Below are 144,179 nucleotides of genomic sequence, written 5' to 3'. Positions count from 1 at the left end.
TGTACATGTAAGTAAAATTAACAACAAGCCAAGATGAACCATGAGGAATATAAATTTTCTGTAGCTGCTTCATGGCTGCACTAGAAAACTTGTACATAGCTGCTGCATCCAACAAGCAACAAGTAATCCCAAACTGACAAATTGCTTCCAAGTCCCTCATCTGTTTAGAATTGAGAATGGCTGTTTGCATTGTAGGCAAGAGCTTCCTCTATTTCCTTCTGGATTTTGGATGATACTTTGATAAGTTGATGTTCACCGATGGTTCTCTTAAAGTCAATATCATATTTTCCTATCTGTAGACTGCTCCAGCAGGCAGCTTCTTAGAAGGCCCTTCAATGTATAAGAAGAAGTGCTTGAAAAGAAGCTCAATAATATGCATTGAACATTCAACAGCATGGACATCAGTATTAAATTCTCTTTTGAAAAAGTATTTTACACGTCGAAATACACCAATATTGCAACCAGTGTTCAATGAAGTGGTGTCAGCCACCAGTAATCTGACCAAACATAGTATATTTCTATCAAGAGACTGGATTTCAGTCATTACGTCAAGAGCACACACTTAAATGTTGTCCTTTGGATATGTCTTTAGTTCAACAAGATAGTTTTCTCTTTCACCATTATTGCTAAAAATAGCATTAGAAGGTCTGCAACAAGTCCCTTTGGGATGATCAAGCTTGTTTGCTGGTTTGGTCTGCAAAAGTGTCCGGGATCGAGATTCCTGAGGCTTTGAAACGGTTCCTAGCATACCTCCAGGAAGAGGTTGGTCTTGCCAGGTGGCTCACTGCAGTACAGGCTACTTGAGGATTTATTACTCTGTTGTTGGTACAGTCATTCTCAATTCTAAACAGATGAGGGACTTGGAAGCAATTTGTCAGTTTATTGTGTCTGTTTACTAGGGTGGATAAAAAAAAATGAATTTTTGAGTTCAGCTTAGTGCATCTGCCAAAAGTTGCAGTTTGGGCTATCTTTTGCATTGGTACTTGAAAAAACATTTTTTGACCCCTATCCAAGAGCTCTCTAGTGGCCGCCGAACCAAAATTCCTTAAATTGGCTATAATTTTTTTTCTAGTGGGTGCAGGCTAGTGGTTTTGGTGTCTATCCCCACTAAATCAAGGCAACTTGTGAAGTCGTTTCTGCAATCTAAAATCATCTATGGGCTAGCAAAATGACATCACAGCCCTTTTTCAGCAAAAATGCTTAAAAAAGTTGGAAATTTATGGGGTTTTTTAGAAAAAGGGCAAAGAAAAACAAATTCATAATGCTGCTAAACGCATTTCTGTTAGTATAATACACTGAAACAAACATATAAAAGCAAACAATTACCATATGAAGTTTTGCAAAAATGCTGCCTTTAATTTGTACATCCAATTATCCATAGCATTACAATAATGGACACAAAATGCATGACAACGGGTTCAGGCAAAATCAGTCTGTTACTATTTTGTTGCTCAGTTCACCAACTTATGGCATACATAACTTTTTTTGTACATTTATCTTGTGCAGAACTTCCAGCCAGCATGGTTTGTTGCTTGTGTAGATCTTGTACAACTCTGTACATATGGCCTTTTTTTTCTTCAGACTTGGTTACTTTACCGGAGTGATAATTTGTTACTATTCCCAACGCTCGCTTATCTTCATCGTTTGTGACACGGAGGAAGCTTAGTTTCTGCTTGATAGAAGTAAAATTTTCATTTTGTTCCAATAGCCTTGGAGGAAAGTGCAAAAAGTCGGGAGAGACCTCCAAGAGGGAAAATAAAGTAAATGAATCTGGACCAAACAAATCTTTTAAACTTTGCGTCTGTGGCTGTATATTGGGCTTAAGTAACTCTTTGGATTGGGAGGTTGTTCGAGTTCATTGATGCTGACTCTATTGATACTTAACCATGATTTGCGAAGCAGATTTTTTTTTCAATTATGGAAACTTCTTGACTAAACAAGCTAAAGACTACAAGTCTCTCTGCCAGGTACCAAATATGGTTGTCAAGCTTAGCCTGGAACAACTACTGCCAATGATTTAAACAATTTAGGATACTTGCCCGTGTTACAATCCATCATCAACATTAAATCATTGCTGGGTGACTCAACGGTCAAAGGAGCAGTGAACCATGGCTTAAAGTAGAAAATGCAAAGAAAGACTGCTAACTCTATTATTCTTTGCAGCTGCTCATCACTACAGGTTGCAGAAGCTTGGATTGGCACAGTTATCTGCTTTTTTCTCTGCTCTTTTCTTTTTCTGCTTGACTTTAGTGCTGATTTCGACTTTGAACCAGTACTAGTTAATACATTTCCAGTTTCTTTTTAGTACAGTTATCACAAGTCAGTTGTTAATTAACCTTCATTTAAATAGCCTCTCCTGTTAAATTCGATACAGCAGTCAGACTCAGATGCTTCAGATAAAGGGGTTACATGAGAAATCTGAGACTTGTTTTTAATTGCAGCTAGGGGAGTTTTGCCAGATGGAAAATACTTCAAAATGAAAGCTCCAGGTACCTACCATCATGCTCGATGGATGACAAAAATAATATACACACTGAAGATAGCCTTGTTGAGAAACCAAAAGTTGAAGTCAGCACTAAAGTTAAGCAGAAAAAGAAAAGAGCAGAGAAAAAAGCAGATAACTGTGCCAATCCAAGCTTCTGTAACCTGTAGTGATGAGCAGCTGCAAAGAATAACAGAGTTAGCAGTCTTTCTTTGCATTTTCTACTTTAAGCCATGGTTCACTGCTCCTTTGACCGTTGAGTCACCCAGCAATGATTTAATGTTGATGATGGATTGTAACACGAGCAAGTATCCTAAATAGTTTAAACCATTGGCACAGTTGTTCCAGGCTAAGCTTGACAACCGTCTTTGGTACTTGGCAGAGAGACTTGCAGTCTTTAGCTTGTTTAGCCAAGAAGTTTCCATAATTGAAAAAAAAATCTGCTGCGCAAATCATGGTTAAGTATCAATAGAGTCAGCATTAACGAACTCGAACAACCTCCCAATCCCAAGAGTTACTTAAGCCAATTATACAACCACAGACGCAACTAAAAGATTTGTTTGGTCCAGATTCATTTACTTTATTTTCCCTCTTGGAGGCCTTCCCCGACTTTTTGCACTTTCCTCCAAGGCTATTGGAACAAAATGAAAATTTTACTTCTATCAAGCAGAAACTCAGCTTCTTCCGTGTCACAAACGATGCAGATAAGCGAGCGTTGGGAATGGTAACAAATTATCACTCCGGTAAAGTAACCAAGTCTGAAGAAAAAAAGGCCATATGTACAGAGTTGTACAAGATCTACACAAGCAACAAACCATGCTGGCTGGAAGTTCTACACAAGATAAATGTACGAAAAAAGTTATGCATGCCATAAGTTGGTGAACTGAGCAACAAAACACTCACAAATTGATCTTGACTGAACCCGTTGTCATGCATTTTGTGCTATGGATAATTGGATGAACAAATCAAAGGCAGCATTTTTGCAAAACTTCATATGGTAATTGTTTGCTTTGTATGTTTGCTTCAGTGTATTATACTAACAGAAATGCCTTTAGCAGCATTATGAATTTGTTTTTCTTTGCCCTTTTTCTAAAAAAACCCATAAATTTCCAACTGTTTTAAGCATAGATGTCATTTTGCTAGCCCATAGATGATTTTAGATTGCAGAAATGACTTCACAAGCCTTGATTTAGTGGGGATAGACACCAAAACCGCTAGCCTGCACCCACTAGAAAAAAAATTATAGCCAATTTAAGGAATTTTGGTTCGGCGGCCACTAGAGAGCTCTTGGATAGGGGTCAAACGGGGTCAAAAAATGTTTTTTCAAGTACCAATGCAAAAGATAGCCCAAACTGCAACTTTTGGCAGATGCACTAAGCTGAACCCAAAAATTCATTTTTTTTGATCCACCCTACTGTTTACACCCCTGCTTGGCTGAAGATTTACTGCAATCCAGCAACAGCAGATGGTCCACAACTGATGCTGGATATTCGGGATTACTTGTTGGATGCAGCAGCTATGTACAAGTTCTCTAATGCAGCCATGAAGCAGCTACAGAAGATTTATATTCCTCATGGTTTATCCTGGCTTGGGCCTGAAAATGTCTCATTATGTGCATATTCTGACAGAAATTCGATTACACCAGCATTGATTATGGGGATAAAAACATGTTATGATTGGGAGCATACAAAGAAGATGTTATGGTCAAAAAGGTACAAACTCTCTAGTTTTGTAACAGCTGATGCTGCCACAGCACAATGCTTGTCAGAGAATGCCCCAGACAAAATGTTCTGGAATGTCACCATGAACAGTAATCGAAGTTGCGAAAGATATATTGGACGAATAAAGAACGTTATAGAGAAAGAACAAATCAAACATGATGAGAATGCAGATGAACGTATCAAAAGCATGATCAATCTGCAAGATTTAAACAATTTTTCCTCCATCGACTGACTGTGCATGCATTCTTGTTGTTAATTTTACTTACATGTACAACATTTTTGATTTGCGTGCCATTTTCATAATTTTTTGGCGAATTTTTGTTAGAAAACAGCAAAATTTAGGCAAATTTTAGGAAAAACATCCAATTTGTTTGGTGGAAATTTGTTTTAAAGGGGTATTCAGTAGCCTGCAATCTATATTAGTGTTTTAGGACCAATACGTATGCATAAAAGTGGGTAAGTTGACATGTAAGAAGGTTTTTAATGCTTACAAACCCCATTTTTTGCCCTTCGTTTGGGGTCCCTGTAGGGTAGTTTTAGAATATTGACCTGGGGGAGTGGAAGATGAGGCTGTAAGTGTAAGATGCTAAAATTTTGCATGCAAGTTGGTAATACCATTCCATGTATGAATTTAGGTGAGCCAAGTTGTAATCATGAAGTTGGGAAATTATGAAACACCCTAGTGCGCGTATGCCACGTCATAATTGAATGTTTTGAATGATGCAGCATTTAACCTCAAACACATAAGTTTACTGCAGTTGAACAACGCAAGCGATTTCTTGTTGGAGTTCGCAACTGAGAAACCAAACTGAATCCACGTTGTACGGTTGCGTTCTCTGCATTAAAAGTCAGCAAAGCATTAGCAATAGCTGCCAAACTTGGCCAATCCATGCCACGCTTCGTAGCTATTGTTAAAACTTTCCGCCAATTGTCACCTGGTTCGCAATCAATAATGTCAACAATTCAAGCATAGACAGTGTGTATTGTGATTTATCGGGTGCTTTGACTGCTTTCTAATCCTTTGTGATTATAAGTGGCAAAGTACTTTATTCACAAGGCCGTTTGCGTAAAATTTTCTCGGAACTTCATGGCGGACAAATGCGACCGACAGAAGTGGGAGACCTAGCGGACAAATGTCGGTTTTTGTAGGTTAATCGCGGCCATGTTCGCGATGGCCGCCTTCAGTGTCAAGGCCTGAGTTGGAAGCCGTTTTAATTCGTATTCAGGTTAAGAAATTACGAAATCGTTTTACTGAAAAATATCATCATCTCTTTTTTCAATTTTGACAGGGTTTAAGGCTTCCCTTGCTTCCATTGAGGATACGCCCCTGAGGCTACTCAATTCTTACTGAAAACGAAAAAATTCCAGCTAAATTGAAATGATTTCCCACCTGCTCATTAAAAAGTTATAAACAGTTATATTTTTGTAGGGATTTTTGCATCTACTCGATGGATGACCTAAATAAATGACCGAAAAAAAAAACCAGGCGAATTCACTCAAATGCTTGCTTCAACTTGAAGACCTACAAAATTGGTTTCCAACCTTTTTGGATTGCGACCCAAATCCGACTTTGGTGGACATCTTATTACCCAAGGCACAGTATAACTTGTATGGACAATCTCAGCACTCTACTATTTTCTATCATGTACCGCAGCTGTTATAGACAAGACAGGCAATCAGTTGTCAGGTGATCTACTATGAAACAATGTATTTATTACAATCAAATTACTGAAGAGTGCGATGGGTAAAATTGAAACGTTTATATCATAATATCTATAATGTACAGATCTTTTTGATGATAGCAATCTGGAAGTCCTGACTAAGTTCAAGGCAATTGCGAACCTTGGTTTTATCTACGACCTTTAAAGTGTTGCAACCGTGCCATATTTTAAACTGATTATCCTGTTCCGGTACCAAGCACGTTATAACGTTCTCTTTTGTCACTTCTACCTTTTTACAAATATTTGCTATGTTTGGCATATACTGTTTTTTGTTCTGATGGTCAGAACTGATGACATTCAGCACAAAAAGGCAACACACGTCTGCTCAAATGGTGAGAGGCAAGTACTCTGGATTTAACAAATCGTATCCTCATTGTATAAAAAATTCCTCATTGAATAAAAAACATCCTTAAAAGATATTTTAGCACCAGTGAGATCAGGCATTTATAAGACTATTGCAAGTTGCCAGTGAAAAAATGTTGAATCATGAGCAAATTGGGGGCATCTGAAGTTGGGTACACCAATTTATATCCAAGACCCCTTACACAGACAAGTAAGCATTGTTTGGTGTTTTTGACCTCATTTTTGCAATCCTTGGCCTTAAAAACATACAATTAGACATTTTGTTTAGAAAATTTGAGTCAGAAATGTAGATTTAAGGCCAATTTTGTAAAACACTGAATCACGCAATGGCGCCACTAGTGACGAAAATGCAAATTTTAAATACGCGACTACTCAAAAATTAAACAAGATAGAAAAAAAATCTGAAATATATCCTCAATCATTTCTTTGTGTCTTCAAAATATCCAAAAATTAAAAAAATCTGAAAGGTGAGGGTTTTCAATTTTTTTTAAATTGGTTGAATAATAATGGAATGACCCAAATGTAATTTTAAGCTAGCAGATAAATAAAAAAATGTGTCAGCGTCAGATAATCTTGTTGGATGCTTTTTTTCTGATGCAAAAAGAACATGTGGAAGCAATCTACCTGACATAGTACACAAGGCTGAGTATCGCACATTCATACAACTTATCTCAGCGAGCATTGTGTATTGCTTACCAGTACAATTTATATCAGCGAGCATTGTGTATTGCTTACCAGTATTGCTTCCATGATAGCATGGGGACTTTTCCAATCAACAAATGTTTGTCAGCAATCAAATGTAGCAAATATTGAGAACAAACAACACATATTTTGCCAATGATGCTGCTGCGCTTATCACTATTGCACCACTAATTCAGCCACAGATTTCTATAGTCATTAACTATTAGGTCTATTTTGGCCATTCAGTAATGTCTCAGTAGCCTACAGTACACAGCTGCTTGCTTGCTGCAAGAGCGGTGTAGAAGCAACGTCTTTTCAAGGGGTGCAACCTAGTTCGTACCCTGAAAAAATCGAGAGAAAAATTTTAAAAAGCCGAAGTCGCTGATCGGATTTTCCGCAAACAAACAAACTGAAAAGATCGAGAGAAAAAATTGAACAAAGCCGAAGTCGCTGATCGCAGTTTCCGTTTTTCCGCAAACATCAAAGCACTGCCGTTCTTCTTGTAATATTTAAGCAACATTTGAGGAGTGATATTGAATTCTTGGTTGTTTATGCTTGTGAGTTCCAACTTAACTCTATAAATGTTGCAAATGCATTGAAATTACTGTAGCAACTTAGCATAGTAAAAGAAAGTAGGTTAAAATTATGAATTAAATGGTTAAAAATAAAGCTATAATTAAAGTTTAAGTTTTCATCAAGTGTCAAGTGCTACGTAGGCTAAAGTCGCAGCTCAACGTAGGCCTATTATAACAGTTGCACAGCTGATGATTTGTGCCTGATAGGAAAGTTACTCATATACCCCCAGCTAGTTCTATCGTTGTATTGTGATTGAGCATGAAAACTTAGCTCGCTTGTTGGGCTATACTCTAGTTTTGTTTGAGTGTCACAATTTTATGAAAATTTGTAGGTATTCCACATGCAAAACTCAGTGGAGGATATTTTGGTGAGGAGCCTATCCTGACTGATCAAACTAAAAAAAACAAAATATTAAAAGGCAGTGGCTATTTGACCGGCGCTGGTCTTTGAATCTGAAACACTATTTGACCGGTCATGACGTCACTATACAGGCAACTTTTTCTCTTTCAAAGCAAAAGACGAGAAGCGCGTATAATTTTCTAAATTCGACAGTTCTATTCAACTCGATCCATGGCGCGTGCGATACTTTGCCGGCTCCTATTCTAGATGGAATGAGTTCAAGACTACCCAGAAGCGTTCTTTTTTTTTTTACTAAATTTTGACCCGAAGTGCATTTTTGTAGTCAATTTTTAATTTGAGTTGCATTACATTTACATACCATTACCATTTTTTTAAAAGAAGCATTGTATATAACCATAGGCGCCGGGTTTTGAAAATCGCCGGGGGGGCAAACTTTCTAGCCGACTGATTGCTTACATTCAAAATGCTGATGTTTGTTTGTCAGCATTGATGTTTTTTGCGTCTATATGCCATTGTATATCGCCAAGCTTTATAATGTAGGCTCAGGCCTCGAAATTCACGGCGAACATCGGACATGTCCGCCGTCACAGTATGTGATGTCCGCGGGAAGTACCATCTAGATCGGTCATATTTGTCCGCCGAGAAATAACACAGGAACTAGCGATACAAATCATCATTGCATAGCACGAACAATTGTTGATAATATAATTTCCAGCGCATTCTAGCGCGCATCTAGAAAATGTGAATACTGTATCCCTTAACTTCCATTCAAGGAGGAAAACTTTCGATTTTTACATTGTTTCAACGATTGATGACATTGAATCAGCGTAACAAAGGTGAATCCTTTGCTAAGAATCGATAGAAGTACAGGTACTTCTCTACACTAATCACGCGCAATTTAGTTCAAGTTTACGTCACAATGTCTGGCTTTGATCTCCGAGTAATAATGATACGGCAAGGTTGGTTACTAAATTAGATTATACGAGTAGGCTATTACAGCAAGATGCAACAAAATTTGTTAAGTTTTGGTATTACAGTAAGAAAGAAAAGACCCAAGGAAAATTCACTTTTGCTCACATGACACGCAAAAATACACTCAAAGAAAAGAGCCTGTGAAACTTTGCACAGCAGAAAACAGTAGCGTTAGTGTAGAAATTTTCCGACTCCTGCCCAGAGCATTGTGATGCAATAAGCCACATGACCTCGTTCGGTGGAAGTTAATCAGTGTTGTGACATATTGACCAGCTATACACGGCGCTTTGACTCTTCAAGCGCAAGTCGTTGGTCTGATGAAAGCCTTTCAGAGTGACTTTACTGAATTTTTAAAAAGCCTTCTAAACCGTAGTTATAGTTCTGAAATGGCGAAGAATTGTCATCAGGATAAAGTGATTAAGCATGACGATCGACGGCTAAAACTGGTGTGTCAGCCGTGAGACTTAATTTGTCCGCCGAGATAGCTGCTCAGACCGGACACGTTTGTCCGCCATCAAAAAAACGAATTTCGAGGCCTGTAGGCTACTTCGAATTATATGCTGGTCACTTTGAACTTTAGCTCTTAATACGCTTAGATACTAAACTGAGCAAACAGCAAGCCGTACCTCGTTATTGACACTCCCAAGAAAAAACAAAGCAAAAGAAATCAAGAAAAACGTTTTTCAATCATTGTTACTATGCTTCAACGGCACCATGCTGGCGTTTATCAGCTACCGTACTTCCATAGGCGTCAAGTTTTTCTTAGAAAAAAGGAATTCTGGGTGGGCGAGAGTTTTCAAACAGATTTCATTGAACGTGTATGTTCGCAAATTCGCAATGGTTAGTCTTTCTCACAAAGACTGCGTTTAGCGTCGCTGCAGCAATTAAGCTTTAATAGGTTTGATGTTTGCTTTCTTGCGCCTTGTGATCTTATGAGCGCTGCTAAACTAAACAAACTTCTTCTATGTTTACCTTTGCGACCTAAAAAGCGTGTGACTCGTGACCTGAAATTTTATTGTCATGTTCATTATGATGTCATATTCATATTCTCTTATGCTAACCCGGAACTGAAGTTTGATTGTGACGTAACGAAAGTGAGACCATTCGGAGAAAAGATCAAACGTGGCTTTCGCTCACCAGGAATTGCCAGCGTGCGGCAGTTGCCATAGCAACAACAATGCAGTGCAGGCCTCGAAATTCTCTTTTGTTGACGGCGGACAAACGTGTCCGGTCTGAGCAGCTATCTCGGCAGACAAATTAAGTCTCACGGCGGACACACCAGTTTTAGCGTCGATCGTCATGCTCAATCACTTTATCTTGATAATTCTTCGCCATTTGAGAACTATAGGCCTTACAGTAGAAACGGTTAAGAAGGCTTTTTAAAATTTCGGGGAAGGGTCTCTGAAAGGCTTTCATCAGACCAACGACGTGCGCTTAATACTTGATATATGAAGAGTCAAAGCGCCGTGTAGCTCCTAAATACGCCGCATAACTGATTAACTTCCTCTGAACAAGGTCGTGTGGCTTCTTGCGTCACAATGCTCTGGGCACAAGTCGGAAAACTTCTACACTAACGCTACTATTTTCTGCTGTGCAAAATTTCACTAGGTATTTTCTTTACGTTTATTTTTGCATGTCATGTGAGCGAAAGTGAATTTTCCCTGGGCCTTTTCTTTCTTACTGTAATACCAAAACTTAACAAATTTTGCTGCATCTTGCTGTAATAGCCTACTCGTATAATCTAATCGTAATACCCTACTCATACTCCCATCGATTCTCAGTAAAGAATTCACCTTTGTTACGTTGATTCAATGTCATCAATCAGTGAAGCAATATCAAAATCTTAAGTTTTCCTGCTTGAATGGAAGCAAAGGGATACAGTATTCACATTTTCTAGATGCGCGCTAGAATGCGCGAGAAATTACAATATATTTTCACAACAATTGTTCGTGCTATGTAGGCCTAATGACGATTTGCATCGCTATAGTTCCTGTGTTAATTGTCGGCAGACATTTATGACCGATCTAGATGGTAGCCTACTTCCCGCGGACATCACATGCTGTGACGGCGGACATGTCCATCGGGAATTTCAAGGCCTGCAGTGAGCACCGAAAATGGTTTGCAGATGCTGATTTTTGTTTCTAACCGCGACAATATTCAATATGTAAATAGAGGAAACGTACGACATGTCCTTTTAGAAGAGAGGAGTGCGGCAAATGCGCGCATCCAATTTAGCGTTTCAAGTACAGACATACTTGTCAGCGCAATTTCGATTACCACGAAAAGCTAGGCCACGCGGACTCTAACTGTCTTGGCTTTCTGCGCTAGACAGGTTTTCAACGTGCGACATCCCAAAATAGAGAGAGAGATGAGTTCGGCGGTTTTACACCGTATTGGCTTGATATCAAATTGTGCCCAAACGCTTTTTTTCAACGCAGCGTTGTTGCGGTATTGCTTTGTTCTGTCGGATACCTAGCGAAAGACATCGTGTAAAACAAGAAGTTGCGCTGCAGTTGGTTGGATAATTCAGCGTTTAACAAAAACGGAAATAATTGTAACGAACACTTCATAAAAGTCATGAAAACAGGGTGGGCGAAACATATTTTGCCCACCCTCGTTTCACGGCGCCGCCCACCCGGCCCACCCTATTTCGACGCCTATGCGTACTTCTGTTTTTTTTGTTATCTTAGGAGCAGCACTCTTGTTGCAACAAGTAGATCTTTTGGAGCTGGTTTACAACAGGGTTGCCAGATACTCAAGCTATAGTAAGGCCAAATCCATTATAAAATAAGGCCAAAAAAGGCCAAATTTTTTATTTACATCCAAGGCTAAATAAACGCTAACAACTTAGTTGAAATAATTTTTTGAAAAATGCCATTTTACGATCAAATATTACAGATAATAATTTAGCACTGTCAGAGCATAATGACCGGTTTGTTTGCATAATTTGATTAATGAAAAATTACTGTAGTAGCAGATAAACTAGAAACCATTATTACTTCAATTCATGAACAGTGCTATTCGGAACATCTAACTAAGCAATCAGCATGAATTTGTCTTATTGAGTATATTTACTAGGGATGTCTACAACTACAGGATTGGAAACTCTTTTCAGTGCTATACATGACAACAGAAGAATTATTAAAATAAAACACTGTTTGTATCAACTAAAGAATGTATAAAATTCAATTTCGCAATAACAATATAAAATATAGCCTACACTCACATGAAAACTTATTTGATGTATAGAAGTTTAAAACCACAAATCTAAAAAATCAAAAATAAACAAATGCAAAGATTCCCTGTCGTTTTGTAGCATTTTGCGTATTGCAAACCGGATCATAAGTAAACGTGGAGTGTTCAACAATCAGTGAAATGTGTTGTCGTTATAATAAACTTATTCACAGACCAACCCAGTACGAAATCATTACGTTTAAGATGTCATAAGAACTAAAACTAATACTCGGTTTTGAAATTATTTAGCAGCAAAAGATTGCACAAATGGAATGCAAACACATCACATTAACAAACAAGGCAAGTGTATACTTTTACGGTTTACGGCAGGTGCAACTTAATAGAACCGCCCTGTCCACCGCTAACACATTCTCTACTCTCTACCTATGTCTCTACTCACTAATTAAAATTAAAACGAATATAGGTCAGGCTCCAAGTGATGATAAGTGATACTTTTATATTACAATTGAAATTGAATTTCCTTAAAATAATACTTTCTAAATCGGTCAAAATTTGCAGCCATAAAAGGGCCAAATAAGGCCAGATTTTCTGGCCTTATTTGCATCAATTTTTTTAGGCCAACTGCAATTTAAAAAGGCCAGTTTTCTGGAATTTGGCCTAAAAAAAGGCCATCTGGCAACCCTGGTTTACAAGCTTCCCACTTGGTTAAAAAGGCGATGACGTCACGGAGGAGGTATCCACCAAAAAAATAGTACAAAAGTGGGGTGAAATCAGTCAATCATGACGATAAAAAGCATGCAAGTGTCCGCCTTTAGTAAATTAGTTGTGATTTGCTTGTTTCTGCTTCAATTTTTACAATTGAACCAGCCCTGCAAAGCAGAAGATCTCACCTATGCAAAGCAATGTAACACAGGCCCGAAAAACACCACATAGCTTCTTAGAAAAGAGTTAAACTTGACCAAGTTTAACTATTTATCCGAAGAATATAACAGCAATTAGTAAAGATAACAGCATTTAATCAAGAACATATCTTTGTCGTTTCTGCTTCGATTTTTACAATTGAACCATTGCTGGACATCACAAGCCATCGTCTACCCAAATAAAGCTAAGCCAGACTTTAAACTTTAAAAATATTTCCTAGGTAAAGAGTTGAACTTGACCGAGTTTAACCGTTTATACGAAAAATGCCTTCAAAAATACCAGCATTTAATCAACGCTAATTTAAAGAACATATCTCTGTCTATTAACAAGCAAAAGTTGAGGTTGATAGCTTTTTGACAAAGCGAGCAACCGGCCTTTAAACACAAGCAAAAAGCGCCCGATGACTCGTTGCATTTCTGAATCGAAGCAAGTATACAAGTCTCCCCTGGTCTGCGATCATTTTATGCCTTTATTAAATTAGTTGTAACTTGCTTGTTTCTGCTTCGATTTTAACGATCGAACCATTGCTGGAAAGCAGAAGCTATCGTCTACCCAAATAAAGCTAAGCCAGACTCTTAAAGTTATAAATATTTCTTAGGTAAAGAGTTGAACTTGACCGACTTCAACCATCTATCCCACAAATATTTTTTAGGATACCAGCATTTAATAAATGCTAATCTAAAGAACAAGAGCAATGAGCAATGAAAAAGCTATCAACCTCAACTTTTGCTTGTAAATAGACAGAGATATGTTCTTTAGATTAACGTTTATTAAATGCTGGTATCTTAAAAAATATTTGTGGGATAGATGGTTGAAATCGGTCAAGTTCAACTCTTTACCTAAGAAATATTTTTTAATTTTAGAGTCTGGCTCATCTTCATTTGGATAGACGATAGCTTCTGCTTTCCAGCAATGGTTCGATCGTTAAAATCGAAGCAGAAACAAGCAACTTACAACTAATTTAATAAAAGCATAAAATGATCGCAGACCAGGGAAGACTTGTATACGGTACTTGCTTCGATTCAGAAATGCAACGAGTCATCGGGCGCTATTTGCTTGTGTTTAAAGCCCGGTTGCTCGCTTTGTGAAAAAGCTATCAACCTCAACTTTTGCTTGTAAATAGACAGAGATATGTTCTTTAGATTAGCGTTTATTAAATGCTGGTATCTTAAAAAATATTTGTGGGATAGATGGTTAAAGTCGGTCAAGTTCAACTCTTTACCTAAGAAATATTTTTTAAATTTTAGAGTCTGGCTTAGCTTTATTTGGGTAGACGATAGCTTGTGCTTTCCAGCAATGGTTCAATCGTAAAAATCAAAGCAGAAACAAGCAACTTACAACTAATTTAATAAAGCCATATAATGATCGCAGACCTGGGGAGACTTGTATACTTGCTTCGATTCGGATATGCAACGAGTCATCGGGCGCTTTTTGCTTGCGTTTGAAGACCGGTTGCTCGCTTTGTGAAAAAGCTATCAACCTCAACTTTTGCTTGTAAATAGACAGAGATATGTTCTTTAAATTAGCGTTTATTTAATGCTGGTATCTTTAAAGATATTTGTATGATAGATGGTTAAAATCGGTCAAGTTCAACTCCTTACCTAAGAAATATTTTTTAAATTTTAGAGTCTGGCTCATCTTCATTTGGATAGACAATAGCTTCTGCTTTCCAGCAATGGTTCAATTGTAAAAATCGAAGCAGAAACAAGCAAGTTACAACTAATTTAATAAAGGCATAAAATGATCGCAGACCAGGGGAGACTTGTATACTTGCTTCGATTCAGAAATGCAACGAGTCATCGGGCGCTTTTTGCTTGTGTTTAAAGCCCGGTTGCTCGCTTTGTGAAAAAGCTATCAACCTCAACTTTTGCTTGTTAATAGACAGAGATATGTTCTTTAAATTAACGTTTATTAAATGCTGGTATCTTTAAAGTTATTTTTCGTATAAATGGTTAAACTCGGTCAAGTTCAACTATTTACCTAGGAAATATTTTTAAATTTTAGAGTCTGGCTTAGCTTTATTTGGGTAGACGATAGCTTGTGCTTTCCAGCAATGGTTCAATGGTTAAAATCGAAGCAGAAACAAGCAACTTACAACTAATTAAATAAAGACATATAATGATCGCAGACCAGGGGAGACTTGTATACTTGCTTCAATTCGGAAATGCAACGAGTCATCGGGCGCTATTTGCTTGTGTTTGAAGCCCGGTTGCTCGCTTTGTGAAAAAGCTATCAACCTCAACTTTTGCTTGTAAATAGACAGAGATATGTTCTTTAAATTAACGTTTATTAAATGCTGGTATCTTTGAAGGTATTTTTCGTATAAATGGTTAAACTCGGTCAAGTTCAACTCTTTACCTAGGAAATATTTTTAACTTCTAGGGTCTGGCTTAGCTTTATTTGCGTAGACAATAGCTTGTGATTTCCAGCAATGGTTCAATTGTAAAAATCGAAGCAGAAACAAGCAAGTTACAACTAAATTAATAAAGCCATATAATGATCGCAGACCTGGGGAGACTTGTATACTTGCTTCGATTCGGATATGCAACGAGTCATCGGGCGCTTTTTGCTTGCGTTTGAAGACCGGTTGCTCGCTTTGTGAAAAAGCTATCAACCTCAACTTTTGCTTGTAAATAGACAGAGATATGTTCTTTAGATTAGCGTTTATTAAATGCTGGTATCTTAAAAGATATTTGTGGGATAGATGGTTAAAATCGGTCAAGTTCAACTCTTTACCTAAGAAATATTTTTAACTTTTAGAGTCTGGCTCACCTTTATTTGGATAGACGATGGCTTCTGCTTTCCAGCAATGGTTCAATTGTAAAAATCGAAGCAGAAACGACAAAGATATGTTCTTGATTAAATGCTGTTATCTTTATTAATTGCTGTTATATTCTTCGGATAAATAGTTAAACTTGGTCAAGTTTAACTCTTTTCTAAGAAGCTATGTGGTGTTTTTCGGGCCTGTGTTACATTGCTTTGCATAGGTGAGATCTTCTGCTTTGCAGGGCTGGTTCAATTGTAAAAATTGAAGCAGAAACAAGCAAATCACAACTAATTTACTAAAGGCGGACACTTGCATGCTTTTTATCGTCATGATTGACTGATTTCACCCCACTTTTGTACTATTTTTTTGGTGGATACCTCCGCCGTGACGTCATCGCCTTTTTAACCAAGTGGGAAGCTTGTAAACCAGCTCCGATCTTTTAATTGAGATCGATCCGCAATGAAGGTCAAACTAACGCAAATCTGAACTTAGAAACATTTGATTTAGAATTTTTTTAAATAATTTGCGGGGGGCAGCCACCCTGAGCTAAATTCACGGGGGGGGCACTGCCCCCCCGCCCCCCTGGAGTCAGCACCTATCAGGCGCGGATCTATGGGGGGCCCAAGGGGCCCGGGCCCCACCCGAAATTTTGTGAGAAATTGTTGAATGGTTTGATATGCTTCTAAACAGCTGATATTAGTCCCACAGCGGACTTACAACCCCCCCTCTTTGGCACGCGTGTGACGTCACGATATTGAGAATGATGCTTTCAGTCTCCATGTCTCTAAAACAAAGTTTGCCTAATTTCAAGCGAAACTGCAATAAAAGAGCGAGTTTTGCCAATACCAAACATTCAAACATCTTAGCCAGGAATTAGCAACAAGAAAACATAGAGACTTAGCTTTAGGCTATTACCGAAAAAATGCCGAAGAAAACATGATCTTATCCTTTTGCTATGCCACCGGACAGCACCATTTTACAGGAATATTTATACCCATATTTTTGTTGAAAATGCTCTCAGAATGCTCCAAATTCAAAGTAATTTTTCAAAATTTTCTGGGGGAGGCCCCCCAGACCCCCCGCCGCTGGGTGTCGGCTTTGGCAAACACGCCGTCGGGCTTCGCCCGCCGTCAAAACCCCCCAAATTCCTGGCTACGCCACTGATTGTTCATATCTGTTTTTTCTTACTTTTTAATTCATTTTCAAATTTTCTGGCCCCCCCCCAAAAAAAACTCCTAGATCCGCGCCTGGCGCCTATGTATATAACTAACTTGTTGAGAGCAAACATGTAATGCTTTGTTCGGCAAACACGGTCACATCAATCATTCTATTTTTCGTCATTAACGCGTCCGGGACGAAAAAGATTTTAACTACAAAAATCGATATAGACCTATCACTATCAGCGCGTTAATGAACGGGAAAAGGTGGCAAAACCTTGAAAGGTTTAAAACATGCCTGAATGAAAAATTATGTAGTAAGCATATATCAGTAGTTAGCACGGCCACAAAAGGCGGTCTTTAAATGTAACGAACCTAGCAAACCTCGCAAACGTAGCAAACCTCGCAAACCACAAAGTTGCCAGATGGTATTTTTTTAATTGTATTTTTTTTTATTTCTTGGCGTTTTATTTATCGGGTGCATGTTTTTTAAAACCTTTTTGATTATGTTATTTGTTTAGTGTTGATGTCTTATTTTTATCAGTAAAAAGATATCAAAATCTCTGCTTTGTTGGTTATGGTTAGTTTTGATATAAATACATTTAAAGCAATGCCTTGTGATCAACATTTGTGAGATGTTGAAACTTGAAAGGTAATATTAACGCAATATTTGGTAGTCAGACATTCGGGAATCAGTACTTAATCCCTTAGATAGACCATGGTTGGGTGAGTTCACTAATCAGTGGTTCTCTAAAAACCGGGCTGCAGACGATAAATAAAACTTAAGTTTTGCAGGTGACTGTAGTTCCTGGGCTACGCCGTGTGACACAAAACGAAGAAATTCCCAATGACAAGTTTTTGTGTGTTTAGAATATAAGGAATATTTTGTAAACGAAACCGGTTTTTCCAAAAGTTTTGGTCATTTGAAGTGTGTTTAAAATGCCTATATGCTTTGGCTCCTTTTTGGGCTACTTGCAAAAAAAATTGGTTTGAAACGTGTTTTTGGCTGGGTAATTTTGTGGAATCTGGCAACTCTACAAGGTTTGCTTCTTTAAATGTAGCAAACCTAGCAAACCTCGCAAATCTTGAGAAAGGTTTCTACAATAATTGATGGCCGATGAGGTTTTCAACTGTTCATAGTTTGCATTAAATAGATAGGCCTAGACTACAGACAACCTTATCATAACTTGCTGCTAGTCTAAATCTATCTTCTTTAGGGAGACTATGAAAACCTATTGCGATAGGCTTTCAAATGCAGAAACCTTCTCAAGCTTTGCGAGGAATTCGGAGTTCGCGACATTTAAAGACGCCCACTGAGAAAGCATCATAACTATCAATTGACAAATGCACAGACCTTATTAAAAGTCATAGCCTAGATAGTAGTTACCATCACTAGGTAATTGTACAAATGTACAAACCTTGTGAGGTTTGCGAGGTTTGCTACATTTAAAGAAGCAAACCTTGCAGAGTTGCCAGATTTCACAAAATTATCCGGCCAAAAACACGTTGATCGCAAAGGCATTGCTTTAAATGTATTTATATCAAAACTAACTATAACCAACAAAGCAGAGATTATGATATTTTTTTATAGATGAGAATAGAACATCTGCAACATCAACACTAAACAAGTAACATGTTCAAAAGAGTTTTAAAAAACATGCCCCGATAAATAAAGAGCCAAGAAATTTAAAAGAATACAATAAAAAATACCATCTGGCAACCTTGTGGTTTGCGAGGTTTGCTAGGTTTGCTACGTTTGCGAGGTTTGCTAGGTTTGCGAGGTTTGCTACATTTAAAGACGGCCGCCACAATAGGCACTTTAACATGCAGATATCCAATCCAGCATGAACCAATCAGAAGCTACGCTTTTCATGACATCATCAAGATTGCGTTTGGGAAGAATAAAGGAAAAACGCAAATTCTAGCTAAATTAAATCATCGCTTTGCCATCGGTTGGCTTGGCGCATTGGGTTAGGGCGGTAGTAGTCATGACAATGACGTGGGTTTGATTCCCACCTCTGCTATAGCTCTTTTTTCTTCTGTAATTACCAAACAAAGTTCAAAGTAATTATTAATTCTCTGGCTGAATGCTGGAATGGTCACAATAGCAGATAACGTAGCATCTCATTGGTTCGTGGTTGGATTGGATACGCGCGTGGATTATTAGAAATCTGCTTGTTAAAGTGCCTGTTCTTTCTTTTTGATAACCGCTATGTATGAGCTGCTATCCAACCTGTCTTCTTCCTAACTTTCGACTCAAGTTCCACATGTGTTGAGTGAAGATTGATGGTATATTGTTAACAAGAGACGGGTTCAATTGTGATGTGGAATAGTCACTTCACACTCTTATTACGTCCGTCCGTTAGATTCACACATCGTAAAAGGAAGACGAAACACGTTTGTAAAACACAAGTTAGAAAAATAGAGAAAGAATGACGAGAGATTGTCGCTCAAGCGTGACAGTGCATCGCAATGATGACGTCACGATTGCGCGACAATCTGTCACAATACGGAGACAGATAACTTGGCCATAATTTCGTGAACATAGCAGCCTCCAAGATGAATATTACAATATCCATCTTCCAGAAGATTATTTTTACCTAAACGAAATTACTCAACATTGGCCATACCTAACACCAGAGATGTACGTATGCGCCGCAAATTCTACGCCGCATACTTGCGGCGTAGACTTTTTGTTTGCGCTAACGCTTGCGGCCACATTTTTTTGGATAGTTTGCGCTTGAGGATGCGCCGTAAAGTTTTCGCGGTTTTTTAGCGCATAGCGTCAACGCATACTTTTTAATGTCTTAGTTGTTGTTTGCAATTTTTTTTGTCAAACTGCGAAATGTTGACGTCTTGCAATTGCCCATTGTTCTAGTGTTGTGTCACAGTGTCATCTATTGTTAAGTCAGCTGGAGTTTGTTTGTATATCGCACTACTGCCTTTGACGCTAGAGTCCCACGTGGAGACTGAAGTCTTGCAGAAAAAAAGAAAGAATTAGTTAAAACAACTTAGGCCTACTGAGAAATTACTTAGTAAATTACGGCTCAGAACAGGAATGTAATGTAAGCAAGCAAGTAGGTAGGTTGGTAATGTCGCTCCATGTAAAATGTAAATAATGACTTGGCTTCGTAGTGTGAAGTTTTTTTAGTCAAGCAGTGTTGAAGGCGTTTGTAAGCAACTGCGAGCACTTTAATTTATATTAGTTAAGTCTTGCATTTTGGGGCAAATCAGAAACTTCTCAGGCAATGAGCAGTGCAGCCTATGTATCTAAACAAACTCAAATATTTGGTCTCCGACCGTGATTGCTTGCATGATGTTGTACTCTGTATCTGTATGTTATATGTAGTACATTAATTTTCCGGTTATTCTTGTTGTAGGCTATGTAGCGTAGTAATGTGTAGGCCTACATACAGTAGGCTATCAAGCTAAGGTAATTTTTACTTGACAATTTATACATTCTGTTGCGTAAGTAGCCTATGTAATTATATATGTTTTGTAACTTGATGAGCAGTTTAGCAAAACATGCATCCAGGGGCCAATTGTGAGAGGCTTTTGAGTAGCCTACTGCTAATAACACTAGTAATGCTAACTATCCCTGAATGCTAATAACAAAGAGTTGTGCAGTTCAGAATCTAAACTTGCTTGTGTCTGGCAGTTTTGTCTTCCATTAACCCACTTTTTAAAAATCTTATCAGAAAAAAGAATAGAGCTTACTGAGAGAATTATGGCATTAAAAGCAACATTAGTCTTATTCAAACGGAATCATTTTAAAAATAGTGTTTTTTATAATGGATTTTTAGGGAGCGACAGTAAGTATATTACTAGGAGCGACAGTTAGTATAATACTAGAATTTTCTTGATAGGCATATGGTACAGTTTCTTACACTACACTATTGTATTCAGGGAATAACTTACGGTAATACTAATCTCTAAGTGAAATGGAGCATGATAATACAAATCCATGGCCCTACATGGAAAAGTATTTTAAGCTCTCTTCCTCGAAAGGCAAAAACTTATATTTTCAATGCCAGATGTGCCTTTCGGCCAAAAAGATAATTTCTTGAAACGAGAAATCGCGAAGTGGCTTTAAAAGTGTGTTGTTTCGAGTGGTTTATACCGTGTGAATGTTTGGCACCTAGCAAACAAAATGAGTATGCGCTAGAGCTAGAGTATGCGCTAACGCTGACGCCGTCAACTTTTTTTACAAGTTGCGTTGACGCATGCGGCGTATAGTTTATCGAACGTTTGCGTTTGCGCTGACGGCGTCAATATTTTTTGTATGCGCGTACATCACTGCCTAACACACATTAAACATAATAGCAATACCGCATAATATTGTCGTATAAATAACATACATAGTCATGTAGATGAACCTGTAGTCCCATACTGCTGTCTGAAGGTATTTAAAACGGACCATGCTCACACGACATTACAGTACTAACACACCATACACCTAAAGTTATACAAAACAAAGTTGTCATATGAAGATACTAAATTAAATGTGAAAGAATGAATAAGATGCTCAGCTTAGTCACAGGTATCACAAGCAAATTTGCTGTAAGCGATATTGGCGTAACTCAAAGTGACAATATGTACTTGATAAATACATACGGTTCCAGCCAGACTGTATCTATTTAATTTGTAAACAGCCAACATAAGCATCATACATCACACAAGTCATAAACAATTAAAGATTAATAAAAAAAGTGAACACATTTTCTATGAGTGACGTCCCTTAACGTCCATCTGGGGGGCCCGAACCAACTGGAGCGAGCACAGCAGTGCGTGCCCGCGCGCCCTCTACCGGAGCAATGCAAGAAATATCACGAAGCACGGTTTCAACGTGCGACTTCTTTGTGTTAGTGTCCCATGCTACCACAGCCACCCTCACCCTTCTCACAAACTCTTTACCCTTTCGATGCTGCAGTAAAATTTCAACCACTCTGCCGACTCGGTAGTCCCCTCGTTTAGGCCGATCGTTCATATCCCATACCAGGACCAAGTCTCCGGGTTCTAAATTGCGACAGATGTCTCTCCATTTTCCCCGACCCCGCAACTTAGGTAGGTAGAAATCTGTCCAGTGACCCCAAAACTTATCAGCGAGTGACATGCTACGCCGCGAATCTGCCAGCGTGGCCTCTTTTAACTCCTGCCTTAATTCATCCGCAATGCAGTCGCGCGTCAAATTTTCACGTTTTAACCAGTTCACGTTCTCAAGATCATCGCGAACCTGCACTTTCCTGACTGTGACACGACTGTCCGAACAGAGAGGAGACCGCCCCCCTCCGGCTAGATATCCCAACGGTGTGTTTATAGCGTGCGGCTCATACAACGTTTTACCAACTCGCTCTTCAAGCACAGTTAACAAGAATGGACAATCATCGCCTATCAAAATGTCCACAGTCTGACGATTTTCTAATTCAAACACACTAATGTCATCAAAATGTCTGTAACCACTCAATTCTTGCTTATGGGGCAAGGTTTCAATGTCATCGCTCCATGGCGTCGAACAAACAACATTATCTATGTTAAAACTCTCACCAGTCGACAACGATTTTACCATAAATTTGACCAAACCAGTATCAACTTTCGCATCACCGTTCAAGGTTTTCATGGTAAAGGAAATGTTTTCATAGGGCTGTAACCCCAACTCTGCACACAAAGATTTTGATACCAGCGTTATCTGGGATCCATAATCAAGCTGACAGTACACCAACTTTTCTAAGCCAGTTGCCGGGTTTATGACCTTCACAGCAACTGTTCGGTTTAAAACTTTACAAGGTGTCACTTTCACATTTCTCAAAGAGACTGATTTTTCTCTACCTTGAACTCCAGTTTTATTAACCGCAGACTTGTCAACTTTGTCCACAGCGGACTCGCGTACCTTCTTTGGAACTGGTTTGTTTGCTGGCCTATCATTAACGACCCATTCATGCAACATAGCGAAATGCTTCGGCGTTTTATAGTTAGCATCCTGACACTGATCACAGTTCATGGCACAGCGACAATCTCTAGCCCGATGCTTTCCTCCACAATTATAACAGAGCCAATGTTTGTAGAAAAACTCTTCACGCTTTGCCACAGCCATACCCTGCAAACGATGACATACCTCCAAACCATGATCCACATTCACACCAAACGAAAGGCAACACTCACACAACGAGACACTCGTTTTTGACGTTGCGGAATTTATATTACCATAGCCGTCAACCTTGGCCGCCGTATGTTTCACTTAAAATGCACCCGCGTCCCTTTTACTCTCCGACTTACCAAAAGAATGGTTATTGCTCGACTTATGGTCCTCACTCATTAACCAAACGCCAAAGTCGGTTGATTTCGCATTTTCTTCCGCAATAACAAACTGCAACAAACTATCAAAGGAAGGGTCCGCCGTACAACCAAATTTATCACCTAAGAAATCAATGAAGCGTTGACGCGCATAAACGGGCAAACGTTTAGCTAGATCACAGACAAATTTCCCTTCAAGGTAGTCCAACCGCTTGTATGCTGCCGCATATATTTGGCAATCTAGTAATTCTGCCCGAAACTTGCGCCAACCAGTAATGTCAGCCCCCGACACACGCGGCCCAAATCAGATACTTTTAACACAAGCCTCAGAATTAGAACCGCCGCGAACAGAAAATCTTAAAGACAAACGCTCCAATGCCATATTAGCACGCATTGCTTCGTTGTAACCTGGGGTGCTACTGATCACCAAGCTTATGTCTTGAGCAGCAGTTTTAATACATGCTGCTCTAATCAAGCTCAGTCTCATATTCTCATATGGGCATTTTTCTAACAAAGCATTTATCTCGTTTTTAAAAACAATAAAGGGCATAGAAAACCCGTCATATTTTATGAGCGAGGCCATGTCAAGATAGTCCTTCCTTGACGCCTTTTTGCACGCTCCGTCGTAGGCTAGGGGCGGTTGCTGTTCTCTCCTTGCCATCACGTCACTTTCATGCAGGGGTAAGCCATAATACCCATCATGGACTGCACTACCCTTAGGGATATACCTAGTAGTACCAGTAAATCCTGGCGGAGGTCTAATAGGTCTCTCATAGACAGGTACATTCAAGCTAGGAGCCATTAACTTATCTGCTTCGTTAGCAGCCTCCATATGGGCACAGAATTTAGACAACACTGCGTTAGGGGCCTTTTTTGAAACAGCTGGTTTCTCGCTTTCATTGAAATGGATACCCTCTTTCACCTGGGCGCTCGTCTTGGAATCCCGCGTGCGATAACTCCTCAAGCTATATGTCTTCTCTGTATAGCATTCCGACATGGCCATCTGCTTCTGCAAGCTTGCTCGCACTTGCAATTCCCTCAGCTCTCTGGCCAGCTTACGCTCTTCTCGGGCTTCCTGTTCCCGGGCCTCCTTCAATTTCCTTGTCTCTCGCGCCTCATCTAAGCGGTTCTCAATTTGAATCTGTTCTAATTGAGTTTCCAGATCAATCTGAGCTAGAATATGCGCAGACCTTCTGCTTTTCCCTGCAGATGAGGGAGGGACCCCAATTGTTATGTTTGGCAGGGAAGCTGAATTGACTGGGAGCGAGTCTGTTAGCTCCTCCCATCGTTCCTTACATCTCCTCACCAAAATCTCAAACTCGGGGGCGACTCGGGGTTCGGCGTCCTCTTTCTGCGCAATGGCACAAAAGTCTCTAACCCTCCAATCTAGAGCCTTGACATGCTGTGATTCAAATTGTAAGACTTGGTCTCTAGTTCTCAATTCCTCAAGCTGTCTCGTGGCCGCACAGATGTCACTAAGTAGCTGACGCCTTCGTTGACGGGCTTCCCTGTCATTCTGTAGCCCTAACACTTCCTGGTGAACCTCCTCTCTACCGACCTCTGAGGGCAGTTGTGATTGTACTACTGGTCCACTCACCGGAAGCCGCGCTACGGTGGCCCCACTCTCCGCGACAGATCCACCTCGCCCCACCAAAGAGCGGCGGACCAGCCCCTGTACACTCCCCAGCCCGCCCGAGACCCACAGACAGTCCTCAAGGGAAGCGGCACTCATAGTTATTTCAGTAACTTATTAAATGGAATATGTACGGTAATCAACAAATTAACTTTTACTACTAAATTGCAGTAGGCTACACAAATTTGCTATAAAAGCTCGATAACATACACAATCAAATAAGTAACACACTGACCAGAGGCAGGAAATAGTCCTCGCACCACTGCCCTTACGAGAAGCGTCACACTCTTTGTCCACGTGATCCAGTTTCAAAATGGCGTCGCGCGATTCGTCTTGTGGTCGGTGGAATAACACAGTTCTTGCTCTCCTCGGACAGTTCGATCGTCGACGGATTTGTTGGTCTGGTGACCGTTCCCCAGCCGCTTCAGACAGTATAAAGTAACCGTGCTTATACTGCCCCACAGTAGAATTAGTGACTTCTCTAGCTGAAAATCTGGTTTCGCTTTTTCGATTGCTGTTCTTTGGCCGCTTCGGTTGGCCAGCAATATGCGTTTTACAACACCAGCAAAAAACAATTCTTGTAGCTTCACGATTGAAGATGGGTAACTACAGCCTCACGATTGAAGTGACCTCCCGTTTAACACAATTGAAGATGGGTACGGTAACTACAGACTCACGATTGAAGTGACATCCCGTTTAACACAATTGAAGATGTTCTTTCTTTTTGATAACCGCTATGTATGAGCTGCTATCCAACCTGTCTTCTTCCTAACTTTCGACTCCAGTTCCACATGTGTTGAATGAAGATTGATGGTATATTGTTAACAAAAGAACATCTTCAATTGTGTGGCTCTGGTCACTTCAATCGTGAGTCTGTATGGACGTTAAGGGACGTCACTCATAGAAAATGTGTTCATTTTATTATTAATGTTTAATTGTTTATGACTTGTGTGATGTATGATGCTTATGTTGGCTGTTTACAAATTAAATAGATACAGTCTGGCTGGAACCGTATGTATTTATCAAGTACATATTGTCACTTTGAATTACGCCAATATCGCTTACAGCAAATTTGCTTGTGATACCTGTGACTAAGCTGAGCATCTTATTCATTCTTTCACATTTAATTTTGTATCTTCATATGACAACTTTGTTTTTGCATAACCTTGTGTAGCCTATAGTGTGTTAATGATGTCGTGTAAACATGGTCCGTTTTAAATACCTTCAGATAACAGTATGGGACTACAGGTTCATCTACATGACTATGTATGTTATTTATACGACAATATTATGCGACATTGCAATTATGTTTAATGTGTGTTAGGTATGGCCAATGTTGAGTAATTTCGTTTAGGCAAAAATAATCTTCTGGAAGATGGATATTGTAATATTCATCTTGGAGGCTGCTATGTTCACGAAATTATGGCCAAGTTATCTGTCTCCGTATTGTGACAGATTGTCGCGCAATCGTGACGTCATCATTGCGATGCACTGTCACGCTTGAGCGACAATCTCTCGTCATTCTTTCTCTATTTTTCTAACTTGTGTTTTACAAACGTGTTTCGTCTTCCTTTTACGATGTGTGAATCTAACGGACGGACGTAATAAGAGTGTGAAGTGACTATTCCACATCACAATTGAACCCGTCTCTTGTTAACAATATACCATCAATCTTCACTCAACACATGTGGAACTTGAGTCGAAAGTTAGGAAGAAGACAGGTTGGATAGCAGCTCATACATAGCGGTTATCAAAAAGAAAGAACAGTGCCTACCGGCCGCCACAAACGGAAAATTACCCAGAGAAATTCTCAAATTCCAGCAAATTAAAAAAACTCTAACTTTATTACTCACATTTGAAAAGACATAAAAAATTGGGCTTTAGGCAACTCAAGATAAACATTGACTACAAAAAATGCACTTCGGGTCAAAATTTAGTTAAAAAAAAAAAAAAGAATGCTTCCGGGTAGTATCGAACTCATTCCCTCTAGAATAGAAGCCGGCAAAGTATCGCACTCGCCACAGATCGAGTTGAATAAAATTGTCGAATTTAGAATTTATATACCGGCTTCTCGTCTTTTGCTTTGAAAGAGAAAAAGAAAAAGTTGCCTGTATAGTGACGTCATGACTGGTCAAATAGTGTTTCAGATTCAAAGACCGGCGCCGGTCAAATAGCCACTGCCATATTAAAAACCTCCAAAATCTCACCAAAGACGTAACAATAGATAAAATTATAACCCGGTACTTTCCCATGACCCAGTAACGGTACTTGAATCCAAGCACCGGGGCCGGGAGATGAGAAGATAAGGTTCTCATTTAATTAAGCATTCGGCACTAACGAGAGCAGGGTGGCCAGTTTCTTTCTCTCGGCTGCCTTTCTTCAGCCACTCAATCTATTACACCCTATAGGTAGAGGTGAGCGGTGTTTGTCAGCAACCAGCATAAGCGAAGTGTCGAGCCAGGATTGCATGATTGGATAGCGAGCGCCTTACCGGCAGCGCCATCCCACCTTCACCATGGCCCAGTACCCAACTCATACATGTGAAGCTTGCAGCAGTTTATTGATTGGCAGTAAAGTTGCCAGATTTGTTACAGCCTACTGTTGAGTATTTTCGGGGCACATAAAACATTATATTACAATTTGTATTTACTGCGTGGTACTTTTACATTACGTTTATACTGGTACAATATACGCAGTGATGAGCATTATTGGAGATAATTTACCGGCGATAATTATCGGCGATAAATTTTTATCGCCTATCGTTATCGCTCAATTATTTTTTCAGTAATCGTTTATCGTTATCGCCAAAGACAATATTTGACTATCGCCCATAATCGCCGATAAATTTTATTTCCGATCAACACACATGTGGAAAGACCATGAAAAGAAATATTTTTGGTAGCCACCTAGTTAATGAAACTAAAATTGAATACAGATTGAATCTAAATACAGTATAACCTTTCTCATTTACCTATGCGACATAGCCTACCTTAATTAAATATTTTTATTCCAACTGATACAGTGCCTATAATGTAATTCTTATCTCAACAACTCAGCGTTCTGCCATTGCTTTAATGATAGCATTCACAAAGAAAACAAAAAAATTATCTAAAATTATCAGTAAATTATGATAATTGTGTTATTGTTATAAAACAAACACGACTAATTTGACAAGCTTGATGGATTTCACAGTATGCACATTTTTACTACCAATAACGATTAAGATTACTGATAAATTTTCAAGCATTTTGCGTTTTTTGGATTTTTTTCAATTATTGCTGACTTTGCTGTAAACAGCCCTTTAAGCAGAAAGCAAAATACAAAGTTTGGAATTTTTTGTGGTATTTTCATTTGATTTAATTATTTTGCCTACTGCACGTAAGCGGCAGTGTAACTCAATTGATAAAGCATCCAACTGGTAGCTATCTGAAGATATAATTACAAGCACGGCGGTTACCTCAATGGTTTGATTCTGGATCAAGAGGTTGAAGATTCGATACCCACTGCCGCTGTTGCGATTCTATTCATGCATAACTTACAAAAAGTTTTGTCCCTTTACTGTTCGATTTTTCGTCATGTTGATGAAAACAGTTCGTGCTGCATGGGATGGGGCAGCGCTAATCAAGAAACAAATTATCGTTATCGGACATTATCGGCGATAATTTTATCGTTATCGCTTAACTTTTTTTTGATTTATTGTTTATCGTAATCGCTTAGGCATTTTTTGTTTATCGATTATCGTTATCGATTAACTGAAAAATGAGTTATCGCGCCCAACACTGAATACACGTGCTACCATCCCAGGTAGCAATAGTCGGCGTGCAGCTGGCGTCATCAGGGCGGCGAGCGCTCACATTGGCGACATCGAAAATCGTTAGCTGTAGGACAGCGCCTCACTGGCGAATATCGTCATGATTTTTTTTCTGTAAAGTCATGACGATATTCGCCAGTCAGGCGCTGTCCTACAGCTAACGATTTTCGATGTCGCCAATAAGAGCGTTTTCTGATAGCTTTGCGCCGTCGACTTTCGAGCGAGAGACGCGCTTTCGATTTTCACTCGCTTTCCGCTGGCAACGCGCCGTCGAGTTTCGTCAGATGGTGTTGGTTTCGTACGAAAGGCCGAGCTTCGCGCTTGATTATACCGTTTAGTTGCGCTTGATTGAAGTCACGTGCCATTTCAAACACGCGGTTGATCTGATTTGAAGAGCCTGGTAGACTGCTGTACAGTAAAGCTTACTTTGCACTTATTTTGGTGTACCCGGTTACGCCTACAGCATGTAAGAAAGTGTCGAAAGAGGGAACTGTGTCCTAGTCTATTGTGTTTTAACCTTAATTACATGAAGATTTAAGAAAGCTAACAAACGCTCTCTTTTTGATCTGGAAGAAAAGTTAGAAGAAGATGCGGATGTTTTGGCAGCCATTGTAAGTCACTGTACTCATTTGTTATAACTTACACGTTTATGCCACAAGCTACATGTGCGGTAGGCCATGTCGGAATAGGTACATGCAATCCTATTCCGACATGGCTACACCAGCCTTATGTCATGCAACAACCGATCAGTTAAATTCTAACATGACGTGTTGACAAAATATTTGTTATTGCACCTATAAAGTAACTGTTGTCATATTAGTTACATGTTTGTTTTCGCTTTGCAGGTGGTAACTACAGTAAATCATACTCAAAACAGATTAGAACCTCCCAGATAGCAAAATCCGTCATTTTTACATTGATGTGACGTCTGCGGACATTGAACCAATGTAAAAATGACAGATTTTGCTGTCTGGGCTTTTAATTATTCAACTGCTCAGTTTCAATTTTTAAAACTTGTTTGTTTTGCTCTAAACGCTTCCACATACATTTTGTGTGCAGAAATAACTTAGTTTGTAAAATAGAATCATGTTTATTAAACCAATTTATGATGATTTTTAAAGAATAACCTAACGATTAACCAATATATAGAACGTGTGGTTGTTTGGTTTGAGTTCACGATCTAGACTTCGCTTGTTACCTTGTTCAGTTCTAAACTGACTATTGCGTAACGTGTGGATGTTCATTTAACAGCGATGGAAAATAACAACGGTTGGAGGAAACGATTGTACCGAAACTGTGTGGAGAGTTATGCGACTTTTAATGAATGACGATCTGGCCGCTCAGTTTAATTGGAGTGGAAAAAACGAAAAAACTACCTTTCTTGATCTGAAAATAAAAAAGTGTTATTTGGTAAGTTTGTATTTATATAATTGTATATTTAAGACTTAAATTTTAAGTTTAAGTAGTTTTACGATTTTAAAATGATCTTATCCTTAAATTTCAAAATCGTTTTACGTAGTTTTATGTAGTTTTATGAGCTACCGTCAGTAATAAGTGCTGCAATGTTATTGCTAACACCATGCATACTACAATACGATGGTGGAAAATGCCAGGCTTCTTTGTTTTTATGAATGGAAGTTAAATATAAATCAAATCAACTGAGGATTCAGAAATTGGAAGATTTATCAAGGAATGGAATATTTTTCTGTAATATAAACGTTAAAATGTGACAACGTCCTGTAATATATCAGTTTCTACCATTTAGCCATGCCTTCCCAATATCACATGCGTGGTTGTTGTTGCAGGATAAAACACGGGTTTCAGCAGCACCTTATCACAAAAGATGTTTCAATAATGCCGAGTTTATCACTGATGAATTATATTAAACCCCTCCCCCACCGATGTGACGCTAACATAACGCTTTACATACCCCCCCCCCCCCCCGTCGAAGGAGTTACGTAATATTTGAACGTTTCCTAATTACAATTTTTTTTATTACTACCCGTCTTGCTACGTCATAGGGGGGCTTATACAGTACATTTAATTGTAATGAACCCCGCTCATGTCCTCATGCAGGTTAAGGATACTTGCCATCGGTTCGATCCCTAATAATGAGTTAGTAGTGTAATTAAGTTGTTGTTGTGAGCGAAATTGTTTTCACATAGAGCTCATATTGTATTATTACAGATGTGATTCGAAGGCAAGCCAAGGCGACGGACAAAGTTATCAAATCCGCAGTGAAGCGGTATTTGAAGGCGGCTGGTGACAGAAATGAAAAAAAAAGAACAGGGCAAACAAAACTTCCGGCGCAGATAAAAATTCGGACGCTACATGAACGCTATCTGTTTTTTGATTGTTTGTTGACCTTTTAGTGTTCTCTTTTAACATCTTGCTGCGAATTATTATTTTTGCGTGCCTCTTAATTCAGTTTGCTTCCTTCGTACAGTGGTTGCATTTGGGGACAATTTTATCCCGACAAGCTATTGCCAAACACTGTTGTGCCGTCTATTTACTAATATTAATTCTTGTAGTGAAGTCGAGTTTAATGTTATGAATCATTTAATTAATATGTTTAATGTTGTTATTCAAACGTGTTTTCGGAGGGGTGTTTTGCCGCCAGTCCTAATCCCTAACATTAACCCGAACCAAAGCTCTTTGGCGTCAAAACGACCTGTTCCCATTTTTTTTTATATTTACCTAATGGATGTCGGAACGCAATGATCACTCATGATTGTTGGTATACTGCATGTATCATACGTGGATTTACATTTTTTTTCATGCAATGGTATGTTATGAGGGTTTGAATTTTGTGCTATCTGGCTTTGAAGGTTGCCAGCATGACAGCCACAACAGATGTGCAAACGAATATGCGTTATGGTCGTCGTTCAGGTGCCCTTCCCTATAATTGTGGTTGCCGTGCTGGCAACCCTCAAAGCCAGACAGCACAAAAAACTCATTAATTTGAATTTCCATGCTAGCTTCGTATTAATCTTTATTACATCACAGAGTACAGTGGAAGCAATGGTAGTGTTCTTGATGTTGCTGTGTATTTTCTTCCAGTGCTGTGATTTTGACGTATTGCAATACCTACAATATATGCTTATAGTTATGATACTGTCGTATGTAGTACACAATTGGTTTCTAACCGGGAGTAAATTTTACTTACCCCTTACCCTAGGCCTAAGGTAAATGTTGCAAGCAAACATTTTAATCAAACTCATTATAGTTTGGAAAACCAAGAAAGTTTTTTTTAATAGAATTTTTTGCTTAAAAATTATTGTTTTGCGAAAACTGTCAAAATTCACTTTAACAGCTGCTGGGCTTTTACAAATAATCTCATGTTATAGTCTTTAGCTTTGCTCTCACATGGCTTGGATTTGTAAATTGTTCTGTTATTTGTATTACAAATGATCAGAAAAACCGCCATTCATTATTACTGAAACATTTTTTAGCATTGTGTTACGAAAATGGAGCTGTGGTAAGACAGTATATTAAAAATCTTCATTGTTTTCGTTGTTTTACATTCTTGAATTGCGTCTGACTTTAACCACAAAAAGACAAATAATACACGAAATGCTTCAAAAAGTTTTAGTGTTTTGTGTTGATAATTTCGCAAACAACAGCTGCTGCTGGTGGCCGAAAAAAAGGGCTTCAGTAGGGCGACATTCGTCAGTCCAGCGACAGCGCACGCAGCCGCAAAAACGTGCCAGTAAGTTTAGCGAAATTCGTTGGCGTACAGACAGCGCACCGTTAACTAACTTGAGCGACTTTCGCGATCGAGGCGCTTACGCACAGTCGACTTTATTGTCGAATTTCGCCAGCGTTACGCCGGCTATGCGATGAGCAGATCGGTGGCGGCTGGCTGGCGATTATCGCTGGCGCGTCGCCAATAACTTCGCTAGCGTGGAGCTGGCTAGACGCCAATCTTTGCTACTTGGGATATGAACAAACCAACCTTTTATTTTGCGCCCGTTGTAACTGTAGTGAACTGTAACTGTATCTATTCTACAATTCCTCTATTAAGAAGTTTATTACGCTAAAATGCAGCTAGATTGTTCTGACGACATAAACTGCAAACTGAAATCAGACTGAAAATAAACACCAGTAAAAACAACAAAGGAACTTAAGGCAACGTAACAAAGCAATCAGCAACAAAGCAATCAGCAACAACGTAAATTACAATGCAACTTAAAGCAATAACATGTCATTCACCCTTTCCATGGATTATCAATAAGGATCAACATAAAATTAAAGGCGCTAATACATTAAATACATTTAATTAATTTACAAATCTGTTTGGCGGTCGCCTTGAACGTGATGAGCGCCGGGGCATGGGGCGCTCGCTGGAATCAGTCGGTATATGAATTTCCGAAGACGGGGCAGGTGCGTCTTCATTGACAGGCTCATTATTAGTTGTTTTTTGTTCGGGAAATTCCACAGGTGGTTTGTTTACAGGGGCGCCGGAAGCGGGGGGGCAGGGGGGGCGAATGCCCCCCCTGCCCTCAAATTTTCTGCAGATGGAGGGGCAGGGGGGGCAATGGTGCCCTTTTAAAGTCATGTATACTACTACACATTTTGCAATATAACAGTTTCTGCTATTCGCTTTTAGCCTAATTATAATCTTTCATTTTTGCCTCAAAATAATATTTACGGCACAAAATTTTGCAACACAGTACAGGCCTTAAAACTCGTTGTTTTTTTTTTCGGCAGCCATCGTGGCCTACCGGGAGCTCCTTCTCGGCGGCCAAATCTGCGTGCTTGGAGGCCAAAATACAAAATAAAAATAACGATAGCACAAGTAAATAGAATTAAACTTGCAACAATGCTAAAATGATCACTTAGCGTTGTTGAAGTCTGGGCCTGGGCGACGTCCTGCAATAGAATCGTTGCACCACGCAATAACTGCTTTATCGGGATTGTAATCCAGTACTACTCAAACGACACTGTCTCCAATGTGGCTGATTTTAAAGAAGTTCGCCACTCCCCTAGAATTCTTTTTAGCAACCGAACGAAAAACAACGTTCGACACGTGTTGACGATGACGGCAAGGTAATAAAATAAGTATTTCAATGATTAAAATATTACTTGTAGGCTTTAACTGCCCTTTATCAGAACTGACGATGCACTAGCAAGTGCGAAATATTTTTTCTGTTACATCTGCTGACATCTGATCCCTGTTGCCTTAGCAATTGAGGTTTTAGCTATTTCAATGATGTACATTACTAAAAGAAGCATAATTTTTGCAAAATATGATCAAAAAATGTTTTTCCCATTGATGTCAACTAACTTAGTTCTCCATTTTAACAACGGTTCAATGTCCGACAACATCGAATCGACATAAAAACGACAATATTGCCAGCCGATGTAAATTAGCACTTCGGATTAAAACTTTGTTAAAATAAACGTCGGGAATTACAAACAGGACTTACAGCGCTGGCGATCGCAGATGGATATATTCCATCAATAACAAATATTCCCCGCACAATGTCACAGTGGCGATTATGACGCGCTGACGTAATTTTGCATCACTCTTTGATACTACATATTTTCGACAGTTAATCCACGATCATTCTATTGCGAAATTAAATAATTGGCTAGAAGAGACCGGCGGCCAAACTTGGCCGACTGAGGAGGTAGCACCGGCGGTTCATTCAAGCACTACTTAACGGCCATGGCCGCAGGCTGCTTTAAGGCTTGATAGTAGGTTACATCATTATAACATAGCATGGTGCCCTTCTTTGTATACCGGATTATCATTATATTTTATCTTAAAACTTGAAAAAAAATTGGCCTTTTAGTAAACAAAAGTGCCCTTTTTTCGTAATCTTGCCCCCCCCCAGTCAAAAATCGTTCCGGCGCCCCTGGTTGTTTATCCCTTCGTTTGGACTCCCGGGATCCGGCAAACTAAGAGTCGACTCGTCAAGGCCACCACGAGCAGTTGGAGCGATGTCACGAATTGACACTGTGGTTTCGCGTCCGTTCGCGAAACGAACGTGCGCGTAGTTTGGAGTTGCATGAGTCATTTCCACTTCTTCGACAAGCGGTTCATACTTGCTAGCACGAACGTGTCGTCTCAATAAAACCTTTTGAGGACATTTAACACAAGATGGTATGGAAAGACCTAGACTTGAACGACGCTGAAAATTAAAAAATCGCTCGTGTGGCGTCACGTTTGTTGCAGTACATAATCAAGAGTGCATAGAATGTAAAACATCAGGTAGAACACACTCCCATTTAGAAATAGGAAGATCTCGAGTTTTCAAAGCAAGTTTTACAGAAGTCCAAATTACGTCGTTGTATCTTTCGCATTGGCCATTAGCCCGTGGATTGTATATAGAGGTTCTGCTGGTAGGAATACGCAAACTGTACATGTAAGACACAAAATCCTTAGACATAAACGATGCACCTCTATCCGAATGCACATAACCACATTTACCAAACATCGCAAAAAGACTAGACATGCACGAGATTACAGTTTCAGTGTCTACTTTACTACAAGGAAAGGCGAAAGGAAATCGAGAGTACTCATCTACTACAGTCAGAATGTATTTGTTATTCGTAGCAGAAGGTAAAGGTCCTTTGAAATCGATGCTTAAGCGCTCCATAGGTTGCGTAGCTTTTATCAATGGAATTTCAATTGGCTTGTAGAACTTAGGTTTCAACTCAGCACAAATTTTACAAGCGGATGTCATTTTACGGATGTAATCAATAGAATAAGGCAAATTTTTTGTTTTAACATAATGATGCATGCGAGTTACTCCAGGGTGGCATAAGGCCGCATGAATTTTATACAACGAATTGTCCATCATAGTTGCACAATACACTCTAGATAAAGTGTCGGGAGCAGTATTATACTTCCCTGCTCGATAAACGATTTCATAATCGTACTGTGATAGTTCCAGTTGCCATCTCAAAATTTTTGCGTTTTTTACCTTGCCATGGTTGTTGCTGTTGTACATTAGGGTGGAGTGAAAATAACTTTTTCGCGAAATTCAAAAACATAGCCCCCTAAAAAGTTGCTTTTGTTCATGAAAAACGCATTTGTGAAAAAAAAATAAAAAAAAAATAATGTCTTGGTGAATCTCAATCCACAAATCAAAGATGGCCGCCAACTTTGCTTGAAAATACAGTAAATTCACCATAACTTTGCCAATACTTGCCCAATTTTTATCATATTTCAACAAGGTTTCCTCGTTTATGTCATAAAACACTAGAAATACATATGATGACAGTGTGAGCAAATTATGACGTCACCAAATCCAATATGGCCGCCAAATTCAGTTTTTCACATTTCCTATCCAAGTTACACACTTCTTTTTCGATTTGCTCCAACGTTTGATAGTTATATGGTGTTATCCTGTCTTCTGTCTTGGATACGATTGTTCCTCTTGATAATAGTAAATACAGATGGAAGCTTTATTTAGTATAGTATTCATCTAGAAATTAAAAAGACCTTCAACAATTGCAACAGAGTAGGATAGGACGTTTAGCTGTTAAGCCCGTAGAATTAACGTTTCCAGTTCACACCACGTGGAGGCAGTCCTACATGTGAACCTTTTAGGGGACAAACCGGGGATGGAATACGTTTGTCGCCCAAGGGCATTCTGGGAAGTCCAAGGGATATGAATTTCACCCCAGAATGACCTGTTCAATGTAACCTTCACTGAAATTCTAAACTTTGAAATCAGCCTTGCTGTCAAACTTTGGCATTTTGCGCCAGCTCTCTAATCGAGCCCTGATGAAACCATCTCTGTTATCTTTTCCACAAACAGAGCCTGAAGCCTCTGTCACAAGCTTAACATGACGTTCCACAGCCTGGTTATGACAGGGGAAACTTTCAACTGTGAGAGGACTCATCGTGAATGGATTTGTTTTGATCATATTAATCAAATCTTCATTGCTAAAGTTCTTGGTGTGGGGAGGTTCAGTGATATCTTCGGTCTGCCAGTCAATTATTTCTATATAATTCCTAGCGTGAAGGTTCAAGGTTGGCACTCTAAAAACTCGCACTGTACTGCTGCTCTTGCGTTCTCTGGACTTCAGTATTCGCCTGAGAGCCAGTTCTCTGATACTGATGTTGTCGTCTGCCAACATTGCCAGCAGAACGTTTTCAGGATGCGCAAAAAAAGGCATTTCTCTGGATAGCATTCATAACAACTTCCTTAAGCTCATCCTCAAGATACCTGGCCTTGTCTACCATGTTGTAGACATGTTTTGCTCCATCTGTACACAAAGATTCCTTTTTAATAGAGAACCACATCGGTGCATACACTTTCAAAATAAAGGTGACAACAGTCTTCAATTCTAAGGACGGTGCTTCTGTTGAAATATACAACCGCAATATGCGATTTGCTAAAGTCAGCCATCTTGCTTGATTAATTGTACCAGGGCATTTGAGTGAAAGGTCCAAGGAGCAACAACCTTTGCTAATAGCCAGACAGATTTCAAACAGATACTTCTGATCGGTGCTTAAGTCTTTGGGCTGCAGTATGTGCTCTAAATCACAAGGTATTTTATCAAAATTTACCAGTGGCTGACGGTCACAGGTATGAACGGCTTTGCCGATTGGTCCTGCAAATCCATGGAGGCCTGTAGTTGGACCATCTATCTTCTGAAAAAGATACCTGAGAGGAATCTCATTTGCATGCAACAGGCAGATACACCATTGTAATGGTCTACCTAGTGACTCTTCAATTAATCGAATGACTCCCTTCTTTACACCAGTATTGACGACTGTTCCATCAGTACCAATTACATTGAGTTCATTTGTATCTACTCCCCTTTTTTCTAAATAATCTAACAACTTTGAAGCTATCTCAGCCCCTGTCCCGTTACTTGCACAAACATGCCCGAAGTAAAATGATCCTGGTTCTGCTATAATTGTTATGTGTTCCTCTGATATTATTTTACGGTGAAATTTGCCATCATTCTCTTTTGCATTAAACATTGTCTTATCTTTTCGGCCATCAAAATATAAACCTGTAATCTTTGTGCTGGCTTCACCTGACAAAGCTGTGCGTTTCTTCATCCTTTCCCTGCGAACTTTGCTTCTGTCGATCACCAAGGAGTTGCCGCCTTGAACATCAGCAAGAACAGAACTCGCTATGGCTGCCGCTGCCCTATCTGAGACTCCATATCTGTCACAAATGGTTGCCATTGTTTGCAAAGATTTGAGGAAAACCTTTCTCTTCTTTGGACAGGACGCATCTATATATGTACCACTATTGTTAGGACATTCTGTGTCACTGCTACTTTCACAATGATAAACCTGAGATGATGCAGCCAACTGAGTTGCACAACTTCTTGGGGTCATTTCACAATGCTTTAACATTATTGTTCTCCTTTTGTTTCTTCGTTCTAGCTTTTGTGTTTCTGCTTTATCAACACTACCAATAATCATTTGCCTAGCATTTCGTTGATCTATCAGAAATTCTTTTTCGACATTAGGCAATTTACACTCTTTCTCACACTTGCAGTTATACAAGTTAGCACACTTGCAAGCCGAAACGTCAAATAGATGGTCAGCTTTCTCTTTGAACTTGCAAAGTCTTTCTTTGTAACTATCTTTGTCTTTATCTCGCTTATAGTTCTTCAGAATAAGCCTGTATTCCTTGTAGATTGAGTCCATCATTTGTTCCATCCTAAGATACGCCACAATAGGGATTGATGCCTTGTGCCACAAGCCTGCTACCTTGTTTAGTACTACTCCTGATATTTCTTTATGTGGGCGATTCGTCCTCAATTCATTCTTCATTCTCTGCTGAGTGAAACTGTAGAATTTTATTACATCTCGATACGTCGGAAGCATATTCTCTGGCACCTCAGCTGATGCACGAAGGATAACACAGAATGCATTTTTCCTTAATACTGCCATATTAACTGACTAAACCTAAACCGTAAGCAACTCAATCTTGAACAGAATAACGTGCACTTGAATTAGTAAAGCATATTCTGGAAAAAAAAAACTTCGTGACGTCATAATATCACATTATGTTGCAATAATAATATAACATGAAACCAAGGAACTTTCAGAAATCATTAGTTAAACTACCATTCAACGTTTTATAGGCAGAGAAAACTTTTTCTCGAACCGTAGAAAATTTCATTGTCAGATCACCGTATATTCTGGAATTGGAGCAAATCGAAAAAGAAGTGTGTAACTTGGATAGGAAATGTGAAAAACTGAATTTGGCGGCCATATTGGATTTGGTGACGTCATAATTTGCTCACACTGTCATCATATGTATTTCTAGTGTTTTATGACATAAACGAGGAAACCTTGTTGAAATATGATAAAAATTGGGCAAGTATTGGCAAAGTTATGGTGAATTTACTGTATTTTCAAGCAAAATTGGCGGCCATCTGTGATTTGTGGATTGAGATTCACCAAGACATTATTTTTTTTTTTTTTTTTTCACAAATGCGTTTTTCATAAACAAAAGCAACTTTTTAGGGGGCTATGTTTTTGAATTTCGCGAAAAAGTTATTTTCACTCCACCCTATTGTACATGAATGCCACCGATTTTTGATCTGTGACAAGTTTGAATCGGCGTCCCGCTAGAAAATGACTCCATTTTCGAATGGCTTCGATAATTGCCGTCGCTTCTTTCTCTATGCTTGAGTAAACTTTTTCACTTTTGTTGAGTGTCCTGGAAAAAAAAGCAACGGTTCGCCCGTTCTGATTTAAAGTGGCTGAAATGGCAATGTCAGATGCGTCAGTTTCTACTGTAAATGAAATTTCTTCATCTATCACCCCAAGCGTAACTTGAGCCAATTCAGCTTTCAACGTCGCAAAAGAGTTTAGGGCTGCATCATTCAGAGGAAAGGTAGTGTTTCGAATTAGAGGCTGAATCTTGTCAGAATAACGCGAAATCCATTGCGCATAATACGCAAATAAACCGACAATCCTCTGCTGTTGTTTACTACTTTCTGGAGGCGGGATTTTTAGTAAAGATTCCACTCTTTCGGGGTTAGGACTTAAAGTACCGTACCTTTAGAGATTCTATATCCAAGCAAGTCGATTATTGTATCTGCCGAATAAGTACTTTTTGCTTCATTGAAAGTTAGATTGCATTCTCGAGCTACTGCAAAAAATTTTGATAAATTTTGATCGTGCTCTTCTTGGGTTTTCCCGCAAATGGTAATATTGTCAAGATAAGCGTACGTACCTTTGCACTCGTAGTCTTTGATAATGTTGTCCATTATCCGTTGAAAACCAGGTACTGCATTCGTTAGACCAAACGACGTTCTCTTCCATTGCCACAAGCTTCCATCGGCTTCGAAAGCAGTATAATTTCGATCTTGCAGAGGAACTTCTACCTGGTGGTACGCGTTTTTTAAATCTAGCGTTGTATAGATGCTGTTCCTAGCGACATTGTTCACTACGTCTGACATAAGAGGTAAAGGATACGCGTCCAAACAAGTGAATTTGTTTATGGTTTGGCTAAAATCGATGACCATACGCTTTTTGTGATTTTCTTAAGTGACCACAAGAGGTTGTGCTCGCCATAGCGAACGACTCGGCTCAATTAAACCTTCCTTATAAAGTCGCTGCACCTCTGAAGAGATAAAACTTCTATCGGCTTGAGAATACTTTCTAGCCTTTTAGCAATCGGATGGCACTCCTTCCTTAGGTGTTTGAAAAGCTGTATTGAAGTAGACGTTTTAATAACTTCTAATGCTCCGATCTGCAACGTTGGCATAGGCCCTCCAAATTGAATATTCACGCTTTTGTGCTGTTTCATACAAGTTTGTCCGATAATTAGGTCGGTGAGCAAATTTTTCAAAACAGTGACTCCTACATTATCATACTCTTGTCCAAAAAGCGCAACTTTTACGTTACAGATTCCTAAACTTTGCGATGAACATCCTTTCATGGCTAAACCAATGCGGCACTCACTTTCTTCAAAATTTAGTTTTAGACGCTTTCTTAAACGGTCGCTCATGTGACAAAGGGTAGAGCCAGTGTCGATGAGAGTGTAGAATTTTAACGCGAATTCTACGTTAAAGAATATCTTTCTCACTGGCGCCAAACAGTGGATTGGATTATTATATGCGTCGCTTAGTTAATACGGTTATGCGCCTACAACAGACAGAGAAACAAGCCAAGTAGATTGAATCTGAACAGGGTCTTGAGTTCTGTTATTTTATTATGGCAGAAAGGTTGCAAGATCACAAAGTCAGAAGGTCACAAAGTCACAGGATCACAAGTTGCAGATCTCAAGTTCACGGGGTTACAGGTCGCAAGTTCAGCCACAAGTTTGCAGGTCGCAAGTTTGTTTAACAAATTTAGTACACAGATATAGGCTACTTCAATCCTATACAGAGCTGGTGGGGGACAGTTTAGTCGACTCACCAAGACAGCAGAAGCAGGGCTTGAAGTGATAATCCGTACAAACAATAATCCAAATAATAATAAGTCATACAGCAATTGATTCTACTAGTGCATCTTATTCAAATAGAATAGAATACAAAATTTACAATTAGTAAATGGTCAAGAAATATTTAACATAAAGTTTCTCAATTTATGCTTAAGAGTTAAGATTTAAACATCTCGTTTTACCAAATGCAGCTAATACAAAACTGAACGGAATTTCTGGTCTATGCTCTCAAACGTTCGCTTTGCTAAGCCTTTTATGCTGATATTGCAAAAGACAAAGAAGATGCGCTATATAAAGACAACGATAAGAAAAAATAGCTTCAGTAATATGCCTTGGTTGAAGCAAGCAAGCAGATAACAATCGTTTGCCAACGTTGATAGAACATCTTTCAAGATGCGGCGAAAGGCTTCGAAGAAATAACGCGCTTAGCCAGTATTTATAGTCACATACAGACACACAGCATTTAGACGTTGAATTACCGTTGGCCATGCTATGCCAACATTTAAATGGATGATGAAAAACACCGATTAATTTTCAGCCCACAAGATGACATAAATTGTTTTTTAGGGGAATAGAAGTTAAAAATAGTGCTTTAAAATAACACACCACAGATACTCTGGTGCCGTTTCATGAGTCAATCCCTTGCAAACTTCAGTTTTTCGTCTAAAAACTGACAGCAATTATTTACTTGTTTTTCAGAACGAATAAAGAATTGCTAAAAATGTAATTTTTTTCGTACAATTCGATAGATCACCAACTCCGTGGAAAGAGATATAAGGATTTAAGTAAACACAAGCTTTATGTCTGTAAAAGTAACGTAAAAATTCTATCAACACGAAGCCGCGATTGACGTTTCAAAGGTTTTCTTAAAACAACAAGAATCGCTTGTTCGGCTGATACATAGACTACTTGACATGTTATTCAAGTCGATTATAAAATTAACAGAGAGCATTGGCTTGAACTCCGTTAACTGTAACAGGGACGTTGACCTTTGCGTGGGTGTCGAAAGATTCGGTTGTCATATTCATAATGACATCTCATGGAGTAGAAGCAGATGAATAAATAGGTTTTCGATTTACCCTGGAAAGACGACAAACTTTTGAGAAATGACCTTTTTTAGAACATTTGAAACAAATAACTTCACGAGCAGGGCAATATCTTCTATCATGTCGCCTATTTCCGCAATAGTTACACTTTTCAACCAACGCGGCGCTAACATCTGAGCTTTCTTCCTTATCTGAAGAAGAAGAATCTTCAATTTTAAAGGTAGGACGTGTTTCAAAAGCTGTTGCGCCACAATCAAGTAAAGACGGAGTCTGGCTCGCAGTCATTTCGACACGATTGCAAAACGTTTGGGCATCATCTAAGGATCGAGCTTTATCAAAAGTTTGTTGTAGCGAAGCATTTTTGTCCTCTAGCAAGCGTTGTTTAATGTGATTTGACGAAATCCCAGCGATAAACGAGTCACGTATAGCTTCCTCTTTATGTGCAACTGCCGATACGGCCCGAAAGTCACAGGAGAGGCTCAATCGCTTTAACGTCTGCATGTACTCGTCTAGTGATTCATCTGGCTTCTGCTTCCTAGTTTTTAAAACAAATCGAGAAAACATGGGATTAGAAACCTTTTCAAAAAGGCGCTTCAGTTGTTCGATAGCTTCATCATAATTTGTTGTCTCACACACCAGTTCATATATTGAAACGTCTATATGATTTATAAGCAAATTCAACTTGTCTTCAGTTAAAACTTCTCCGAGCTTTTCTACATAAATTGTAAAAGACTTGTACCAATGCACCCATTGTCGTTTAGCGTCTTTACTTTGCGGGTCCGCAGCTAAGAGTCTAGGGCGCAAGTCTTTTAGATCCATACTTTATTAGCGTAATAAAATGTAGTGAAACCATCTACAATTCCTCTATTAAGAAGTTTATTACGCTAAAATGCAGCTAGGTTGTTCTGACGACATAAACTGCAAACTGAAATCAGACTGAAAATAAACACCAGTAAAAACAACAAAGGAACTTAAGGCAACGTAACAAAGCAATCAGCAACAAAGCAATCAGCAACAACGTAAATTACAATGCAACTTAAAGCAATAACATGTCAGGAACATCAAGTCGTCGTCGTCGTTCGTATGAAAGTTGTGACATCTCACAACAAGTGATTGTGCCACTGTCTGCAGTTATGGACGTTCTTGGCTCATGCCGATTGAGCACTTTACTGGAGGCATCTTGCTGTGCATTGTGCAAAGCTCACTTCTTGCAGTTTGAGCACTTTGGCTCAATTTTAGAGCTAAGGTTCCACAAATGGGAAAACGTCATACGGAGGTATATATCTCCGTAGCCATGCCCATATATCTCCGTAGCCAACGAACAAAAGGAGTCAAAGGACGACAAAAAATGTAGAACACTCAACTTAAGATTATTCCTGAAAAGATGCAGATGTTTGGTGAATGAATCTCCATCACCAAGCCTGGGCAGGGACATTTGCCACTTTGACAGATCTGCAAAGTCCGAGCCGCCTAACGTCAAAATGCCCAACCAAAAAACCGAAGAAAACTCAGGCCGATCCACCTCGAGACCGGGCGTCAAAACCGACCAGAAATCGGGCGTCTGCGAAGAGATCGAAACAATCTCGGACAGAAGTGCTGCTGAACTCGTCTGCCAAAAGGTCGGAGGCTGCTTTCCTTGCGAGGCAGGCCGAGAAATTCAGGCCACGTTTTTCCGCACCTAAAACAAAATAACACATGTTTCAGGGTCGTCGCCGACCAGGCAACAGATCACCTGTTCTGTATGCCGGTCATCAGGCTTTCACAAGCCTGACTGCCCTGTATGACCAAAGTTCCGGAAAAAAAACGACAAAAATGAAATATTTTGACAACATCAAGCAAATTACGGGAATAAAAAGCATGCCGGAAGCACTAATAATAACAAAAGACAGAACAAAATGAAAGCAGTTCATAAGGGAGATCACAGCTGATCAATCTGTTGAAGAAGAAGCCATGCCCAGTGTACCTACTGCACTGAGAAGGCCGGAAGGCCGAAATGGTGTGACACTGTCTGCAGTTTTTAAAGAAATAAATATTGTGTGTTGGTTGTAGGCTACTGCAGTTTTTTTGAAAAAAACATTTGAAAAAAAATCTTTTTTGGGGGAAGGGCAATGACTAATGTTACAGACAACATGTGTAGCCTAGCTTATTCATGAATTACTGCAATACCAAAACAATACAAAAAAGATTTAAAGATTTATCCAAGGTCATGAACTTGGTGATAGTGACTTCGCCTGGAGCCGGACTTAAAAAATGGCTTGAGTTTGTCGGGAATCGGAAGTAGTTCCATTACTACTGACAACATAGCCTACAATGTATCGTTAGTTCAGTGGTTACACGCCCGACTTAAGATTACGTGGCGCTGGTTTGGCTCTCGGGGTGTGTGCCATGGTTCAGCTCTTGAGCAACGCATTTGAGGACTGTTCTCTATTCAGCAGCATTTAATGGATGTAATAATTACTTGGCAACAAGACTTCAACAATCGGAAAACTTCACTATACCAATCTCAGTAACCGGCCCTGCGTCAAGAGCCCTCACGAGTATGCGAAACTACCAGGAGGAAAACCTATCAAGGTTTTGTCAGTCCGTGGTGTAATCCGCATTGAAGGGCTTTTAAGTAATTCTCCCGAGATCTCTCTAGAAGCAAAGCATCCGATCGTTTTGCCTTCGAAACACCCATTCACTAGGCTTGTTGTACTGTCGCATCATAATCGAAATGCACACTGTGGAGTACAGCACACTTTGTTGTCTACGCGACAGAAGTTTTGGATCGCGAATGATAATGCCTCCGTGAAGAGGTATCTTAATGACTGTGGTGTATGCGCGATTGAGAAAGCGCGGCCTATAGACTAAGGCAGCTCATGTCTGATTTACCTTTGTCTCGCACAATTGCGCATAGGAAACCCTTTTTTGATTGCGGCTTAGACTATCTTGGACTTTTAACTTTTGTTGAAGGTAGGAGTCACAAAAAAACTTGGGGACTCTTGTTCACATGTATGGCATCTCGCGCTATTCATGTTGAGCTGGTTACGTCATTGTTGCTGAGTGATTTTTTACTTGCTTTTACAAGGTTTACAGATTTACGTGGGCAGGTTAATACTATCTACTCCGATAATGGAAGTACCTTTCAGGCGGCATCTAAGAAGTTACCCGAATTGATCAAATCAGCTGAATTTCACAACGCCCTGAGACAGGAGATAAACTGGGAATTTATACCTCCGTATGCTCCAGCGCAAGGTGGCGCCTGGGAGGCAATGGTAAAACAATTTAAAATTGCATTTTTTCACATTTTGGACACTTCAATACGCAAGCCCAATTTTATTGGACTGCTTACGTACACAGGCAGTGCTGTTCGGATCGTGAACGAACGCCATTTGGTACCTTTGAGTGACAACCCTAGGGATTTTACTGTCATCACCCCTGCCTTACTGTTGACCCCATACTTGGACCCCCCATACTGTGCTGTTGGGCAACCACATGATCGTGACCAGTGGCGTATTTAGAAAGTTTGTTAGGGGGGGGCCAAGACATTGTGTCAGTCAGCCGCATAGCGGCTGACTCAGCGGCTGGAGGCCAATAGAGGTAGTCTCAACGGTAGTACATGGAAAACTCAAATTTGGTGAAAATGGTTGTTAATTGTTTCAAATTTTTTCTCCTTGGGTAAAAATTAGACTTGTTTGATCGTTTAAATAGGGGGAGTAGGCTATACCAAAATGTCATATGATGCGTCAGAATGGGGGGAGAGGGTTAGTTGAAGCCGTCAGATAGAAGGGGAGGGGGTCCAAAATCAAGAGCGAATCCGTAGAAGTAAGTTACTGTTCCAATCAATGAACCAACAAAAGATATCAAACACTTCAGAACATGAACAATAAGTTAGTCCTTCCGACCTCGAATAGCCTACCTTTTGAACATTCTCGGCGATTCGCAATGACAATTTACAGTTTAATGCGATGGCTGCGCTTGGCAAATATATCAATGACTGCATCATACTCGAGTATAATATCCTTGTTTAAATACATCTGAGCTAGTAGACCATCCAAACGTGGCTCGGTCATGGTCGTGCGGTAATAATTTTGCAGGTAGGCTACTTTAGTGAACTGAAACATCGCTCATTGGAGGCAGTTGTAACTGGAAGCGTAGCAAAGATTCGAAGTAATTTATGGATAATTGCCGAGTTATTCAACAGCTTGACACGCATCCACAAAAGTCGCATGTCTTTTATCCACAGAAACTGCAAGCCAATTCGCTCTTAGTAATTTAATAGTAGCTGCAAAGCAATTGCTTGGTTCAACATCCAGCATTTCATGGTAGGCATGGTAGAAGTCGAAAATCTTGTCGATCGGGCAGTCCTCATCTTCATGAATCAATGAAGGCAGATATATTATGTGCTGACTTTAAAAGCTAGCGAGCAGTGCTCATTGGATCTCTCATGAATTTGTGCCATCCAATTGTCAAGAAAAGGAAGAAAAACTGTTTGTTTGAAATAGATCTCCGCGGTTTCAGCTGGAATGTTAGGTCAATGTTGTTGTCTAGGTGCTCTACGCGGCATTCGGATTTCTTTGCCAAAAACTGAGCAAGTCTTGCCAAAAAGTTGGTAAAAAGGTCTATTATCGCCCCTTAGGTCTTGTGACACAGTTGCGCAGGATGAATCACTCAAGCAATTATGTCTTGCGCTACAACTTTTTTTGCAAAATTTATGATTTTTTTTACTTGATCATTAGGGGGAGGCCATCGCCCCTTATCCTCCCCCCTAAATACGCTACTGATCGTGACCAATTAAGAAGGGATTATCGGTTCAATTTGTCACTTTCTCAGCAGTTTTGGAGCAAATGGATCGATTTTTACTTGCCAAGGCTTCAGGGCCGGAAAAAATGGTTAAACATGGCCGAAAATTTGGAGTCTGGTCAACTTGTAGTGGTGGGTTCTCTCCAAGACATTGGTAAACGTGGGAAGTATCAACTTGGGAGGGTGCATGAGGTAGTCCCACAAGTTAGGAAAGGGAAGCCTGTGGTTCGTAGAGCTAAAGTTGCCGTTTGCAACTATGATGAGAGTACGGGGAAAGTGAAAGTAGACTACGTGTTGAGGGATATTTTGTGCCTCGCCCCGTAAAGAACACTGAAGTGTTAGGGTTTGAGCCTAGTTCTGTCTGCGGTGGTCGACACTTGTCTGAGCCCAGAACAGTCGGTTAGGCTATTATCGCAACCATTCTATATAGCGTGTACCTATGGTACCAATTTCATATATCGCCGTGTACTATTCTTATTGTTGTTCATTCTTTGCATGCCCTTTGTATTTGCGTATTAATCTAACCGTGAGTGATTCAAACAATTTGTGTATCGTGTGTTTTTTATTTATTGGCTCACGATTGTCCTTAAATTCTTTTTTAGTTATGCCATGTTAGACTGTCATAACTAGGGGTCGCTATGTTACGGACAATATCTGTACAAATCAAACGTCACATAAAACCGTTCAGGTCTGCTGAATCTTGGCGTCTGACGTAATGGAATATTACTAAAAAATAAGCGAAGATTGCATCACTTTTGTCACACCTGTTAAAACATTACATCATCGTTAAATCTTGAATTACGAGATATGGTGCAAGCCAATTTTAAACAGGTGCTTGAATAGCTTCATAATGCTTATCATTATTACGTCACAGAAGATGGTTATGTGCGTTTGGAATATTGCAATCTATTCTCGTCACTCTTAAAATTGTTGCTTGAAAAGTTGGTCGCATATTAAAACGGTTTTGTTTGTGCTTATACCAACTAGACGAAATTTCCGTCTTCATCTCAGTAATTTGTATTGTAGTGACAAGTTTTAGTGGGTACGGTGTTTCCCCCATTCTTCGACAGCCTTGAGGCTAATTTTACAGAAATACAATTCTTGAATAGACGTTTTCAGAAGAGTGTTTTTTTCGGTCATTGCATACAGACGAACGGATCCGAAAAATTTATGTTACAAATTTTCCCACGAAGAGATTATGGTTTACAGTTGTGACCAGTCCGAGGATGATGATGTAAAACCAAATTAAATACAAGCAAGATAAATTGCAAGTTAAAGAGTTGGGTTTAGTTTTGGGTTTGAATCGTTATCTTTGGACTAACAAAGCCTGGTAGTTTTGCATACGGTAGCCTATCTATCAATCAATCAATCAATCAATCAATGGTTTATTTGTCAGTAACAGGAACATAGTACATGTTTGAAATATGCAAGTAATATACACAATGCAAAAGTTACACAAGTTCCCATACCGACAGGGAGACAACGAGACGACCATATTGAGAGGCATAATCGGCAATCATTTACCGGCGATAAGTATCGGCGATAAATTTTTATCGCTTATCGTTATTGCTCAATTATTTTTTCAGTTATCGTTTATCGCTATCGCCAAAGGCAATATTTGATTATCGCCGATAAAATTTATTTCGGATCAACACACAAGTGGAAAGACCATGAAAAGTAATATTTTTACTAACCACCTAGTTAATGAAACTAAAATTGAAACCAGTTCTTCTTCAGTGCCTGAAGTGTGTGTGCACAGCTCGTTGTCAGGGGAGGGGACAAGCCCCCCCCCCCCTGCAGCAACGGCCCTGACAACACAATAATTTTTAGAGCTGCAAATTGCAATGCAATGAAATGCATGCAACAATTCTCTTGCTGTTTTGCTGCAGCCTGCAATCGCGAGTGAATTTTACAATTAAAATGTAAGCACACGGCGGCACAGCTTCCTTTGAAGCAAAATAAAAAGTTTGGAATTTTTTATGGTATTTTAATTTGATTTTATTATTTTGCCTACTGTACGTAAGCGGCAGTGTAACTCAATTGATAAAAGCATCCAGCTGCAACTGGTATCTGAAGGTAGGCCTATAATTATAAGCACGGCGGTTACCTCAGTGGTTTTATTTTGGATCAAGAGGTTGAAGATTCGATACCCACTGCCGCTGTTGCGATTCTATTCATGCATAACTTACAAAAAGTTTTGTCCCTTTACAGTAGATTATGTTCGATTTTTCGTCATGTTGATGAAAACAGTTTGTGCTGCATGGGATGGGGCAGTGCTAATCAAGGAAAAAAAAAATCTTTATCGGACATTACCGGCGATAATTTTATTTGTTTATTATTATCGCTTAACTTTTTTTTGATTTATCGTAATCGCTTTAGGCATTTTTCGTTTATCGATTATCGTTATCGCTCAACTGAAAAATGAGTTATCGCGCCCAACACTGCATACGGTCTACTAGTCAATTGCCACTCTACGGAAATGACGATTTTGCCTTTTAAAATACAAGAGAAAAAAACGTTAAAACGTTCCCGCGTTTCAACATACGGGAAGGTCGAGAGCCACTTGTTTCTTTTAGATGCATATCTTCTACGTTTCTCAATATTTTTCTCTAAAAATTGGTTTTGCAATGCCTTATGGTGCTTCCTACTTTACCACAAAAGCACAAGTTATTATTTCAGCAATTGTTTAATTTACGATCAAAAACATAAACAAGCGCCAAGCGTCTTATCGCACCCCACATGTGGGGAGCGATAAGACACGTGTCGGGAGCGATAAGCCACAATTGCGTTACGAAAAAATGTAGTATTTTTGCAAAGAAATCACTTCACCATATCAAAAATACAATTCTACAACATACTTGTATTATTTATATGTCAAATCAATCTTCAAGCCAGCTTCCAAGCTTTAAATTTTGAAATAAGCGATGGAGAATTTTCAAATGATTCCTTGGGATGAGTTGTCAAAATTTTCATGTGAAATAGCATAATTAATAGTTGCAAACGAAGCAAAAGTCAGAATTATGATATATCCTAATGAAAAGGTGTGAAAAGCAAAAAAATGGTGTCATATGACACTTTAACATTTACTATTGGTCACAGCGGTAAACCATAATCTCTTCGCGGGAAAATTGTAACGTAAGATTCCCGAATCCGTTCGTCTGTATGTAATGACCGAAAAACAAACACTCTTTTGAAACGTCTTTTCAAAAAGTGTATTCCTGTAAAATTAGCCCGCGGTTATCGAAATTGGGATGCAACACCGTACACCACTGAAAAATTGTCACTACGATACAAACTACTTAGATAAAAGACGGAAATTTTCGTCCAGCTGACAAGCACTAAGCAAAACAGTTAAACATGCGACCAACCTCTTCAAGCAACAATTTTAAAATGACTAGAATAATTTGCGATATCTCAAACTCAAGTAAACAGTAACTGTGACGCAATAATGAAAGACATTGTCACGCAATTCTAACAGGTGTTCAAAGGTGGTGATCCAATGTTTCATGTTTAAACAGGTTTGACACAAGTCTTACGAACGATGGTGCAATCTTGGTTCATTTTTAGGAAAAATTCCATGACGTAATACGCTAAGATTCAGTAGACCTGAACGGTTTTTATATGACGTTTGATTAGGTGAACAATTGTCTGGAACAACTATCACAGGCACTTGTCATGGCTTGCAGGTCCCAATACAAAGTGACTCAAGGCTCCCTACCTGATGTTTCAGAAATGAAACAACAGCTGAAAAAAAACAACATTGCTATCTAAAAAACTTTCAGCTTAATCTCATCATAAATACCTCATCACCTACCATTACAAAAAAGTTCATGAACATTTCTTGCATAACAAATGAGTTACTTTAAAACACATTCAGTCAAAAAAATTTACTTTTTTAACACAAAACCTATAAATCCTCATTGCACCTTCATTTTTCAGTAAATTTTGATTGATTGTGAGAAAGTTATCCAAGCATAAAAAATATAGGCCTAAAGCCGTCAAAAAATTCACAAAAAACACTTTATATTAAAAAAAGGGAGGTGGATTATGGCTCCCACCATGATCAAAGGTTCCGACCTTCCCCCTACACCAAAAAAAACATATTTAAGATAACGTAGGCCTAAACACAAAATTCCAAGAAGCAAGTAGAGATTACTCAAGTTTCCGACTAAACATGTTATTATTGCATATGAAACTGACAAGTTGATTTCCATAGCATATCACTTACATGCACTGTAGCTTTGTAAAATTAACGTTTTGATCTCTTTTTTGAAACAATAAAATGATAAGTTTTTTAGCCTACTTGGAACCTCTGACCAGACCATTGGTCCCAAAACCTGCATGGAATTTTTGCCAAATAACTTACTTGTAGAAGCTTTTGACGCAGGGCCGGTTACCGAGATTGATAAAGTGAAGTCTTCCGATTGTTGAAGTGTTGTTGCTGAAGAATTATTCCTTCCATTTGGTGCCGCTGAATAGAAAGCGCAGTAGCCTACTAAAAATGCGTTGCTCAAGCGCACAGCGCCGTGTAATCTTGAGTCGGGCGCGTAACTACTGAGCGTTGTCATTAAATAGCAGTACCATCTTTGCTGATGCAACACAACAGATTCATTGATGTCAGATAACTTACAACATAAAAGACAATGAAAGCAGAAAATTACTGTACAGTCATCAAGTTAGCTGCTGCTATTTCCAGCACACCTTCAAGTGTTTTGCCAAAACACAGCTGCATTCTTTGAACGATGTCGCCTGTGACCATCTTCTTTGAAGCGTCTTTGAGCATCGTGCACTTGCTTCGACGTTTTTACCACTGGCACTCGGCAGGGCCGGATTAACCATTAGGCTAATAAGGCTATAGCCTTAGGCCCTGGAAAAATTCGGCCCTCAATTTTTGTAAGGTTGGTATAGTGATACAGATCCAGTAGCCTACAGTACAGGTTTTGCTTAAAAACGCATGACTGGGTTCAGTCAATACATATGAAGAGCCCATTTCCAAAACCACGTGGGTGCCACTTTTACCTAAATTGAGTTTGGAGCAGACCTTTTTAACCTGGGAGTCGCGAGTCGTTTTTCGGAGGTTGGCGAGGTGCTTGAAATTCCAGTGTAGCCTATTGTTTTCAAATCTTTTTTGCCAGAAAAGATTAAAAACTGTCTTTTTTTCGCAATCGCCCATTCCTCTACTTGAGGTTATTATATCGTTTAAGCTTTCAGACGTTGCAAAGGCTTTAGCTATACGAAAGCATTCGACATTTTTCACCAAGTTCTTTTACGTTGTTTTGTGCAGACTAACGTTAACCAGTAACAACGCTATGGTCAAAAAGCAAAATTATGTAGAATCCTATGCAAAATATAGATTTCTCAGTTCCGTTTTCAATGGCATTGAAAAAAATTGGTGTCGGGTGTTTTGTATGGAAGGTCTTTCAGCAACAGGTGCACGCATTGACAAACTTAATAGTTAAAAATATGCAGCACCAAACATGTCACCGAAATTGATTTAAATTAGTCCATGAAAGATTGCAATAAATTCAACCAGTGAAAGTGCGAAAACGTTGATTATTTATTCTCATTATTTTTTCTTCTATTAAATAGCTAAGATTGATAGAAAATGGAAATAACAATCGGAGGAAATGTAATAAAAGCCATGGTAACATCGCAAAAAAACGTTTTTCGTTTCGGAAGTTTACGTTGGAACAGCAAAACTAAACATAACTGGATATCGGCATGAATCAAATTTGGTTAAATTTTGCATTAAATATGCTTTTGTTGAATACTTTTATGGGGGGTGCAAGACTACATTGATTGCTCTGAGGAGGTCGCGGTGGAAAAAAGGTTGAAAACCCCTGGTTTAGAGTGTCATTAGGTAAAGTATTACCATAGGTACCTACTATCCACTTCTTTCTTTCCAAAATCTTTTTCATCTGCTTCAAACTTGACAATAAAAATTGTGTTTGTTTCCAAAACCAATTATGAGCCATTTTTCTGTTACGGTATGTTTATGTTATTTTGCAGTAAATAATTTCAATTTTTCATGTAACTTATGTATTTTTATTACTTTTTGTAGCTTGGTTCGCAAAATTAGGCCCTTCTCTAGTAAACAGCCTTAGACCTACTGTACCCTTAATCCGGCCCTGGCACTCGGCCACTCATACGAATGCACTGGAGAGCGGACAAAAAGAAACTACTATTATATGCTATACTGTAGTTGTAATATAGAGACTGTGGTTTAACCTCAATGAGGTTGGAAATTTAAACATTTGGCAACACTAATAATCCTTGGGTGCTTACCAAGGATGCCAGAGCTTGGTTTTTCCACCTAGATCTGGGTTTTTTTGACCACATCTGGGTTTTAAGTTTTTTTATTTCAAATTTAGGTAAATCTAGGTTTTTAACTTTGTACAGAGCTTGCACAGTATTAAAGCACTGGGATCTTAGATAAATGGTCCACACTGCAACACAAAAATGATAAGGTACACCGGTAATGTTTTTTTGCATCAGCTACTGCAGTCAGTGAGGTACAGGATGCTGAAAAAATGATCCAACTTTATGAAAATGTGGATGACTAAAAATTGGAGTAGGCCTAGTAGCCTACAACTATTTGTGTTACTGAGCATTTATTTATTGTAAACTTGAGTTATTCTTTTCAACAGTATGTTCAAATGAAAAAGGCAAAGCAGGGTTTGTTGCTAAGAACCAAGTTACCGTAGTTGTAGGCCTACACCAAACTGCAAGCAGTAAGCAGGCATGATGATTCTCCTCAGCCGCAGTCTACAACTCACACAGCAAAAAGTTTAGTTCAAAAGTCAAAACTAACCTTAATGGCTAGCCTATACACTCATACATCTAGTCAGTTTTAGAAATTTTGGTTAAACACAGACTAAACCTTGCTAGCTAGACGCTTTACCATAAAGGTAATTTTGAACCAAAATCTTTGCCGTGAGCCCATATAGGCCTTACCAAGCTCTTGTTTTTGTATATAGTTATATTACACATATATTAACTGGTCATATTGACTGATTGAATCTTTATCCTCGGACTGGGAAAGCTTCTTGCAGAGCTTAATCCTGGCAGTTTCGCATACTTGTGGAGGCTTTGAATCACTGACGCAGGCCCGGTCACCGAGATCGACAGAGTGGAGTTTCCGATTGTTAAAGTGTTGTTGCCAGGGAATTATTCCATCCAATAGATGCCGCTGAATGGAGAGCAGTCCTTAACGTGCGTTGCTCAAGCGCACAGCCGCACACCCCGAGAGTCGAACCAGCGCCGCTATTAATCTTGAAGTTTCTTCGTTCCAGAAGTCACGCGCTAACCAATTGAGCTATTGTATACCGTCAATTATATAAACATGTTACTATTTGTAGCTTTCTGAGGCTTCTGTGTAATGCTTTAAAATGGTACTGAAAGCACACGCAGGTTTTTTTAACCGCTTTACTACATATTTTCTGGACCTGGGTTTTTTTTGCCTCATCTGGGTTTTTTTTAGCACACAATCTAAGTTTATTGGAAATTTGTCGCTGGCATCCCTGGTGCTTACTGCTTTGAGCCTTTGAGTTGACAGAGAGGTTTGATTTTGAACTTGGACAGTTGCTATTTGCTATGCCACTTGCCAGTTCTACCAGATTTGAAAAATCAGGCACTATTTTCCTCGTTGGCATGATTAGTTTTTTTTTGTGCTGGCAGACAAAATGAGCGAATTTGGGTTAACTATGCGCATGGTTTTGTGCTTCTGCAAAGAAGGTTGGGATCATAGGCGCCGACTTTTATTTTTGCACGGGGTGGCGGATAGCACAATATGGCAATCTAAAGAATTTCAAACTGCATGTTTTTGTTTGATTTTTACTAAGCGTGTTTCGTAGATGCAATTGTCTTTTCACACCTGATTTGTAGCTCGATAATTTACAAAGCAAGTGTAAAACAAAGCACAGGAGGTACCGTATGTCGTGAATTTTATTGTTACGTTGCTGCTCTGACACTTAACATTTGACAAAAGTATTTTTGCAAACAGCAGCTCTGTCAATCCAACTGTTAATCAACTGGTCAAGTTGTAACCGTGAAGCTTCAGCTTGATAAACATTTAAAATTAGAACGTGGTTCAATCGCTGTTGTGTCATGGTAGAATCGCAAGTAGGTTTTTATGCGCCTGAGTGCACTAAACGATCGCTTCGCAGGTGGTGGAAGGCAACGATAAGTATATTTTCACAATGCAGACCACGTTTGGAAGCATTAATGAAATTGTTTCATTGCTTGCAAATAGATCAAGCAGTTGCGACATAGTTGCAAATCGGACACAATGCTCTATCTTTGCATCTATCATATTCTAGCCACGGGAATTCGCTCTCCCACGATTTTTGATAGCTCCTCCCTTCAACAGCGATTATCGTGCTCGGTTCTTCCACCTCCCTGATAATGCCAATGCCTTTTGGCAGTGGCACACTTTCGTTTCGTTTAGGCGTTTGGTCACTTTCATGCTGGCTGAAATCCTGACTAGACGGTAGACGCAACAAAAAATGACTCAATGGAGGGCTGCAATTTTGAACGCTTTTTCGGTGGCATCTTTAAGCTGAATAAAAGTGGAATGTCTGCGAAAACTTTTACTGGACGACTTTTCGTAATTTTTTCTATGATGTAACAAGCAACTCCTGTGTCAGATCAATAAATTCCCGCCTCACAGTTTGTCACGCATTGACACGGTGACGCAATATTACTGCATGAAGTAGATAACAAAGTAGAAATTAAAGCATGAAGTAGATGACAGTACACTCCAATTGAAATCGGAAAATAATTCAAAATGCAAAATGTTGAGTAGGCTAATTGAAAAAGGTTGCTTTTATTATTGGGAATTGTCAGGGGGTGTAGCTTTCCTCAAATAGAATCATGTAAACGTGTAAATTTGTAGAACGTTAAAACTGCTACTTTACTAAGTGTACTTTTTAAATAAAACTCAAAAAGTTTCAAAAATTGCATTTTTTTAATGAAATTTGAAAATAGATATTCATTTAGGGGGTGGAGCTATCAATCATCGAGATAATTTTATTTCCAAGTATTTTATAGCTGGCATAATTTATAGCGATATTATGAGCAGTTTAAAAATTTTCAAAAAAGATTTTTGAGGGAGGGAAGGGAAAGGTCGTATTTTATTGATTAATAAATCACATTGTAAACCTAACAAATGTAACAATGACTTATGACAAGTAACAAATAAAACGATCGCAACAACAACAAGGAAAAAACTCGTAGCCACGTGTTGCGTAATCTTCACGTAGCTTGCTTAAAGTTACGCGAGTATCATGCTTGTGACAAAAACAATCATTTTCTTCGCAATACTGTATTGTTTCACCTCTTGCTTTACGTTGACTTGAAGCGAAAACCAATGATCAAAAAAAGATTTAAACGTCCGTTCAAATTACATTTATTTGCAGTAAGTAATGTAACCTAAACGGGGTGGCACAGCGGTTACGGGGTGGCGTGGCCACCTCGTAAGTCGGCGCCAGTGGTTGGGATTTTCAGTAAACTTGTACAATAGGGTGGCTCGTTTTTGAACTTTTTTTTTTTTAATTCTCTCGGTGTAGTGGGGAAATGGTGCCAATGAGTGAGAAAACGCTCATGACAAAATTTGAGATTTGTAAAAAATTGTCTTCAGCCTCCTCATGGGCCCAAAAATCGAAAAGTGGGGTCAAAAACGCATTTTTTTTCAAAAATATTTTTAGTTTGGGTAGATACAATATTGTTTAGATATATCTAATTAGCCTAAGAAAAAAAAATTGGAGTCATTTGAACTATTCCTTCAGCTTCCTTACAGCTTCTGAAAATTTCAACTTTGCTGAAAATTTCGCATTTTTGTGGGTGGTTACATGATACATAATTGCGTTAGACATTTTGCCAGCTATAAAACGTCATTGTATTTCTCTTTATAGACCTGCCCTGAGCTGTTGCGTCATTTTTTTAATGAAATTGGGTTAGTTTAGTACAGTGGTTCCCAACCTTTTTTTGGCTGTTACCCTAATCTCCACCCTGAAGTGAGCCAATTACCCCCACGATCAATTTTCAAAAACAAAAATGTTTATTGCTATGTATTTCAAAGGGCTAACTATGACAATCAAAATGCAATACAATACTGAATACAAGATAACAATGTGTGGTAAACATTCAATGCGAAGGTCAGGCCTGGACTTCAGGCGCCAGCTTTGTGATCCTGGGCTTTGTGGTAGGCTACTGAGGACAATTCTTGTGTCGCTTTCGACATCCTGGCGATTGCGCTTCTTTGTCTTCCTTCCCAAGACAGTTAAAAATCCTTGTTCACAGCGATACGTTGTTGAAAAAGATGTCAGGATATTTAATGCCCGTGTCGCTAATGTTGGTGCGTCCTGGAGTCTGCTAAACCAGAAGGTTTCTAAGCCTTTCCCATTGAAATCAAGTTTCAACGCTTTGTTAATTCGGAGAGTGATAAATTCTTCTTTGGCCGAAAAGTCGTCATCATCCACCTGGCTGTCATCACATGTGAAGGGCTCAGTGCACCATTGAAAACTAGCCGTGTTCAAATTCGGAAAGTAGTTGTCCATCTTCTTGGCTAGCTGGCCTAAGTGGTCAGCTATGTCCTTCTTCAACGCCGCTGTCAACTCAAGTCCATTGCCTCCGAGATACATGTCAAACGTCTAAAACTGTGCTTCTTCCAACTCGCTTGTTCCACAATTTAACCTTTGCGATAAATGCTGCTCCGGCTACTTTGGTGTCGATCACAGTTACATTCTTGTCTTGAATTAAAAGATTGCCTTTGTTCGATTCACCAAACATATCAGCCAGGTAGCACAGCTGGAAAATCCACTGTTGGTTAGAGAAGTATTCAGTCAAGTCGGACTTCTTTTCTATCAGAAAAACATGGACAGCCTCACGAAGTTCGACCAGGCGGGTTATCCTTTGCCATGAGACAGCCATCGTACTTCTGTGTGGTACAGTAATACTTCGTATATTTCTCCCATCTTCTTGCACAGTTCCTTGTAAAGACGACTGTTCCATTCCTTCGCTTTTATAAAGTTTACAACCTCCGGTCTCGTAACCCGCCGAAAACAGGCAAATTACCCCCCGGGGGTAATTTACCCCCAGGTTGGGAAACACTGGTTTAGTAGGATAAAGTGACGTCTTTTATTTGAATTTACGTCACTGACGAAGTTTGTAGTTATGTCCAGGGGCGGATCTACCGGGTGGGCCTGATTGGTACAGGCCCACCCAGATTGACAATGGGCCCACCCAAAATCAGATTCATGAAAAAAATAACATATTAATGTTTAACACTAGAACAACCAAGTGGCACTGAATTGTCTGTGGCATCACTATTTCACAGCATTTGTAAGAGATATTCGGTAACACTAAGTTTTTGTATGCTGGCCCGCCGTGGCATTATTGGTGAAGGCCCACCAAGATATTTCCTAGGCCCACCCATAAATTACGTTCTGAATCCGCCACTGATGTAATCACAAACAAAAATGCGAAATTTTCAGCAAAAAGAAAATTTTCAGAAGCTGTGAGGAAGCTGAAGGAATAGTTCAAATGACTCCAATTTTTTTTCTTAGGCTAATTAGACATATCTAAACAATATTGTATCTACCCAAACTAAAAATATTTTTGAAAAAAAATGCGTTTTTGACCCCACTTTTCGACTTTTGGGCCCCATGAGGAGGCTGAAGACAATTTTTTACAAATCTCAAATTTTGTCATGAGCGTTTTCTCACTCATTGGCACCATTTCCCCACTACCCCGAGAGAATTTAAAAAAAAGTTCAAAAACGAGCCACCCTATTGTACAACGCAGTGTCATTGAAATTTTGTCTGAAGCAGGGATGGTTTTAACTGTTTTCTGGATACTAATTGTTGTAATTAAAAGAAATTAATAACACTAGCCGACAAAAAAAAAAATTTTGTGGTGTCGAAGATTTTTCAGCTGTTTTCAGCTAATTTGTGGTCGCTGATTTCGAAAATGTAGTCAGTTTTTGTCCATCAGATCTAGTTTTCTAGTTACGGTGATTCCACTGCATGAGTGAACTTGTGCATGAGGACCACTCCGTGTCGATTCACACAGTCAAGAGATTCAACCTTTCGATTTTCTTTAAATTTTACACACCTTTTTACTATTCTATATGATAAACACTTGCAAAATTTGAGTTAAATTTATTGAGAAACACGAAAGTTATGAACCATTTAGTTTGGGGGGGTCTGCTGAAGGGGCACAATTTTTTTATTTTTGGCCATGTTTGAGGCCCTATTACTGCTAAACTAAATTAGGTTACAACCCAATTTTTTTACAGGTGATAGTACTTCTGCCAAATATTAAAAAAACAACATCGTTCACTTTGTCACTCTAAAAGGTCATAGGTCATAGATTCCCAAAGTTGGCCGTTTCCAGCTCTTGGTTAAAATTTTCCAAAATTTGGAAAGCTCACCAAGACCCCATTTTTGATTGATTTTGGCTGAAATTTGGTGGAAGTGTTGTTTACAGGATTCTCTATGAACTAAAAAAATTTCAGTACAAAATATTAAATAGATTGGGAGATATTTTATATGAAACATGGGTCAAAATGGAAAAAAGTTAAAAGTGGGGTCCTTTTAATATCCCGGTTACCCATGACCCCAGAGAAAATTTGCACTGAAATTTTATCCGCATATTCACTAAGACATGACAAGTCTACCATGCAAAATTGATCCATGGTTCTCAATGTTTTATAGAAAGTATGCATCAAAGTAAATCCAATTGTGGCAACCCTTCAAAAACAGGAACAGGAAGTTCTTCACTGTGTACAAGTGTGTAGCACTGGCCTGATTGCTGAAGCTAGGTTTGGATATTGCAAGAAAGTCCTATTTTTCCTGTTTATGCCTTTTGTGTTTACTGCACAAAAACAGCAGTCGCTATTATAATATTTTAGCTCATGCCACACCATTAGACTTCTTTTGTTTCGTCCATTGACGTAAATGTTCTTTCAAAGTTTTGCAAACAATGTGGGGAGCCCAAGACTTATCTTGATCCCCAACTTCACTTTACAGTAAAGTAAAGGTGTGGAGTCTGAAGGTGTTGTGTGTCCACACCTTCACTACTGTTTACTTTAAAGTTTACTTTAAAGTTTTCTTGCTTACTTTACTGTAAAGTGAAGTTGGGGATCAAGATAAGTCTTGGGCTCCCCACATTGTTTGCAAAACTTTGAAAGAACATTTACGTCAATGGACGAAACAAAAGAAGTCTAATGGTGTGGCATGAGCTAAAATATCATAATAGCGACTGCTGTTTTTGTGCAGTAAACACAAAAGGCATAAACAGGAAAAATAGGACTTTCTTGCAATATCCAAACCTAGCTTCAGCAATCAGGCCAGTGCTACACACTTGTACACAGTGAAGAACTTCCTGTTCCTGTTTTTGAAGGGTTGCCACAGTTGGATTTACTTTGATGCATACTTTCTATAAAACATTGAGAACCATGGATCAATTTTGCATGGTAGACTTGTCATATCTTAATAGTGAATATGTGGATAAAATTTCAGTGCAAATTTTCTCTGGGGTCATGGGTAACCGGGATATTAAAAGGACCCCACCTTTAGCTTTTTTTCCATTTTGACCCATGTTTCATATAAAATATCTCCCAATCTATTTAATATTTTGTACTAAAATTTTTTTTAGTTGATAGAGAATCCTGTAAACAACACTTCCACCAAATTTCAGCCAAAATCAATCAGAAATGGGGTCTTGGTGAGCTTTTCAAATTTTGGAAAATTTTAACCAAGAGTTGGAAACGGCCAACTTTGGGAGTCTATGACCTTTGACCTTTTAGAGTGACAAAGTGAACAATGTTGTTTTTTAATATTTGGCAGAAGTACTATGACCTGTAAAAAAATTGGGTTGTTACCTAATTTAGTTTAGCAGTAATAGGGCCTCAAACATGGCCAAAAATAAAAAAATTGTGCCCCCTCAGCAGACCCCCCCAAACTAAATGGTTCATAACTTTCGTGTTTCTCAATATATTTCACTCAAATTTTGCAAGTGTTCATCATATAGAATAGTAAAAAGATGTGTAAAATTTAAAGAAAATCGAAAGGTTGAATCTCTTGGCTGTGTGAATCGACACGGAATGGCCCTTATGCACAAGTTCACTCATGCAGTGGAATCACTGTAACTTAAAAAGTTGACCTGATGGACAAAAACTGATTGCATTTTCGGATTCAGCGCCCCAAAGTTAGTCTAAATCAGTTCAAAAACCGCCGGCACCAAAAATTGTGTCGGCCAGTGTAATTTATCTAGCAATTTTTTTACAAGGTTGAGTTTTGGGAAAATTGATGGAAGTGGCTATTTTTCCACAATCAGGTGTTGCCAGAGGTAGGATTAAAGTTAAGAAGGGTTAAGGTAAGGGTGAGAGTTCGGAATAAGATTAGGGTTTTGATCTTCTCAGGACTAAAAAAAATTTCCAAAATACAAGTTTTTGTTTTCAACAGCTTTAAACTTTTCTCAAATTAGGGCAGACTTCCTTATCTGGCAACACTACTCAGGCTATTATTACACTATATAGTGTAAATATAGCCACAGCCAAAATTGATATGTTTCATGTACAAAATTGGTTGTTCATATTTTACAAACATGTTTTCGAGCTGATGTAGGCTACAAGTCTCCGCCCTGATCATAAATGCTATGCTATGACATGAAGATTGGAATCGACCACGACATATGAGGTGAAGTTTGTGAACAGTAAAGCAAACACAGAGTAGTTTTACCCTATATGTTTGGTCGATTCCAATGTATGACATATGGTATTTTTGACCAGGGCGGAGACGTACACCAGCTCTCATTAAGACAATGTGAAAAAGACTAGGCTCCTGATTCCCAACCTTTTTGTTAAAGCTACGTACCTGAGATTTCAAACATAAGAGCTTTAAACATTTTGCGACAAAAGCATTAGCTGATATCTTACTTTAAATATTATAAAACAGTTGCTTTGTATATACAAAATGTTTTTTATGTTCGAAAAACACAAACAACCCTAAGAAAAGAAAGTTCTTTGGGTCATAATCGTATAAGTTGGGAACCATTGGGCTAGGCTGCAAACTGTTAATTGTATCATAGTGTAGGCTGTGTCAATGAATAACCTTTTCTCAAAATAAGAATTGCACAGGTATAAATGAGACATAATGCTGTAGTTTTCCTTCATTTGTGTTCTTGAATCTTGATAGAGAGACAAAAGAGCAATGCCCATGTTGGCTTGCATTTGTAACTAGCCTATTTTTCAAATGATTGAAAATTTTGACAGGTGAAGTTCAGATTTCAAGGTTTGCCCGCAAGTGTTATTAAGTAGATTTTTTTATTTTTTCCTAGGCTGAACATTGTAATTATTTTGTAAGAAGAAGCTTAAAGATTTTTGAAAAGTTAATATGCCCAGTTTGTTTTTGCCTGGTTTTGATTCGATTCCAGAAGACGAAAAGATTGACACAATAAAGTTTGTGGAAACTTGTGAAAAAATACCTGCGTTTTTTGATATACTTGGTGGCAAAGTATTTTACCCAGTGAAGAGTGATGTTATTGGAAATATTGAAAAGATTAAAAAAAGATATTTAGAAAATCCAGTCAAGTTTGCTACTTTGGATGAAATTATTGAAGCAGAGAAAGAAGAAACCGATAAAAAATTGAAAGCAAAAGATGGTAATGGGATTGCAACCAATGCTTTGATGTGGCTCAAACGTGGACTTAAATTTATCCTTCTGTTTTTGGAGCACTTTGTCAAAAAAGATTATGGAGAAAACCTTGAAAACCTGAAAGAATGCACAAGAATAGCATACAAAGGATCACTCCAAGAGTTTCATGGTTGGATGGTCAGCCAGCTTGTGTCAGCTGCCACTAATGCCGTGCCATATCGATCTTCTTTGTTGAAAACTATTGCCTCCAGTGAGGGCGTAAATGAAGAACAAACATTGGTGAGAATGGAAGAGTTCTTGACCAATTATCGTGCAACAGTGGATGTAATATACAAATTGTACGACAAAACTGGAGTGGAAAAGTTTCATAAAGTCTAAAATTATGGTGTGTGCAAATAAAAGTTTAAAGCCAGATATAATCACAGTTACTTTTGGCATAAAACTTATAGGATTGCTTCAGTATTCTGATATTGTGGCTGGTCATTAACATAATTTGATACTGTACGGTATATTAACTTTTGTATTTTTGTTGCACTATGTTATGACTATGACTTAAGGTTTCGTAGTTATATAGTTGCTATGCTCTTTGATAGAGTAAACACAGAGGTGGGCAACCGCTACTTTTAAAGTAGCGCGCTACCGCTACTTGGGCCAAAGTAGCGCGCGCTACCGCTACCAATTTACAAAAGTAGCGCGCTACCCGCTACCGCTACTCGGGCCAAAGTAGCGCGTGCTACCGCTACTTCTTCCACTACTTTTGTCTAAAATGATACTACGAAACACTCAAGTCCCTAGTGACGCAAAAATGACCTTGAAAACGAATGTTATCATTCGTTTACGCTGTCATTTTAACGTCGTTATAGAAAACACATTCTAAGGGAAATTTATTGCTACGCATGTTTCAAAAACACGAGCATTTCAAAATGAGAGTCACTAAGTCCTGCCCGCTTTTGCTTAAGCACATCTTTTCCAACAGAGAAAAGTCTCTCCACCGCAGCACTGAAAGGAATGGGGGTGTTGTATTTAATGAACAGATGTTTTAACTTGGTATTCGAAAAGCTCAAGGACTTGCTCTTGTCCGAAAAAAAGGCGTCCACAATTGCTGCTTCCTTCTGCACCGACGTTTCACGGGATGGCGCAAACACTCCAAAAAATACATCCTCGGAGTCATGACTGGTGTTGGTGTCACTCTTCTCGGTATCAACCTGGCTTGATGTCTCCCGCAACAGTCGAATTACATCTGTCTTGACTTTTTCTCGCAGTGCGTCAGCATCATCCGTGGAAACGGTGATCACCCAGTGATCGATCTCGAGTAATGGGTAGTACCAAATTTAAGTCATAAGTAGAGTAGACAACCGGAAACAGACATTGCCGTCGGCTGCAGCGTGGGTCAGGTATACGTCGGAAGGCGTACACCGATGCATAGCGCTCAAGTCCGCTTTCCCGCAATGCAGGATAAAGATATGAAAAAACAAAACGTAGTGCAGAAATTATAGCCACGACGTCTTGAAGGAGAGATGAAGACATGATGCCATAACACATTTCATGTTGTTGAAGCACTTGTTGAATCGTTTCTTCACCCCTTCAAGGACTTTCACTTTCAACTCCTCACAGGTCACAAGATCACTGATCTCGGTCAACTTCTTCCAGCAAATTGTGGTGGTTGTAAGCAAGACAGGGGCGCCGGAAGCTGGGGGGCAGGGGGGCGGATGCCCCCTGCCCTCAATTTTTCTGCAGATGGAGGGGCAGGGGGGCAATGGTGCCCTTTTAAAGTCATGTAAGCTACTGCACATTTTGCAATATAACAATTTCTGCTATTCGCTTTTAGCCTAATTATAAACTTTCATTTTTGCCTCAAAATAATATTTACGGCACAAAATTTTGCAACACAGTACAGGCCTTGAAACTCGTTTTTTTTTTCCGGCAGCCATCGTGGCCTACCGGAAGCTCCTTCTCGGCGGCCAAATCTGCGTGCTTGGAGATCAAAATACAAAATAAAAATAACGGTAGCACAAGTAAATAGAATTAAACTTGAAACAATGCAAAAATGATCACTTCTAACAATCTAACAATGCACTAACAATGCTAAAATGATCTACAATAGAATCGTTGCACCACGCAATAACTGCTTAATCGGGATTGTAATCCAGTACTGCGGGACTATCTAACGATACTCGTACGAGTGTCTCCAATGTGGCTGATTTTAAAGAAGTTCGCCACTCCCCTAGAATTCTTTTTAGCAGCGAAAAACAACGTTCGACATGTGTTGACGATGACGGCAAGGTAATAAAATAAGTATTTCAATGATGTGAACTACATTACTAAAAGAAGCATAATTTTTGCAAAATGTGATCAAAAAATATTTTCCCCTCGGATGTCAACTATAACCTCGTTCTCGTTTTTAACAACGATTTAATGTCCGACAACATCGAATCGACATAAAAACGATAATATTGCCAGCCGATGTAAGTTAGCACTTCGGATTTAGACTTTGTTAAAATAAACGTCGGGAATTACAAACAAGACTTACAGCGCTGGTGATCAGAGATGGATATATTCCATCAATAACAAATATTCCCTCACAATGCAACAGTTTGCGATTATGACGCGCTGACCTAATTTTGCGTCACTCTTTGATGCTACATATTTTCGACAGTTAATCCACGATCATTCTATTGCGAAATTAAATAATTGGATAGAAGAGATCGGCGGCCAAACTTGGCCGATTGAGGTGGTAGCACTGGCGGTCATTCAAGCACTACTTAGCGGCCATGGCCGCAGGCTGCTTTAAGGCTTGACAGTAGGTTACATCATGATAACATAGCATGATGCCCTTCTATGTATACCGGACACATGTAAGCTATCCTTACTCAGTACATAGTGAGCTAATAGATTAGCATAATCGCTATGTCTTATCTTAAAACTTGAAAAAAATTGGCCTTTTAGTAAACAAAAGTGCCCTTTTTTCGTAATCTTGCCCCCCCAGTCAAAAATCGTTCCGGCGCCCCTGAAGCAAGACTCCGTAATATGCCTTGGAGTCGCTTTGGAGAATGTCTAAAGCCTGGCAGATAGACTTCATCACACGGAGATATTCGCCGAAGAAGTTGACGTCAGCTAGAAAAGACCGAAACTTTGCAACCAAGCCGATTATATAGCTGCTTGACCATGCCAGTATTGCAAAAAAACAGGCATTTTTTTCAATTTAAATTAAAAAGTAGCGGTAGCAGGAGTGCGACTGAAAAAAAGTAGCGCCTCTCCCGCTACCGCTACTTTGGAAAAAAATAGCGCCGCTATTGCACCCGCTACTCCAACTAAAAAGTAGCGCCGCTACCGCTACTTTTACCAAAAAAGTAGCGCGCTACTGCCCACCTCTGAGTAAACATTAAACAACGTTGGGATTATCACATTTGAACTAAGAAAAATACTTGATTTTTGTGGCGCTTCTCCAAAACTTTTATAATTTACTCAAGTAAGAAATGGTTTAGCTGTAAATCATGGAGAGATCTGTTTCTGTTACAGGAAATTTTTGCATGAGTGAAACATTCCTTCCGTGAACTGACCTTATTGATGTTTTCTCACATGAAATACAAACTTTTTTCTTGGGGCATGGTTTAACTTTCTTGGACTATTTCGATATATAATATATATATAGTACCGTACTGTTAGTGTTTAGGCAATATGTGTTTATGATCGTAGTGTATAAATTTAAAGCAACCTTGTATTTTTTTTACAGTTTTCTATGAATGTATGAGTATAAGATTGGTACGGAAAATTACAAATCACAGCAATTCAGTTCTTGCACACACTCATTTCCAAGATAGTTTCCAGTGGAAAATAGGCAAATACATAAAATAGCCTACCAATCCAATAAAATGCACTTTGTTTTTGAACATATGATGTATACGAGATGATGTATATATGATGTACTCGTATATATATAGTACGAGTACATTATGTGAGTGTGTGAACATCTTTGTCTGACAAAACCAAGTGGTAACATACAGCTGAAGTGCTGTACATTTTCTAGCCAATTGCACATAATAACTTTGCTAATAATGGTCTTTTCGAAAAACCGTCCGTTTGCTTGAACTACAAAATGGCATTGCGCCTTGTCTTTTCCTTCGAGTTAATACTGAAGGGTTTAGTACTTTTGTGACAATTTCCTTTTAGTAACGTGGAAGCCAATCTGTGTTCAGCATGCCTATGTCTGTGTGAAAAAGTAATTATTGTCATCATATTTTACTAATCTTCTTTATGTAGCTTGATTTTGTAGCCAATCCAGATCAGAAATTGTCATCTTTGAAAGTCCACAAAAAGGTGTCTCAGTTGTGCATAATTGATCATGGTCATAGTCGGGTGTTGCGTTTTTTTGTCCACTTATGCTTTGCAGTGGAATGTTTTTGAGCAATTATTATGCATATCATGTCCACCCTCTCTCACGTGAATGCTTATTAGTTCCATTTTTCTTGCAAACAGTACGATAAGCATTGTTGAAAACTGTATGCAATATGTGTTTTGTTTTGATCAATTCCTCTATCATTATTCTCCAAGTGTGTGAATTCTGATCATATGTTTGCCACTTCTATTGATTATATGAGAGACTTAATATTGCGCTCAATTCTACTTTGGAACTTGATGACCAATATCTTATAATTTTAGAGGCAATGTTAAGGTAACAAATGATAGCATTAAATAGAAACATCTGTCTGTTTTGATGGATAGTTCAGATGAAAGACAACTTCTTGTTGTTATTTTTGATGTCAACCCTGTTTGGTGGGGGCTGAAATCCTTGCAAGGTCAATCTCAAATAACAAAATGTCTGGATTGTTTGCTGGTGTTTATAAATTCTTATCTCATGCTGCGTCATGACAATCAACTGGCCGTCATAGCGAGCCATTCTACTAAAAGGTAAGTCCATTATGTTAGTAGACTTCTTTTTCTTTCCTCCTATACACGGTTTCCCATAGAATTATTTCTATCTTTATATACTTCTTGTTCTTCATATTTCTTTCTTTGTGGTTCTCATATTACTGTATTTAAGAGTTTCTGCCAATGTAGTCTTCATCTTGTCCCTTCCCATTTTCGTAGGTGCTGTTGAAATATCGTATAATGTCTACTCCCTCGTCACGATTGTATTATCTCCCTTTAAGGGCAATGAGCATTTTCTGTTATGTGAACATGTTTGCACTATCGTAGACGGCATACTCTTGATTTCTTCATCAATCTTCTTACTCTTAACATCTCTTCCAAGCTTTCATTTTTCTACCCTATGTTTTTTTCAATTTCAGTCAAAATTTTCAAAAAAAATTCTTTCAAAAAAATTTCTACAAGTTGTAAACTCATATTGAACCGTTGTGTGAGAAGCGTTAACTAAAACCATTGGTTTCATGTTGCAGAAAACTTCTAGCTTCCATTTCAATCAAATTAACTACGTTATGTCCATATGGTTTTAGTGTCTTTTTATATCCGCATCCACAAAACAAGAACAAGCATGACGATAGTGCTGGAGTCTCCCAGAGCCCGCATCCCGACAGCAGATATGAGCATTTCGCAACGGTCGATGACTCGATTGTGGCTGATTTTAAAGCTTTAATGGAAGAAGGGTGCGACGAAACCGACATAAGAAGTGACTCTCTCATAGCCGGATCAATGTCAATGGCTCTATGTTGTATCCTTAGCTAGTTTCTGTTGCTCAACGACTAAGTTATGTCAATGCGACCATCTAAGTATTTGCCTCCACAAGGAATGCCATTTCTCTACTCAACGAAATTCCAAGAAAACAAGCAAATGGTGGTATGCCCATTGAAGCTACGGCACAGAAAACATATCTAACAATCTGTGCAGCTCAAACCTTGTTTCAATGATAGTTATTTTCAAAAGTACGTTTGAATGGCTTTAAAGTAGCCACGCGTCCATCTAATTAGGCCAAATTCTTTAATATTCTGACGATATTAAATCAGATTGATAGATGGGCGAGTGATGTTTTTACATTGTGCTGTGTTTATTTTATTTGCGTGATTGTCGGGGAGAAAGAACGATCCCCAAATCTTAGATTGCAACTGAGTAGGCTCCGCATCCGCTTTCTTGTTGGTGTCAAACTCAAAGGCGTTGTAACCTGAATAGAAAACTCTTCAGACATCCACAGAATATCCCAGAAGATGGATAGGAAAAGATTAAGTTCGCGAATTCTTGTCGTGAAAACTGCAGATGACGCAGCGTCTCAGTACATGAGTTTCATGAACGTTATTTTTGCAGGTTTGATGCATTGATTTAACAGTGATTTTTCACTATATATAAAGGAGAGAAGACTTATGAAATGTTCTGCACGCTGCTTCTCCCCAGACAGCAAATCAACCGTTTTTGTACATTGATTCAACGTCTGCGGACGGTTGAATCAATGCAAAAAACGGTTGATTTGGTGACTGTGTGTTGCCAAAGCCATTTTTGTTAAAATGGGATCACTTCGTCTTCAACTTTAGAATATCTTTTTCAGCTCAGAAAGAGAAAATTGTGATAGACGCTTGCATCCTCGGACAAGATTCGGGCTTGCTTCAACAGTCGTGTGATATGACCGGTGGACTTTACTTGAAAGTTCCTTCTCAAAATGTTTTTCTACAATATTTATTGGTAAGTAAAATATTTTTAACCTATGTTTGCAATCGCTCGGCCCATGCAGCGGCAATTACACTGAACAATCTGCCTCAATGTGTGGGGAGTTCTTGTAGTAAGCTGACCTCAGTTTTCACTGTTCTTGCTTGCATCATGAATGAACACACTTGCTCGCAAAATCGATTTTTTTAACACCTACAGATTTACCACACAAAAATGACGGATTCGCTGGCTTGGTATTGTATTTTTAAATTGTCGAATTTCTTTTACGGTACCGTAAACCGGGGTGGCTTTGGCCCAATTTTACTATTATTTTTTATGTTTTCTGTAATATTCTGATTACCTAATGACTTAGGGTTGATTTTATATTATTATATTGTAGACAGAGCTCTTTTGTTATCACAACCAAAAAATAATTTTTAAATTATGTCAATTTGACGTGTTTGTTTTTTTAACAAAACTTGGGCCAAAGTCACCCTGTGGTTGGGGTGACTGTGGCCCATGTCTGCTTTTGCCTTCCCATCCTACCCAAATTTAATTTTGAACAATGTAACAAAGTCACCTGGTGTCTTTGGTCCAAAATCGGGTTAAAAAATGGCAGTATAGTATACACTATACAGCATGTCACAATATAACACATTGATAATAATTAGGCATACAGATACATTTATTTTTCTCATGGATTTTCAGGTAGGGTGAGTACGTTTTTTTAAGTTATGAAATTATGAATGAAATACTATTTAGTCTAACCTGATTGTGATTTAATAAGCATGTATATACAATACTTCTGACTCACATTCATTACATTTTCTCCAGCATAGTCGGAGGTGAAGTATGAAACAAACTGCCGTTGGGCCAAAGCCACCCCGAAAACGCCATTTTTATACACTATTATACACTTTGGCATTTATCTGAGATATAAAGATTTGTGGAAACAAAAAAAGTATATACACCTCATCACAACATCCCAATAACCCACATTAAATGAAAAAAATAATTAGAAAATTATATTTGACATACTTTGGCAGAGAAGTTTGAGAATGTTTTTTTTTTTAAGTTTGACATTCTTTAACCTACCCAACATAATATCATAAAAAGTTTCCTATATAAGTTATATTCATAGTACTGATTCCTGAAATTGAAAATACAGATTGTTATCTTTCATTTGACACCAAAACAGAGTATAAAAATGAACATGTCAGAAAATTACACCATTTCATATGATTTTATGAATTTTGGGCCAAAGTCACCCTCAAGGGCCAAAGCCACCCCGGTTTACGGTATGTAAAAATATTTGTGTTGGTTTCAGACAGCATTCCTCACCGAAGCGGAGATGAGAAACCACTGCCTTGCTGTTGCGCAAAATAAGAAATCACATCAGAATGTTGACTACCGGGCAGCTTGCTTCTGTCATCGAAGCCTAACGGACATTGGCTTCGTCTGTTCGGTTTGTTTGTCAATATTCTGCCAATTCAGTCCGATTTGTTCAACTTGTGAAACAGTCTTTCGGCCGCCTGCACTTGGCTTAAAAGGCCGCAAGAAAAGAAAAGGGCAGAGCCGTTCTTCGTCTCCGTACACAGAGGTGGGAATAAAATAACTGGACGCTATCCACTTACGTTTTGTCACCAATGCTGCTCAGGAACGTTATAGTATCGCGATCAAACAGTGAAATCATCGAATGTGTGCTGCGCATCAGCTCAAAGCATTTAGTTTCAAAAACCTTGCATCATAGACGCGGCCAGCATCTGATATGCAATTGGAGGTATAACTTGAACTGAAAAAGAAAACTGTATAATTGCACGACAATTGCATCTGCTTTGAATTTTATTAAATTTACAAGACACTGAATACGTTTTCATTGAATTTAAGCGATAAATCCAGCAAAGAATCGAAATAGAGATTTCGTTATGAACAGCGAGAAAGGAGACACTGTGGAACAATTCACGAACTGTTTTAATGAAGAATGTTTATAAACATTGCCCACACCTTGATCTTGTAACAAGACAACCAGCTAGCAAAGTAAGTCATTTTTACGTTGACTCAACGCACAACATACGTAAAATCAATGTAAAACGGACGGTTTTTGCTAGCTGGGTTAAGCTCGAACACACAAGTGTGGTCCTAAGTGCATTTGTGTGTCAAGTCCGTAAGTTTGGCAAGGAGAGCAATTCTCAACAGGTGTGATGTAACCGTTTAAAGAACGAAAACTTGATTTAAACATTTGATGACTAAACTAGTCATCAAATTAAAGGTGAATTAAAAGTTCTTTTTATACTTGCACGTAGCAAGCTGCGACAATGTGGATTTTCAACAAAAATTGAAAAAAGCGTCAGATGGAGCAAAAACCCTGACAGCAAAATCGGTCATTTTTATATTTTTTCAAGGGTGAAGAAATAGCGTTAAAGTCAATTCTCAGTGGAAGATGATGGTTTATTTTAGGAAGCGTTCGGACACTTGATCAATAAACAGTCGGTTTTACGTGAATTCTACGCTTTTAAATGCCAAAATAACTTCAACCATTCGCGATTTTTATGCTACAGTATTTCAACAATCACTATCTTCAAACATTATCACGTTCTAAAAACCTTAAGTATTATCATCATCCCTTGGAAAGAAACTTCCAAAGTGAACCCCTCAGCGAGCGATGTGGAAAGTAACAAGATACTCTTGAAATTACCTGTTGTTCGACCTGAAAACATGGCAAACTTCCCAAAACATCGCTAATACCTTTTGGGGTGCAACCCAAAATGAATTCATCATCCCTGTTTAAAAATGAGCTCAAGCTTAATTGAAGGTACAGTGGTACACATAAAATTGTTGTAATTATACTATGAAATACTTAGATTTACATAGCGTCCATTTGGTGAATTTAAAAATCCTTCTATCGGTAAACACAGCAGAAGCAAATATATGTTTTAGCAGTAGCTCAGTATCTCTTTACATTAGTGGGACATTATATTCATATCATCGCGTGAAAAGCGAAGTGAAATAGGCCAAGTCCATACAACGAAAAGAACAGACTGTTATAATTTCTACACGTTTTATGCATCACAATGGATGGAATTTCAGCTATGACCAGTGTCTGTTAATTCAGTGGCCGACGACGGGTTTATTAGAAAATTTCAAATGCAATCTTGCAGTGTTTCGCAAGTCATTAGTGTTAAGCGCAGTGGCACTTTTATTATGGGAAGAATCACACTCAATTTCATATTCATGCGCAACACAACCAACGATTGTGAAATCTTCTTTTCGCAATCATTGACGTAGTCACCATTTGAAAAACTGATTTCAAAATTTAAAGTAGCTTTCAAAAAAAAATTGAAAGAGCGATTTACGAGCTCATGGGAAGTTTGCAAAATTTTCATCATTCGCCGATGTTAGAAACTGTCAGTTTGGAACCATTTAAAACTTTATTTTTGCAGTACAACTAAAAATGAACCAAAAAAATAGAAATACGAAGTAGATTATTAACGGTGCAACCCTTCTTGTGCAAACGGGGCGATCGATTGAAACGAGACATATCTTTTCGCTGAATATTAACATGTGCGTTTCGTCAACAACACATGTGCGTTTCGCCAAGCTACGTTCAAATCTTTGTAGCATAGCCTACATTTCATTTGCATATCTAACCAAAACTGGCGTTACACAGTTCAAACGAAAAATACTGATCAGTAATTTTAACATTTTCTGCTTGACACAAAGTTCACGGGAAAGCGTCACGACTCTCAAGTCTAATTCTAAGCGGCAAGTACAGCCAGAAAGATCTTTGGAACCGCTCTCCAAGTATTGGGACAAACGATACAAGAATTCCCAGTAACCGTTTTTTTTTACATGATTTATGCCGCAGCACACGGTAAATATTAACAATATTTTTTACACAAAAACTATGCAAAATACATCTGTAAAAACGCCAAAAGTATAATAAATCCTTGTACGCATTAAAATGTAAAAGAAATATGTTGTTTTCAAGCGACCCCTTTTGTACACTCGCTTGGGGAAAAGTGAGTACGGAGACATCGGTGCTAATTATGGCAGATGTATGAAGAATCACGATTAAAAACGTTAACAAGGCGTTAAAATCCGTAAAAAGCACGAAAAGATTGAGCACAGGACATTGATAGAACCACGATGATCAAACCTATGCGAAGCCATGAAATTGCACAGGAGAAATATTCACATGAAAACAGTAAAGAACGGTCATGATCTGCAGAGTGTGGTTGAGCTTGCTGCTTAATTTGACAAGCTCGTTGAAGTTGTTTCTTCACAGCGCTTTGAGGTGGTTTGACATTGAAGCGATGCAAAAAGGGAAACTTACCCCGCTATGGAGATCTGTTTCCAGCCAATCAGTCCTTTGTGCATTGATTCAACGTCTGGTTGACATTGTGAAATTTTAGGTTGTTGAACTACAAATTCAGCCAGAAAAACTTGCCGCTTTTACATCGTTTCAACGTCGCTAGAAGTTAGCAAACTTTGCCTGGCCAAAAGAACGTTTAAAATGTTGCCCATGTCAAATTTGAAAACATTTTACAACAAATCAATGTTCAGATATCTTAAATCAATGTCCACATTAATACTTCATGTATTTGCGAGAAAATAACGCAGGCAGTGACTCAGCGTACGGGATCTAATCGCTTAAACAAATCCCAAGTATTTACGTTACAACTCCGTAAAAATACGTATGTGCTCAACCAAAAAACTTGTGTAAACAAAACCAGACGCTTAAAGGCTCATTTACACTGCGGTAGTTTTTAAACGTGACCGATATGTGAAAACAAGCTAATTTTCGACAACACCTTTTTCATGATGTTTGTCCAAAAGCTTTCCACAGATAGTTTCGCGGCTTACCGAAAACTCAACGTCACTGGAAACGTGGAATGCTCTCTCCTGGGTATCAAAATGTTGTTTTCACATTGATTCAACGTCTGCAAACGTTAAATCGATGCGAAAGGACTAATTTTGTGAAGTGGGCTACGCTTTTTCAAAGCATGACTACCGAACCAGCAAGTTAGTCCTTTTTTAGATTGATTTAATGTCTGCAGAAATTAAATATGTACACAAGAACTGGATTTTAGGGCGGGTAAACTTACGTTGAAACGAAATTTAGCTTTAGTACAGGATTTACACAGCGCGACTCAGACTGAAAAGCATTAAGAAATGCTGTCCCACGATGATGATTCATCATATTAGTGGGGAAACGAAGCTAATAATCTAGCTTCGTTCAGCCAGTGGCACACGGCATTAGATTACACTTTGATTTAAAAGATTTTTGTAACATATCGGAATATTATTCCATTCATCGGCATATGTCCTGCTTTCATGACCAAACTAATCTTTCCAGTTAAATTTCGTTAGCTGGATTAACGTCCTTTATGGTAATGGCCTCGCCAACCGCTTTTGCCTTCATCGTGAAGAATCTTCCCCGAATCCAGATGTCGCACAAACGTCCACTCGCTGATACTTTTGCGTTGTGCGTCACAATGATGACGTGGTAACTATGGCAACACTGGAAACTGTCGCTTCGGAAGTGACGTTTCTGGCGGGACCATTTGCAGCTTGGTCTTGGTGTTGCATGATCTTTTGTCGGACCTGGTTGCGAAGAAAATGACAAACTTTACGCTAAATTAAGGTCAAAGGGTCGTTAATTTACAAGTGCTGTCTATTTTGCATGATCTAACTGCGCATGCGCCAGGACAGCGTTTCTCAGAATAGAAAGTGCTGAGAAGTGTAAATGCATGGCAAGTATGGATAAAATAATAATATAGAATAAATTCATAACAGGCGCTAATGTCCGTGGGGTGTTAAACGATAGGAGGGGGTATTAGACTGCGTAGACTTGTATACAAGGGTGCTGGGGAGAAAAAAAAACTGCAGTAATATACTGAACTGCACTGAATTTTTCTTGTTGGTGCTGCAAAGTTAATGCGTAGGATATTATAGTCTAGCTGGAGCATCCAGCAAGTCATACCTCTCTGATTTTAAGCTGAAGACAATTCTTGCTTGGAAAAGTGTCGGAATGTCGCAACTGGAATTCCGCTGTTGTTTGTCCTGCCAGTAAAATAAAGATTAAGTTTTGCCAACAAATGATTAGATTACGATGAAGCTTCAAAAAAAGGATTTTGTTTGCTGTTTTCTTTTTTTTCTCACCATCAGGATAAAATCCATGCTCTTCGAACAACTGCATAACAAGCAACCTCCGAGAATCCAGGATCTGTCTCAGTGTGCTTCCTTTTGAATCCGGTGGTTCTGACGTATCCGATTCATCTGAAGAAGATCACAAAATTAATCGTCGGCCGAGCGGTGAGAACGTCTGCGCGAAGCCACGTCGGTTTGACACCGCTCCAGAGCACGCGACTGTGTCTCGGCATGGCCCTTCGCTGCTTCCTGTTGTCGCAGTAGGCGTAAACTAACACATGGCTATTCTTCACTAATCTTCAGTAGTAGTAAGCTATTCAAAACTTTTCCTCATTTTTTCCACCCAACTAGTTCTTCGGCTATCCAGCCAGCAGCGTTGGCAGTTTTTACATCGTTTCAACGTTGCTATACGTAAATACAGAGAGAAACTGTTCACCAGGCATGGATTATAAAATGACTTGCGTTCTTCAGGTGACTATAGTTGGTCCACGAGATGTTAATAATATCCAGCTTTTTATTTCCTATGTTTCGTCAGTAAGCACGACTGACTTTACCAAGGGGGCTATATGAGTTATGTGTTACTCTCAACGCTGCATAAACGCAGTTTTAGTGCAACTGGAATACAGTCGCACGCACGCCATTAAGATAATAAAAACACACACACGCAGCATTGAGTCTTCCTTGGCCTACACTGCCCACTCTCTCTCATCGGACTACTACCTCAACGTGGTGACTGGTGAGAGAATTTCCGTGCCTCAGTGACCTCTAGAGCTGTACTGGCGGGAGCTTACTGCTCCCAGAAGGGCTGCCCATGCCAGGTCGGTCGAAAGGTAGAGGCCAGACAAAACGTAGTCTAAAGTACCCAAGTCCCCAACAGCGTAACAGGCGGATGAGGTCAATCAAGCTCAACGACTATGAAGGCTGCAGCATGCCACCAGCTCCAATCACCTTGGCTAGCCTTGCCTTCCAATTGAATAAAGCTGGTGGCCCTTTCTCTGTCAAGTCTATGTGTGCTTGTTGAGTGTGCGCCATCAAGTCCACGTTAATCAACCCACGCTCAGGCGTCTTCGCAAGACTTATTGCGAGGACCATCATCCTCGAAAACGAGGGATAGCCATCACAATCAATCACACTGGCCACTAATAATGACTCACCTCTCCTGACAACTTCGCGATTGTCAAAGGTGAACACGTCGCCCTCACAATGGGCAGAAAGCAAGGCCGAGCCAGGTTGTGACGGGGGGTTCCGGTGGTGCAGGTGGGAGGCGGACACGGGGGTGATTGGCACATCGGCCACGCCAACACTTCCTCTCCTTCGTTGTCGTCTTTTGTGCAGGGGAGAGTTGGGAGTGTTTGGAGAATCTGATAATAACAAATAGATTGCATAAACAAATAGAACATTCAACATGGGAAGATTTTGTGGCCACGCTAGCTACAGATGTGTTTTGATAACAGTAGACCGAACGCCACCGTTTCAACCTTAAGGTCTCATATGCAAACACGCGCCTTCCTATGGAAATTACAATTCATGCAACCTATTTTTCAACCCTAAAGGTTCAACTACTCTTTCCGTTCGTTGGCCTACTGGTGCATTTAGCTTTTGCACTTTCCAAACACGTTGTGTAAAAAACTTCCCCTTACCAATCCGCCACATTGCGTGGTATCTAAACGCTTGTGACTGTCAATCAATTAAAATTATACCACAACCAACCCGCTGCTCGTAGACAACAAGTGAGGCCTCACCGTTGGAGTTCTTTCTTTTCTTGCGATAACTTTGCAACACGACATCAGGGGTGGTCGGAAGCTCCTTCGGGGTACCGGGTGTGGGGATGTGCTCCAGCTTTATTTGGGGCAATTGACTGAACTGTGCTTTGAAGTCAACTTGGTCCAAAATTCTAATGAAAAAAAAAAGAATCCTGTCAAAGCAGGCTGGCTTCATCTCGGTTTAAATCGGCTTGGCTTCATCTCTGATTAAAAGAACCACAACGTAAAAACGACGCTTAATAATATTAAAAAATCTTCCCATAACTACACACCGATCCCTGGAGACGTCTTGCTCTTTCATGGCGGCTTTTGGTTGGATTTTCATCCTTTTCCAAGCAGCTGGCATAACAGAGCTCGGAGGATTCTTCGTATGATCTGCTGCTGCTGCAGACGTGACACTGCTGCCCACGTCCTGGGCAGATACCACAGATGGTGTGTCTCTGGAAAGCGGAAATCGATTGAAAAGCGGAAAAAAAACTTGTTTTTCGCACTGACCAAAACTTTCGTGTCGGATGAAGTAGCAAGCACTGTGTACGATTCATCGATACTGTTGAGTGCAGAGTAAGTTCAATCAAAATAAACTTTTCCAACCAGTGCAGCTTCACATTTCAATAAAAAAAAATACACGAAAGCACTGAGCTAAAAACGCAACAGTGGAAATACTTACGTGATAAGAGCATCTTTGGATTCGGGCGTGGTTTGAAGAAGGCTCTGTCTCCTTCGAGATGGAAATTTTGAAGGAACAGGTGCAAATTTTAACACAGAAACCGAGTCGGAAGATTTGTGTGAGTTCTGAACATAATTTGAGGAAATCTTTTTAAAGGAAACATAAATAATTAAATATACATCGATGAAGCAACGTTTGTTGATGAAAACGACGACAAAAAGCTATTTCGTTGAAGTTAAGCGAAATAGAAGAATTAGTTTGCATTGAACTACAACGTCTTGTTCAACAACAAAATGTTTGAACCTGTTGATCAACAGTTGTTGGTTGACCACCGGCTCCGTAAAATTTTCTTTCGGTTTCTTTGGCGTTGCTTTGGTCCGTTGTCATGGTGACAGCCTTGCCATTCGACGTAGGAGCAGTAATGAAAGTCTGAACACACAAATCAAATCAAACGCATTTCTTTTACACTTTTAATAAAAGTTGAAAAACTATTGACTTTGACAATAACTGACTAAAAAACTGAAACTTTTACGTAAGCGGATAAAAGGATTATGCTCAGACGACTCACTTGGGCAGGTTGCGTTGTGTAGGACTCAGCGAGTACAGGGACCATAGCGACCGAGGCCTTCACCTTCAATCCTTGGCTGCTTTCTGACGATGCTTTGTTTGAAATTTGAGACAAGTCCGATCGTTCAATCGTCACCACGCTGCTGCCTCCTGATTGGTTGACAGTTGCCATGGCAAGATGAGAGCTCAAGCCATTGCTTTGGCTCGTATTGCCTGTTCAAAGAAATAGTAATGACTTTGATTATTATCTCAAGGTCTATGTAAGCCCATTACAAGCGTAAGGTGACAACAACCGCTGAGATATCTCCAAAGAATCTAAGTCCAGTTAATCCATTTACGTAGTTAAAGTGTTAGTGTTAGGATTAGAAACGTGCTTGATTTGCTTTCACAGCACATGTAAACTTAAAAACTTCATTACACGCACGTCACAATTGTGGTTTTGCCACCTTCTCCTTTTGTTAATTTAGTTTCTGTATTCTACTCTAACAGCATTGTCTCCTTTACATTCCGACAAGGAAAAATAAATTTAATTGAAACAAACTCAATACCTATTTGTATGCGCTGCAGAGAGCTAAGCAGTATTTGTGCTCTTGGTCCACAAACATAAATCTCATCAAAGTGGACTCAAATCACGTTTATTTACGTTGAAACGGTGCAAAAGTCTTCCTTATAAACACTTTTGTTCACAATCATCTTCAAAACGGGAAATCAAGTACCCACACAGCAAAATCAGTCACTTTCACATTGATTCAATGCAAATCAACGCAAAAATGACAGATTTTTCCGCCTGGGTAGATATTTAAAATAGTTTCCCACCTGTCACGCTCATTATGTAAGAGTGGGAGAGGGAAGTGCTGGCCACAATGTTCGGTTGTTCACTCTTGTTGTCATCTGCCAACCTTGCTACGTTGCCTGACATCATGCTGGCGATCACAACAGGCTTGTTGGGGTAGGGAGCCTGTGACAGCTGGTTGCTTCGTGAATTGACTCGGCTCGTCTCTTGAGAGACTGACACGGGACTTAGGACTTTCTCTGGCAGCACGAACGCCGGGTGGCTGTGAGTTTGAGAATCGGTTTTAAGCGACCAAAAAGGCGGGAAACGACGTGAGGTGGCAAGGTTAGCATCAGAGCTGCCAGATGCGTGGTTTTCTGTCAAGCTTTTTGCCTGGACCGTCATGGAGTCTTCGAGTGATCCTTGTTGTTGTGGCAACACTCGCGAAGAAGGAGGAGGGGACAAAGCGGAGACCACGTTCCGGTTCGGTGAACTTGGCCACGACATATTGCCACCGTTCCGCTTTATCGATTTATTGACGGACATGTTGTTAGGTAAATGTTGCAAAACGTAAGCTTGGCCCAGCAACTCCGCAGCTGTAGTCGGTTTAAAACCGAAACTTCGAGAGGATCCCACAAGTGGTGCGGACCCTTTCGCCACGAAGCCGTCTTTGGAAGAAGTTTGAGACAAACTTGAAGAACTGCCAAAACACAACAGTGCATTACTCATCTCATACTATTCTTCTTCAGCATACCCCGACAGCAAATCAGCCGCTTTTTACATTGATGCAACGTATGCAGACGTTGAACCAATGTAAAAAGCGGCTGATTTGCCGTCTGGGTAGTTAGTGCGGGCAGTGACAACTTGTCTTGAAACATAAGATATTCAACTTACTCAATGTTCTGATGTATTAGAATAGAAGTAGAACTTGTGGCAAAAGACGGGTTTCTGCCATACGCCATTGAATGATTGGTAGATGTAGCTGCAACATGAACTAGAAGGTAACGTTGAACTAATGCAAAAACAAAGCATTGATTGGATGCTTATGAACAATACTCAAAATTAAAAAATATTTTCAGGTGAAACTTCTAGCCAATACAATGCTGCATGTGAGGGTTCAATTAACTGAGGATCTTTCGCATTTCAACACCACAGAATAGACGTATATTGGTTCCGGCCAGGTAACATGCTTGTTCACGTTACGTTGCTACGTTCCGTAACAACGCAACGTAAACATGCAACCTAAAAGAAACGTAAAATTTTTATCGAACCAATTCTTTTCTAAATCGTACAATCTTTCGATGCAAACACAGCCCACACTGTCTTGGCCAAGCGCGTTGTACTGGCATGGAAACTGTAGCTTCAAATGACCAACAGTAACTTAATTAAGCATGAAACTGTAAAAATGTGAAGTAGCGCTGCGCTGCACTACGACTGCTCATGGCAGAGCGAATGGCGTTTACAAGTAAAACGGTGGCAAGTGAGCTCTTTACTTCGGGCTGGTTGCAGCTTGAGACACTACTTACCGGCAGGGGGGCTAAACATTGGTGGGAGTACGTAGTTAAGTTGAGGGTGCACCGTGGGTTGCTGAGTGGAAACTGCGCTAGAAGGTGCGGATGCTGCAAGATGCAAATGAGGAGTGCCATCTGGCGGTGCAGGAACCTGTGGTTAAAACAATGTCCGATGTTGGTTTTCGAGGAACTTTTCTTTGTGGTAAAGATGCGATTTAACGCAGATCGGAGTCGAATAAAAGACAGTGTTTGCTTGCAATGCGCCATTTCTTGTACGAAATTCGCTTTTTGTGGCATCACAAAACACTATAAATAAACAAGAAACGTTTTGGAATTAGATCAACATTACCTGCGCAATGCGACTTGGCTCCATGGTCAAAAGCATAGGCCTATACCCTCTTGGCGATGACCAGGATGATATGGCCGTAGTGACAGGACAAGCCGGATTCGAAGTTCGAGATATACTAGCAGGCGGCAGCGATCCAGTCACATCTTGAGTTAGTGCTGCGGGAGCTTGAGAAACAGGGGTGAATGGGTTTTTCCCTATTGTGGTGCTAGGTAACATTTGGGCTGGTTGATACCCTGATGGTTGACTGAAGCTGCGCATGAAAGGGCTTGCAAGTTTTTGTGCGGCTGAAAAATAGGGGTTAGGGTTAGATGCTTGGGGCTTGGACGTGACTTTGACTGATATCATATTGGTCAAAGCTTGTTGGCTGTTAGAGTCAGTCGGCAAGGGTCGAACAAGTGTTGCTTCCGCAGATTTCGATTCTTTCACGGTTAGTTCTGTAAAAACAGGCACAACACATTAACACGTGCAAGATTTGGAGTCATCAGACAAAAAGAAATTGTGGTAATATGGGTAATCAAAACTATAACAAAAAAAAGTATTTCCAAAAAAAAAAGAAAAACAATTGCTTTTCGTCACTGTAACATGAGATACCTGCGGTAGACGAAAGGATGGGTTGATTCGGAGTTTGCCAAGTGCTTCCGATGGTGGGTGGGGTCATTACTCTATTAAGGTTGCCAGGTCGCGGTGACAAGCTTTTAAAAACCGTCCCTGCAACAAAAAGCTATCGTAACGGGTAGTAAACGTAACGTAAATACCGAACACAGCAAGTTTAGATTCACCAGGGCAAGAAAAATTCAAGAAACTTAAGTTGAAACAATGCAATTTGACAGTTTTCATACAAAATGTGCTTGACAACTAACCAGTTGGCTGAAAAGAAGTTTTCTTTTCGTTGATACTAGAACCGAGCAGAGGACTCTCTGATCCGCCGTAAACCAGTTTGATCGGCTTCGGACGCTTGTATGCTGGGATAGTGCCAGACTGGAATAAAGTGGAACAAGTTTACATATGAAAAACAGTTTTAACAAAATATATTAAAATTTGTGTATCAGTCCTTAAAGCCAGTAAATTAAAGCCGTTAAGATTGAATCAATGCACAAACGACAGTCGTTGCCTAAGTACAGCTGCTTGCAATCGAAGCAACCAACTAAGCTTCACAAATAAGGTGCAAACGATTCCACTGGGAAATGGGAAAGATGCGAACAAGTTTATTCCTTCAAAGATACGATTCTCTTTTGTATTTCACATAAATTTCACGTTGACGTTGAATTGACAAAACTCATTGAATGTTTCAGTTGAATAAAAAAAAACGTTTTGTTCAAAAGATTGAAACGTGGAATGTTTAGCTTCTTCTGACGACACGTGAGAGGGTGATAAAAACTCACTGGGATTGAGTAATCCGTCTTTGCTATAAAGTTCTGCCTCGTACTCCCTGGCTGTTCCTGCGCTGTGAAAGTTTCATCTTCCGATATGTCCGAATCGGTGACAATCTGAAGAAATAAAAACGTGTCATCCGCATCAACATGGAAGCTCGTTTATACGTAAAAGATTTTTTTGGATGAAGGCAAGTGGTAAGTTAAAAGAAGCCAAAATTGATGAGATCTTTTACAAGTGAGAGAGAAAGAAAAAGAGAGGAATAAAAGAGTGAGATATGGACAGAGAGAAAAGAGAGGGAGATGGAGAAAGGGGAATGCTCAACGTGTACTATGTTTATAATGTTTATTTAGTATTTACCCTTCAAGAACGAGACAGAAATGAGTACTAATACATAAATAAATCTTCCGCAAGATGAGTTGTTGCAAAATCAAGCCGCAGTATGCTGGATTTGATGGTGCCCAGAGTCACCGAACTAGCAGACTAGCACAATCCTCACCTTTTCCCGGCACTTCAAATCAATTTCTAAAGAAGGTTCTCTCAGACGTTTTTGACCCAGAGAATATGGATGTGGGAGTATTTGGGGAACATTAGGCTGAGAGAAGACGCCAGCTGGTGGAACGATTGACGACGAGTTGTTGCCGCTTGTGGGAGCACTTTCAATCGATGAAGTCGTCTGATAAGGCTGTGAAAATGCGTAGAATAAGGTTATACGAAGACACGCAAATAATTCAGACTGGTGTCAGTGCAGATATGCTATTGCGCAGAGTAATTATTGTGAAAAGAAGTGAAGAATTAAGTGTCAGTTGAATTGATCTATTAAAACTGGCGCAAACAGATTTCCTCACCACAAAACTGCTTGCAGCAACTGCTACGGTTTCATTCTGGCTCCGTGTAGAATTAGAAACAGAAGACACTTTTCTGTCGTCTGCGTTTTGTTCGCCAGATAGAAAAATGCTTATCGGAGCTCCCTGGAGGCTATCACTTGCCGTCATTGCTGCTGAAAATTAACGTTTCTGTCAATTAATGAGGTTGGTAGTCTGGAATTGTTAAACCAGCTAAGTTTTTAAATTTACTTTTTTTAGCTGATTGTATGAAGCACCTTTTCTTCAAAAACTGACAATCTCAAAGTAATTTGCAGAAAAATCAAAAGTTTTGTCATAATATCACAAAATATACCGTAAAATTGAAGAAAAAAACCCAAAAAACCTCACCTTCAGTTGAAGTTGTGAGGATCGAAGCGGAAGAAAGACGGTTCAACTCCAGGGAGCCAATAGACGATTCCGACGCTTTGCGGACTCTGGAGGTACTCCCGGATCGCTTCCTCTCCTTGGAGCACCACTTCCAGTCCGGATGGGCTTTGAAATGAGCTTCCTTTACCTGCAGATGGAAAGGAGATTAAAAATGGTTCACATTCTCGGTAGTAATTTACTCATGATGACAAATAACTTGGTGAAAAGTGAACTCCCAGGAAAAACAAAAATAAAATCACCGCCGAAGAATTTCTATTCTTCATATGAAGGCGTTTCTTCAGATGACAAGGGAATGACAGGAATTGGGATAGCAATTTTCGCTACATCGTTTCATCGCAATCAATCAGAAATCTGATGTTAATAAAACAAACACTCAACACAAGAATAAAAAGATAATATGCACAAAAATTGTTTTTGTTGGTCTAACCTTGACCGCCAGGTCGTGGTACTTTTGCTTTTCGTCCCCGGGCAGAGCATACCACCACTCGCCCAATATCTTGCTGACTGTGCGATTGTCCTGGTTAGGATGACGCTGATGGACCAGGGCCCTGTGGCGCTTACTGAATATCATGAAGGCGTTCATTGGACGACGGATGTGCTCCTTGCCTTGCTTCTGCAAAGAAAATCTCAACTGAAGCGATTTGTGTAAAACTAACGTCTGGCCCAATGGTGAAAGTGCTTGCCCGGTCATTGGGAGGTTACCGGTTCAAATCCCGTACAAATATGATGCTGACCTTCAAAGTGGAAAAGTAGACTTCCTTGCTTTCTCACCCACTTAAATTCAAACCTTTTAACTACCAGTGACACAAGCCTGGATACGACAAAAGTGAATTCATGTTGAAATTCTATTCGTTAAAAGCGAAATCTATTACCCGGATAATAACAACAACGGACAAAAAAATAAAAGTTTTTAATGAAAACTTCAGTCACGAACTTTTATTTTGAAAATAATACTACTACGACTTTTCTCCTACAACAGCTCTGTCATGTACAGTGTCCAGTGTACTGTACACGTGACACTTATCAAACCATTGAGTTGGTTGTTTGATATGAGTGCTGTCTGGTGTGGTGTTCGTGGATCAATGCACCAGCGTTTGGTGAAGCGCTAAGTTGAACAAAACTGATCAAAAGTGGCGTCATTGGTTCTTCTTCTTTCGTATGAGAGGTTGTTCTTTTAGACTACATTTCATTGGGGTCAAATGTCCGGGCATTCTTCGAGCAGCCATTTGATTGTAGAGTCCTCCAGCGTTGACAGGCCAACTGCCCTTGGAGGAGTAAACGTCATTGGTTGTTGAGCTACGATACCTTTTTCGGACTTTTCAAGACTTTGTCTTCCGGATCATTGCGATCTGATAGTGATGAGCGTTTCGGTGGAGTCCTCTCCTCAGATGGATATTCTCCAAGGTTAAAAGATTGATGGGAAGCACCAGGAGAAAGCAAAAACTCATCCAATGGATGATCGGTCTGCATCACGGAAGCAGGAAGAGGATAAAATCTAAAAAATTCCAAAAACAATTATGTTTCATACGATTCTATTACAATTTTTAACGTCAAAGTGACATAAAATATTTATCGGTTTAGTTATGGAAAAATGTCTCCTCAAAACCATGGCTGCTGTTATGTTCAGTTTTCTTACTAAATGAAAAACATTGCATTGTTTATATCATAGTTAGTTGAGAAAGTGCAGTTCTGTGCCAGAGATAAACATGTCATGAATGTGGAGTGAATAAGACGCAATCTTGAACGCATGTTTTCGATTCCTTGGTCTCACACGATCTCTTCAACTTCCAAGCATAATTTGTGGAAGATTTTATGTTGAACATTCAAGTTCTGTAAACCTACTAGTACTCACACATCATCGTCTTGTGCTCGATTAGACAAGCTAGAGCTGCCAGGAGATTCGCGGGGTGGATATATAGAGTCTTTAGCTCCTCCTGATGACACGGGGCCATGAGAAGATGACCTAAAATGATCCCGGATTCATTAAATGCAATCATCACTTCAAAACTAACATTTAAAACTCTTCACTACTTACAACATGCTAAATTTAATTAAATCTGTAAATATTCACAATAGTTTTGTTAAATATTGGCTTGTGTGGCTGACAGGGCTGAGAAAAGCAAGGATAATGCTGTACGAGTAAATGTGAAAAAAATACCATTCTCAAATGTAATTGTACCGACACGTGATTTAAGAGAGGAATTGACTTGCTTGACTTTAAAGTTTATGTAAACTACGACTAATACCATTGATTGCATCTGCCTACACTAGTGATGGCTGTTCAGATGGCTCTTCAGATGGCTCCTCCGATTGATACTCGAGACATTATGAAGATACTCTATGGTTTAGCGCAGAGCTTCCGAAACCTCTTGACAAAGACTTCTTTTCAATTTAAAAGTTGTGTTGTCATGATAGTTTTCTAACCACAGCGCATTTACTTTGGCTCTTCTGGAGGAGCTTGGTGGGAAATATGATTCACAAGATGAACCCGGTCATCAGGTGGTGGATGAGAAGAAACAACATCCTGCTGACTCTCAACTGGTCGGACTTGGTCAAGGAATGGAAGAAGTTGATGCCATTGGTGGATTCCTTCCCTTTTCGGGTCCGCAATAGGTTGATCTCTTCTCTCCTGCAATTAGAGGGAGAGTTACCAATGATTTAAACGCAGTTGTAGAGACAGCCAAATAGTAGACAATGATGACAGGTTTCAAAGTTAATTTTTTTTTTTTTGAAATCTATTCGTTGCACGAACACTCGAAACACGTGGACCATGCGTGGACGATGGATGCAATCTCTGGAAGATCTCACCGTATATTTATCATTGCGTCATTGGTGGCCGATTTCTTTCGTACAAGCTCCGTATAACTTATCAAAAATTAAAAAAGGGCCGAATTAGATCACACACCACAGACATTTGTAACTGAATTGATAACTTCGATCAACAGATACCTCAGCAACATAAGGTGAAGGGGGATGTTGATATTCCTGTGTTGCTTCCTTTGAGTTTATAGACGGTGGTGGAGCACCATCCTGCTTAACCTCCACCATCTGAGAGCTAGCAACCCTCTCTTGAGATGAAGCTGCAACTTGTATGGGTTGATGAGAAGGCAACATTATTGGGACGTTAGAATACATAGCGGCAACTTCAGGAGACACAAGCATGATTGGTTGAGGAGCTTCCCCATGAGAAATAGCAGTTCGTCCGGACACCGGTGGCACCAGCATCGTTTGCCGGAGCGCGTACGGCATGATGGGGAAAACAGGAAGACCGTTTTGATCTAAAACGCAAATATTACGATATTTTTAATGAACTTTAGTGGCTCAGGATTTTGTCTTGGTAAGTGGTCGTTGCAGACCTACATGCCTTGAACCAAGTGCTCTGTGCTGTACTTGGTATGAACAACATGGTCACCACTCTACGAATGTTTCCCGCTGTTTCGGACTGAGCTTTCAGCTCGTCATTTCTTTCATTGTAGAATCAAACAGCAAATATCGTTTTACATTGCAAACATATTGTTCCAAGTGTTCAACTTTCGGTGGCCATAAAACCCCGGTTTCATTGCTTATGATATTTGCTTTAATTTCAGATTTGACGTTCAACAAACCAATCTACGATTTTTTTTGTCTTCTTGAATGTTAAAATAACGTAAAAACGTGTCTAATTTAAATCAGTCTAGCTCCCTTACCTTGCGCCATCATAGTCATTGGAGGATACTGCACCAACGGAAAGCCTGGATATGCCGACATCAGCCTTGGATCGACTACGATAGGGGAGATAAATGAATTACTGGAGGAGACGGGAGCACTCAGGACGCGGGCGGAAGCGGCTGCGTGGTTGGATGGTGGTGGCATTAGGGATGGTGTCACAGTCACTAAAGTGTTTTCCGTTGATGAGGTTAAATCTAGCAAAATAACATACATGACACTCTCACAATAAAACGTAGATGCACTGAAGGTTAAATTTCCATAAAACTAAATCTATCATTTTTACATTGATTCAACGTCTGCTGACGTTGAATCAATGTAAAATGACGAATATTGCTGTCTGGTTGCGTGCCTGTCCAAAGCATAGCCATGTCGTAAGTTGATGATATGATATTTTTACAATTGCAATAAAAGCTTTTATCATCAGCAGATCATGTTAAAGTGCATTTACAATATTTATTTACGTTTCGAGCTGACTTGAAAATTTCAAGACAGTGTATTTTTCCAGACAGCTAATCAACCACTTTTACAATGTTTGCAGACGTTAAATCAATGTAAAAAAAAAACGCTTGATTTGCTGTCTGGGATCTATCCAGTGAAGAGGCATGCAAAGTATAATTTTGAAGCATTTAAAAAGTTTAATCGGTGTGCAAGGATCATAACTTACAAAACATATCACTTTTGTATTATCACTGCTTATAAAACGTTAGTCACCATTTTCATTCAGAAATCAGCCTTTATTACATTGATTCAACGTAAGAAAGGACCGATTTGCTGGTTAGGAAGCGTCGAAGCGATTCTTAACAAACGTTGGATCTATTTAGCTGCTACCGCGCAGTCTCATATATTTTTCAAATCTCACTTTGTGTTTGCATTTGCACAGCGGCAAGCAGTATATCCATTCCTTCGTGTGATTGCGCAGGCACAGAGGTGGTAGCTACATTGCTGTCAACATTGACCGCTGTCGCGATAGACTGCGAATCACTAGCAAGTACAGGTTGGCTGATGGAGGAAGCAAGAATGACCGGATGTTGATTTTTCTGCTGCTCGTCTTGAGATGACAGTTGTGGATGAAACGACGATGCTTGTTCCGTGATCTTCTTCGGATGCGGCTGGTCCGGATTTTCACGGGAGTAGTCTAACAGCAAACAATCTGTTACAGCCATTCAAAGTAACGGTTCTAGCTAACTTGGAGAGTTCTCAGCAAATACTTTGTGATGGTTTCTCGTTAATCGTTAGGTCGTACAAGGAGATACCTATAAGAATTAGGGGAATGCGGGGAATTGTAAAGCGATTAAGGTCCCATTCGAACGAAAATGGATGACGCTATCAGCCCATACTCGAGTTTCACGTCTTCAATTGTCGTTCGATCAGATAGCCTATAGCAGTACACAGTACAGTTCAGTGAGGTTTTGGACTTAAATATTACGTTAAATTCTGAAGTTCTTGTCGAGTCGAAGTTCATGTCGAGTTAATATTAATCAAGATTTGAATTTTTTCAACTTCAAGAAGTTTTAAAAGGTTTAGGAACCACTGTTCAAAAGGTTTATTGATTAACTCTTGCCAGAATAGGCGTTATATAAACGCCTTCAACTTGTATAAAATCCAATCGATACGACGTATTGTTTTTGTTTGTTTGTTTTGTTTAAAAACATCATTAACATTCACAGAAGTTCTTATTAAACCTACCGTTGCGACGTCGCACAAAAGCACCCCTACTGGTCCCAACACTTGGGGTGGGTCCAGTAACAATCCCCATGGGACGGGTGACTAATTTTGGAGGGGATTCCCCAACCATGTCACCAGTGGCATGGGAGAGAGCGACTGGAGCAGCGTGACTTGAAATAGCAACCGAACGAGTTATGGCTCCTTGGGAAGCAGGACCGGCAGCGTGACCTGAAGAAAGCAACCGATTTTAATCCAGTTTGAACAGGATTAATCCAGTTATTACAGTTTTGAACTTGTAAGCTTTTCATGAAACAAACGACGAATAAGGTAGGCCGCACAAAGAAAACTTGTTTAGATACACTGAAGCAAGACTATTTAACTTAGGATAGATTTTAGAAGGCAATGCACGTCAGAATGTTACCATGCACGACTGCACGTCAAAATCACCACACACAACTGACTAGAGCTCTAATACCTGCTGCATCAGGGTTTTCGTTTTTCGATATATCTCCCGCAATCCGCACTGGGTTAGCTTTCAGCTGATTGGAGGTGAAAGACAACCTTGATCCAAAAGTTGGGTTCGGCTTGGGGACTAGCCAACGCTGGCCTGTCAGAGATGGATCGTTGGCCAGGACGGCCGGTACATGATCAGTCTTCCTGGAGGAAACCTCCGGGATCGGAGCAAATGTTTGTCGTTGACCGGGTTCGGTTGACACAGGAGATTTGATGATAGGAGGAGGAGGAGGACGCACAGGACTGGCCGTGGTGGACTGTGGTGTGTTTCCTATCATAACAGCAAGGACGCTTAAATACACAAAATGAAGCAAATATAGTGCTCAACAAGTTGTCTATTGCGTAGGCCAGGGGTCCGCAAATAGTGGGTCGCGACCCAAATTTGGGTCATGAGACCATCCACAGTGGGACGTGAGTCGCAAAACAGTTTAAACTTGCCATCAATAAAACTTGTTTGGCAAAAATAAATACAATCATATACTCTGTGATGTGATAAGCTTCATACAAATTTGTAGCCTACAAGAAAATTTATACTTTCAATGGTAGTAGCCTAGTTCCCGCTTATTAAGCCCAATTTGGTCCATTCCGGAATTAGTGAAACATTCACTCTCTCTTTAACATGTTGAGCTGCTGGGTGCATGAGAATCTGTACTTGCTACAGCCTTCGGTTGCCTCTGCGGCTGTGCCGTACGGGCGAAGGCAGTCGCTGCCGGGGAGAAGATTGTAAAAATTGACCTACCTAAAGAAACGAGCATGGTAGCTGCCGTGTGTTCATCTATGCCAGCTGCTGATCGCTGCCTGATGGGCACAGCGCTGCTTCGGCGAAGTGGTTGCAGTAGTGACGTCACCGGCAGATCAGATCTTCTTGGAAAGTGGCTTCCAGGAGACAACACGTGAGAATCGACGTTTAACGCAGCAGAAGTGGATGCTGCACGCTGAATCCTTGGAGAAGGACGATGAGGACCATCAGATGTTGTGCTCTTGCTTCTCATAGAAAGATGTCGCGAGCAATAACCCTTTCTCTGTGATTCCTTCATGCAGTCTCCTTTTGAACAAAGTTTTCTCCACTGTTTGCCTGGTGTAAAAAAGCGTCGATATTCAGCACAAAGTCGTAGCATAAATGTTCAAGTGGTATCACTGGCAATTACGCAATCATTCACAATCCAACATTTAATCAATGCACCAACTAAGAAGCAAACATTATTTAAAGCCATTTAATGCCAAAAAGCATGCAACGAAATAAGGTTTCACCGAAGTAAAAGTAATTTTCTTCTTTATTACTAAACTTGAATATGTCTATCAAGCCAAGCAGTGTTGCATCGCAAAAGCAGGCAACTAACCGTTATATTTCTTTCTCACGCCACTCTTCAGGGTGACAATCTCTCCTTTTTTATACTTGAGAGCCCCCACTCCGATTGGGGTCTCGCACCTTGAGGAAGCCCTACTAGCGCTCCGTTCACTGAGCGACGAGTTGGGCCGAGAGCCAGCCACCGACCCACGTGTGGGGGAAATTGGAGTGCAGTTCCTACTCACAGACCTGCTCGTTCGGGGAGTCTGCACAAATCAAGTAAGTAAGGAATAGCAAAATCAGAGATTGCATTTATATATCGCTTTTACGTCGCTAGATGACGAAACAACGCAAAAACGGCAACTTTTATCGACTGGAAAAAGAAGTGGTTTTGTGCTATTAAAATGTGATTGTCATAGTTGATTTGCTCAAGATATCACATACACAATTACACATTCATGTTGAAAAAAGTGCTTTCAGTAACCTTAAGTCTACAACAGAATATCTTAATTGATATAAAATCATCATGCAAAATTATTGATATTTTTGTTCTTTCTGGCCGACATCAGGATACGCATGGCCGCGAAGAAACAAAACAAACTACTGTACTTGAAAATTTTCAATAAATCGATATCTAACAGGACGATCTCCCATCTGACTTAAAATTCATCGAAAATTTTCGAACCAAATCAACATCGAAAATCTCACCTCTGGACAAGGACTGGGAATGCTGGTCTCGCTCGCTCCTGAGCAATGACGCAGACGATCCTCAATGATGCTTTCCAAGCTGAAATCAAAAATTCTCAAAACTCAGTCGGTTGCAAACGTGCTTAATTGCTTAAGCATAACAATATGATTTTTGGGAAATACAAACATCTATCTAATTCATTTCAACGTAACTTGTGATGAAGCACAATCAAAATTGGGTAATTTCCAAAAGTAAAGAACACTAAGTTCGAGGCAAAGGTTTAATTTTAAATGTATCTTGTTGAAATCAATGTCTCGGGCAAGTCTCAATGAGCAAGAAAATAATGCTGTTTCAAACTGATTAGTGAGAGCTAAGAGTTCGCTTGTTTCTTTCGTTATCCTAGAATAAAAGTGAGAGCTCTGGCAAGCTTGTAAACACGGACTGGTTTTCGTACCTGCTCAGTCCAGGTCCGAACGCATGGTCACCAAATCTTCCTTGCGCGGAACCAAATGAAAATTGAAGACGATTTCCTTGTCCACGCGGATTCCGAAGTCCGGGATGCATCGGAGGAGTTTGGTGGATCAGATGATGATGCGATTGAGTAGAGGATCTTCCATCACGCCCGGGAGTAGTTGCGGAGGACGAGGGGTTATTCTCGCTGTCGGATTCGGAGGCGGTATCAGTTACTTCATCATCCGATCGGGAATGTTCCATGTCAGAATCCACATCATGACTGGAGGAAAATGATAAAACTATTTAAAAAACAAAACATTGATAATTTTCTTTATAAAACCACAGATGCAGTTCGACATAAAGAATTCAAGAAACTTGTATCCCGGCACAAAATTCACAGTAGCTTGATGTTTGAATGTGGAGTTGATTTTGAGAGTTCAAACACACGTGAGAAAAAAGCAGTGTCAATGCGCACACTGGAGACCACAAGGAAAAGGGGAGTTTAGCATCATCAGTTACAACAACTTCCATTTTAGTCAAGAGAATTACATCAGATTGCAAATGATATGACGTCAGATTGCATATTGCAAAGGGCTCCATTTCATCATGGTTTCTCAGGAAACAAATCCCAGCATTACACTGTACTGTATTAAAGGGGAGCACCAGTCAAAATTAAATTCTTAAATGCATGTTTTTTGTTCTGAGAAAAATTGTTTAAAATGATCGGAAGAGAATAACAACCGATGCCTCGGTATCACGAACGGATCGGCTGAACTTCCAAGCGAGAGTTCAATATCAAAGTTTTGCTTCCGGTAGTGCCTGAACGTTTCAGTGAACAACTTACGATCTTGGTGGGGGAGAAGGGAGGTCGGGAAGGTGCCAGGGAGCGGTGAAGCTCCTTATCCTATCAAGAGGAACAGAAATCACGTCACGAGCCGCTGTCCCACCGGCAAGGTCGGCAGTGTCCACTTCCACTTGCACTGTGTAGGTCTGTGTGTCAGCCCTGGCGATAAAAAAAAGCAATGATGCTTGATTTCGGCAATTTAAAATTACAAAATCAATCGACAACGTGTTAGATTTCGAGAGAAAGTTAAAGCATAAAGTGAAGTTGCAAAATTTTTAAATGATTTCACGAAACATTCAAATGCCTTATCATTCCGCAGTAGTATAGCCAGTGACTTTTAAATACAAATAAATTTATATAACAAGATGATGAAAAATTTATAATCGCTCGAGTTTAATAATTTTTTTTTCAAGCTGGTATCGAAATCGAGCTGCCTGGAAACGGCGATCCTGGCAGACGGTAAACAAAAACTTCTGTTTAATAACAACTATAGCAAAAGTGCTTAGTTAAAACGTTAGACAATGCAGTAGGTTCGGTTTGAAGACTTCCCTTCACAAAACTATGAAAGAATCTCTAATGTGACAGCAAAATTTGTATTGCAAATTTTATTTTGCGCAGATGAAAACATTGGGAAGACCAGACCATTAAGAAATAAGATATCAAAAAGCAGAAAACCAAGCTTACTGGTATCCACAAACAGTGGCGATCTTGTACACTGCTGAGTTGACGTGAGGTTTCACACAAACTTTCTGACCAGCTGCCACTGGTGGAGCATCAGAGGACAGCTTCACATCGGCAATCACCTGCAACCAGCAACAAGTGGATGCATGCCACTTGCTTGTTTTGATGCATAATCCCAGCTGGCAGAAGTTAGCGTTTTTACATCGATTCAAAGTCGCTAGACGTTGAAACGATGTAAAAACGGCAACTTTTGCTTGCTGGGATTGTGGCATGACTTTAAAGTTGCGTTTTAACGTGACGTATGCAATATGCATTGTGGTATGTGGGCAAACGATGAGAATAAATATGCCTGCATAAGTAACACTACACAAAAAATAAACGAGTTTTTTTGTGGGAACAAGTTTGTCGCGGATCTTAAAAACTCGTTAATGACCCAATTCTAATTAAGTAAGTAACGGTTAGCGGCTTCAGTGGTTCTCAACCTTTTTAGGCTTACGGCACCCTTTAGCAGAAAAAAAATATTTTGTGTCACCCCGTGGTGGACCAACGATCTTTCACTTCGAATGCAGCAGGTGGTTGAAACATACATCAACCGTTTCATATTAAAGACTATTAAAAATAGTAACCTATTCATAGCTTCTCTACTTGACTTTCCGCTGTAATGCAACCTGGAGAAAAGCAGGCAAGTTCGCTTGTGCGTGCCCATCGGGAAAGGCAAGTACAAGTAGTCCTCGCTTATTAAGCCCACCTCAGGGCCGGACGATTTGTGTTTATTATGCAGGGGACAAATTTCTGCCACTCTTATACGCATAATTGACTATGACCAACTGTACTATGGTTAAAAGTTGCCAAATAACAACTGTACACAACGATCGGTTCTTTCCTGTTCTACGCTATCCATTTTTGGGGTGCACCGAAAATTGCGTTTTTTTGCGAGTTGTGTCAGCAACGAACATTGCTTTTTACAGCCATACGATCAACATTAAGAACTGAGTTAGCAGCGTAGTAAAGCGTGAAATTGTGGAATGCAAGATAAAAATAGTAAATTGTGACGCTTTTTTACACAATTTCAAGCAAATACAATCGAAACTTGGGCTTATTAAGCGGAGTTTTGGGCTTACTAAATGTTTTTTATTACAAGAATAATTAAATGAAAAGGAGTAATTCCAGAATGGATCAAATTGGGCTCGATAAGCGGTTAGAGAAGGGAGAGAGTTAATTTTAATTTAAACTTTAGCCCTGATTTTAGGTTGCAACAGTACATTCTAGACCTCTAGAGTTTGCCTTTAATGATGTAACAAAAATTTCCTAAACAAAAATGAAAATTTCATTAGCAACAATATCCTAGCTAACCAATTGAGACAGATAAATAATGAATATGAAAAATAGCTCGCGGCACCCAAGAGTATTGTAAATGGCACCCAAGGGTGCCGCGGCACCCCGGTTGAGAACCACTGGGTTAGCCGATGACCAAGACATGAGATTCTCGGAAGACTTCACTTTTACGCTTTAAATTTAGTCAGATATATCACACTGACTCTGTAGTGGAGCACTGAACACAAGCATTGGTAACTGCTGGAATCTATATTTAAGCACACGTACATGATTAGTGCTTTCGGGGTGCATGAAGAAATTGATAGCCCTTTCTTTGTCACCTCGAAATAAAACTCCAACCTGAAAAAAATAGAAAATGCAATTTCAACATGATGAAAAGCTGTATTAGTAAAAATGGCGTGCCACGGCCTACTAAAACACGGCCAAATATGTTGCTATTTGGGAAAATTTCTAAGAGTCTTAATCATTACAACCATAGCCATGACAAACCTGTCATTTTCCCACTTAAAGAAGTATGTAAAATAACTAATATTTGCATCTAGACATATTTTTAACTTGTTTTGCAGGAGATTAGATATGTAAGTTAAGCACAATTTATGCAATAACAATGTAAAATATGTAAGACTTTCCAACCGCATCCTGACAGTAGTCTCGTCATAGAGTCGTTAGGTTTTTTGTATAGCAGGACCTTTTGCCAAAAGCCATATTTTACTTGCACAATTAAACTTGGCAAAAAACAAAACGAACTAACATTTAAATTGGCATGTCGGATGAACAACAGCTTACAACATAGAATCCACAAAAAACCTTTGATATTTTAAATAGAACATGCAAATGCACCAAAAGCGACACACCAAGTGATACTACCTCCAGGGTGCAGTTGGAAAGTCTTACATATTGCATTATCTTTGTGTAAACTGTGCTCCACGTACAGGCCTAATCTCGGGTTGAACAAGCCAAATATATGCCTGAGTGCTAATATTGCTTGTTTTACATACTTTTGGAAATGGGAAGATGACAAGTTTTTCATGGCTATGATTGTAACAATTCAGACTCTTAGAAATTTTCTCAAATAGCAGAATATTTGGCCGTGTTCTAGTAGGTCATGGGCGTGCTAATCATATCGAAATTGCATGCACCAAACTTTATCAGAAACATTTTCGATTGAACTTAAAATTTAATTCCAGAACTAACCTGACCGTCGGTACGAACTTTTACAAAATCCGCATGTCGGTAAGTGTCGCCACGGCGAGCCAACACCGATAAACCGATGCATCTCCGCAAGTGAGTCTAAAACGAAAAAGGGCAAACACATTGGTTAGAAAACTATGCAGAGAAAGTTTGATTCATTGATCAATGGTTCTTCTTACCCATTTTCCAGGTTGAACAGGGGTTTGTAATCTTGTTCTGCGCCTCCCTGGTTCAGACACAGGGGCGCATCCTCGTCCCACCGCGGAAGACGGACGAGATGATGCACCGAGAGGAGCACCGGGAAGTGACACCACCGTCGATGAGACATTGGAAATGGGTCGCATCAGAGAGGGACTTCCTGAGAAATCAAATTTGTTTTGTCAGCTGGGAGGCTAAGGAAAACTTTTACTTAGGCTTACTGACTTATTGCAGGAGGCAGCATTCGCTTTTGTACATTGTCAATTTGTCAAACACAGTGTTCTCACGAGCATGATCATAAGCTTGCTGTCAGTATATTCGGTACATCTAAACTACGTTTCAAGTATTTAAACAAGCATACGGTAAGTCATTGCAACTTTAAAACATTTAGCAAGTGTGAGGATATTTAAAACAATAAACAGAATGAAAAAAAATCGATCAAGGTTCGTTTTCAAGGTGAGTTTTTCCTGCACTCAACTTCTGTCCATGATTTACTGACCTGGAACGCTTGGAGGGTCATGCGCAGAACTGGCTGCAGATTTCTTGGCCAGTGGTTGAGCAGTTGCTGTTCGTGATGAAATAGCAGCAATGTTTGCGCTGATGGGCAAGTACGGGGTCGCGGTTGTGCGAAAAGAGCCAGTGTTTTGGTGAGAATCGACAGCGGTCGAAGACAACCGGCGAATTACGGGTTGAACAAAACAATTGTTGGCGTCTATAAATAAATCGCATTTGTCATGACCAAACGAGCCACTTCTATTTTTGGAATATCTCTTGACTTGGAAACAACTACTACAACAAAGAACAGTGTAATGATAATTCAAGAAAATGAAATATCTTCTGACAGGTGTCAAACCCACAACAATGCTTGATCGAACGACTCAGTTACATGTCTTGCAATAAAAACGAATTTATTTTCACAGTAAGTCAGTTCAATCATAAGCAGCTAAAATTCGATTTCGATCAACTAGCCGCCAGCAGCTAGATCATCTTCCGTAAAGCTTATTCAAATAGAATGATTCTATTTGAATAAGCTTAACTGAAGATAATTTAGCTGCTGGTGGCTAGTTGATCGAAATTGATTTTTAGCTGTTCATGATTGAACTGACTTGTGTTAAAGTAAATTCGTTTGTATGTAATGATAATTTTCTTTTCTCACTAAATGTTTGCACAGGCTTTGTAACGATGTGAAACGTCACGGAAGGTATTTTTCGTTTTATCAAAAGTCAAGATCAGTCACAGCATGTATCGAGTCATACAGAGCAAGAAATGCTAGGACCTTCAAAATTTGTTTAAAACTCTTCTACTGTGACTGGTCATTCCGTACAGTGACAACAAGCTTTTTCAGACCGGCAATATAACAAAAGCTGCGCACGCAGGTGAAAATACTCTACCGTTAGTATGCTTTTGTATTGTTGACAGGACAAAAGAACTTTTGTGAACAAGTTGGTTTAATATTTTTTTAATAGAAACTAATCAGTTAAGTTTTTTTTTATGCTTAACACCTTTAAAGTCACGACTTCATGACCATGTGATAGACAACCAAAACATGTTGGATTTTATGAATTGGATATGCGCAATGATTTGGCTGTTAACATGGCCCAATTTAGTCATGCACACTACAATCCAATAAGTAGCAGATGATATGCGAAAGGAAGCTTTGCTATGACCACCAACGACATCTTTTTGAACCGTGTGCAATTGTGCACAAGTTTCACTTGCAAAGTGCACAGTTTAGAAGCAGTTCAGCAACTTAACCCTGTGGGTATGCGTTTGCTGTTTCATGTCAAATGTCAACACAAGCCACTGATGAAGTTGTAGAAAAATTCAACACGCCGGAACCGTTCATACAGTCTCTTCATTTCTTGAAAGTAACCATCTCTGTTGAAATGGTTTTAATACGTACACACATGCTCACGGTTACGTCGACACCGCATTTTCAAAAACATAGCTATAGGTACCAGTAAAATAAACGATAACTTGCTTGTTTGAGAAATTTAAGTACAGCATGAAAAAACGTAGACTCCAACGACTGCGATTGATAAAAAAAAACAACAAAGCTTCTCGAATACAGGCGAGTTGATTTTGTAATTCAAATTAATCAACTTCAATTACTTTTTTATTTTGTAGACTTTGCACACATATTCACTCCCTATGAAGAAAAATAAATCAAAAGCATAAGAAAATACTACATAGAAGAGAGAGTGAGCGTAGTCACAATTTCGCCAAGAACATTTGCAATTGCGGTCTATGAGCAGCCTGTTTAAAAACTTACCAATTTTAGACTGGGGTATCTGGCCAGGACCATAATGGGGCTTGATTATGGCGGGAGAATTAGAAACATATTGCAGAGTAGTTGTGTTAGTCGATTGCATCGGCATCCGTGGTTGTCGCACTGATCCTTGTATTGCTGCACCTTCGTAGAGTGAAAAATGGCCACCAACTGTAAAAAAGTGTCGGTGAGTCCTCATTGCACACAATGATGTACACGAATTGCATTGTAATAATGTAATATGCCATTTTGCATCGCATTTTGTGCAACAATACAAACATTTAAGATGAAAACAACGCCCGAACCTTTGGACAATTCCGCAAGCAATGTATCTGTATTTTTTGCATTGATTAAACCATTGCAGATGTTAAATGAGTGCACAAGTGATTGATTTTTTTTTCGGATTTAAAATCATTTTCATTCTACAAATTTTTTTGCACAATTTATGCGAACAAAACTGCACTAGAGCCCAGACATGGACAACAGAATTTTTTTTTTTTATCCAACTCAAAATGAAAAATACGGCAACTGCTCAATAAGCTTTAAAACGTATCAAACCAATTAACCCAAGTTATGTGAAATGAAAAGAGTAACCTAAATCCACAAGGCTGACCTGAACATGTAACGCTTCGTGGAGGAGCAATAGAAGTGGAGTCTACTCCTTGCTGGGAGATGCCTATCAAGGGAGCATTACTCGTGTTGGCTTTAGTTAAACTTACTGAAGTCGATGCGTTGGAATCATGATCTAAAGCATTTGTTTTTTAATCTTTGGGCGACGATCAGTAACCATACAACAATGGTAAAACTCAAATCAGAAAAGCTAACACAATAAAAGCATGTGTGCTCTTCAAGAATCACACCAACTGCTGATCATGCATTAACCCAGACAGCAAAATCCGTCATTTGTGCATTAATTCAAAGTCTGCAGACGTTGCTACAGTCTGCAGACGTTGAATCAATGTAAAAATGACGGATTTTGCTGTCTGAAGAAAGTCTTATTAAAATAGTTTTCAAAATCTGCCAACCAGCATCTACATGTTTGCCACAAGTACGTTATAGTACACGTTTAATGTCACAAAATCAAATTTAGAGCTGTTTCTTTGTACAGCAGTAGCATCTATTGAGAGTAAAACCCAACAGCATAAACTACAAAACAACCAGAACTAACCTTTTTGATTGCCAGATTGAGGCCTAGAGCCGGCATTGTTATTATTGTTGCTGTCATTTGTACGGGAAGTCATTGCAGTCGGGTAATATGCAACCGATAGATTCTGTGCTGTTGCCAATACTTTGCTTTGTTTTGAGCTGTTACTCAGCGATGATAAGCCATTTCCAATTAATGAAGTGTTAAGTGTAACTTCAGGAACTACCGATGAGATGTTTCTTGTAGGGCTACGTGACTGTCTCATCACAGACGATGCCATGGATAATTTGAGACATTTAGTTCAGAAAATGGTTGGGCAAGAGATTTTTTTGATGGAAGCAAAACCAAAACATTAGAACACTTTGCTAATGTTTTTAAAACCAAATTAAAAGTTTCTGAAATGTAAAGAATTGGTTTGTGATGTGTCGTAAATGTATATGAGTTACATTAAATCAACACACTACAAACTATAGGCCTATTGGTTATGGCGTTGCTGTTGCAGTGCAGTCGTAGCTACAGTCAACTACCGGTACTGCAACAATTTGAAGAGTTCGCGTTAAAGCGGCACAGACATGTTGCATTAGCTGTTATTTAAACACGGAATGGCCCGTTTCGGTGAGTCCGATCCCTATTTGGTGATTTTTTTTCAATTTTTTTTTTAAATTATCGGGTACCGTAGCCTAATTATCATTGCCGTTTTAGGGTTAGGGGTTAGAGGTTAGGAACTCACCGAATCGGACTCACCGAATAGTAGCAGACCCATTTAAACAGTAAGATGTTAAAGGTAACCATCCTTTAAAAATAGTGACTGCATTTCCTTGAATTTGCTGCCCTTGACACAGAACTCTATTTGCAGTACTAACGCAATTTACTGTGTAACTTACATTCATATAGTTCTAACATGTCTTCACAATTCACATGCCCTCCAATGACCCTGACAGTTATTGAACACAACTTGCTGTTTCAAAGTAGTTTTCAAAGAGCAGAATTAGCCAAAGTGCCCCACACAGAACAAGCCAATTAGAAATACGGTAACTTCTTTGGTGGTAGAGAAACATGTAAATTTTGCTTTGCTAGACTTGCATAATTTCAAAATTCAACTAAATTTATAAACGCAGCTCAACTTTTTTGCCGTGACTGGCTGCTGCACTGCTTCATTCCTTGCCTTCTGCTTATCATGAATGTACAGCGCACTTAAGTATTGCAACAAAAAGTCTAACAGAGGAAATGCCGCTCCTTTTGCAAAAACTGCGAAACCACTATTGCTTGTTGCAAATAGTACTGTGACAGAACTTTTACTACACGCAACAGAGAGTCTCAGGCTGAAAAAGAGATGTCGGCTACTCGGTTTTTCTTTTTCTCGAAACTGCACCGCACGGCACTTTTGGCGAATGTTTGCGATAGAAATTGCGACATCACTAAACCAACTTGGTTGGTACATGTTCATCGAGTTCACCAGGTCAACAGTTTCAGCAAATAATGCCTTACTACTTGTGTATTGATCCACGTTAGTAGAGTTAAAACAAACAATGTAAAGGCAGTTGCTAAAAATACACTCGAATGCGACTGCGAGTAAGCCCAGCGATCACGCACAGAAGAAAGAGAAACACTAAACAATGGGCAATAAGTTTTTCTCATAATGAATGTTATTACAGCAACGTCGTAAAATGGCAACTTAACACAACACAAACATGCTCCAACGCAAGTGGAGTCACTTTAATGCGCAGATGTAAACACTTAAAGTGATGCAATACCGGTGAACACGTGATGTGATAATTTCCTATACGGTGAAAAAATAAAACCGAAATGCCTAACTTAGCTTCCTTCAAACGCCGCTACCCTGTTGCAATTTTATTGGCATGCGAAGCCAGTGCGGTATCAACAAATAAAAACGCCAAGTCACGTTGCAAACCCAGCCAGAAAACAATTATATTTTGCATCGTTTCCACGCCTGGCGACGGACAGTTGTTGATGCCTAGAAAGTGATTATATCGTGCCAGCCAGAGTGCAAACTGAAGGGCGATGTTCTCAATGCGTATCGTGAATTTTCTATGTACTGAGTTACAACCAACCACGTCCACGAGTGAAGAAAAAATAATAAAACGTCATTCAAACAGTGCTGATACGTCATTAAACATCAGTTCGATGTCTTTTGTAAACTTGGTAAAAGCTACTCAATACTCATATGGCGGTGGACTTCGTTTCCTTAAAATACACAAAGCAAATTTCGAGAAATCACTCTAACTAACCTTTGTTTAATGTATATCACTACAACTTACACCCGACGGGACATCAATAGCGAAGATTTTTTACGTTGAAACAATGTAATAATAATATACTACAAAAACAAAGATTTTAAAGTTAACCTCTTTTTGAATCAACTTCACTCTAGTGTTTTGTCAGTGCCATCATGCATCACGGTTATTTCATTTGTACACCAACTTCCAATGCAATCAATCAATCACAAACACAACCTTATGGTTCTCCATGTAGCTGTTTTTGTTTTTTTTTGGTTACAAAGGCAAGATACAACAAAATGCTTGCCTTCGCAACGAGCATATGTGTGACAGAACGTAAGTGCTGGTGCTGAATGCCTCATACAAGATGACGCTTTCCTGGCGCCATTTTCAGCTTCAACCAATTTGATGTCTTGTCATAGTGGATTTATACAGAAGAGACTGCCAAAACATTGCAAGTGTACTTTGTAGCAATAAAGTGGAGACGCTGGTTGCAAATAAGTTCAAACAAAACAGCTTGAATTGATGATGTCTTCGGTTTTGTGCATTGTTACTTCGCTAAGACAAACCATAATTACCACACCTGCAACACTCTGGAATGCGAAGGCAATTTAGAATAATCTCCGGTTGTCTTTTGAAAGTCACGTTGGCAGTTAAACAGCCAAACAATTTCGACCGGTCTAAATCGGATGATTGGCAATGCTACAGATGGGAAATATTGTACAGTACTGTATGTCACTCGATTGTCAATAGAGGCCTTTGTGCATCGCAGTAGCCCCAATATTGATGAGGTCATAAGTCATCTTCATGCAAGTCAATTGTCAAATAAATATGTCCCTTTCTACAAAATTACTCAAGCGGGTGATCTCCTTAGACAGCGAAACAAATTACAAGTCGCCAGAAAAAAACACACAGGTAGCAATATTCAGAATAGAAGGATAATTGCACAAATGTTGCAGATTTAATGTTAACAAAACTGTACATTCCTCGTAATTTGTCAGCTTCATGCGATGCTGATAGCTGACACATATTGTATTGCAAAAGGTAGTTACTTTGTGCAGCCTCTCATGTATATACCCAGACAACAAAATCAGTCTTTTTGCATTGATTGATTGATTGAATCTTTATCCTCGGACTGGGAAAGCTTCTAGCAGAACTTAATCCTGGCAGTTTCGCATACTTGTAGAGGCTTTGAATCATTGACGCAGGCCCGGTCACCGAGATTGACAAAGTGAAGTTTCCGATTGTTGAAGTCTTGTTGCCGGGGAATTATTCCATCCATTAAATGCCGCTGAATGGAGAGCAGTCCTTAACGTGCGTTGCTCAAGCGCACACCCCGAGAGTCGAACCAGCGCCGCTTGATCTTGAAGCTTCTTCGTTCCAGAAGTGACGCGCTAACCAATTGAGCTATCTCTTTGTCAACGTTTGCTGTCTGGGAAATAAAGGTAGGCTATTCTTTGTTGAGATTTAGTCGTTTCGTGTCTAAAATCGTTCATTTCACTTTATTTTTGAGAATTGACAAACGAAACTGTTATTTCTCCCATTTGAACGCAGTACTTCCACGTTTATATGACACAAAGCCTTTCTGAAAAGTAATTACAAATCACACAAATTGACTTCTCCGAACGGAAAGATGCGCTGTAATAGTATCCAGCCCAGCTTGAATCATGACAAACGAAAATCACAACAATAAAAAAGTGAATTGACCAACACATTGAATAGTCCAACGATTTATTTTCACAAAATCCTTACTCCTACCTGTGATAAAGTATCTGTTGTAAAGGTTATCATGTTTTTAAAATATTCAAATTAAGTTTAAATGATGTGCAAAAATACAAAGTCAAAGTTATAAAACTTTATCATACAATAAAATTCCTTTACCGTAACATTTTAAAACGAGTGCAGAACGGGAAAAGGGGCAGTCTTAGCAACACGATCAACAAGCCACAGTAGTTCGAATTAATCAAATAGACAAGCAAAGAAAACGGAAATTTCAAGAGTAGGGAGAATTGTATGATGCAACAGCAATGCTCAGGCGATCTCTTGGCACATAAATGTGATATGAAAACAGAGTTGTACTCATGCTTGACAAGTTGTGTATGTGAAACAATTGCACAAAAAAGTCGAAACAAAGTAGCAATTGAAGCATAAGCCATGGACAAGCCTATTTTATTCTCAGCTATCGCACAACCAAACGATTTACGACGCTGCAGAAAACAATTTAAAATTGAAGAACCTCACAAAAATGTGATGATAATAGAGGGTGGTATAAAGAAAGCCCACAGTGTTGTATAGTTTCAACATAAACAAGACGGTAACTTGGTGACATTAGGCCCATCATAACTGCGCGAAGAGTGGCCGGATGTAACCCAAAGCGTCAAACGAGCAGGCCAGCAGAAAGGAGTAAACAAAACGTGACAGCAAAATATATCTAGGACTTTTGTGGCATAAAAACACAATCACAATAAACACAAAACCGGGTTGAGATAAAACAAAGATGTGCAGTACATCTACTGTTTCTAAAACAAAGTGAATTTAACGCTGTTTTTAAAAGTATTTGCATACGACAAACGCCACCTTGACCAGATCAAATACACAAATATGTATCGTGAAGGATGAAATGACAACTAATTAGCTAGCTCACAATGCACCCAGACAGCAAAACCCGCCATTTTTACATTCTGCAGACGTTGAATCAATGTAAAAATGTCGGATTTGCTGTCTGGGGAATGTGCGTGCTTCCAATAAATTCGTGTAGTGAACACCAATCAACTGTAACCATCACCATTGTTGTTTAACGAAGCACGCATAAATAGTAAGTCTTCTCTCTCAGGCAGAGATTTTTAAAAACGTGTTCCTGCTCGCTTTTCATTCCAATCACAACTCATTACAACAACAACATTGTTCTTAAATTCATGAAAAATGTTTTAACACCGATATTAACGCCACCGAGCTCAAAGACCTAACTTTTTTATCCAATCAGAAAGAAAGTAATGCTAACAACCCCGATTCAAGACAACTGCTGGAAAAAATAAACAACCGATCGTTTTATTGAGAAATGAAATCGGTCAGGAACACCAGCAAGGAAACTCGAATGAAGGGATTTCCGCTGATTGCTCAGTAAGAACTGCAAATATTCAGAAAACCATGCACCTTGTGTTTTTAAATTTAAGCAACAGAGTCAGGGCTATCTGAACGAAAATGTGATTTATGACTTGGTGAGAACCCAGACAGCAAATCAGTCGTTTTCTATATTGATTCAACGTCTGCAGACGCAAATGCAGATTCACAATGTACAAAACGACTGATTTGCTGTCTGGGAAACTACCACTCTGCAACGCGCACAGTAAATGACCAAACTATATTGAATCTGTATATGCTTGTACTTTTGCTGTTTCGGGAACGGGTGGAATAAAAAGAACCAGTGTGTCATAAATCTAATAGACTGCTCCCTGAGGGCTGTTTATTTATGCGCCGGCGTTCGGCAATCAATATAGAATCGGCCTCTGCAATATTGAGAAACTCACAAACTTGTTGCTGACTAACCTCGTACAGCCTCAGGCGGATTCTACCATCCTGGTAAAACATAATGGGTTGTGCCGAGATCCAACGTAAGATAATGTTAAGGCGATGCATAGCAGAACCAATCAAGAGAAAAATTTGATCTTTTTGCAACATGCTGCATATTCACAGCTAGGAAAGAATAAAAACAAGCGGAAATTATCAGGTTTGCATGAAATTACAGGTTTTTGAAATGGACAATCGTGGCGATAAAATCGCATGATCAACACGTGCCCGAAGGTAACTTATCAGTCGAGTTGGGTGAATTAAGACTTTTAGCCTTGCCTTTAGGAAATAGCAATAATAAACCATTTTACAATCATCGGGTCACAAAATGCCGCAAACTAAATCAACGCGTTTCTTAATCATTGCTAAACTTTTTAAGTAAGAATATCTAATGAAGTGATATGCCAGTAAGTGAAATTATCGCAAATTATCAGAACTGGATTGGCGGTCTAACAGAAATAGCACGCTTTCATGCGGGAACAAAACCTGACAACGTTGATTTCAAAATTGTATTCAAAACCATTCCCATAAACGCACAGCAAAAATATTGCGTAACATTGCTTGGCGGCCAAACAAAGAACAGCGAACGCCGTGATACTACGAGCTTCGTTTCGTCACGAGTGAATGAAAGTCACGTGACGTGACCGGTTGCCCGAGTGACAAGTGCGTGATGGGTTTGTTATGAGCCAGATAGCGATTCAGAAACGCCAAGAGAAAAACCACGCCTTTCTTCTACAATGGTTGATTCGCTTTAAGCTGATATCACTTCTACGTAAAGCAGAAACATTGAACGGCTAAATCCATTGCGCAACAGCTCTCGTGCAAAGCGCGCAGTGTGAAGAGCAAGCAATGAGGCATTGCAGCAGTCCAGCCATTTTGTTTTCCATGCATTTCATTAAGTTGCGTCAGGCAATATTGCATTGTAAATGACGGACCTAAAGCGTTTCGCCATAAATATGAAGCATTGTTTGCAATTAATTAAATAAATTTGATTTGCCCAAATGCTTCTCTGCAAAAAGCCTGCAGTGCAGCAAGATTCAATTTTGGCATGGAAGAGCCCACTAAAAACTTGCATCATATTGACACACAGCAGCGTACTCGTTCAAGCATTAGTATTACACATTAAAAAGTAAAATATAGATAATAATAGAATAGCCTAGCAGTGAATGGAAGTTGGAAGTTCAGTTAGAATCGCGTGATAGCTCAACATACTGAAAACATGTCGGTTCTTTTTCATTTTTATCTTAATGTTATGTTTCCCAGACCGCAAATCAGCCGCTTTTTGCATTGGTTCAACGTCTGCATACGTTGAATCAATGTAAACGGCGGCTGATTTGCTGTTAGGGTTGGAACAAAAAATAGTGACTACTATACTAGTACAAACATACTAGAACGCCAGTGAACTAGAAAAAATGACGAAGACTTCGAAACGCTCGAAGTGTGTATGGACAGTTGGATCGCTTGTGTGGATAATGGGTATGCAATGATATGCTGTCGCTTGCAAGGTTAAGATTACGTAGGATGGCTAAAACAACAAGCTAACAGAACGTTACAAACAACAGAAAAGTAGTAACGCAATGTAACAGATAGTTTAGCCTGCTCTGCAATAAATGTGATGTTAGTGTTTCATTAGAAGTAGTCGAAAATTTTTAATTCTCGTTTTAACGTTCGGTACACTTGAAATACATCCGAAATTGACAAGTATACATTTTGGAAACCCTGTGAACTTCTTACATAAGTTGTAAAATACGGTTCAAAAAGTACAACTGAAGGTGAAATTTAATGAGACTGATGGAGCGGTCATGTCGACGTGAAACGATTCGCTCAGACACCACCCAAACATTTCTACCAATATGTTGCGTTAGTTTAGAACTTGTAGAAAATGCAAAACTGCGCTAAAGCGTCTGCATTTGCTGAATTTCATTGAAAGTGGTGGTGGTAAGTTTACAGGTTTTCACAAGCACATCTGTTTTACTTCTTTTTTGCCAAGTGTAGCGTTGAACATAATGAAAACCTGAAATCGGAATGAGGTCAATTGAACGTGCCTCGCCGCAACAAAAATCGATGCCACAACATTTGCGCGGTGTCAGTGTGTCATGTATTGTAGACAAATCTCCAAATTTATGCAGATTGTAGACCAACTCAGCAGATTCAAATAAGAATGCGTTAGCCAAAGGCAAAACAAACCAATAGTTCGAATGATGCTCGCGGCTGAAACACGTTCGGGGTCTAACAAACGCATTAAGCCATTGCAATAACGAAGAGGAAGTGATTCAAGAATATGTGGGAGAGGTGTCGGCCTTTCTACTAAAAGAACCACATTTAACCATCTGCACCAATAAAAAGCAAAGTTCTTGCAACAATACAATAAATGTTATAGTTTGAAAACAGGACCTGTTTTGCCTGGAGTTCAATTAGCTGAGTTACAACAAGGTGTTGCAAGTGATAATCCGCATTTATTCCAAAAAAAAAAAACGACCTTTCGCCAATCAAGCGCGAATGACTTTATCAATCAACAAACAACAGCAAACAACTTATAATGGAGAACAAGGGAAGAGTGAATCGTATGAATCATGATTTATTTTTATTTATCATAGCTGCATGATTGGTAAATCCAATGCGGGGCAGTATGGTGTGGCGAAACGAAGATGGTTTACTCATCATTACACCAATTCATAGCTTCATGCAAGAAACAATGATATCGGTAACTGTTAAGCAGTTGATCTACATCTACATTCTACAACATGAGCTGAACGGGAAATCGAACGCTGGTCCGCTACAAGCAGTGGCAGGATGCTAGCTCATCGGTCACTGAAATAAGTTTACAAGCATGATGAAATGTATTTTGAACTGTGCGGCGTTATTTTCAGTGCTTCCACTTTTACAAAACTAGATTACCACTTGTATTACCACATTTGTCCTCAGATTACCACAGTTTTTACTGTGATTTTTTACCCGATCTTAACCGTATTTTACATTAACACAGTGGCTATCTTTACCCACTTGTTGCCATAGTTACTATCAGGTGTCGTCAGAGTTAGGATTAAAGTTAGTAAGGGTTAAGGTAAGACTTGGGAATAAGGTTAGGGTTTTGATTTTTACCCAGAACTAAAAAAAATTCTAAAATGCAAGTTTTTGTTTTCAACAGCTTTAAACTTTTCTCAAATTACGACAGAATTCCTTATCCGGCAACGCTATTATTTGGTTATATTTACACTATATAGTGTAAAATAAGGCCTAAAACAACTACTCAGTTTATTAACAGAACGTCCGAAATAAGAAAGCAAAGTACCAGTAGCTTAGCCAGGAATTTTGAAAGGGGGAGTTTTACGGCCGCCGGGCTTCGCCCGCCGGCCTCTTCGCCAAAGGCGACACCCAGCGGCGGGGGGTCTGGGGGGCCTCCCCAGAAAATTTTGAAAAATTACTTTAAATTTGGTGCATTCTGAGAGCATTTTCAACAAAAATGAGGGTATAAATATTACTGTAAAATAGTGCTGTCTGGTGGCATAGCAAAAGAATAAGATCATGTTTTCTTGGGCATTTTTCGGTAATAAAGCTAAGTCTCTATATTTTCTTGTTGCTAATTCCTGGCTGAGATATTTGAATGTTTAGTATTCGCAAAACTCGCTCTTTTAATGCAGTTTCGTTTAAAATTAGGCAAACTTTGTTTTAGAGACATAGAGACTGAAAGCATCATTCTCAATATCGTGACGTCACACGCGTGCCAAAAGGGGTTGTAACTCCCAACCCCCCCCCCCCCCTGGCTACGCCACTGCAAAGTACTGTACTTGACACCGCAGCTACAATCTGAAAGACATCTTGATTATGAATATGATCACATGGTCACCCTACCTTCAAAGTCAAAGTCAGGACGCATTCCAAAATCAAACCGAAAACAGCGGAACATGCTAGACACATGCTGTTATAAGTAGTTTTTTGCATATCTGTTCGATTTTTGAGGACAACAGTTTAAATGCTCTTATTTATTGATAGTATTTTATGTCAAATTTTCAAAAGTTAGAATTTCCACATTTTGGCAACATTTCCACACAAAATTTCCATATTACCACATTTTTACCACAAATTTTTCATTACCACATTTTTACCACAAACATGATGAAAATTCCACAATTGTGGTAATTACCACAAAAGTGGAAGCGCTGGTTATTTTATCGCGTCTTCGGGAGGAGGACTGTAATCTGCACCGGCGGCCCCACTTGAAGTGTGAATAAAGCCAGAAAAAGACTCCCAGTTGAAACTAGCTACATCTCACACGTAGGTTTAACAAATTAGTCCTTTCTTCCATTGATCCAACGCTGCAAACGTTGAATCAATGGAAAGAGCACTTGTTGTCTAGGCTTCTGCTTTTGATTGCAACAATATGCTTTTGTCTTCTGCACATGCCGGGGTGATCCATACGATGGTATGCAATGCCAATACCCGCACAATGGAGGTGTACAACAGTCCTGATAACGACAGCGTGATGAGGCTAAGAGCTATTTCATTGTCAGTTCAACTTGTACACTTGACAAACCTGAATTCAACTTGACACTGTTGTGCCAGAAAATGCAGTGTTGTTAAATCAATAACAGCGTGTCATTCAATAAATTTGACACCTACCGTCCATAGCACCAGACTCCTGGACATAAAAGCGTGGATTAAGAAGCCAGTAGTGTAGACAAGGACAAAAGAAATACAATTTTCAAGTCTCCAAAACAAAAATATTTAAAACATTTTATTTTGACTAACAACCCACTGAGCCTTCATAAGCTAGCTAAATCCATCCTTGTTATTAACTAAATCGTCTGTTGACGTTGAACCAATGTAGTATCGGCTGAATTTTGTTGCTTAAATCATTTTGTATGTTGAGTATATGGTGTATATACCTTAATAAATTTTAAGGCATACAAAGAAAACATAAAGAAACTAAAGTAAAATACACTGAAGGGCCTAAGCCATTTCATGAGATCAGTTACATATTGAAACCAAATAACGTGTTCTTTCAGTTTGGAAAGAACAACCACTTGAAAGTAAATCAACGAAGCGAGCACACAAACCAATACAAGCCTACACAAAGCGTGGTGAGCAACTCGATGTGAATGGAGCATTGTGCTTATTATCGGAAGCACAAAGAAATAAGCGCGGTGACTTTTTCAATGACAAGGCACACACGTAGATGTGAGCCGGCTAGAACCAAGATCGAAATACACAATAACAGATTAACAGGCAAGCCGCCTCACAAATAACCATTGAGAAAACTTTCCATTCTGCTGTGGATACAATACCCAGCAGACCGTGTTCAGTGAAGATTATTTTTTCACTACATGGTGGTGAAACGTATTGTACAATAAACACACTGTCTCTTTTTAATAAAAGTTTTCTGCAATGATGAAAAGAGATCATCATGGCAAAGGGTAAACGCTTTAAAAAAAGGTGTCGGGCGTTACTTCGTGCAAGCGCACAGCTGCAAAGTCAGCGCAAAAGTATAACAGCCCGCAGGCGTTAGTGCAAACAGGGAGCGTTTACTTTTTCAGAATTAGCGTAAATGATACTCCAACAATTCCCATCAGCAAGTGATTGGAAGAAGCAAACAACATTCAACTGAGCGAAGTGACTACACAATTAGGAAAACAGCCAGTGCGGTAAGCTGCGATTTCATCAATTAACTGCAACCAAATAAGGAAGTTCTACTTCACCTGATCAGACCGCGATTTCGCTACTTTTTCGATCGTTTCAACTATTCCAAGACGTGATATAGCCTGATCTAGCTCCGCTTGTGAGGACAATGGTGAATCCATCATCAAAACAATCTACTACACCCGTTGAAATGTAGTGTTTCTGAAGCAAGGGAGTATCAAATTTCGACTTTAAAGTTAAGAAGCGCATGGTTACAACGCAAGCTCAAACATACCCTGCTGGTTTCTGTGCATTTTTGTCACAAATTTACTGCACTTCTCAACCTGGGACAGCATAATAAGTCATTACGTCACCTAAAAACCAGAGCATTTTTACTGGCAAAACAAGCTGTCAAAAACGTGTTGAAATTTAAATGAAAATAGACTAAGTACTAGGTTCAATTCCATGTCTGAAAACTTATTTGATGTATTTTTAAAGTAGTAACTTGTCAATTTTAAATTCCACATTCTTTTTTGCTCTTCAATGTTTCAAACACAGATTCTAAATCTTTAAAATCGACGCATGCAGCATTGAGTTAGAAAAACAAATGTATATGACACTTCAACTAAGCGTAACAGTATCTACACTCAAGATATGATAATGCATTTAGCCTTAGTTGATAACGTTTGTATGTCAATATCATAAAAAAGTATTGTAAACCATGATGAATAACAAAAATTTCTCAAATGACGAGAAAACAAATACAGCAAAGTATGTGTTTACTGTCATTTCAAGCATGAGTGTTTCCAATACCACTACTGTACAGCACAATGCTTCATATCTTCATAACTACGGTACCTCATATTCGGCAAAACATCCTCATTCATTCTCAAACAATCATTTGTTTTGTCTGCTATGAGTATGACTAACACTTTCATTTGGTGTATTTATTAGTCAATTCAATATTGTTCACCCTTGGTGTGGCTTGCATGTATAAAATATGAAAAAGATAACTATCGGTAAGGAATGCGTAAAAAACACTAAGCTAAACCAACACTAAAGAGCAGAATTGGGCGACAAGCGATATTGTGTTGAATAGCGGAAAACAGTTAAAAATACCAGGGTGCAAATGTTTGATATATCTTTCAATCAAAGCTGACCAAACCATTATATTGATAAACGCTGTTAAAGTGTAAAATTACTCAATGCGTGGCTGCAAAATACAACAATTCCCAACATGCCTTTTCAGACCAGGCCAATCAAGTTCATCTGCATACAGCTCAAGAGTTCAGCAGTTCAGAATAAATTGTTCACAGCATGTCAACGGCAAAGAAATGTAACAGAAAGGCCAATGCTCATGAAAAGCAGCAAAGCTTGAAGTTTGGTTCGATTACTTTTTGTAATAATTCATATTAATTTATTTTCAATGTCTGGTAATTTACACAGAAAAATCATGCATTAAACTAACAGAAAAATAAAATTTTAAAAAGGAAATATTATAAAGACTGGTTGCAAGTGTGACTGCGATCTCTAATTTTCTTTTGAAAAAAACATTAAATACGACATTGTACTGCAAACTGCATGTACAGTTCAGTTTGCATCACTAACAGGTTGCAACGTGTCAGCTGAGGGCTGAGCTACTAGGAAGCAGTACTACACACTGATGCTCGCATGCTTGCTTTGATAGTGCATTGGTGCAAAAGCTCTCCAGCCATTTCCTGTTGCTGTATAGTGAATCATTAAACAGTACTGTAGTAAAATACGAACGGTCATACGTTGGTCAAACTACAACTGCAAATTGCATGGTATTGCATGCTAACAAAGCCTGTCCCCTTTGCATTGATTCCATGTCTGTAATGTTGAATTAATGTCACACAACGAATTTAGTTATCTGTGATGTAATCAATATCCAATCTCAGTTTTCACAACTGATTGCTATTAAACCATCACAAATAACTAATGAGCTGCTTTTCCAATTCGACAATAAACCTTTTCACGAACAAAAACGTGGTTGAAAGGTGCTTAAAGCAGCTCGCTTTATACAATTTCTACAAGACAAGTGCTCAACATTGCTCATTACTTTCATGTTTGTCACCCATGTTACAACATTTATCACCATATTTCAAATGTTTTTTACCAGTAAAAATGCTTTCGGTAATGCAGCTTCGTAAAAATTGAGTTCAATATAATGAAGCTAGCCAAACTGCATAGGTTTGTGCAAGAGCAACTAGCAAGCACAATTTTATGTCCAGTAACATTGAGTACTGATTTCAAACTTTTAAACAAAAAAATAAAACTTTGAAAAGATGTTTTCAAAACTAGATAGTTTCCAGCATAACATTTACATAAAAATATTGCACAAAAAACTACGGACGGTCAACAGGATGTCTTTGTTTAATTTAAAATGAAACTAGATTTTCACAAAGAAATATCATTCAAAACAAAAAAATTTTTATTAAACAAAATGGGTATGCTAACCACTGCTAAGTCTAAATGACTAATAACTCTGTGATCCAAGAGACCAAGACCTCTACAATTCAATACTGCAGGATAAAAAAAAAACTAATTCTAGTTTATGAACCATATGAACCACACTTATACGACTTCCCAACAAAAGCACTATTACATGAATATGTGTAACTGAAATTAGAACACAAAGAAATGCCACAAAAAATGCTAATCATTGTTGGACATACTTGTACCAAAAGTGTTTCAATGTAAAAATGATGTTACAGTATTTTATTATTTATATTATACTTTTTAAACTTCAATGCCTGAACATTTTCTTTTTGATATCCATACATTCATACATTATGTCTGGCTTTCTTTCTCCCCTATTATGATGACTGCTCAATGCTCATATACACATCAAGATTAGAACTGCCAAATTCAATCCACAACACTTTTCATTAGACCAGTGGTTCCCAACCTTTTTGTTGTCATGGACCCCTTTAGACAAATTATTAATTCTGCGGACCCCTACCTAAATTTTGCCTGAAACTCAATTAACATACTATTGACTATTGTAATAATTATGCTACTCAACTACTGTACTGTGTCATATTGCATTGCCGCTATAACTCCTGCGGCAAATATCAGGTCAAACAGTTGCTCAAGTAAGAAAATGAATGAATTGTTCAAGAAATGGCAGCAGTATTTTACTATTAAGGTGACCCAAAGTGCCATGCCGAAACTCAACGTAAGCAAATTTAATGAGAGGGCTGTTGTTTGTTTTCCTGAACTAAACGACTGAACTGTGGTTGAGTTTTTGACAATGCAACACGCATGTCATCTTCAACGTCCAGGCGATTTCGATGTTTTGGTTCTATTGCAACAAGAGCTGAGAATCCTGCCTCGCAAAGGTAAGTGGTTATCTTCTTCTTCTTTGTTTGAACCTTCTTCGCCACTCCAAGGGTCGAGGGGCTCTGCCTTTCACCACCCTTGGGCAGTGGCGGCGACGCGGTCTAGATGTTTGGGCAGGTGTCGAGCAGCCATTCAATTGATTTGTCATCCAGTTCACGCAGACCACGCACACCATTTGGCGCATGGTAGATGGCGCAATTACAAATGGTGTGGTCTACGGTTTGTTCCTCCTTGCCACACTCACAAATCGCGGATGGAGCCATCCCCCATTTGTGCATGTTGGAGCGGAATAGTCCGACGCCAGTACGCAAGCGGTTGAGCCGCACCCAGGCCTTCATTGGCAAATGCATTCCGGTTGGGTGGTTGCTGGTGTCGGAGATGAAACTTTGGAGTCTCGAGGAGTTCTTCTTCCACTCCGAGCTCCATTGGTGGTCCGCCCAGGTAGCCGCACTGATGGATTGGTCTTCAGCGGTTTTCATCAGGAGTTGTGCGGCACGTACAAATGGGTGTCTCGATTTCAGTCGCTGAGGTTGCTCGTTCACAGACTCATAGAGACTTGAGTAGAGCAAGTGGTTGGGGTTTGTAGCGCGACGAGAAAGAGACAGGATGGCTTCTTCGCGACGAAGCTCAGCTGGTTGGATGCCTGCAAGGACAGGGAGATTTTCCGATGGTGTAGGTCGCAGGCATCCTGTCAGTGGTTATGAATGGTAACAAAACAATAGCTTTCTTTGCCAAGAATGGGTAGGTTTGCAGTTGTGAGCACCAAAATTCCTCTACGGTTTTTGAATGAAATTCAATGCGTAATAACTCTTTTGATCTCAAATCAATTAGGTCATCTTTACTGAGATCGTCATCGCTAATGTTGTTCAAGTCAAAAAGAAAAGGATTTCGACTCCATGTTTCAACTTCGTTCGGCAGGTGTTCTAAATTAATATAACGTTGAAATGAGATTTGCAGGGTTTCAAAGTGTGCGCAAAATTTTTCTACATTCTCTTTGAGTTTCATCCATCAAGATAAGATCTTCTAACATTGGAAAGTTAGCGTAATTACCTGCTTCCAATCTGCGTTTCCAAACCGGCAACTTGGCTAAAAACGCTTTCAGTTTTTCAGCTGCATCAATTATTATTGTCACACCTGGTCCTTGAATTCCACGATTAACATTGTTAATATCATAATATGACCGAAAATATCGGCTAAGTAGGCCATGCCGTATAGAAAACTTTTACACTCAAACAATTTTGAGAGGGGACTTCCTTTTGCATTCAAAAGAGTTGACATATGATATACTTCATTTTTAGCTGCTGCAGTCGTTTCAAAACTTCTCTAGATAACCAACGTAGGCCTACATCAGAATGATACAAAAGTACTTCGTAATCTGACCCTACTTCTTGACAGAGCGCTTTAAAAGTACGGTGGTTTACAGCTCTGCTTTTGATGAAATTAACGAGTTTCACGCAATTCGTTAGAATTTCTTTGAGACTTGCTGGTAAAATTTTTGCTGCTAAGGCGTACCTGTGCAAGAAGCAATGGGTAAAAACCACACGAGGAGCTTCGTTATTTACTAAAGCAGCAAATCCGGATTTGTTCCAGAGCATAGCTGGTGCTCCAACCGTGCATATAGAACAAAATTCATCAAATGCATGCATATAGTCCAAAATTCATCAAGGTAATCACGGACCCCCAAATGCTTTCTCACGGACCCCCAAGGGGTCCGCAAACCCCAGGTTGGGAACCACTGCATTAGACTGTCATTGATCACTAAATGTGTGCTTCTCTTTGTTTTTGTTTTATTTTTTGCTTGTTTGTTCTTTGGGATTTGTGGCCGTGCTAACAACAGACATTTAGCCTACTACAAACATTGATTTACTATTCGGGCACGTTTTAAACTTTTCAAGGTTTTGCCACCTTTTTCAGTTCATTTATGTGCTGGTAGGCCTATATCGACTATTGTAATTAGTCATATCTTTTTCGTTCTGGACGCGGTAATGACGAAATATAAAATGAATGAATTCATGAATGTTAAAACTGGGAGCAAGTCTTTTAGGTGCAGACAGTTAGGTGCCGGTCAAATAGGCGCGCACACTGTGGCGTCAGGATATTTAGGTGCGAAGCACCGTGACGTCCGTTCACTTAGGTGGTATTCCTAGTAAAGTCTGCAGATTGTATCAGCTTGGCAGGTAGGGCAATTTTTGTGAGTACGTGTGAGACAACACTCTACATTCTACAACATGAATATATTTCTATAGGGCATATGAACCCTGGCTACAAGTTGCAAGCATAATGGTGCGACTTTGCTCGCAATTAAACCTAGTCGGGGTTTTGACGGAAAACTAAGTTACTCTTCAATCAAGCCTACCACCCGCTTGAATATAGGCTACGGTAGGTATATATTTTTGACTGATATTTAGTGTAGTTATTATTTGACTCAACTAAAAGTGAACTCAGTCATGTTCGGAAACTTGAATAATTTATTGATAAAGCTTTTGCCGATGCAAACCTGAACTAACAACAAATAAATGCCGAACAAGCGCATTAACAAAACAATATATTTTTCTGTTCAATATAGCATTTTGTGTGAAAAGCATTGCCGGTTTAAGCAGCTTCACTCACGAAAGCCACGACATATTTCTTCTAAACTAAAGGCATGTATGACTGGTTTTGAGTGTGCTTTGCTGGCCGATATTTATCGGTGAAAAATAGCCGATACAATATATCGGCTACTCCTGATAACGGCCGATAAATATCGGCTGACCGATATATCGGTCGAGCTCTAGCTTTGACGTGTGGTTTCATCTAAACAATATTTAATCTTTGATATCATCTAAAACTTGTAAATGCATTATGCTACAATACAGTCGCACAGTTTTTTTCAGCCTTAGATTTCTGCCTAAAATCGTTAAATTAAGAACCACATATCGTCTCTAATCAGCTGAACTATCGTAAGTCCAAATTTTTCAAAATTGCGTTTTTGATTGATTTGGTATCTTTATAGACTACAGTTTATTTTGTTAAAGCATCGTAAGTTCATCTGCTTTAGTTTTGATGATACAGAACGATGAACTATCGTACATGAATGTACAGCAAACACAGCGTGAACTTTAAAATTCAATTTTCACAAAACTGCATTTTTGGAGTTACGATAGTTCAGCTTATTAGAGACGATATTTACTATTGGTAATACCAAAATTTGTTTTCTGTTATTTTTCACCCTAAAAAATGTGGCTGCACAGTTGTTTCAAATACAGTTCAACATGAAATGATATTGATTGATTGAATCTTTATCCTCGGACTGGGAAAGCTTCTTGCAGAGCTTAATCCTGGCAGTTTCGCATACTTGTAGAGGCTTTGAATCACTGACGCAGGCCCGGTCACCGAGATTGACAGCTAGTGAAGTTTCCGATTGTTGAAGTCTTGTTGCCGGGGAACTATTCCATCCATTAGATGCCGCTGAATGGAGAGCAGTCCTTAACGTGCGTTGCTCAAGCGCACACCCCGAGAGTCGAACCAGCGCCGCTTGATCTTGAAGCTTCTTCGTAGAGCTGGGCGATATTCCTAAAATAAAACGATATTATCTAAGTTTCAATATTTTACGGCGAATCGCAAAGCACGGCTTTCTATAACTGCATGAAAAACATACTAAGCACTGGTACTGAAATGAACAAACTTTATTGCAAACAATGCTGCGATTTAACTGTCGCAAACTAAAGATTTTTGGACAAAAATGTCAGCATGTTGACATTGCAGGGTTTTAGGCACGATCTCTTAAAAACAATTAAGCCACTAAGTGAAAACACCCTTTCACTACTAACACTGGTGGCTTGAATGCACAGAAGTTTTCTTGCAACTTTTGCAAGTGTAGGAAAAGTCAGTGCATTAGCTCGCCACCGCCCACCATGTACAGATGCAGCTATCCTTGTTGATAGTTTTTGATGCAAAATAGAGATGTAGCTGTGAGTAGCAAAACAAAATAAAGTATCTACCTAGCTGTAGCTACCGTAGGCTATGGCCGCTACGCTATGCTACGTAAATTTAGTCAGCTTGCAAGTTCCCTATTGTATTTACCGAACTTCATCCTTCGCAACAACGCAACACGTGGGAATCAGTAAGCAGGATTGCGTAATCACAAAGACTGCTTGTAATGCATAAACAATGCACACACGCTTGAGGGTTGTCTGCGCATGCGATGTCAGACTGCTCGCAATGCGTAAACAATGCACACACACTGGGTTGTCTGCGCATGCGATGCCTGTGTCACTGCGCATGCAAAAATGTTGCTGTAATTTCAGTACATTTATAAACGATAAAATCGGAACTTTGTGAATAAATATCGTTGCCGAAAAAATATCGTATCGTATCGAAATATCACCCAGCTCTACTTCTTCGTTCCAGAAGTGACGCGCTAACCAATTGAGCTATTGGGGCAGACAAATAAAATTGTTATTAAAATTAAAGATCTAGTCTACCATATATCTTATGTGCACGTGCGCTGTAATAAGTAGTACCATAGATATAGTAAAAATAAAAACTGCTTACTTGTTCAGACATATTTGATTTGCTTGCAGCCTCAACTAATGGCATTGCAGTAGGATAAACCAGGGTAAAATGGGACAGTAGGGACACAAATGAATATTTCTGTTGCTGGACTAAATAACCTCACAGCTGGCATGACTATTGTTTTGCAGATTTTGCAAACAATCAAAGGGTGGCACAAGCCCATAAAAATTTCAAGGCTACCGTCTCGGGAAGGTCAACTTTTTTATAAAAGAAAAAGTGTCCCATTTTTCCCGGGCGTGGGAAAAATGGGACACTTAAAGAAATTCCTTTTGTCTCGTTTTTCTATTCACTGGGTAGGCTATTGTGAGACAACTTTTAACAATAACAGTTTAAAGCAAGTATTGGAAAGAACAAGTATATTGCTAGTTTAACACAACAAACAAAATGAAATGTTCATGTACAAATGAACACTATTTTGAGATATGTACCGTACTGTAGCATGAATAAAAAGCAAACTGAACAAAAAACAGTGGGTGATGTAGTATTGCAGTAGTAAAGTTAATGGGTTTGCATTTTAAATTTAAAAAGATAAACTACAGAATGATTTATTGCTGGAATAGACATTGCCGCTAAACGCTGTGATATTGTATGATTTATTGCCCCTACTTTCAAAAAAAAGCAGGAGCACTGCTTTGTGATTTTAATGTGCACTTGGTCATTGCACCTGTAAAAGTGTAAATCCAAAAGTTACAGAGAAAATACTGCATTAAAGCAAAAGTACACATCATGAAAAACAATTACACCACAATTGAGCACTTTTTGTAAACAGTCCCATTTTACCCAGACGTGTCCCATTTTTTCCTTGTCCCATTTTACCCCAGTTTACCCTATACCTACAAGATATGTGGCACAACATGAAGCCTTTTTGTAGAAATAATGAAAACAGTGAAAACTGAAATTTAGAAAAAGGCTATATCAGTACAATTACAAGCATTACCTGGATTGAATATGGAAACATGCTTCATCTTATTAAGCCCTATTTCACCTATGCTCTTTATCATTGTTTTCATCCAGTTACTTGACTGAGAATATTTATACAAACTTCATTCTACTTCTTCTGACACTAACTTTTTTTCAATTCACGACAAGTCAAACAGGACATTGCACTGGCGAAGCAAACCTTGACAAACAGTGAACACAAGGGTAAAAAATAGTAATGGAGAGATTTGAAATGGACTCTGAGCAGAAGATCCTAAAATCGATGTAGAGTAGTCTGGGGCCTCCTGGGCACAAAATCAACTTAGAAATTATTTACAGTTAGACTGGTCTGAAATCGTTGAAACAAAATGAAGAAATCCTTTTTCGTTTCAATCACGAAAAAAGTGAGTAGCAACTCTAGCTAAGTGAACCGACCACCAGTGTGAAAAAAGAGGTTGAAAGTGGCTGCTCATTCATGTCGTGTTGGCTACTCTAAGTAGGGCAAAGGTCAAAGTTTGGTCATCACATCAATCAATCAATCATTTTATTTTTCGTCATTAACGCGTCAGGGACGAAAAAGATACTAACTACAACAATCGATATAAACCTACCAGCATGTTAACGAACGGGAAAAGGTGGCAAAACCTTGAAAGGTTTAAAACGTGCCTGAATGAAAAATTGTGTAGTAGGCTATATATCAGTAGTTAGTAGCCTATATATCAGTAGTTAGCACGGCCACAAAATATATCCCAAAACACACCCCAATGCTGCATCTGCTATAATGGTTAGCCAGTTTACCACAAACCACATCTGAACACCGCTGAATTCGTGATTGAAACAAAAAAGGATTTCTTCATTTTGTTTCAAAAATTTGGGGTGTTAAAAAACAGTGGCGTAGCGTAAGCTGCTGTAGGCTATATTTCACAGTTCCAGGAGTCAGAGTGGTACGTAGCGCGCTCTTTTTTGGAAGCGGAAAGCCGGAAACTGCGCTAAACTTTATTAGGCAAACTCTAGTACATGACCATAGATTTAACAAAAAGAAAATTTTATATTCTAATGCTTCTCTTATTCCTTGTGTACCGTAATGACTGATGGTTTAGCACACTTTTTTTCTCACAACTCATGCCTCTCTTTCTTCCTTGTTAAATTTATGGTCATGTTCAATCTAGAGTTTACCTTTTGTTAAAGTGGCGCTGCAGTGGGAGGACTACTTTTTCCAAATGTAGCGGTAGCAGATAGGCGCTAATGCGCAATGTTTGCTTCAGTTGTAGGCTACTTCAGTTGCCCGCTACTCACCAAATTAAAGTAGAATAAACCAAGCGTTTTTAAAATTTTGAATAGAAATTTCACCTGAAACGTAGCCTATTCCATGACGTTGAATTAATTGGTAGCCTAGTGTAGCCTGAGCGAATGTGAAACTGAAACCTGATATCATAGCCGTAGAAGATAGGACTCTACGAAATCGGAGTGTCTAGGGAGCTGATTTTGTTCAGCCCAATCTCTATGGAGATGCCTCAAAGCAGTGTAGAGGTGAACCCACGCTGAAAACTAGGCTCACTCCTAGAAACTCCTGGGGCAAATAGACACACGTAAAAGTCCCCAACGGCAATTTTTTGGCGGAAGAGGGCAGTGTCTGACGGGCAGGCATCCTGTAAGGCGGGCCTCGATGAACAGAGCACCCGGCAGCCCGTTGCAACCAGTTCCCCTGAAGCTGCACGTTTCAATATAATTAGACCGCAGTAGACATGGAGCTGGCCAAGAGTGTGTGCGTAGCCCTCGCGTAGTCACGACCACCTTAAACAACCAAACAAGCGAATGGCCTCTGTCTCAATTTGGATCTGGACCAAACAAAGCCCAATGGCGATGATATCACGGGTAACGGGGGCAGGCTTGGTAGAGTTGGAAGCCTCCAGCCCGGTTTCACACATTGGCGGCGGATCTATGATGATCGTCTCCCCTCTCTATCCCGCACAACAACGTGTCGTTGGCCCAACGTTGGACCATCGGAAACGTTCCGTGGGCCCTCCGTTGGTTTCCGACGTTGGCGCGTAAGATATTTGGCCAGCGGTCCAACGTGGGCGAATCGTCAGTCACAAAAATTGGTTGGCTAAACGTCGATCCCACGGTGGCGCACTGGTGGCCAACCCTTTCCCAACCATTTGCCACCTGCGACCAACCTGACGACCAAACGCTTTCGTTAGTTCGACGTGGGATCCACGACGCAATTTACAACTATCCTCACTGTGGCGAAAAAAGGCTTGCCTAATCGTAGACCCAACGTTGTTGCACTGTTGGACAACCATTTGCCACCTGCGACTAACCTGACGACCAAACACTTCCATTGGTTCAACGTGGGATCCACGACGCAATTTACAACTAACCTCACTGTGGCGAAAAAGAGTTGTTTAATCGTAGAACCAACGTTGGTGCACTGGTGGCCAACCTGACGACCAAACGCTTTCGTTGGGTCGACGTGGGATCCACGACGTAATTTACAACTATCCTCACTGTGGCAAAAAAGAGTTGTTTAATCGTAGAACCAACGTTGGTGCACTGTTGCACAACCTATGACCAAACGCTTTCGTTGGGTCGACGTGGAATCAATGACACAATTTACAATCATCTCCTCTGTGGCGAAAACGATTTGGTTACTCGTGGGCCTAGCGTTGGCCATCCATTTGTTAATCTACGATCAAACGCTCACATTCTACTTTGACAAAGAATAGACAGAACGACCTTACCAAACCGAAAAAGTTTCTAAACTTTGACCACATGGTGGCGTGTAGTTAACTCACTTTTTTCGAGTTCATCTGTGCTGATAATGATGACCACGAAGACGTGATAATCATGACCACGGAAGACGTAAAAGTTGGACAGATAGCAGTTAAGTTTGTTTTTATTTCTAACCATCACAGCAAAAACAAAAAACATGCTAAATATAACAGCGGTCCAGAAAAGGGCATAAGAGGCAAATTGAAATCAAATTTCCTGTCTTCCTCTTCTCAAACGCCCACTATCCCAATCTCTTGCGTATTCCAACCAGTCTGAAATAGCGGCATCGATATTTGAATTTGTTGCTGTGGACAAGTTGTGGGTTCTTCGTACTCCATCTAAAAATAATAATGTCATTCGGATAATTTGCAAGTAGCTGGTCCAAACCAATATGTCTTGTGGAAAAGGTCGGTTGCTGAAGCCACGTAACAAGCAACTTTTTCCCGTAAAGTAATGAACTAATCGCACTGAAAAAAGCTCTGAAAGCATCTTCCATGCTTGATAAACTCAGAGTTACGTTGATTACAACAGTCTGGAAAAGAAAATGGGAATTATCCTGCTACAAATAAACTTTGAAATCATTTCTTCAAAGTTTTTGCGAATTACTTCTGTTACAAATACAAAATTGTGATTTTTTTCGTCACTGTAATAAAAACCTTTTTCATGCAATATTGCATTAAATCTCCTCACCCTGGATCATTTCGAGAAAGCTTAATTTTCGAAACGAACGCTTAAAATTTCTTCCAGTCATGTTGAACTCTCTTGCCAATGTATTCGTCATGACATGGCTCATGAGCCTCTGAACAGTGCTGAAGACATCTTTTCCTCCAATGCATCCAAAGAACATAACCTGTAAAATATTATAATTTTAGATGTTGCCTATTTTAAACAAGACGATCTTAACAACTACAAAAACAGACAAAATGGCCTTCTGCAGCTGGAACTTGATATTTTAGAAGTAAACTCACCAACTGTTTTCTTATATCTTTATCTTCTAGAAATGTTTCTATGTTCTGCACAGCACATCATCCTGGCTGTTGAGTGGAAGCACAAGATCACTAGGAGGCTCGCTTAGACACTGCTGATGATCATCTTGTGCTTTCACCAGAGAATCAAGTAACATGTGGGTCTTGGCTTGCTGCATTTTTTGTACCTCGATGCCAGTCAATGCTTTTGTCGCAAACCTGAAATACATTTTACTGTAACTGAATGGTGTTTTTTTGATAAATTTTAAAATAAAACTGAAAGCACTCAATAAAGAGTCATAACGGCACTAGTGAGGCCCAAAAGGCCGAAACAGAGGCTTATTCACTAAAAACTGAGAGTTTGTTGAAAAAGAAACATTAGGTAAAGGGGTAAAAGTAAAGGTGGTTCCATTCTCGATTCTAAGATTTGGGCAATATTGAGAAGAAAAGGTTCACATTAGGCTAACCCTTTAACTGCCACCCTTTCGTTGATGCATTTTTCAGAATTTAGCTTGAGCAAGGCTTTGATTTTGTACTGCCGTATTTTGAGAACGGTAATTGCCAGAAAAAAAAATCAAAACATTACAGTTGTTGCATTTTCAACAGTCTTTTACAATATGTTTACAAATTTTGTGTATTTCGTTTAAAAAGATGCCTCAAATGACTAAAATTTCTGACAAACTACAAAAATTTTGTGTTTTTTGACTTTTTTGTTTCCGTTTAGACATGTAAAAAAAAACATTTAAACTGCGGTAAACGTCACCGCTAAACGTCAGGCAAGTGTCAAGCTTTGCAGGCGACGTTGTCATGATAATGTTTATGTGTTATGCGAAGAAAGAGCCGCATAAACTTCACTTTGCACAAAAAAATAAAAATTCTCTGTAACTGATTGAAAATTGAAGAAAAAGTTCAAATACAAACCAAGTAATTTTTTTCAACTTTTAGACAATACAAGGTTCCTTTTTCTAAGAAAGTAAGATCCATGCAGTTTGGAAAACAAACACCAGAGTAATGGTGATTGCAAAAAGTGATTATTTTTTAGGGCTTGGGCTCTTTAAAGAGCCCGTGACAGTTAAACGGTTAAACCTTTGGCACTGACGAGACTTCGGCCGCCTTCCATGCAGAAACTACGCCCACCCAATTTATTGCACCCAAGGTGGAAGTTAGCGGTGTTTTTCAACAACCAGATCGAACAAGGATTGCATCATTGGAGAGCGCACACCTTATCCGTTACGCCACCCCACCGCCATTAGGTATAAAGGTTTTTTACAAAATAAGTTTAGGGAACTAGCAACATATGACAGCTTAACTCACTAAAGAAAGTAATGCAATAGATTTTTAGATTTACCTTTAATTTCAAATCTTGACAGAGACATATCCTCATCAATGACATTTACATCTTGCAAAACATCTGTTTGGAGACCTGAAAAACAATTGAAAATTTTTAAAGCTTCAACATTTAATATAGTAGGATGCATCAATAAAATAAATTATATTTCTTGAAAACAGCTTATAAACAGGAATAATAGAAAGTCTATGTTGCGATGGATTGAAACATAACTGACAAACTTTTGAGAAAAAATATTCGAAGTCTGACTCTCTTGGCTTTTATTTATTACGGCTAGAAATCTCACCAAATTTACTGGAAAAATCAGTTTTTTCCATTACTTCGTTTTGAATGACTGGGGCCAGATACAGCGTTGTTGCGACAAATCTTCAAAATGCTAGCGCATTTGCATTATTGCATTGCGGCGTAGGCTATTGTACGTGATGACAATAGTTTGTGTAGTTTCTCTTTAGGCATCATTAATTATGAAATTTTACTTTTTTAAAAACACAACTACACGAACAAAAACCTATTTTTAAAACAGGTATCAGTATTACCGGCCACGTGAAAAATAATTCGACATACCAACATTGAAGAGATGTCAAATTCATTGGTTGCTCAATTCGTGGGCGTCGTTATAATAGCCAAGGTTCAAAATTAGCTTATTTTTACTCCAGCAAAATCATTGCCGGCGTAAAATTACGAAATGGCGTCCTCAATTGCTGAAGTAAAAACTTGGAATACGTTTATTTGCCATAATTTAAACCGCACTTTTAAAGTTAATGATTTCCTATCGATTCTACAACTTTATGCCCTTGTCAAGCAATAAGCACAGCTCACGAGACAAAATAACTACATTTTAGAAAATAGTATTCACTGCTCAAGAGTGCAAAAAGAACTGTTTTAGGCGATCAATTTTTTGACTTTTGTGTGTAAAATCGTTCTTAATACTACGTAACATTCCATGATCGTTGCATTCAACCTCAAACTTCAGCGACCGCATAAAATAATGATGTAAGGTTGGCTAGGTAATGATAATGGTAATAGACGTCGCTAATGCAGGCAACTGATTACACAAGAAAAACAGAATAAAAACACAGAAAAATGAAGTAAAAATGCTCGAAAAGTCGAAAGCGAGACACCCACCACCAACGGCAATATTAAATCTTCATCGTTAAACAGTAACTTGCATTACCATTTTCAAATTGTGTGACGTTTTCAGCACGAAAATCGAACAAGCAAATGTTGAGAACGTCAAAGGGGTAATATTTATAATTGCGACCAAAGCCATAAAACCTCTTATTTTGTATCATTTTTCAATTCAATTCTCACACATTACGAGTATCTTTGCTTGAAGAACGTCATGGGTAGTCTTCATCGCATATTTTACTGACCTAGTTTTGTTTAAATTCAATGGTTTTGATCTTACTAGCCACCGCTCACGCAGGAGTTATAGTTTTCCCTTCGCTCTACTGGACACTAGGGTGGGTCGATTTTCACATGAAATTGTCGGATTCTGGCATAAATCGGTATTTAGGTGAGGCTTGCCATACTAAATAAAGTGTTAAAATTTCAATGTGATGGTGTGCTCCTAACCACTTACCCCAGGTGGTATGGAAAAATACAATTTTCTACTTCACAAAAAATTATGTTCAATAGGTATAGGCTACAGTGAAAACAAAACACAATTGAAATGTAATGAGTTAAAGCCACACCAGGATGTTAAACTAAACAACACAGTCTTTCTTTGATTCAAATATAGGCCGATACTTCCTTGCATCTAAGATAGAATAAATCATAAATTTCTTTTCTCCTTTCCGACAGTTTTGAGGCTGACCTCAGCGACTACACGAATCATTGTTTCAACTGCTTGAGTCTGTGGTGTGTATGACGACTTTACTGGGACTGACTTTATTGCATCCCAAAGTTCATCCTCACTCTTAGTGCTTAAGTTAGATGCTAATAATGGTGGTTCAGTGACGTCAATCGGTGTCCAGTCGATCATATCAATATAATCCTTGTATTAAGATTAAGTTAATCAGCAGGGCGATGGCATCTTCATATTATTGTAGATGAAAGCTTTCGTGCTTTCAGATTTCGCTTAACAGCTACTTCACGAATGTCAGGTCTATTGTCATGAAACATGGCATATAGCAAGTTTTCGGGGTGAGCTGCATAACAATTTTGCTTGATCAATTTGTCGATGACAGACTGCACTTCTACTGGCTCAATTCCATGACTGAGTTGTATCATAAGGAAAAGTAGCCTACTGCTGGAGCATCGCTGATAGCCTATCTGTGGCCATCTTAGTGCAAACCATACAGGCCCATATACAGTTGCAATGAAGCGTGTCAATGTCTTAACAGCTTCTGATGGATGGGTTTGACTAACATAATAGCGGCACATTCGATTTGCTCCTGTGAATGATTAGGCTATATTTCCCAGGATCTCTGTGTAAGAGTGCTTCAAAGCATTCCCCAGAACTGATTGCGTGGCAGATTTCCAAAAGGTACATTTGGTCTGTGCTTAGATCTTTGAATTGTCCAATTTCGGCAAATGAGGAGTTTCAATTTTATCAAACAATGCGATCTCCAAGGCTATAAGGTTTGACCACAGAATATCGCCAATTTGACCAATGAATGTTTCTGGACCAGATGTCTTTCCAAATAATCCAAATAGATGCTGCAATGGTAACTCATTGATGGGCAGCATAGGCCAACATATATTCCACTGAATTACATAATGGATATGATCTTCTATTCTAGCAATTACTCCATTACGATTCCCAGTGTTCACTGCTGTCCCGTCACACCCTGTTGTTCGAATTCCATCCATGTTCACATTCTCGTCGATCATACATTTTAAAGTGTCAACTGAACGACCACTTGGTGTTGTGACATGAGAGATGTAGATGTCACCAGGTTGTGTAAGAAAAACGTAATGGTATTATTTTATTTTTCTCCTGTGGTGGTAGTCATCAAAGACATATGATTCATCTTTTCTCCCATCGAAATAAAGCGATATAAAACTATTGACGACATGTTGGGTTGGTTTCAATCCAGTACGCCTCTTGACTCGGCTATGTCTCACTTTCCGTGAGTCCAATAATGATGTCTGTGGAGAAGTCTTTTCCTAACACATCCTGCAAAGTAGCAGTGACAATAACAGCAACTGTTTCGTCAGAAACCATCTTTTAATGGGCTTCCATTGCAACACAAGGGATTGAGATGGTATTGTAGGCACTACTTGTTGAGACACTCTCCATGAAACTCGAATCATTATCGGATGAATAAGATAAAGAGTCAGTTTCACAAAGTTTTTTTGTGGCGTGCTAAACCACACAACTATTAGAAGTTCGCTCACTGCGCAGGATTGCCGGATTGGGCGAAAAAATGAGATAAAATGACAAACATTTCTGCAACTTTTCACCCAATCTGGCAACCCTGTTATAGAAACAGAAGGTCATTGGGGTAATGGGTTGCTGAGCACAAAACGATTTTAAATTTTGAGGAAATGTTTAGAAGGTAAAGTGGCACCTATGTTCAAATTTATATGATAAATGGAGAAATCGACCCACCCTACTGGACACGCTTTTTCACCCAGTTAAGCAATTGCTGGCGAACATCAGCCCTTTTTTGCATTGATTCAACGTCTGCAGGCGTTAAATCAGTGTGCAAAAGGTTGATTTGCTGATTGGGTTCCTGTATGCAACACGAGTTCAAAATTTGCGTCAGCACTATTTTTGCCGACGCAATTCATAGTTTGTCAGATTACTTCAGCATTTACCTCGACAATTGCCGACACCAAATTCGAAGGTTGAATAGCATCATGCAGGCGCGGATCTATGGGGGGGCCCAAGGGGCCCGGGCCCCCCCCAAAATTTTGTGAAAAATTGTTGAATGGTTTGATATGCTTCTAAACAGCTTATATTAGTCCCACAGCGGGCTTACAACCCCTCTTTTGGCACGCGTGTGACGTCACGATATTGAGAATGATGCTTTCAGTCTCTACCAGGGATGGAGGAACCATTTTAAAAGTAGGTGGGCCCAGAGGCGTAGCAGTCAAATTCAATCCAACTTCTGGGGGGCGAAGCCCCCCAGACCCCCCTTAGCATAGCTGCTTTCCAAATACTTTACGTACGTGTGGAATGCGTTTGAGTACGTTACGTACGTGTGGAATACTTTACGTACGTGTGGAATGCGTTAGGTATTAAAAACTCCAATATGACAATCTTGTTGAGCCTCATCTTGCACGGCAGCTTTTAGCTTCCTGTCCGTGATGTTATAATAGCGACGTCCAGGTTTTTTTTTAAGGTTTGGTTTGGGCGACCGCTAAGTAGTTTTAAGAGACCGCAAGTGTTTCATTTAAATATCAAAAAATAGCCATATTTGCTTAAGACATAGCGAGAAACAACCATTACTTTTCTACTGTAGTTGCAAGTCCAAGTTTTGGGAAACCGCTGGAGAAATTTGGGGGACCGTTTCGGTCCCCCAAAACACCTCAAAAAAACACTGGCGACGTCCATGTTCATTCAACGCTTAAACTTAACAGTGATGTACAGAAGAGGTCAGCGACCACAAGTTTGCGATGCATTTGCTGCCGGGCCACAAAAAATAAATTATCTCGTAATAGACGTTTTGGATTTAATCACATTTAATTTACACGCAATCCATCGTTTGTTCAATTTCAGACCATGCTTGTGCTTGGAGTAAAAAAAGATTGTCAAAATTTGATGTAGCCCATTCCTTACAACTCGAGCAAGTTTTCATCGACCTGTAAACTCAAAACAATTTACTTTAAAATGTAAACATGACCTTATTGACCTAACAAAAACTTGACCAAATAATTTAGTGTGTTTTTGAGATTTTATGTGAAAACTAATCGATTTGGTTAATTATATCTTAGCCTACCACAATTGCAAAATTGCGATACAACACAGCAGTCTGAGCCACAAAACTGGCGATACAAAACAAAACAAATAAACCCTACAAAAAAAACGCACCGCGCGAGCTTGCTACAAAAAGTTGACTTCCTTGAAAAGACAGTAGATTATCTATGTAGTATTATCGAAGCTAACTTAAAAATCACTACCCTGCACACCCAGGTCACGCAGTGGCGTAGCCAGAAAAAGAATTAGGGGGGCCAAATATTGGATGAATTCAAGAGAACGACAAAGTGTTTGATTTGAGACATTGCCACCTGATGTGCAGTGGCGTATTCCGGTGGGTTGAGCAAGGGAAGCAATAAAAGTGGTGGGGGGTTAGAGCGTGCCTCAGGCACGCGTATTCTAGGGGGGTCCGGGGGCATGCTTCCCAGAAAGTTTTTGCAAAATTACACTCAAATAATGGATTATAGCGCTTTCTGGAAACACTTTTAGGGTAATCTTTGTATGAAATTTATTAGCAGATAAACAGCTATTAACTTATTAAAGGTAACTCTTACACACAAACGGGCAAAAACTGCGGCTAAAGTTAGAGAACACCAAAAACTCAGCTACACAAAAACCCAACAGAGCAAGCGATTTTGAAATTGCTTACATGGATTAGTTAAAAAAAGCGTAAATCGCGCAAACTTTGCGCGATTTGCAAAATTTATTGGTGTCTTTCTGTGTGTCTAAAAAAACAAGTCCTGGGGGGTGTTAATAGCCAGACGTCTTGGAAAACGATATAAATTTTATTATATTTTCAACAAAGGGCTCAACTTCTGAATCCAAACTTTGAAAATTTGGGGGGTGCATGGCCCCTTTCGCCCCCCTTGGCTACGCCAATGCCCAGGTGTGTCCTAAAATCTAACTTTATGAATAATTATATATTGCATTTAATAGTAGGCTACTACATCGGACTAATTGAATCATCTAATGCTTTATCAAAAATGCTAACAACAATGGTACTCACCAATGCTTTTCCATGCGACTCCAGTCTCTGGACTCTGCTGAAAATTGAATGAGGCTGTTCTCCAGGCATTTAATTAAATAATATGTGTTCTACTGGTGCAAATTAAGCTAAACTATCACCAGATGTATACAGTGACAATCTGCTTTTATTTCGACGTTTCGTCAATCAGACACGATTGACTTCTTCAGGGGGCTAGACCAGGTAGTGACTACCAGTCTAGCATGGCAAAACACAGGATCATGTTGCTGAAATCAACTAAACATGCAAAAAGAAAATTCAGCATCTAGACAAAAAATTATCGCGCGCAAAGTTTGAAATAACTTAGAAGAAGGGTCTTGATTGTTATTTGTTAACCATCAACAAGAAACTTAAATAACAACAGGAGAGGAGAGTGAACGGCATGAGTCATCATGATGAATCGAGTTTTGTACGCACTACTGCACAGTTTTACAATCAGCATGAAACCAATTTAAACAACGTAAAATAAGATCTTACAATAGTTTTTTGTAGATCGCAGGAAAAGAGATGCCATCATTGCGATTCATCACATGAGGCTTTTGATTGATGAACCAACTTTCAGAACACATTCGCTTTTTATAATCACTTTCAACTTTTAGAATTTTAGAATTGCTCCAAGTTATTTTATGATCTGAAGTTATGGCATGCATGCAAAGAGCAGAATGTTCCGGGCGTTGATATTTGAAAGCTCTTTTGTGTTCATTAATGCGAGATTTAAGATCTCGTTTGGTTTGGCCAACATAAATTAAATTGCAATCATCACAAGAAACTTGATACACCAAACTTGAGATTTCGCTTTGTCTTTTAAAGACGGCAAAAATTTACTTATTGTCAAGAAAGGTTTCAAAGCGACTTTAACACCAATTTTATTTAAGATACGCCGAATTTTTTCAGAAACTCCCCATAAGGCTGTGCTTCTCAACTCCTGGGTCCCGACCCAAAACTGGTTCGCCGTTTCATTTGGCTGGGTCGCTGTGAGATGTGATGATAAAAAATAATGTCTCTTGAGCAAAGTTAAAACTGCCTACCACTAATTTAGTTTTCGTAATTTCTGCTATTCTATCTACGCTGCGGGTTTCACTCGATGATTTTGCCACACGCATTTTGCGGTGAAGTGTACACAACAGCAGGGAATGGGATGGGATGGAATGGAATGGAAGATGGAATGGAATGGAAGACAGATTTTGGGATGAAAGATGGAAAATGTCAAGGATGGAAAGGAATGGAAGATCTTGATGATGGGATGGAAGACAATCTTCCATCATTCCATCCCAATTCCATCATTAACTTTCTAACGCTTTATCAAGACATGCATTTTATTACATCAATTGTCTGCGATGCTTCTCAAGTATTTTCGTTAGGTACTTTGTTATCTTCTCCAACGTACAGGGCCGGATTTAGCTGATGGGGGGCCTGGGGCACTTTCAGATCGGGGGCCCCCGTGCAAAAAAAATTTTTCGCGCCGTAGGCGCGAAAAACCACCTCTCCAACTACAGTAGCATTAATCCGATACTGCTCTACACAGCACTTTGCAGAAACTTCAAAGGCTGAAAGAATAAAATAATAATAACACAAAATCACATTTTGTCCACGTAGAGGGGCCCTTCAAAAGTCGGGGGCCCGGCGCACCTGCACTCTCTGCCCCCCCCCCCCCCCCTAAATCAGGGCCTGCCAACGTAGACTACTACAACAGTTTCTTTAACTTTGCTGGGTGTTGTTTCTTTCTGTATTTATAGAATCAATCTACGTTTCTAGTTATAACACCAAATGGTACGTAATCTTTAGGAAAATACTGCTGTTAAATTTTTAGCTTAAATTTAGCCTATGGTTTTTAGGTTTATTTGTGGCATATTCAACGCGGAGACCACAAAATGTGAAGATGGAAGATGGAAGAGATTTCTGAGATGGAATGGAAGATGGAATGGAAGATTTCTAAGATGGAATGGAGATGGAATGGAAGAAAATCTCAGGATGGAAGATGGAAAAAACGTCTTCCATTCCATTCCATCCCATTCCCTGCACAACAGTAGCCTACAGTAACACTAGACTAGGGAATTGTAACAATTAGTTGCTTCAAAAACCACCCCAAACAAATACAATTAATTGCTAAACTTGGACAATTAATTGTTTTAAACCTTATCAAATGAAAAATTAATGCATTTCCCACATCCTCTTCAAAGAAGGAAAAAGGTGCGCAAGGAGGTGAATGAATTTTTAATAAACAAGAAGTATAGCTTGGTAGAAAAGTTTGCTGATCAAAAGTGGCTTTTGTTTGTGGTGTATCTTTCTGATATATTTTCGCAGCTGATTATCTTGAATAAATCTTTGCAAGGACCAAACATAATGTTGGTCGATGTATTTGAAAAACTGATTGCTTTTACAGAAAAGCTGAATTTGTGGAAGAAGATCGTGTCCCAGAAAACAGCATCATTTAGGCTACTGTTTTGAAACAGTTACTGCAAGACGGAGTTTGGCTTCCTTTGACGATGTTCAGCTTGTCATAGAAAGGCATTTGGGTTCATTGATGCGATAATTTGATTTGATTATCCCTAAAAATGCAAAGGATTTGCCTTAGAATGGGTGCGCAATCCATTTGCTATTGATGTAGATACCCTACAGGAAGGCTACCTATGCATTTTTGAGTTTCAAGAGGAGTTTATTGACATTCAGTGCGACAGTGTATTGATGAACTATTTTAAGAAAGAAACCATTGGTCAATTTTGGACAAAAGTCACAAATGAAAAAACTGTTGTTGGCACGCCCGCAGTGGTGCCGAAGTTAGTGGAGGATTGGGGGGATAAATCAAAATTTTATCAAAGTTTAGACGATTTTGAACATTGGGGAGGATGCATACCTTTATACACAATTTTAGTGGTTCTGGTATTAAGTTTATTAAACAATCACCGGACCTCGGTAAATTAGCTGCTAACAGCCTAATAATAATATACAGACAAGAAATCGTGGAGATAAAAGCGCTACCAGTGCTCTTGTGAATGACTGCTGCAAGATTAAGAAACAAGCAAAGAAAAATTGGTACCTCCAGCGGGATTCGAACCTATGAACTTACAATGAATACTTAGTTTTTCCAAAAAAAACAGAAGTTATACTTTTCTTCTTGCGCTCTCCTTCACTAGAATCACTACACTTAGTGCGCTATAGGACAAAGTCACTAGTAGTCAGAAGATTGAAAACAATTGAAGCTACAGAAGAACATCTGCAAATTTATGACAAAAATGCTAACTTTCAAACACATCACAAGAACTTGTTACAACCGAATTGCGTCTTACGGTAGTGCACATTGAAAATACATTAGCTCTGTCATTTATGCTGATGTCATTTAAAATATTTTGGTGAATGTTGCAAACAATGCTAGCATTTAACCTTTCATGTCCCAAAGTATTTCTCAGCCAGGTTTTCAATCTACGAAGATTGGAAAATGACCTCTCACAAGCAGCAGAGTTACCAGGCAAAAAGAGGATCTTAATCAGCTGGAGTATTAAATTTGAGAATAAAGAGAGGTTTTTCCAACTCGGACAATGCCTGGTAAGCTTTTTTAGCATCGTAGCCTACAGAGATTTTGCTCCTGTTGCCTTGCTGAATGAATCAATTTGATAACTCATCGATTGTCTATTCAGCTCTGGATAATTTTTGACCATTTCAGGAACTAAGCGGTCTTGAAAATTCGTGCAAGTTCTTTATACTTTGCAGAATCGGAATTCAGGCTACTTTCAAACCGTTCGGTCAGTTCAGAGATAACTCTATCCATGAACTGATTGTAAAGTATTTTATAACTTAATGCAGTTGAGTGTCTGCAGGAGCTGCCATCGAGCCTCCACCCAATCTTTCAGAGACTCTTCTTTGCCGTGGTGCTTGCAAAGGCGTGATAAAATTAGTAGCAATTTTTTTCCGGAAGTGAAACTGCATTTTTGTAATTGTTCTCAAACTCCAAATCACAATATTTCTCTCGAGTGATTTTCAGGGTCTGAAACAGCTCTTCACAAGAGTCAATGTCGAGCTTTTCTCCTTGCAGCGTGATACTAAATTGCTCTATATGTGCCAAAGGCTGCAAAATCAGCACAAGTCCCAAATACGTTTCTGCAGTTTCTTCATTACTGCAGTGCCGTGGCCAGTGGCCTGGTCCAACTCGTCCTTAATACCTTCAATGAAGGTCCTTCATTGTCTAGCGTCAAATCAAAGACAATTTAGAACTGTGATCAAACATCAATAAAAGAAAAGCAACAGCAATTTGAGATGCTTGCAAACAACTAAATCGAAGTACAACTTCATAGCAACTATTTTTTTTCTGAATTATTGGGGGGGATGCTGTCAAAATATTGGGGGGATATATCCCCCCATCCCCCTTACTTTGGCACCACTGCACGCACGCAGTAAAAGCTCTCCAGCCATTTGTTACTACCTGCCTGTGTGAGAGAGGGGGTTTTCTGCGCTTACTAGACCGGGAGCCCGCGACCTTCACTCTAGGTGAAAAAGTTACCAATTTCTATTCATACAGCGATGTCCGGTGGTATGTGGGTACTCATAATCTGGAAGTTTGCCGGGCCGCCGGTGGTGGGTATGGGAATGGGGGGCAATTTTCATGGCCCAAAAATGCGCTAGGTTAGCTGAAAAAGTGACCGCTTGAAACTTAGTTGGTTGTACAGTAAATTGTTTCTACATGATTGTCTGGTATGTGACAGACATTTTCGGTGGTAGGGGGGCTCTGACAGACAAGTTTTATACCCTCTAAAAAATTTGCGCTAGGCCAGCTGAAAAAGTTACCAAATAAAACCAACTGATTATTAATCTGTGGGTGTCACGCTTCACAAAAATATATGTGACAGACAAATTTGCTGGTGGGTGTCCCCTAACAGACGACCTAAAGTAGGTGGCCCTCCCTAACTTGAGCTAAGTCAGCTGAAATAGTTACCGGATAAAACCAATTGAAAATTAATGTATGAGTGTTAAGCTTCACAAAAATGTATCTGACAGACAAATTTGATGGTGGGTGTCCCCTGACAGACGACCTAAAGTAATATGGCAATCACCCAAACTTGCGGTGGTGTATGTATGGAATGAAGCGATGGCAGTGCGCTCAATGTATTTCATGAAAATGTTAGCTACGACCGGGGAAATGCAAGAACCCATCGGCGTACCATAAATTTGACCACAAAGAACGTTATTATAACACAATACAATGGACTCAAAACACAATTTCAAAGCTTCTGTGACGTCATTCATAGAAAGTTTAGTCTGCAAACATTCTTTGAGAGGGACGGAAGTAAATAAGCTCACAACATCAAAAGAAACAAAGCAATTATTGCAATCAATAGAGGTGTTTTTGATTAATTGTACAAACTCAAAAGAATTTTTTACGGTGTATTCTTGGTTCAACAATGGCGATAAAATGTCAATTAAAAACTTCGATAAATTATAAGTAGGCGAACCGATAAAGGACACGATAGGTCGAAGAGGGGTGTGGTTTTTATGAATTTTGGGCAATCTATAAATTTTCGGAGTTACACTCTTATTACACTTAAGACGATGATAAACTGGCATAGTGATTTTTCGTTTAGTTGCAAATCGCCAAACTAATTTGTTTACAGATTTTTCAATAGATGCAATAGGATTAGGTTGACGTCTTAAAATTTTGTATGTAGTATTGTCATTTAAAAGTTCAGAGAGTTTGTTATGATACTCAGAACTGTCCATAATTACCGTAGCGTTCCCTTTATCGGCTTTTATTATTTTGATGGAGCTGTCAAATTTCTGTTCTTTTAAAGCTGTCATTTCTTCTGGAAGAAGATTGGGTGGAGGGGGTCTTGCCGAATTCAGAATTTGAGTAATCTTTGATCTGACCGTTGCAACACCAGCTGCGTCATTCACACCTCTGTAATCTGTATCCTTTCTCTGTTGCTGCTACAATATCCAATTTCGGAATCAATTTGGGCTAAATGGCAAAATTGTGACCCTTTTTCAACACTTTGACTTGACGTTTAGTGATTTCTTTCTGGCTTAGATTTTTCACCCATCGGTTTGTCAACTATGATGTGTCATTTCTTTCTGAGTGCTGTGATTGTCGTAAAGCAGCTAACTTTTTTTCATGAATATCTTTTGTTTTATTGTTTGTCCTTTATCGGTTCGCCTACTTATAGTTTATTGAAATTTTTAATTGACATTTCATCGCCGTTGTTCTTCTCTCGTGTTGTCGCTATATGTCAGGGCATCCGTTGGTTAGTCACTGCCTGGTGTCGTCGTCGATAGAATCTAGGCCTTCCATACCATGAGGTGGTCTGAATAGCCGGCAATCCTTGATAATGTGGGCTGCCGTCTGCATTTCACCACACTCACAAGTAGCACTTTCTGCCAAGCCCCAGCGCAACATGTCTGCACCAGTCCATAGCGTCCAACACCAGTGAGCAAACGGTTACGCCTTGATGAGGCAAGTCTAGAGAGACCATGGCCCAGCTGGTTCTCGGGCGTGGATCTGAATACTTGGCGAAGTGGGGATGTGCTGCTTGACCATTGTTCACACCACGCCGCGTGGCACCACTGTTTGCTAGGATTTCCACCAGAGGCTGCCAGAAGGTCTTGTGCAGCGCGTACAAATGGCTTTCTTGATTTTAGCCGCTGCTTTGGTGGATATCTCAGCGTGGTTTTCGCCATTATCATTGTTGAACCTGAATTTGTTGAATCGCCGTTGTTGAACCAAGGATACACCGTAAAAAAATCTTTTGAGTTTGTACAATTAATCAAAAACACCTCTGTTGATTACAATAATTGCTTTGTTTCTTTTAATGTTGTGAGCTTATTTACTTACGTTCCTCTCAAAGAAGGTTTGCAGATTATCTCTCAATTACTTTCGCAAGATAAGTCTTCACACGAACGCACTAAACTTTCTATGAATGACGTCATAGAAGCATTGATAATGTGTTTTGAGTCCATTGCATTTTGTTATAATCTTCTTCTTCTTTAATTGCCTTGCCTGAACCAGGCATCGACGGCCTCAGATGAATAATTAGACCAAATGTTCCTATTATATGTTGCATGGATGATTGTTTCCGTCTTGTCGTTAAATTGTTCCAGATGTGTTTGTCTTTGTCTGCCAGATGCCCGCTTTCCAAAAATTTTACCAGTTAAAGAGAGATGCTCCAGTTTTTGCTTTCTTACTACATGGCCGAGAAATTTATATTGTCTGGTTTTCATACTTTTTAACAGAGTTCTGGTTTGGTTCACTTGGTGTAGAATTTCTTTATTTGTTTTCTTTGCCAGCCATGAAATGCGTTGCATTCTACGGAAGCACCACATTTCAAAAGCATTAATCTTTTCTGCCATTTTTGTTGAAATATTCCAGGTTTCAGAGTTGTAATGAAAAACAGGATAAATATAGCATTTTAAAACTCTAAATCTTGTTTTGAAAGAGATATTTTTATTGCAAAGAATTTGTTATAATAACGTTCTTAATCGCCAAATTTATGGTACGCCGATAGGTTCTTGCATTTTCCCGGTCGTGGCTAACATTTTCATGAAATACACTGAGCGCACTGCCATCGCTTCATTCCATACACCCAGGCCCGGATTTAGGAGGGGGGCAGAGGGGGCAGTTGCCCCGGGCCCACCGACTTTTGAAGGGCCCCCCTATGTGGAAAAAATGTGATTTTGTGTTATTTTTTTCCTTTTGGCCTTTAAAGTTTCTGCAAAATGCTGTGCGGTACTGGACTGATGCTACTGTCGACGTAGAGATGGGTTTTCGCGCCGTAGGCGCAAAAAAATTTTTTGCACGGGGCCCCCCGATCTAAAAGTGGCCCGGGCCCCCCATCAGCTAAATCCGGCCCTGCATACACCACCGCAAGTTTGGGTGAGATATGTAGATGACACTTTTTACATTATAAAAAGTCTGCGGTCAACCAATTCCATCAACATTTGAACAGCATATCTTCTTCAATTCAATTCGCAACAGAACATGAAAAAAACAACTTCATACCATTTTTAGACGTCTTAGTTATTCCTCACTATACCACAAACACTTTGACTACTACGATTTTCGAAAAACCCACACACACTGACAGATATTTAAATTTTAATTCACACTACCCCAAACATCAAAAACTTACTGCAGCTAAAACTTTGTATGACAGCATTGACACATATGTCGCAGTTTCGCATGAACGTTCACGACAGAACAAAGCATACACAATAGGCCTACGTTGTTCCTCAATGGATTTTCAAGAAAGCATGCTTGCCAACGACAACCAAAAAGTTTAATACTGTACCTCTATACCCAGTATAAGTTTTTTGTTTCTTTACCTTATTTTAAGGGAGTTTCTGAAAAATTCGGCGTATCTTAAATAAAATTAGTGTAAAAGTCGCTTTGAAACCTTTCTTGACAAGAAGTAAATTTTTGCCGTTTTTAAAAGACAAAGCGAAATCTCAGGTTTAGTGTGCCATGTTTCTTGTGATGATTGCAATTTAATTTATGTTGGCCAAACCAAACGAGATCTTAAATCTTGCATTAATGAACACAAAAGAGCTTTCAAATATCAACGCCCGGAACATTCTGCTCCTTGCATGCATGTCATAACTTCAGATCATAAAATAACTTGGAGCGATTCTAAAATTATAGAGCTTCGGTAGAGAATTTGTCTTGTTGAACCATGGGCATACGAAGCCGAGCAACGTTATCAAGTTTAACATATTCAAGTTTATTATATACCGGTACCAATTCTAAAATTCTAAAAGTTGAAAGTGATTATAAAAAGCGAATGTGTTCTGAAAGTTGGTTCATCAATCAAAAGCCTCATGTGATGAATCGCAATGATGGCATCTCTTTTCCTGCGATCTACAAAAAACTATTGTAAGATCTTATTTTACGTTGTTTAAATTGGTTTCATGCTGATTGTAAAACTGTGCAGTAGTGCGTACAAAACTCGATTCATCATGATGACTCATGCCGTTCACTCTCCTCTCCTGTTGTTATTTAAGCTTCTTGTTGATCGTTAACATTTAAGTCCCTTCTTTTAAGTTATTTCAAACTTTGCGCGCGATAATTTTTTGTCTAGAAGTTGAATTTTCATTTTGCATGTTTAGTTGAGTTCAACAACATGGTCCTGTGTTTTGCCATGCTAGACAGGTAGTCACTACCTGGTCTAGCCCCCTGAAGAAGTCAGTCGTGTCTGATTGACGAAACGTCGAAATAAAAGCAGATTGTCACTGTATACATCTGGTGATCATTATTATCATTATATTCCTTTCTCGTATTGAGGGTTGGATACAATGCACCATTGTTCTCGACCATACTGCAGTTTCATAACTTAATTTTGTCCATTTAGTGATGTTTGATGTCCAAATCATTCTTGGTCTGCCTTTGTTTCTTTTACCGTTTATCTCCTTTCTATTAATGATTTTTGTAACGAGTTTTGCCTTATTGTGTGTCCGAAATACTTCAATTTTCTTTATTTGACTATTTGTAAGAGAATTTTGCTTGAATTAAATGTGGATAATACTTCATCGTTAGTGATCTTTTGTTTTCATGAAATTTTTAACATTTGCCTGTATGACCAGAGCTCGAAGGCATCGATCCGTTTTTCCATTTTTTGCTGAGCGATAACCACTCGGCCACTGTGGTTAGATTGAGACTAGATAATAATAATAATGTTATGGTTTTTACTTATTGTCGCTCAGCAACAGCTAAGGTCTTTTAGCAACAGGACTCGTTTTTATTTTATGTCAGGTTTACGATGTTATCATATTATTACCTGGTTTATTCTCACTGCGTTATGCAATAAAGAATACAGTTGGTACTGTTTTTACCCGTAAGTCTTTGGTATGACCCGACCTGGAATCGATCTAAAATCTACCAGTACCAGAGCCAAAAACGAAACCACTTGGCCACTGAGCTGGTGTAGACACTAGATTACGCAGCAAAACAAAACGAACTAAACATATTAAAAACAAAAAAAATAATTAATTTTGCTCAGAAAAGAAATGGAAAAACTAGATCCTCTCTACCAAAGCAAACTCTCTACTTAGTGGCACCTAGTGGATGCCAAAATTTTGGAGAAACAACACTTAACAACAAGCCGAAACTTCACTTTGTCAGTTTCGATCAAAGCTTCCCCGGGTACCAAACGCAAAACTATCAGGATTGCGCTTCCAAAAAAGCTTTCCTATTGTAAACAATCGTTTACTTTATAGGCTACGTACATTAGCACTACGACTAGCCGCAAAAAATAAAGCATGCCATGTGAATATGATGCTACCTCTCAATAAAATAAAGTATTTAATATAGGAGTGATTGTAACATTTTGTTTCTTGAGACTTTTGTTTTCTTTAATTGAAAACTATTTGATTCAATTGCATACGCATTAAGATTTGTTGGCAAAAGGTTGGTTCACAACCGAATGCCCAAGGCGACGAACGCGCTGTGGGGCCCACCATTGGCTAAACGTCGCGTCAACAAACTACTTTTTATATAGCGTTTTTGTTGCAATAAACCTTCGTTCACTTTAATTTCGTCAAATTGTAACACATACTGGCCAATAGTTAGAATTATTTTGTTGTAAATACAAAAAATGATATTTGTTGTAGAAAGGTTGGTTCACAACCGAATGCCCACGGCAACGAACGCGCTGTGGGGCCCACCATTGGCTCAACGTCGCATCAACAACTATCATTCATATTAAATTTTTGTTGAAATAAAGCTTTAAAATTCTTTATTTTACAGAATTATAATACATACTTGACATAATTCTTAATTCGTTTGCCAGAAACACCAAAATTAGAATTTATTCTCAAAAAGTTGACTGACAACCGTTCAATGCTCACGGCGAAGAACGCGCTGTGGGGCCCACCATTGGCTCAACATCACGTCAACAACTATCATTCATATTAAATTTTTGTTGAAATAAAGCTTTAAAATTCTTTATTTCACAGAATTATAATGCATACTTACCATAATTCTTAATTCGTTTGCCAGAAATACAAAAATTAAGATTTATTCTCAAAAGGTTGGTTCACAACCGAATGCCCACGGTAACGAACGCGCTGTGGGGCCCACCATTGGCTAAACGTCGCGCCAACAAACTACTTTTTATATAGCGTTTTTGTTGCAATAAACCTTCGTTCACTTTAATTTCGTCAAATTGTAACACATACTGGCCAATAGTTAGAATTATTTTGTTGTAGATACAAAAAATGATATTTGTTGTAGAAAGGTTGGTTCACAACCGAATGCCCACGGCGACGAACGCGCTGTGGGGCCCACCATTGGCTCAACGTCGCGTCAACAACTATCATTCATATTAAATTTTTGTTGAAATAAAGCTTTAAAATTCTTTATTTCACAGAATTATAATACATACTTACCATAATTCTTAATTCGTTTGCCAGAAACACCAAAATTAGAATTTATTCTCAAAAGGTTGACTGACAACCGTTCAATGCTCACGGCGAAGAGCGCGCTGTGGGGCCCACCATTGGCTCAACGTCGCGTCAACAACTATCATTCATATTAAATTTTTGTTGAAATAAAGCTTTAAAATTCTTTATTTCACAGAATTATAATGCATACTTACCATAATTCTTAATTCGTTTGCCAAAATTACAAAAATTAAGATTTATTCTCAAAAGGTTGGCTGACAACCGAATGCCCACGGTGACGAACGCGCTGTGGGGCCCACCATTGGCTCAACGTCGCGTCAACAAACTATTTTTTATATAGCGTTTTTGTTGGAATAAACCTTCGCTCACTTTAATTTCGTCAAATTGTTACACATACTGGCCAATAGTAAGAATTATTTTGTTGTGAATACGAAAAATGATATTTGTTGTAGAAAGGTTGGTTCACAACCGAATGCCCACAGCGACGAACGCGCTAGGTGGGGCCCACCATTGGCTCAACGTCGCGTCAACAACCATTATTCATATTAAATTTTGTTGAAATAAAGCTTTAAAAATTCTTCATTTTACAGAATTATAATACACACTTACCATAATTCTTAATTCGTTTCCCAGAAACACCAAAATTAGGATTTATTCTCAAAAGGTTGGCTGACAACCGAATGCCCACGGTAACGTACGCGACGTTGGCTCTTCGTTGGTTTAACGTTATGTTAACAACCTATTTATTATATTGACGTTTGTTGAAAAAAAATTTGTAAAAGCTTCAGTGCACAGAAGTGTAATGGGTACTTTTCATTATGTAAGATTATTTTACCGGGAATATAAAAATAAACAATCGGTGGCTGAAGGTTGGTTTTCAACCGAATGCCCACGACGACAAATGCGACGTTGGCCCACCATTGTCTTAACGTTGTGTCAACAACCAAGTTGTACACAATATATATTTGGTGAAAAAAATATTTTACGTGGTTTATATCACCAAATTAAAACATGATTTACACTTTTTTAGTGATTCTTTGTTCAGTTAAAGAAATAATGTTAGTTGGCAAATGGTTGTTTTGCGACGAAAAGCCAACCGCGACGTTCGCGACCGTTGGCCACCGATCAGCCAACATTGTTTGCTGTGCGGGATGCTTGTGAAACCTGGCCATAGCCTACCGCCGTGACATCAAACGTCTTGAAAATTTCCAGCAGAGGAAACTGAGGCAAATGCTAGGCACTCGTTGGGAAGATTATCTCACCAACGATGCAATCCTTGATCGCGCTAGGTTGCCCAGTTTAGAACCCACCATATTGCAACACCGCCTTCTGGACAGGACATGTCGTGCGAATGGACCCAGCGAGGCTCCCTTGAATAATGCTTTATGGTGAGCTAGAGACAGGGAAAAGACCCTCCAGAAGACCAAAAATGAGATGCAAAGATCAGCTGAAAGTCTCTTTCAACCATGCAAACATTGATCTGGATTCATGAGAACAACTTGCTAGTGACAGATCACTCTGGAGAAAAAGAACTAGGGAAGGCACGGAAATTTTCGAAAAAAACAGGATAGGCTACAAAAAGCCCAAGAAAGACGAAATATTAGAAAAGAAAAGCTAAAACTACCACGCCCCCCCACCTCCATACAATGTGCCTTTTGCCCACGTCTTTTCCATCATAGACTGGGCCTCCAAAGCCACATACGACATCACCATCCAAAGCCAAATTCGATTTGAAAACAAATCAATGCTCGGACACGAGCTGGAGCCGACGACGACGAGGAGGAGATAGGAGTCAGGAAGGCGGTCGCTCTCCACTGAATAATAACGTCACAAATTTGGGCAAAAATGTCCAGCTATTTGGGCAAATTAACCTTAGCCTACCATGATGCTTCAACATCTCAGGCTACCAATTTACAAACTTTACCGTACATAGGCCTAATTGTTGTAATTTATGATATAGCCTACATCGACCGCCCCGATAGCTCTGTAGGTTAGAGCGTGACTTCTGGAACAATAAAGCTTCAAGATCAAACGACACTGGTTCGATTCTCGGGGTGTGCACATAAGCAACGCACGTTAAGGATTG

General features: G+C 39.3%; 2 protein-coding genes, 1 long non-coding RNA gene and 1 pseudogene across 3 annotated transcripts; 2 read left to right on the top strand and 2 right to left on the bottom strand.

Annotated features, from left to right (window-relative positions):
* The first annotated feature begins 62,204 nt into the window (after positions 1–62,204).
* On the top strand, positions 62,205–63,110 carry LOC145781309 (glycolipid transfer protein pseudogene; annotated as a pseudogene).
* Positions 63,111–64,244: 1,134 nt separating this feature from the next.
* LOC145781220 (general transcription factor IIH subunit 3-like) lies at positions 64,245–70,970 on the top strand. Its single transcript, XM_082592998.1, has 5 exons — positions 64,245–67,423; positions 67,969–68,183; positions 68,651–68,770; positions 69,009–69,142; positions 70,434–70,970. The coding sequence occupies exons 1-5, from the start codon at positions 67,230–67,232 to the stop codon at positions 70,719–70,721; spliced, it is 951 nt and encodes a 316-aa protein (XP_082449124.1). The 5' UTR covers positions 64,245–67,229; the 3' UTR covers positions 70,722–70,970.
* A 528-nt stretch (positions 70,971–71,498) lies between these two features.
* Positions 71,499–123,657, bottom strand: LOC145780608 (protein capicua homolog). The gene is made up of 42 exons (XM_082592233.1): positions 123,538–123,657; positions 123,204–123,363; positions 98,956–99,087; positions 98,346–98,513; positions 96,573–96,785; positions 96,055–96,233; positions 95,879–95,974; positions 94,952–95,023; positions 93,353–93,471; positions 92,669–92,827; positions 91,826–92,104; positions 91,392–91,470; positions 90,736–90,949; positions 90,135–90,470; positions 89,358–89,666; positions 88,904–89,110; positions 88,077–88,352; positions 87,196–87,411; positions 86,459–86,787; positions 85,948–86,138; positions 85,362–85,472; positions 84,815–85,004; positions 83,937–84,122; positions 83,471–83,636; positions 83,105–83,256; positions 82,756–82,941; positions 82,268–82,372; positions 81,746–81,863; positions 81,477–81,593; positions 80,886–81,319; positions 80,552–80,687; positions 79,920–80,007; positions 79,070–79,725; positions 78,255–78,466; positions 77,990–78,115; positions 77,687–77,811; positions 77,292–77,459; positions 76,999–77,150; positions 76,411–76,617; positions 75,269–75,385; positions 75,090–75,169; positions 71,499–74,710 (listed from the first exon to the last, which is right to left on the bottom strand). Exons 1-42 carry the CDS (start codon positions 123,655–123,657, stop codon positions 74,597–74,599), a joined length of 7,800 nt encoding a protein of 2,599 aa, XP_082448359.1. The 3' UTR covers positions 71,499–74,596.
* LOC145780607 (uncharacterized) lies at positions 122,774–130,713 on the bottom strand. Its single transcript, XR_014290665.1, has 6 exons — positions 130,700–130,713; positions 129,468–129,550; positions 124,827–124,901; positions 123,482–123,697; positions 123,204–123,363; positions 122,774–122,851 (listed from the first exon to the last, which is right to left on the bottom strand). It is a non-coding gene; the product is annotated as an uncharacterized LOC145780607 (long non-coding RNA).
* Between the last annotated feature and the right edge of the window lie 13,466 nt (positions 130,714–144,179).

This window comes from Aplidium turbinatum, chromosome 12, assembly GCF_918807975.1.
Source record: "Aplidium turbinatum chromosome 12, kaAplTurb1.1, whole genome shotgun sequence".
Classification (NCBI taxonomy): Eukaryota; Metazoa; Chordata; class Ascidiacea; order Aplousobranchia; family Polyclinidae; genus Aplidium; species Aplidium turbinatum.
Note: the sequence above shows the minus strand (reverse complement) of the source record. Positions and strands in the feature narration are given on the sequence as shown.

Excerpts from the sequence above, each read along its gene's own strand:
- LOC145780608 (XM_082592233.1), bottom strand. The coding sequence starts at position 123,657 with ATGCAGCAAGCCAAGACCCACATGTTACTTGATTCTCTGGTGAAAGCA. Across the intron at positions 83,637-83,936 it reads ACCACGACCTGGCGGTCAAG|GTAAAGGAAGCTCATTTCAA; the intron begins GTTAGACCAACA and ends TTCCATCTGCAG. Across the intron at positions 79,726-79,919 it reads CTAATACATCAGAACATTGA|TTCTTCAAGTTTGTCTCAAA; the intron begins GTAAGTTGAATA and ends GTGTTTTGGCAG.
- LOC145781220 (XM_082592998.1), top strand. The coding sequence starts at position 67,230 with ATGGATAGTTCAGATGAAAGACAACTTCTTGTTGTTATTTTTGATGTC. Across the intron at positions 68,184-68,650 it reads AATGTCAATGGCTCTATGTT|ACATCCACAGAATATCCCAG; the intron begins GTATCCTTAGCT and ends AAAACTCTTCAG. Across the intron at positions 68,771-69,008 it reads CATGAACGTTATTTTTGCAG|CTCAGAAAGAGAAAATTGTG; the intron begins GTTTGATGCATT and ends TATCTTTTTCAG.